This window comes from Leopardus geoffroyi, chromosome X (assembly GCF_018350155.1).
Source record: "Leopardus geoffroyi isolate Oge1 chromosome X, O.geoffroyi_Oge1_pat1.0, whole genome shotgun sequence".
Classification (NCBI taxonomy): Eukaryota; Metazoa; Chordata; class Mammalia; order Carnivora; family Felidae; genus Leopardus; species Leopardus geoffroyi.
The window spans coordinates 11,446,510-11,590,688 of NC_059343.1; the positions used below are offsets into that span (position 1 = coordinate 11,446,510).

General features: G+C 39.6%; 2 protein-coding genes across 3 annotated transcripts; one reads left to right on the forward strand and one right to left on the reverse strand.

Annotated features, from left to right (window-relative positions):
* Window positions 1–20,344: 20,344 nt before the first annotated feature.
* On the reverse strand, window positions 20,345–45,504 carry FANCB (FA complementation group B). Its single transcript, XM_045472633.1, has 9 exons — window positions 45,176–45,504; window positions 36,304–37,314; window positions 34,438–34,590; window positions 33,122–33,214; window positions 27,651–27,779; window positions 23,959–24,125; window positions 22,926–23,398; window positions 22,570–22,807; window positions 20,345–22,052 (listed from the first exon to the last, which is right to left on the reverse strand). The coding sequence occupies exons 2-9, from the start codon at window positions 37,228–37,230 to the stop codon at window positions 21,638–21,640; spliced, it is 2,595 nt and encodes an 864-aa protein (XP_045328589.1). The 5' UTR covers window positions 37,231–37,314; window positions 45,176–45,504; the 3' UTR covers window positions 20,345–21,637.
* A 122-nt stretch (window positions 45,505–45,626) lies between these two features.
* MOSPD2 (motile sperm domain containing 2) lies at window positions 45,627–105,458 on the forward strand. 2 transcript variants are annotated; one of them, XM_045472636.1, is made up of 15 exons: window positions 45,627–45,758; window positions 45,922–45,991; window positions 62,325–62,480; window positions 64,801–64,887; window positions 66,099–66,253; window positions 68,954–69,014; window positions 71,469–71,507; window positions 86,372–86,496; window positions 89,770–89,946; window positions 90,581–90,693; window positions 93,181–93,277; window positions 94,120–94,216; window positions 94,583–94,712; window positions 102,486–102,588; window positions 104,696–105,458. In XM_045472636.1, the coding sequence occupies exons 1-15, from the start codon at window positions 45,750–45,752 to the stop codon at window positions 104,735–104,737; spliced, it is 1,461 nt and encodes a 486-aa protein (XP_045328592.1). In that variant the 5' UTR covers window positions 45,627–45,749; the 3' UTR covers window positions 104,738–105,458. The 2 variants fall into 2 exon arrangements, with proteins under 2 accessions (XP_045328592.1, XP_045328590.1); XM_045472634.1 differs by lacking the exon at window positions 104,696–105,458 and adding an exon at window positions 103,160–104,506.
* The last annotated feature ends 38,721 nt before the right edge of the window (window positions 105,459–144,179 follow it).

Here is a 144,179-nt window from a genome sequence, read left to right on the forward strand (position 1 = left end):
TTGCACTGATTCTGTAGATTGCTTTGGGTAGAACAGACATTTTAACATTATTAATTCTTCCAATCCGTAACACAGAATATCTTTCCATTTATGAGTTCTTTCATTTTGTTCATCAATGTTTTACAGTTTTCAGTATATGGATCTTTCACTTCCTTGGTTAAATTCATTCCAAAGTATTTTATTCTTTTTGTTGCTATTAAAAATTGGATTGTTTTCTTAATATCTTTTTTCTGATAGTTCGTTGTTAGTATATAGAAAAGCAAATAATTTTTGTATGTTGATTTTGTATCCTGCAGCTTTACTGCATTCATTTGTTGATTTTAACGGTTTTTTTTAAGTAGACTCTTTTGTATTTTTATATATATAAGATCACGTTACTGCAAACAGAGATACTCTTTTTCCTTTTCAATTTGAATGTTATTTCTTTTTCTTGCCTAATTGCTCTGGCTAGGACTTCCAGTACTACCTTGAATAAGAGTGGTGACAGTAGGAACTCTTGTATTGTTCCAGATCTTAGAGAAAAAGCTTTCAGCCTTTCATTGTTGAGGATGATGTTAGCTGTGGCTTTGTCATATATCACCTTTGTTATGTTGAAGTCATTTATTTCTATTCTTACTTCGGTGAGAGTTTTTATCATGAAATGATGTTGAATTTTGTCAAATCCTTTTTCAGTGTCCACTGAGATGATCGTGTGATACTTATCCATCATTCTGTTAATGAGTATATTATATTAATTGATTTTCAGATGTTGAAACATCCTTGCTTCCCAGGAATAAATCCCATGGTCATGGTGTTTGATCCTTTAATGTGCTGCTGAATTCAGTTTGCTAGTATCTTCTTGAGGGTTTTTTAATTTATATTCATTAGGGACAATGGCCTGTAGTTTTCTTGTGGTGTCTTTGTGTGGCTTTATCAGAATAGTATTGGTTTCATATGAGTTTGGAAGTGTTCCCTTCTCTTCAATATTTTGTTAGAGTTTGAGAAAGTTTGGTGTTAATTCTTCTTTAAATATTTAGTATTTAAGGTACTAAAGGTCATCTGGTGAGGTCATCTGGTCCTGGACTTTTCTTTGTTGGGAGGTTTTTTGATTACTTACTCAATCCTCACCGTGGCTATTGGTCTGTTTGAACTTTCTATTCCTTCATGATTCAGTTTTGTTAGAGTGTAGATTTCTAGGAACTTATTCATTTCTTCTACACTATCCAGTTTGTTGGCATATAATTGTTCAGAGTAGATTCTTATAATCCGTTTTATTTCTGTGGCATCAGTTGTAAGGTCTCCTTTTTCATTTGTCATTTTATTTGAGTCTCCTCTTTTTTATCCTTAGTCTAGTTAAAAGTTTGCCAATTTTATCTTTTCAAAAAACCAACCCTTAGTTTTATTGATCTTTTCTACTGTGTTTCTAGTCTTTATTTCATTTATTTATTCTCTGATCTTTGTTATTTCTTCCTCTCTACTAACTTTGGGCATAGTTGTTCTCATTTTTCTAGTTCCTTGAGGTATAAAGTTGTTTATTTGAGATCCTTATTTTTTCTTAATGTAAGCACTCATTGCTATAAACTTTCTTCTTAGCACTACTTTTCATGCATCCTGCAAGTTTTGGAATCTTATGTTTCCATTTTTGTATGTCTCAAAATATTTTTTAATTTTCCTTTTGATTTCTGCTTTGACCTATTGGTAGTTCAGGAATGTGTTGTTAAATCTCCAGTATCTGTGAATTTTCCAGATTTTCTCTTGTTATTTATTTCTAGTCATACCATTGTGGTCAAAAGACACTGATATGATTTCATTCTTCTTAAATTTGTTAACACTTGTGGCCTAACATATGATCTATCCTAAAGAATGCTCCATGAGCCCTTGAGAAAAATTTTATTCTGTTCCTGTTGCATGGAATTTTCCACATGTTTGTTAGGTCCATTTGGTCTAATGAGTAGTTCAGGCTCAAAGTTTGCTTAATGACTGGATGATATATCCATTGTTGAAAGTGGGGTATGGAAGTCCTCTACTATTAGTGTATTCTCTATTTCTCCCTTTAGATCTGCTAATAATTATATATGTAGTTGCTCTGATGTTGGGTGCATATATATTTACTATTGTTACTTTCTCTTGATGAATTAACCCCTTTATCATTATATAATGACCTTTGACCTATTGGTAGTTCAGGAGTGACCTTCTGAAGAGGTCGTCAGAAGAGACTTTCTTGGTCTCTTACTACATTTTTGACTTAAATTATATTTGGTCTGACATAGTGTGGTTCTCACTATTCCTTTTTGGTTTCCATTTACAGAGTACCTTTCTTCCCATCCCTTTATTTTCAGCCTAAACGTGTCCTTAGTTGAAGTGAGTCTCCTGTAGGCAGCATATAGTTGGGTCTTGTTTTTTATGCATTCAGCCACTCTACATCTTTTGATTTAAGAATTGAGTCCATTTTTGTTTAAAGTAATTATTGATAGGTGAGGACTCAACTATTGTCATTTTGACCACCATTTTCTGGAAGTTTTATAGATCCTTTGTTCCTTCCTCTCTTGCTTTTTCCCTTTGTGATTTGATGATTTTCTATTGTGATAAGCTTTGACTCCCTTCTCTGCATCTTTTTTATGTTTCTACTATAAGTTTTTGCTTTTGGGTTTCCATGAGGCTTACATAAAACATTTTATATTTTTAACAGTCTATTCTCAATTTATATTTTTGGTGTCACAATTTGCATCTTTTTATATTTTGTATCCATTAACAAATTATTGTAGCTATAGTTATTTCTAATACTTTTGTCCCTTAACTTTTACACTAAAATTATAAGTGATTCATACACCACTATTACAATAGTAGTGCATTCTGAATTTGACCATACATTTACCTTTACCAGTAAGTTTTATATTTTCATATGACTTCATGTCACTAGTTATCATCTTTTCCTTTCAACTTGAGGTATTCAGTATTTCCTGTAAGGTAGGTCTAGTAGTGGTGAATATCCTTCATTTTTGTCTGTCTAGGAATGTAACAATCTAGCCTTTATTTTTGAAGGAAAACTGCTGGATAAAGTATTTTTGGTTGGCAGTTTTTTCCTTTCAACATTTTGAATATATCATCCCACTCTTTCCTGATCTGCAGAGTTGCTGCTGAGAAATATGCTGATACCTTATATAGGGAGGTTCCCTTGAACCTGGGGGCGGGGTTTGTATGTGACAAGCTTCCTTTCTTTTGTCAGCTTCATTATAATGTATCTCAGTGAAGTCTCCATTGGGCTGAAACTGCTTGGGGGACCCTTGAGCTTCATAGAGTTGTATGCCCATATCTTTCCCCAGATCTGGGAAGTTTTCAGCCATTATTTCTTTAAACAAGCATTCTGCCCCTTTCTTTATTCTTTTTCTAGGATTCCTATAATGTGAATATAGTTTCACTTAATGTTGTTCGATAGTCCCATAGGCTTTCTTCATTCTTTTTTGTCCTCTGACTGGGTAATTTCAAATGGCCTATCTTCTAATTTGCTGATTTTTTTTTCCTTCTGCTTGACTGAGTATGCTATTGAAGCTCTCTTTTGCATTTTAAAATTTTCATTTTATTCCTCAGCTCCAAAATTTGTTTAGTCTTTTTAATGTTTTCTCTTTGTTGAACTTCTCCTTTTGTTCTTTTGTTTTCCTGATTGTTAGAATTTCTATCTGTGTTCTTTTGTAGTTCTGTGAGCTTCTCTGAGCTTCTTCAGAACAATTACTTTGAATTCTTTGTTAGGAAACTTGTGGATCTCCATTTCTGTGAGGTCAGTTATGGAAAGTTTATTGTGAAGTTTGGTGTTGTCATGTTTCCCTGACTCACAGCAATCCATGTAGCCTTGTGGTATGTGTCTATACGTTTGAAGCAATCACTTCTTCCAGACTTTATGGACTGACTTTAGCTAAGAAAAAACCTTCATCTGTAGGTCAAGACATGCTGGAGCATGCTGTGGCCTTTGGTCTAGTGTGTGGGACTCCAAGCGTGGAGGCATGTGGTACCTCTGGGGCTGGGCAGCGGGGTGGTGTCTCATCAGCTCAGGCAGCTGTTTTCAACATTGACAACTGTATGATCCTTTGCAGTGAGAGGTGCAAGGTGTCTGTGGTGGCTACAATGGGTGTTGAGTTCCTTAGTAGAACCTCCAAGTCCAGAGGCAAGGGAGCAGAACTGGTAGCGTGCACATGATCAGTTGTGGGAACTGGCTATAGGTGCCTGTGTGGTGGCAGGGGCCGGGTGCAGGCATACAAGCAGTGGCAAGGGCCAAGGCCAATTTCAGAGGCCAGGACCAATTGTGAACACATAAGTATCTGGAGGGTCCCAGGGTGTTTAATGTGCCCTTGCATAACTGCAGAGGCTAGCCAAAGGTACACACATGACGGCAGGGTTCAATGAAAGGAATGAGGGCCATTGGCGTGCAGGTATACATCTGCAGGGGCTAGCTGCAGGCATACGTGTTGACACAGGCCTGTGACAGGGTCAGGGCCGGCTCCTGGTGCCCTAGCAGCTGTGAGGCTTTTGATGTGCAGTCTTGCTCCTATAGGGGCTGACAGACAGACAGCAGTGGGGATCAATGATGAGAGTTGAAGCAAGCAGCATATAGGTGCACAGCTGCAGAGGCTCACCACTAGTGCAGGAGACAGTGTAGAACTTATGACAGGGGTCAGGACCATCTCCTGGTACACAGGCAGCTGTCACTGTGCACTCATATGGCTACGGGGGTTAGCTGCAGGCACGTGAACGGTAGTGACAGAAGTTAGGCTGGCAGCGTGCAGGAGCAGGGCACCTGTGTTGCTGAGGCTTCTTAAGTGGACTCCTGAGCTCTTCCAGAGCTATTTTCACTTGTGGATAGCTGTCTGGTTATTGTTCTTTGTGGGGGTATGGAGACTTGGGTCTCCTGCTCCACCATCTTGGTGATGTCACTCCCCTGTTGTCACACATTTAAGTTGTACAAATGATTTCAACTCAAGACATGACAATTATTGTTTTATACAATATTTATTCATGTAGAATTTACCCATTATGTATCTTTTCATAGGTCCTTCAATTCCCTCTGCATCTTTGTTTCCATACAGTTTCATTTTGGTCCTGCCTGAAGAAATCCTTTTAATATTTCTTTTAGAGTAGGCCTGCTAGCAATAAATTCTGTCTTCATTTTCATTTTTGAAGTACATTTTTGCTACATATAGAATTCTATGCTCATTTTTATAAGCAGTTTAAAAATGAAATGCCATTGCTTTCTGATTTCAGTCATTTCGGTGGCTGTCAGTTATACTGTTGTTCTTTTCAAGGAAATGTACCTTTCTTCTCTAACTACTTTTAACATTTTCTAATTGACTTTGTCCTTGTTTATCAGCTGTTTTTCCACATTCGCATGTGGTTTCCTACTTTTTTTTTCCTACTTGGAGTTTTCTGAGTTTCTTGAATCTCTTGGTTGATCTTTCAACAGTTTGAACCAAATTCTCAACTTTTCAAATCATGTTTTTGTCTCAATCTCTTTTCCTCTTGGAATTATATGAATATTAAACTATATGAGTATGTCTCATATGTCTGTTATACTCTACTCTTTTTTTCTCTGCTTCAGTCTGAGTTATTTTACATTGACTCATATCCCAGCTCACTAATTCTACATTCTGCTATGCCCCCTCTGTTGTTAAGCTCATACTTCTTAAAATTTGAGACACTGCATTTCAAAGTCTAAAAACCACTGATTAAAGAATTAAGTACAAGCTTCTCAATGTGACATGTAATATGGAAATCCTCCCCGCTACCACACACACACAAACACACCAAGGTTTGCTCTTTACTTGAATTTCTTAAAACTACATTTCATTCATTCATGTGTTCTTTTTTTAAAAAAAAAACACACTAATATTAGTTAAGTACCAATTATGTGAAAGTACTATGCTAGATGGGATATCAAGTTGATTGAGACAGAAAATGGACTTTGTCCATGAGGAAGCTAAAAGTACAAGGTTTTATATTTTGGAGTTAACAGTCCTGATTTCAAATTGGAGTTAACCACAGTACCTGCCTATAATTAGTGATTAAATTATAGTCAGTGGAAAGAAGCATAGTGTACTACAAAAGTGTATATACCAGGGGGACTTAACCTGGTCTTGGAGGGTCAGAGGTTTCTATGAGCAAGTAAATTAATCTCAAATGAGATCTGAAGGGTGACTGAGCATGAAATGAGGTGAATGAAAGTAGGACTGGAAAGAGAGCAGCACAGGTAATGGGAACAGCATGTGCAGAGGTTGACGTAGAAAGCACAGTGCTGTGCCTGAAGAAACGATGGGATGTCAATGACTACTGTCAACAGGGACAGAAGAGAATCCTAACTAAAGTCATGAGGTAGGCTAGATGACACCAGTGTACCATACATGCCACATATAGATTCTGATCTTTATTCTACAAGTAATGGGAAAGTACTGAATGAACACCGAAAGAATGGAAAGATGATGAGTGGCTTTTGCGATCAGATTTGTGCTTTGACAACTGTGGCTGCTGTCTGGAGAACAGCACTGGAAGGACGCAAGAGTAAAAACGTGGAGGCAAGTTAGAAAGCTGCTGAAATAAGTCCAGGTGAGAAATAATGGCAGCATGGAATAGGGAGGCAGCAATGAAAATGGAAAAAAAAAACTTGATAAAATTAAGATATTTAGGACAGAATATTTAACACTGACAACCATCTGCCTTTAGTCTATGCAAACACCTTGCTGTTTTTTCATGGCCTTCACAATAGCCTACCTTGCTTCCTCCAAAATACCCTTGATTTTTTTAATGTTCATTTATTTTGAGAGAGAGAGAGAGAGAGAAAGAGAGCAAGCAGGGAAGGAGCAGAGAGAAGGAGAGAGAATCCCAAGCAGGCTCCACACTGTCAGCCCAGAGCCCGACGCAGGGCTTGATCTCACAAACCCTGAGTTCATGGCCTGAGCTGAAGCCAAGAGTCAGATGCTTAAGTGAGCCACCCAGGCGCCCCACCCTTGTTTTTTAAAAAAATTTAAAACTAATGTAATAGATAAGTCTTGCATTAGTTTCCTAAGGCTGCCAAAACAAGATGCCACAAACTGAGTGGATTAAAACAACAGAAAAGTATGGTTTCAAAGGTCTGGAGGTCAGAAGTCTGAAATCAAGAAGTAGGTAGGGTCAGGCTCCCTCTGAAATCCGTAGAAGAGTCCTTCCTAGATTCTGGTAGTTTGCTGGCAATCTTCGTCATTCCTTGGCTTGCAACTACGTAACTCCAATCTCTGCCCACATTGTACCACTGAGTTCTTCCTATGTCTTCACATCTTGTAAGCTACAGATGCCAGTCATATTGGATTAGGGGCCTACCCTACTCCAGTATGATCTCATCTCAACCAATCACCTCTACAATGACTCTATTTCCAAACAAAGTCACAATCTGAGGTACCATGGATTAGGACATCAATATATCTTTGGGCAGCACATGATTCAACCTGTAACAAATGCTTACATAAAACCATTTAAGTAGTAGCAAACAGTGAAAAGTCTCTCTTATAACCCAGGCCACAGCCAACTCATACAGGGTATTCACATGGCCATCAACCATTTCAGGACTGAATGTGTGACTAAATGTGGGCAGTAAGACATGAGGCAAGATTTTCCTTTGGAAAAGAAGGCTCCTCGCTCTTCTGTAAGCTTTCTCTTTCTGGATGCAGTGATGTACAGATGTGTATTCTGGAAGTGTTGCAGCCTTTCTGTACTGTGTGGGGAGCCAATCTTAGAATGAAGATGAGAACATCCTTGATACCCAGCTGAGCTGCTGAATCAAACAGACTCAAGCTTGCACAGCACCCACCAGTTATAATAACCAGGACATCTCCTTCACTGATCAATTTGTTTCGAGTTGGGTATTCTTTCAATATAAGTCCTAATGGATGAAGGGTGTCATTAGGCATTGTACAATCATCTTTGCATTGTTTCAGTATTCAGAGTAAATTTTCATCATTAGGAATTAAAGAAAAGATATCCTTTCACAATGATTGTGGAGAGAAAGCATGGAAGATAACCTAAATTAGAAAATGTCAAAGAAGAAAGTAAGAGTCTAAGGTATCCTTTGGTTTTCCTTTCATCACCAAAGATTTTGGAACAGAGATCATACAAGGCAATACTTCTGTGCAGAATTTGTATCAGTGGGAGCACAATGCCAGCAGAGATGGATTACTTTGTACTTATCCATTCAAAAAATATATCAGACTGTGAGAATATATGCCATGACAACGAAACTATATTTAAAAACTTCAATATTTCCCAGCACAAAAGCCTTGACTTTGACAATACCATAGGGTGGCTTATCACCCTTGAATCTGAATGGAGTCTATGAACCAGGAGCATCAACCTCATCTGTGAGATTATTAGACCTGCAGTCTCGTGCCCCACCCTAGACCTGCTGAATCAGAAAGTAGAGTTGAACAAGATCCCCAGGTGATTTATATGTACATTAAAGCTTGAGAAACAAGGTGATATTACATTGTTAAGAGAAATATTCCAGTGACAAAGAAAAATCTGTGAAACTGTGCCCCCTGAAAGGGTCAAGCTAATTTGCTGCTTCTAGTAAAGTGGTAGCTCTCAACCCTGGATGTATGTCAGAACCACCTGGGGAGCTTTTACACTGATGCCAAGGCCCAAGGCAGGACCTAGAACAACTGGATCAGTATCTTTGGGGTGGGGCTCAGGATCAGCCAATCACTCTAAGAAGTCCTCAGGTGACTCTTATGTACAACCATTGCTGAGAATTATTAATAAGTATAGACAAAGGGCTGGGGAGAGGAGGAGCTAGAATTAATGTTTACTGGGTACAGAGTTTCTGTTTTGCAATATTAAAAAGTTCTAGAGATCTGTTTCACAACAATGCGAACATACTAAACCCTACTGAACTATACAATTAAAATGATTAAGATGGTAAATTTAATGTTATGTGTTTGCTGCAACAGGCAAAATAATTCAGATAATCAGTTTAAGGAAATTGCTTTAACATACATAGATGTGTTACTTTAATTTTCACAACAAATTTGTTTTCTTCTTTTTGATTCTAAAAGGGTTTTGAGCAGTGCCTGGGTAGCTCAGTTGGTTGAACCTCTGACTCTTGGTTTCGGTTCAGGTCATGATCTCACCGTTTCCTGAGTTCGAGCCCCGCATCTGGCTCTGCACTGGCAGTGTGGAGCCTGCTTGGGATTCTCTCTCTTCCTTTCTCTCTGCCCCTCCCCCACTCATGCTATCTCTGTCTCTCTCAAAATAAACTTTAAAAAAAGGGTTTTGAATATAATTATTTTATGGGTTCACCAATATAATAAAACCAATTTTTCCGTCAATAAGGTTTTCAAAATTGCATGATTTAAGTATTTTAGACACCTTTTACTGTACCAAGTGCTCTGGTTTGAACTTCTTCGTTTATAAATTTCTCTGTGCACCTTTCTTTATGGGGCATGAACAGGTCTGGCAGATGATCCCTGAATCAGGCAAAATTCCAATAGCACTGTAATCCACAGCTACCTCCGACATGAATACTCTTCTTAGCTTTTATCAGATTCCCAAAAAGTCTTGTTCCCCCAAATTAAGAACTCTTGCTCCCAGAGGGTGCCCCTAATGAGCACAGTGCCCAGAAGGTTTTGAATTCATCTTTATATCCCCAGCACGTGCTGATACACCTGGGCATGACCTGGTATTCAGTAAAATGTCAATAAACACACGATTGAATGAAAGATCTCCATATCCCCTTCCACTTCATACAGCACTGACATTTTGAAAGAGACGAAATGTTTTCTATTGGCATGTCATTTGGAAGGATTAGAGCATGGAAACAGTTAAAAGAGAAAACAGAATTCTACCCCTTTTCTTCTCAAGTGATGTAGTACTCCTATGGAATAAAACCATGTCTTCTAGGCTAGACAGATCTCAACTTTTTGTGGGATTCCACCCTCTACCACAGTGATTCCCTACCAACAACAAACACTTCAGAGAACCTTAAAACCTCCTAGAGACGGCTCAAAGAGAAGTACTTAAGGGTCATTTAAGGAACTGACTCATTTAAGAGACTTCCGACTATGGGTGAGCAATGGTAAATGGCAATATGTCTGGAGAGTGATAGTTCTAACAAAGACCGCTGAAAGGAAATAGGGAAGAGAGACTCAGGTATTTAAATACAGTTGGAGGGCAGCAGTCAAAAGATAAAACTCAGGCGGGGCCACCAATCAACTCTAAGAACTTGTCCATTACAGGACTGAGGATAGCATGGACCACATTTCCCCTGATAATTCAATTATATGAACAAATTTATAATTTTATTGAACTGTACATTTCTTGTAATCTTTTTCTAACAATAGGTGCGTCTGGTTAACATAAAACTGTCAGATGACATGGCACTGTGTTATTACAAACCAACTTTAGAAGCCAAATAGTTTATTATTATTGCTCCTACTATTTGTAGTTGCAGGCTAACTCTTTCCCTTTCCAGGCGGCACCAGCTCCAGGAAACACCAGACCAGCCTGCACACCAAACCCCACGTCCTCTTCTTTGGGTCAACACATGTACTACATGTTCATTTTCTCTGAAGATTTTGCAGATGATCAAGAGCACATTTGGTCTTGGCTCCCTTCAGATGCTACTGCTGGCCCCCACTCCCCATGTTTTTACTACACTTACCAGAATCTTTCGAGTGTCACAGCCTATTCGTTTCCTGTTTGGATAACTTATAAGAAGATTATATTATTGAACTTAACATAACTGAATTACTGGGTCATTCTAAACCTTAAAACACCTCATCAGGTTTACAAAAACTACACTAAAAATTCCCATCATCTTGTTTTTTAAATGAGGTTAGAATGAAGTTAGAAAGGCTTATATTTTGTTCCCTAGTATGTATTAAAAGGCAACTGTTCATGTTCTAGTACCTTTGTTACCTTCGAAAAAGCTACAAGCTCAAAAGTAATAATGGTGTGCATCTCTTCTGACACAGCAGTACTGCTGTATTTCCAAAACAGTCCCAGAATATCCAACCTGTTTTTCCTAGCACAAAGACTCTTAGAAAGTCAGAATTGATCAAGATTTCTCTCCTTCCTACTGGAAAGGATATAGCTGAGGATATAAAAACAACTGCAGAGAATTGCAAGTCTTAATTCTCCTGATACCTAAGAAACATAAGAAATATGAGCTTACATGTATAATTTTACATTCATGGCAACTATACTTAAAATTTTTTTAAAAATTAAAAACAAAAAGCAAAATCTGATTAAAAAATAATACAGGAAATCTGGAGAAAGAGGTTAAATAATCAGACATATACCTCTAACCCACTGAGGAAAGCCTAATTAAACCAGTGGCCTGGGGTCATGCCAGACAGAAGCTCAGCTAAGGAACAGAGAAAATACAAAGAATTTTTTTTGAAAATTAAAGCAAGTTATCTCAGATATAAACTACTATCAGGTACAAACGAAATTGAGTTTAAACCAAAAAAAAAAAAAATCAAAACCAAAAACCAGGAAAGAAGGCAGAGGGCCACTGCTCAGAAAGGAAAGGTGTGTGTGGGGCCCCAGTGTTCTTGTAGCAGTTACAAGTGTCCTGCTTCCACGGGAAACTTCCTGTCCTGCGAGTCTACACGGGCCACAGTGAGTTCTGTCCTCTGGAATTCTTTTTCCCATGTCTAACAGTGAGGAATCTTCACAGGTGCGATTAATCAAAACCTTGATTTCTGTCAAAAGGAACTTTTTTTTCCCGATTGAGGTCCTGTGCCCACCCCAGAGCGGTAACAGCTGCCAAGCAAACGTCTTACATTAAATGGCTTCCTCTAGTCAGGAGGAACCTCTGGAACTGGGGGTGGTGTCCACCTTTCCAATCACATGAACAGTGGAAAGAAGTTTCTTGAACAAAGTGAGAGTTCTGCTACAAGAAAAGGACGAAATCAATGAGGAAAAGGCCATCAGCAGAGCGCATTACACTTCTCTCCCACTTCTGACTGACTTGGTATCCAGTGCTAAGTGTTTAGCTGATTACTAACGGCATGCTGTACTGGCCCATAACACTGCTTGTACTTCTGGGGCAAGTGACCGCTCCTGAGACGAAATGGATAAAGATAAAGTTTAAGATGCTAAAGAATCTTCCTAGCTGAACTCAGGACCATTATGTCGACTTCAGTCATGGACAGAAGGATTTCTGTCCACTGCAGCTGTTCCCAAGTGTAGCACAGGAAAATGTGAACGGCGAGGGCACAGGTTTCTGACTTTCTGCCCTTACGACCACTCACTATCTGACAGCACCTGCTACCCTACTGAATTAAAAGGCAAGACAAGATTTTTGAAAGAAGATCCCAGAAAGCAGCCAGACCATTAGCACAGGGAAAGATAGTCAACACAGTAGGATTTGATAAGAGGGGGCTATTTTGTTGAGGCAGAAAGCAATTCAAGTAACAGATCCAGGAAACTCAAAAAGGGAAAAGAGAACAAAGGATTCAATTAAGTACACAGTTTACGGATCAGCATTCTTTCCATTGCACCAAACGGGCTTTAGTAGGAAACGCCTAACTTTCTCCAGATGGAGTTACCCAAGAAATCGTTTTCACTGTTAAATTCTTAGAATGGAAAGTAATGTTGCCACAACTTTCTGTACAAGGAAGGGAAAGGATATCTCTCAGTATCTGGTATTGTCCAAGTTTTAGGCAAAAAGAGAGAGAGAGGGAGAGAGGAAGAGAGAGAGAGCAAGCTTTACATACATTTCTAGCCTGGACAGTTGACTTTTTTGCTTTTATTGGGAAGAGCCAGCAAAGAAGTAAGTTAATTAGATCTTTCCCTTTCCAAGACTGGGAAGAACTGGAGGAATTAAGATGGTGGAGAAGTAGGGGGACTGGGATTTCCCTCGTCCTTCAAATACAGCTGTATTGAAGTCAAAACACTTGGAACACCAAGGAAATCAAACTGCAGAGTGACAGAAAAATCTCCACAAGTGGAGGGAGATGGCGTGGTGGGACAGAGGTGTGTGTATGCAAATTGGGGGACATAAAACTGCATGGGCACGGAGGGGAGGGATCCCCTTCTGTGGAATGATAAAAGGGAGAGAAAGAGAAGGTGTGGATTGCAGTGTTGTGCTAGGACAAGAGAAAAACCTCTCCAGACCCTGGACTGGGAAGCAAAAAATATGGAGAGTACCAGTCTCAACTTTGCAAACAGCCTTAGGAGCTGAAGATCGGAGTTTTCAAAAGTGTGCCACTTTCTCCGGACCAGAGTCACTCTGAGTGTGTGCCTGCGGGGAGGGGAGCCGGCCCGGGGCACGGTAGTGATCTCAGGGGCGCACTGGGAGAGCACAGTCCCTCCCTTGAGTACTGTGGGAAGAGGGTGTATTGCCCACCCAAGGATAAAAGACCCTGCAGGCGCCAGCCATATGGCAGGGTGGAGGGGCCCTGCCCCAGAACTGGGTCCGAGTGGGGTGGGATCCTTTAAGACATCAGGGTTTGAATCCCAGCTGAGTGTCTAGGGGGCCCGGAAGACTAGAGCAGGACAAGCCAGCCGTCCATGCTACTTTGTGAGGGCTGCCTGAACAGTGTGGTTTGAGACACCCACTCTGGGGAGGAGAGATTGGTGTGTTACCATTTTTCTCCCCATCACCAACAACGTGGGACTTCAGAGAGCAGGACAGGGCCCCCAGTGGAGGCTGGACCCGTCTACACCAAACTCTGCCCCTCTGAGCCTGGCACCCACTTATTTACCGGAGTGAGATTAACACTGACAGAACCAGATGGGCCCTCCTCCAGTCCAGCACAGCCACAGGTCCCAGGTGCCAACAGACAACTGTCCTGCGGTTTAATATGTCCCCTCCCCTTTTCTTTTTTCCAGGGTTACTTCAACAAACAAATCAAATCATACCTGGTGGAAGGTCCAAACACTCCACCACTACAAACAAGGAGGAGCTCTGCAGAGGACTGACCAGTGGGGTAGAGCAGCCAAATACACAACAACAGAGTGCACGCAACATACACCAGAAACACTTCCTGGAGTGCCAGGCCCTGGACAGGGTATGACCCCTTTGTAATACAGTAGTTCTTGCAGGTACAGGACACATAACAAGCTATTAAAAGACATAAAAGACAGAAACCTAGGCAAAATGATGAAACGGAAGAATTCTCCTCAAAAGACATTCCAAGAAGAAATAACAGCCAGAGAATTGTTCAAAACAGATATAAACAATATATCTGAACAAGAAGTTATAATCACTGTCATAAGACTAAATAACCAAAATTGAAAAAAGCATAGAAGACCGCAGAGAATCTATTGCTGCAGAGATGAAAGACCTAAAAAATAGTCCTGATAAATTAAGAAATGCTATAAACTAGATGCAAAATAAACTACATGCAATGACAAGGAGGACAGAAGGAGCAGAGGAGAGAACAGGTGAAACAGAAGAAAAAAATATGGAAAATAATGAAGCTGAAAAAAGCAGGGAAAGGAAATTACCAGAACACCAGAGGAGAATTAGAGAGCTAAGTGATTCCATGAAATGAAACAATATCCGTATCATAGGAGTTCCAGAAGAAGAAGAGAGAGAGAAAGGGACAGAAGGTTTATTTGGACAAATTAGAGCTGAGAACTTCTCTAATCTGGGGAAGGAAACAGGCATCCAAGTCCAAGAGGCACAGAGAATTCCCTTCAAAAATCAATAAAACAGGTCAACACCACAACATATCGTAGTGAAACTGGCAAAATACAAAGATAAGAGAATTCTGAAAGCAGCTAGGGACAAACAGGCCTTAACCTACAAGGGTAGACACATAGACCTGTCCACCGAAACTTGGCAGGCCAGAAGGGAGTGGCAGGAAATATTCAATGTGCTGAATAGGAAAAGTATGCGGCCAAGAATCCTTTATCCAGCAAGGCTGTCATTCAGAATGGAAGGAGAGATAAAGGCTTTCCCAGACAAAAACTAAAGGAGTTCATGACCACTAAACCAGCCCTGCAGGAGATCCTAAGGGAGACTCTGTGAGTGGAAAGCAACAAAGACTACAAAGGACCAGAGACACAACCACAAGCACAAAACCTACAGATAACACAATGACACTAAATCCATATCTTTCAATAATCGCTCTGAAAGTAAATGGACTAAATGCCCAAAAGACACAGGGTATCAGAATGGATAAAAAACCAAGATCCATCTATATGCTGCCTATAAGAGAATCATTTTAGACCTAAGGACACCTGCAGACTGAAAGTGAAGGGATGGAGAACTATCTATCATGCTACTGGAAGTCAAAAGAAAGCTGGAGTAGCCATACTTGTATCAGACAAACTAGATTTTAAAACAAAAACTGTAACAAGAGATGAAGGGCATTGTAGCATAATGAAGGGGCTTATCCATCAAGAAGAGCTAACAGTTATAAATGTTTATGCCCCCAATGTAGTAGCACCCAGATATATAAATCAATTAGTCACAAACATAAATGAATGTATAAGATAGTAATACCATGATTGTAGGGGACTTCAATACTCCACTTACAGTAATGGACAGATCATCTAGGCAGAAAATCAATAAGAAAAAATGGCTCTGAATGACACATTGGACCAGATGGACTTAACGGACATATTCAGAACTTTTCATCCAAAAGCAGAATACACATTCTTCTTGAATGCACATGGAACATTCTCCAAAATAGATCACATACTGGGTCACAAAACAGCCCTCAACAAATATAAAGGGATTGAGATCATACCATGCATATTTTCAGATCACAACGCTATGAAACTTGAAATCACGCACAAGAAAAAATTTGGAAAGCCCCCAAATATATGGAGGTTAAAGAACATCCTACTAAAGAATGAATGGGTCAACCAGGAAATTAAAGAAGAAATTAAAAAATATACGGAAGCAAATGAAAATGAAAACATGACACTCTAAACCGTTTGGGATGCAGCAAAGGCAGTCCTAAGAGGAAACTACATTGCAGTCCAGGTCTATCTCCAGAAGCAAGAAAGGTCCCAAATACAGAACCAAACCTCACACCTAAAGGAACTAGAAAGGCAGCAGCAAAGAAATCCCAAAGCCAGCAGAAGAGAAATAATAAAGATTAAAGCAGTAATAAACAATGTAGAATCCCCCTCCCCAAAAAAACCAGATCAATGAATTTAAGAGCTGTTTATTTGAAAGAATAAACAAAATTGATAACCCCTAGCCAGACTTCCCAAAAAGAAAAGAGAGAGGACCCAAATAGATAAAATCACGAATGAAAGAGGAGAGATCACAACCAACACCATAGAAATACAATTATTAGAGAATACTATGAAAAATTATATGCCAACAAATGGGACAATCGGGAAGAAATGGACAAATTCCTAAACACTCACACATTACCAAAACTCAAATGGGAAGAAATAGAAAATTTGAACGGACCCATTGCCAGTGAAGAAATTGAACCGGTTATCGAAAATCTCCCAACAAATAAGAGTCTTGGGCCAAATGGCTTCCCAAGGGAATTCTACCATTTAAATGAAAGTTAGTACCTATTCTTCTCCAGTTGTTCCAAAAAATAGAACGGAAGGAAAACTTGCAGACTCATTCTATGAAGCCAGAATTACCTTGATTCCCAAACCAGATAAAGACCCCACTAAAAAGGAGAAGTACAGGCCAATATCCCTGATGAACATGGATGCAAAAATCCTCAACAAGATACTAGCAAATTGAATTCAACAGCATATTAAAAGAATTATTCACCATGATCAAGTGGGATTCATTCCTGGGCTGCAGGACTGGTTCAATATTTGCAAATCAATCAATGTGACACATCACATCAACAGAAGAAAGGATAACCAAATGATCCTGTCAATAGATGCAGAAAAAGCATTTGACAAAATACACTACCCTTTCTTAATAAAAAACCTCAAGAAACTCGGGACAGAAGGAGCATACCTTAACATCATAAAAGCCATATATGAAAGGCCCACAGCTATCATCCTCAATGGGGAAAAAAGCTTTCCCCCTGGGATCAGGAATACAACAGGGATGTCCACTCTCACCACTATTGTTTAACATAGTGTTGGAAGTCCTAGCCTCAGCAATCAGACAACAAAATGAAATAAAAGGTATTCAAATTGGCAAAGAAGTCAAACTTTCACTCTTCACCGATGACATGATACTCTACATGGAAAGCCCAAAAGACTCCACCAAAAAACTGCTAGAGCTGATACTTGAATTCAGCAAAGCCGCAGGATATAAAATCAATGTACAGAAACCAATTGCATTTCTATATACCAATAATGAAACAGCAGAAAGAGATATCAAGGAATCAATCCCATTTACAATTGCACCAAGAACCATAAACTACCTAAGAATAAACCTACCCAAAGAGGTAAAAGATTTGTATGCCGATGACCTCAGAAAGCTTATGAAGGAAATTGAGAAAGACACAAAGAAATGGAAAAACATTCCATGCTCATGGATTGAAAGAACAAATATTGTTAAAATGTCAATACTACCCAAAGCAATCTGCACGTTCAATGCAATCCTAATCAAAATAGCACCAGCATTCTTCAGAGCTAGAATCAATAATCCTAAAATTTGTAGCAACCCACAAAAGACCCCAAATAGCCAAAGTAATGTTGAAAAAGAAAACCAAAGCTAGAGGCATCACAACTCCTGACTTTAGTCTGTATTACAAAGCTGTAATCATCAAGACAGTATGGTATTGGCATAAAAACAGACACACAGGGGCACCTGGGTGGCTGTTGGTTAAGCGTCCAACTTCAGCTCAGGTCATGATCTCTCATTCATGAGTTCAAGCCCCGCGTCAGGCTCTGTGCTGACAGCCCAGAGCCTGGAGCCTGCTTCATATCCTGTGTCTCCCTCTCTCTCTGCCCGTCCCCCCCCCCCCACTCACGTTCTGTATCTCTCTCTCTCTCTCAAAAATATACTTAAAAAATTTTAAAAATTAAAAAAAAACACACAAAGAGAATAGAGAACTCAGAAATAGACCCACAAATATATGATCAACCAATCTTTGACAAAGCAGGAAAGAGTATCCAATGGAAAAAAGACAGTCTCTTTAGCAAACAGTGCTGGGAGAACTGGACAGCAACATGCACAAGAATGAAACCGGACCACTTTCTTACACCATACATAAAAATAAACTCAAAATGGATGAAAAACCTAAATGTGAGACAGGAAACCATCAAAATCCTAGAGGAGAAAACAGGCAGCAGCCTCTTTGACCTCAGCCTCAGCAACTTATTACTTGACATGTCTCCAAAGGCAAGGGAAATAAAAGCAAAAAGGAACTATTGAGATTTCATCAAGATAAAAAAACTTCTGCACTGCAAAGGAAACAATCAACAAATATAAAAGTCAACTGATGGAATGAGAAGATATTTGCAAACGACATATCAGATAAAGGGTTAGTATCCAGAATCTATAAAGAACTTACCAAACTCAACACCCGAAAAACAAATAATCCAGTGAAGAAATGGATTAATCCAATGAAGACATGAATAGACACTTTTCCAAAGAAGACATCAGAGGCGAACAGACACATGAAAAGATGCTCAACATCACTCATCATCAGGGAAATACAAGTCAAAACCACATTGAGATACCACCTCACACCTGTCAGAGTGGCCTAATTTAACAACTTAGGAAACAACAGATGTTGGCGAGGATGTGGAGAAACGGGAACCTTCTTGCACTGTAGGTGAGAATGCAAACTGGTGCAGCCACTCTGGAAAACAGGATGGAGGTTCCTCAAAAAATTAAAAATAGTATTACCGTACAACCCAGCAATTGCACAGTGAGGAACTTATCCAAAGGATACAGGAGTGCTGATTCGAAGGAGCACATGCACCCCAATGTTTATAGCAGCACTATCAACAAAAGCCAAATTATGGAAAGAGCCTAAATGTCCATCAACTGATGAATGGATAAAGATGTGGTATATATACACAATGGAATACTACTCGGCAATGAAAAAGAATGAAACCTTGCCATTTGTAACGGCGTGTATGAAACTGGAGGGTATTATGCTAAGCAAAACAAGTCAGTCACAGAAAGACAAATATATGATTTCACTCATATGTGGAATTTGAGAAACTTAGATGACCACAGGGGAAGGGAAGGAAAAATAAGATACAAATAGAGAGGGAGGCAAACCATAAGAGACTCTTAAATACAGAGAATAAACTGAGGTTGACAGGGGTAAGGGGGTGGAGAAAAATGGGTGATGGCCATTGAAGAGAGCACTTGTTGGGATGAGCACTGGGTGTTGTATGTAAGTGATGAATCATGGGAATCTACTCCTGAAGCCAAGAGCACACTGTATGTTAGCTAACTTGACAATAAAAAAAAAAAAGACTGAGAAAAACTGAGTAGTCAATTTTATATGGTATAAAGAGATGTTATCAGAATAATAAAAGATTCATTTATATATTATTAGAGTTCTAAAAGGAGCTGCTCATTTTGAAGATATTTGTAACAAGGGTATATAGTATCAAGTTGTTTGCATGCATACCCTTAATTTGGCCTAACATTTTTTTCATACTGGGGACAATTCTAATAGTTATACTTTATGGGTTGCTGTGAAGGATTTAAGCATACATATGTATGGATATGGATATTTGTATGTATGTTTGTTTCTAGCTTACTGTTTGGCATATAGTTGGCAGTTAATTAATGTTACCTTTCTTCCCCCTCCCTCAACCTAGTCACCGAACAGAAAAAGGTCCTACATAAGCTGGCTTGCACATGTTCCTTAGGTAAGGGATCAGGAGGACAACGGAAAGTCTGGTGTCTGAAAACTGTGGCATGCTCCATTCTAAAACAAAACTCATTTTCACTTCAGTGTGGATTTGGGAGAAGCGTTTTTGAGGGTACCCTCAGATTCAAGAGGGCAGTGGTCAGAAGAATGTGCTTACAGGTACAAACACTAGTGACTCATAAGAGAGTGGCAAGGGCATCATTCACTGCAACTTTGCCTTTTCTTGTATGTAGTGAGTAGAAAAAATATACTGGAGTACAAAACTCACTTGCAAAGAGGTTTTTTGGTGTATATAGAGTAGTGCTTTTTGGTTCCTTTTATAGATAAAAAAAAAAAGCAACATGCTTTTCTTCAATTATCCTAACTTTCCTAGCAATAAACTATTATAATTAAATTGTTTACTTTCTGACAGCCTCCATTTTACAATTTAGTTCCTATATTTTATACATGGCTGTTCTTTCAGAACATGTCATGGGCAGTTTGAATGTATCTTCTGACACATAATGCTTCCAGACTTCCATAATTAATCCTGAAAGAGAGCTGAAGGGTTCTATCTCCACTCGTAATGGATTACTAAAACGAGAGGTAGCATGTTATATGGACAATCATAAAAACCAAGACAAGAAAGTTATAACCTATATTTTCTAAACCCATCGGCGTCACCAGATCATGAGGTACAAGCATTTTGAAGGCATGGTGGAAATTAGCACTTCAGAGCTGCAAGCATGAAATGCCACTTTCTATCATCATCTGTTTCTTTCAACTGAGATCAAAACTTCCATCTCACTTAACATTTTAGAGAGAAAAGAATCCAAAACACTCTTTTTGGCCCATGCCCTTTTGTGTCTTCCCCTCTCCTCACATTCTCTCATTACTCCAGAATTCTTATTTTTCCCAAAAAAGAATAGGCTGAATCTTTACCCCTTTGAAATGTCTCACTGGACCTCTTAAAAATCACTTTTTAACTGTTCAGTGAATTTTCACTTATTTTGAAATTTCTCAGTCCCTAAGGGAGCATCATATTCTTTAAGTTACTTTAGTTACAATTCTGTATCTTACCTTGGCCTGGAGTTGGAATTACAAACAGCTTAAAGCCATTTTCAGTTTTTTTAAAGAGTGGTGTATGAAGTATGTTTAGCCTTTTGAAAGAAATATGCTTTTCAGAGAAATGCCCTAAAATTTTCATATTTCTATAGACTTACACAATTTCCAAGGAGCTTTCTAATAAAATTTAAATTAACAAGGGGTTCAAAGATTTTCATTTTAATGGTCTCACCTAGACACTGCCATTTCAGTTTCCACAGAAACTTGTGAATCCTAACAACCTTGTTTATCTGTTTGAAGCGGATTTTTATACGCTAGGTTCTACTAAAGAGGATACAATAAAAGGACCATTTACTTTTTTAAAGGTTTGGACCAAAATACTGTTAGATCACTTCAGTCTTCACTTAAGTGGTAACTTTAAGTAGGATTTCTCATCCTTGGCATTACTGACATTTGGGGCAGCGTCACTGTTTGTCGTGGGAGCTGTCCTGTGCAGAGTAAGGTGTTTAGCAGCACCCCTGGTCTCCGCCCACGAGATGCGAATAGCAGCCCTGCCACACCCTCCCCACCCCCAATTACTTCTCACAGCCAAAAAAAAAAAAAAAAAACAAAAAACAAAAAACAAAAAACAAAAAAACCACCACGTCTCCAGACACAGCCAAATCCCTAGGTGGGGGATGCGGGTGGAGAGAAGCAAAATGACCCCAGCTGACAATTGCTGTTCTAAGGTGTGCTGTTCTGTGCACCGCCGGTAAAGGCTCGATCTTTATTTTTGCAAAGGAGGCACAGAATGTGAAATTAAAACAAATGTGGAACCAAAACGTCCTGGCAGAGAAACTATATTTCGAAATATAATCAAACTGAGATGGTAATTATAAACCAGCCAGTTTCTGTGCAGCAAGGTCTGATCTCAGCTGAACCTCAGCTAATTTCAAAGTCATTTCTCTATAAAGAGCACCACTCACTTTTCGGTTCGTCCCCAACGTGTGCGTCTTTTCTCTCTGAAATTCTTTTCTGTAGGGATGGATGTTTTCCTTTCTGTCTGATAAAGCAGCCACAACACCACTACTCTTTTCTTTGCTTGCTTCGCAACTCTGCACCAAGTTGTTTTCAACCTCAACTAAGGCAGAAGAAAGAGAACCAAGGATAACCAATTCCTTCTCCAAAGATGATGCCAAATGATCAATTAGGAAATCCTCACTTCCTGATTTTAGTTTTTTCAAGAAACAATTTATAGGGAGAGCTCCGATGAGATTATGAAGGCACTGGAACAAAACTGTTTGATTCCTGAAATAAAAAAACAAACACAATATTACAAAACTCGGGACAGCACAAAGCAGTCGTGTACAACTTACTGTAGTAATCACTTAATATTCATCTACTGATGAATAGAACCAATACTGCCTGCATGTGATCTTTTGATATAATTTAGATTGTAGCAATCAAATATACATATCCTATACCAATCCGTTAATGTTAATCAGTTGCTTCCTGATGACATTTTTTTCTCTGAGTAATAACATCAGTATTCTATTTTTAAAATTTCATTGTTGGGGAAAGATAAGTAGAAATCTTAAAATAACTATTAGGTCCTAACCGACTAAAAAAAAAAAAAAAGCCAAAAACAAACATGAAGTTAAAAGCTTCAGTTTCTAAATGAGGCCACCTGTGTCCATTCATGCTATCCCAGGCAATGACCTGAACGTGTCCCACAGTGACACAGATATCTACTCTGGAGATGACTCTTGGACCACACACATATGCACTAACTTCTCTGGACATATTCCAATTTGATGGGCATTACCTGGAATAGACTATCAAAATCCCTTCAAATGGTGTTCTTTGTTTCCAGTTAAAGAGTGTGCCATAGAAACTTCCTGGCCTTTTGCAAAAGTAAATTTCTGGAAATTCTTGGATTACTTCACATTTCATGTGTTCTAGTAGCCACGTCTTCATTGAAGTCAGAGAATAGGTGGGCGATGTGATTTGAAAACAAGCTCTGTTAAATGCTGTGAGAAGTGCAAAGAGATCTTCCACGTGTTCTATGAGAAAAACATGTCACAAGCTCTGTCATTAAACTGTCCATTATCAAATCGAAAGAGTTCTTAAAATTTTCTAATTCAATTAGGTATATGATTAAAAAGTACCAACAAAAATTACCTATAGGTTTCTTCTTTGGAAATGTCAGCAGGTATTTCCTACTTGAAAGATCTTCTAGACTTATGAAAAGTCTGCCACACCAAACATAATGATCTTCAGAAGAGTTACCATTTTCCCTCTCCCTAATTTGTAGCAGCACAATGCAACAGAAATCAATGAATGCTAAAAGTGGTGAAAAAGGTGTTACAGCAGTAATGACTTGCACACACTCTTTCTCAGATGCTTGTTCTCCAGCAGAGCTTTCCTCATCCTTCTCCTCTTCTTCTTCCTCTTCCTCTTCCTCTCCCTCTTCCTCACTATCAATAGTCAACTTGATCCTTTTTGCCTCTGATCCTATTTCACATGGCACTGAGCGTGATGCTGGGGGAAAATCCCTACTCAACTTGATCACCCTATTGTGACACTTAATAAGCCGACAGCTGGAGCTATGAGCTTGATCCATTACCAGTGATAAAGTCACATGATTCAGGGACCTGTAAAAAATCCAGAGTTGAGTCCAAAAGCTCATTCTTTAGAATCAAAGAGATGATTAAATGCTACACAAACAATAACAAAACTATATCCTCTCTTTTCCTAGAAAGTATCATTTCAAATTATCAAAAAATTAAGTGCAAAAACCAAACACATTTTTAAAGATCCTGTAATAGCACATTTCTTGAAATAGGAAAGCCAACAACACTGTAAATACGTTGAACTTTAGGAAAATAATTTCCTTAGGAGAAAGGAACAGTAAAATAATGCTGGATTTTATTTTTGAGGTAGCTTCCCCCCCCCCCCCGTTTAGAGTAAAAATTGTATTCTATACTCCCCTAAATAACCTGAATAAACTCTACTTTTTAATATAGAACATTGTTTACCCCTCAGCAATGATAATGTTTTGGATACAATATTGTGAAAATTAATTTCACCTGTTTCCATTTACATTTTTAACATGGCTGATTAGAACATTTAAAATTCCTTATGTGGCTAACATTATATTTCTGTTGGACACTGCTATTCTAGACCATCAAGATAATGTTATCATGATACTTACAGCTTCAAAGAAGATGTCGTTTTCACTCCAACAACCAAGCTATCATCTATTACACGGTACCATATCTTCTCTATTAGCCGTTCTGAATCTTGAAAATCATCTGGTATCTTTTCCTCAAAGGTGCAGACAGGGTTTTCTTCTTTACCACAAAGAGTAACAAGATGTGCCTTAAAGAAAAACATGTTTAATAACTTACTACCAAAAAAACTACCGATGTGGCAAAACTAAAAAAATAATGTAAATCAGCTTTCAGTCGGGCCTTAAAGCTTACATATTTTAAAATACACTGTCATCTGCACCATACAATTTTATACTATAGGCTATATATAAATCACTAAAACAAAATTTATAGAACCTATATATAATAAACTATCTACTGAGACCAAGAAGCATGGCCTGACTGGAAACAAGATGGGGTATCCAACACAGAGCCAGCAAAGATATAAACTTGGAGTCCAAAATAACCTGATAATATATGTCCTGGGTGGGCTGAGAACAATCCAAAGATTATTAAAGTGACTTAGACTAAAATGATAACTGTAAAATTTTGTACAAATAAAACTGATTAAAAATCTTTAGACTGGTGATCAATCATGGCTAAAATTGTACTCTTAAAGTCCAGGCCATATTCACTCACTCCACACATATATCGATTTATAACAACAATAGAAATGGTGGGAGGAAGAGAAATAATAATCATAATGATTCAGAACACTTACTGAATGCTTACTACGTGTCCAGCACTGTTCTCAGTGTTACTCAGGATTCAATCTGCTTAACCTTCACAAAACCCCCAGTACCTTAGTTAGGTAGTATTATTATGTACGTTTTCCAGGTAAGGAAGATAGGAGGCTAAGGTCACACAGCTAGCAAGTGGCAGAGCTGGGATTTGAACCAAAGTGGACTGGTTCCAGAGCCCATGTCCTATTTTAACCATTACTCTATACTGCTCCTCTATGTGGTAATTACTGAAAAAACGTATGTAATATGTAATAAGATACACTTACATTATAGTAGGCTGAACAAGTTTCTAGGAATCTGATACCTTTGCCAGGAGCTGTGAGATTTGAGACAGGCCATTCATCTGAAACCTGGGGTAATTTTTACTGCCTGCCAGACTTGCTTTTAAAATTAATCATGTAAACATCCCAAAATGGTGCCTTGCACATAATTACTTCAGTGCATTAATTTCGAAACATTTCTTCCCCTTTTCTATTACTAGCAAAATCACTGGTATGAGGTGGGAAAGGGACATGGGGGAGACTTTTAACAATGACTTTCATGAGCTTTCCCAAGAGATTAGAACAGTAATACAGAAAAGCAACATGCTGTGCTTTTGTTATGACTCTTACATTAATGGAATCATATTTTGGACCCAAGTCCTCATGTTGCTAAGACTGAAATACAGACACAAGGCATAGACTGCTGCAAGACTGGTCAATCTAGAAGGAATTCCGAGCTAGGCACTAAGGTGACTTGAGGGAGTAAAATGTAGTATCAAGTTTCTTCATGTCCAGCTTTTCTTAATTTATTTGTAATTTTACTACACTGTCTTTCTCTGTATGGAACTAATGTTCATAAATACTATTTTTTATGAAGTTGAAGGAGTTTTTGGTAACCTTCTACACTACTGTACTGACATAAGTAATTGCAAGAACCTAAAGAGGTTCTTATGCTGGTCAACCATAAAGAAAATGAGAGTAAAATTATAAAAAGCAGATATAAACACTAAAAAAGCACAGCAATTTGGGGGCATTAACTACAAGAATAAATAGCCTTAGAAACGAACACTGCAATAGATGAAAAGAACGATTATTATAATAATGATGAAATTATGTATTCATTAATAAAAGGTTACATAATGCTCAGTATATTCTGTTTAAGAAGTCAGAAAATATATAATTCACTTAGGGGTGTTTTCTATTGAAACTACACAAATAAAAATGTTTAATAGTTAAATCTTTTAAACAAAAGGACTTGTTCCCCAAGGCTCCTGACAACTGGGATTTTAGTATCCTATAGATTAAGAATAATTTGCAAATTGGTAAAATACTGACTCCTTAATCAAATATTTTTAAGTCACAAAAGTCCAGCATTATAATCCCTGCCACTTTGCTTCTTGCCTACATTGAGTGGAATTTTCCAATATATCCAAATATTCCAATGTAAATAACTCTTCAAGACCCACAACTATATGATCAACTCATCTTTGACAAAGCAGGAAAGAATATCTAATGGAAAAAAGACAGTCTCTCCAACAAATGGTGCTAGGAAAACTGGATGGCAATATGCAGAAGAATGGAACTGCACCACTGTCTTACACCATACACAAAAATGAATTCAAAATGGATGAAAAACCTAAATGTGAGACAGGAAACCATCAAAATCCCAGAGGATAACACAAAGAGGATAAACAAACCTCTTTGACCTCGGCCAGAACAACTTACTAGACATGGTGCCAGAGACAAGGGAAACAAAAGCAAACATTAACTATTGGGACCTCATCAAGATAAAAAGCTTCTGCACAGAAAAGGAAACAATCAACAAATATAAAAGGCAGCCTACAGAATGGGAGAAGATATTTGCAAACAACATATCTGATAAAGTGTTAGTATCCAAAATCCATAAAGAACTTATCAAACTCAACACCCAAAAAACAAATAATCCAGTGAAGAAACGGGGAGAAGACATGAATAAACACTTTTCCAAAGAAGACATCCAGATGGGTAACAGACACATGAAAAGATGCCCCACATCACTCATCATAAGGAAAATACAAATCAAAACCATGGTGAGATACCACCTCACATCTGTCAGAATAGCTAACATGAACAACACAAGAAACAACAGGTGTTGGCAAGGATTCAGAGAAAGGGGAACCCTCCTGCACTGTTGGTGGTGCAACTGGTGCAAACTGGTGCAGCTACTCTGGAGAAGAGTATGGAGGTTTGTCTCAAGAAACTAAAAACAGAACTACCCAACACCCCAGCAATTGCACTATTAGGTATTTACCCAAAGGATACAAAAATACAGATTCAAAAGGGGTACACGCACCCCAATGTTTATAGAAGCATTAGCAACAATAGCCAAACTATGGAAAGAGCCCAAATGTCCATCGACTGGTGAATGGATAAAGATGTGGTATGTAGGTATGTACGTATATATATACACACATGTACATACATATACATACAATGGAATATTACTCAGCCATCAAAAAGAATGAAATCTTGCCATTTACAATGAAGTAGGTGGAACTAGAATGTATTATGCTAAGCAAAATACGTCAATCAGAGAAAGATAAATACCATATGATTTCACTCCTATGTGGAATTTAAGAACCAAAACAGATAAACATAGGTGAAGCAGGGGAATGAAAGAGAAGAGACTGAAATAAACCACAGGAGACTCTTAATGACAGAGGATAAACTATGGGTTGACAGAGGAAGGTAGGTGGCAGATGGGCTAGATGGGTGATGTGTACTAAGGAGGGCACTTGTAACACTTGGGTGTCATATGTAAGTGATGAATCACCAAATTCCACTACTGAAACTAATATTACATTTTATGTTAACTAAAATTTAAATTTTTTAAAAAAGGAAAAAATTAAAAAGTAAAAAAAAAAATGACTTCCAATAGCTTGTAGATTTTCAATTCATAAAATGATAAAATGGTCACATGATGAATTTTACCTTCTCTGCAGCTGATGTACTTTCATCTTTCCCTTGAATCAGGTTTATTAAAATTTTCCAATATTTTGAAATAATTTTTTCCTTAAGCAAGAGATGCTGCTTTAATTCCTGAATAGAAGCCAATCCAACCTGTAAAGTAGCAAAAAAAAAAAAAAAAAAAATCATTGCCAGAGACATCATTTCAAATGAAGTCTGACAATACCACTAATTCAGAAAGTACTTTCTCCAAATTCGTTTATTAATTCATTTTTCCATAGAAAAGCAGAGAATAATTCTCAGAGCAAAACTATTTTCTTTGTAAATGTTAAGTAATTATAAAGGAAAAAAACAGAGCAAGTAACTGCAACAGAGTTTATATATCAAACTGAGAGAATGCCAATGTATTAGCATGCATTTCACCACTGAATTAAGTAATCAATCAATACGAACATGAATGTGTAATCCATACGAATAAAAATTAAGGCCTACCAACACTCCTATCCCCCACAAGAAAACTATTTTTCTCGTTGCTGAAATAATTTCGGCTTCAAAAAGCAAATACATCAGTATGAGTAGAAATGGTCACTTTTAATTTGATACTATTTGAAATCCTGTTTAATATAACATCTATAGCAAATTTATTTATTATTTGAGAGAGAGAGAGAGAGAGAGAGAGAGAGAGAGAGAGAGAGCGCACAGGCATACAAGCTGGGAAGAGGGGCAGATGGAGAGAGAACCCTAAGCAGGCTCCACGCTCAGCACAGAGCCCAATGCAGGGCTTGATCCCATGACGCTGGGATCATGAACTGAGCCAAAATCAAGAATCAGACGCTCAACTGACTGAGCCACCCAGGTGCCCCTATAGCAAATTTTAAAGATAACACATAGCCCCCAAACTGTTATAAGTTTAATTTTGTGCTAATAAACTCAGTGCTGGGGTCAACTCTTAACTACAGAAAACAAAGACTGGGCAAAGAGCAATCCATTCCTTTTTTTATACCAGATTAACAGATTTCACTACTAAAGATGGAACATTCATGAAATATATTTTGCTACTGAAAATTTAAAGTCATGTCTTTGAACTTACAGAAGCTATTTCATTTCAGATGGATACCTGAGACTATTGAAGTATTAATCCAGCTTTTAATGTAACATGTTTTTCTATACTGGAAAACAAAACGCATCCTGTTTTTAAATTCCTTTCTTTCAAATTACAGTTAAAGTCAGGTAAATTCCCTAACTTTTTATTGGTGAACAGAAGTTAGAAAGTAAAGACTGAATTATATCTTACCTCACTGCACAAAGTAGGTAAAGTGTCTAGCTATTATTTAAAAACCATCTGTTGACCTATTTCTGTGGGCTCCACATTATTCACACTGTATCACTCACTCCCTGAGTAATTTGTGACTTACGGAGAGGGAGCTGGACACGTCAGAGGGGGAGAGTCTAACTGGAGAATGCTGGAGGGGTAGGGAGTAGAAGAGAGGAATATGTAGGCAGACTGACAATGAAGGTACCCTCAAAAGTTACCTGTGTTCTCTCTTCCCTACTTTCAATATGCACCGCCCCCAACTCCAGGACTAAATAGTGAATCATTAGATTATTCAAATATTCTATGTTGTGAAGTACTATTATAAAACTATAAAAATAACCACATGGTAGCACATTTAAACAGCATAAAAATACATTTCAACTTCCCTTTCTAGACCCTCAATCCCATTTGTACAGCCAACATATTGTTTATCTTTCTAGAACCTTTCCATGCTTATGTTAAGGAATGCTCTCTTTCTCCTCACTCTAAGGAAGTAAAATCCACCCCAAACCAAATACAGGCGCATAGGGGGCTACAAGACACCAGACCTTGCTTTTTTGTTTTTATTGTGATTTCTCTTATACATGGAGAAGACTGAATACAGAAAACACTTTACAAACTAATCATGAAGTCAACACCCAAATAACCATACACAGTTGGCTGCCCGTGGACCCTCCCTAGTCACCAACTCCTCTTTTTCCAATGGAGGCAACGCTACCCTGGCCTCTTAAGGTAACTTCCTTGTTTGTCTACATAATTTTACCATCACCGTAACTCCTAAAGAGTATTTTTAGCTTTTTGTGTGTTTTTCTTTGAAACCTTTTATGAATGGAATCATTCTGTATGTACCAGGTTTTAGAGTCATCCCATTTGTCACTAGTAGTTGTAGACTTTCATTGCTCTGTAGTATTCCATCATGTGACCATACCAGCTCACTTCTCCATCCTTCTGCTGATGGACATCTGGATTATATCCAGGCATAGGCTATTACAAAGAGTGATGCTGTGAACATTCCTGTACACATGCACAAGTTTCTCCAAGGTCCTGGTCTCCTTGTTTCCCCTCTAACTTGTTTCCTTCCAACCGTTCGGTTGGAAAACAAATTTTATAAGGAAAAGAACGGTGAAACGGACACTGGTTCAAGTTCTGCCTGTCACTTAACCTTTCTGGCTATTTGCTTCCTCATATATAAAATGGGGGAAGGAAGACTTGTTAATCTCTAAAAGGCCTTCCAACACTTGGAAATGTTTTTATCCAAATTGAGAGCTAGTAATAACGTGTGGATACTTGAAATAAAATGGACATGCAACTATGTCTTACTCACTTTCATATGTTCCTGCCTCCCCTGTGGGTTTTTTTTAATATTTTCCTCCAACGACTCTGTGCTACCTTCTGAATAATTTTTGTAACATAGTTTGGTTTGCTTCTTTGCTCTGTATCTCTTTGAGTCAGCTGTTAAACTCATCTGATGAGACATTTTTATTTCAATGTATTTTTTAGTTCACAGAAATGCTATTTGGTCATTTTCAGTGAATAGTTGCTCATGATGCCTTGTTTATGTGCTTAGTTATTCTGTGGGTGGCTCATTTTCTTTGAAAAATTACTTGTGAGATTTATAGAGGCCGTGGATAAATGTGTGTTTTGAGAGAGGACTTTGTGTTTGTTTCTGCCAGTTGCCTAGGGTACTACTGCTTTAGGTTAAACACAAATGCTCTCAGGGCAAAAGCAGTATCAGTGTTCTCTGGGTTCTCTCTGGGTTCCAGCCTTTAGAGCTTGGCCTGATAATTTATATTTTCACCTCTCTGAAGCTTTTAGGGAGATTTTAAAGACATATTTCAACTATGATTTTAACTTGGTTTTATCAGAAGAGTTGGTCCAAATAAAGTAGGTGACACATTACCAGAGGTGGAATTTCTAAAAGTCATGCTTTCATAAATTAAATTATTTTGGCATCATTTCTAACTCAGTATAAAGATCTACCTTATTCTTCTTGATAGCTTCATGGTATTCCATAGTTCAGGTATATGATAACTGATTTGCCAAACTCCTAATGATGGATATTTAGACTGAATTTTGTTGTCTATAAATACTATATAAACATTCCTATAAAATCATCTTTGTTTACTGTACAAGTATATCCTTAGGACAGATTTCTAGAAGTAAAATGGCAAGAGTAAGAAGAAAAGTCCTGTCCACATTTTAATAGCTGTAACAACTTTCCTTCTGAGGAGGTTGAGCCACTTTACATTCTCAGCAATACTGTTTCTGAATGCATATTCATATTAAGGAAATTAATCATTTTTTTAAGAGACAGAGAGAGGGAGGGGGAGGGGGCAGAAGGAGAGAGAGAATCTTAAGCAGGCTCCACACTTAGTGCAGACCCAGACACAGGGCTCGAGCCCATGACCCTAGGATAATGACCTGAGCCAAAATCAAGAGTCAGACGCTCAAGTGACTGAGCCACCCAAACGTCCTAAGGAAATTAATCCTTCATCGCTTGTTACAATAACTATTTACATAATTTGTCTTTTTATATATTTTATTTTGTTCAGAGCACAAAAGGTTTTTTTTTAACTTTTTAAATGTTTATTTTTTTGAGAGAGAGAGACAGACAGACACAGAGCATGAGTGGGGGAGGGGCAGAGAGAGAGGGAGACAGAATCTGAAGTAGGCTCCAGGCTCTGAACTGTCAGCACAGAGCCGGATGTGGGGCCTGAACTCATGAACTGTGAGATTATGACCTGAGAAGTCAGCTGCTTAACCTACTGAGCAACCCAGGCGCCCCCAGGGCACAAAAGGTTTAATGTAATCAATCTTTCCCTTTTTGGTTCCATGTCCACTATGATATTTTATTGTCTATTGCCAACATGCATATCTAATATGTGTTCAATAAGCATTTAGTAAATTCACATTAATAATTAAAATAGTTACAAAAATGTTTTGAAGAGCCTGCAAAGTACAAATATTTACTATATGGCCCTTTACGAAAGAAGTTTGCCAGGGACAGAGAAAAAAGTAAAATGACAACACAAGGAAACAGATAAATCCAAAAAGACGGACAACTGGCCTCGCCTCCTCATTAGTCGCATTGTAAAAAAGCGGGGAGGGGCATTATTCTAGATAAAAAGACAAAGACATATAATAATCAACTGCAAGTGTAAAGTTTGACCAGACCCTGAGATAAGCATATATAAAAAACATTTTTGAGGCACTTAGAGACATCTGAATACAGAGAGAATAGTAAATAAGATTAAAAGATTATTACTAATTTTCTAACTGTAACAATAGTATGGTATGGCTACATACAAGTATGTCCTTATTTTTTAGGCAATTCCTGCTAAAATACGTAAGAGTGAAGTATTACAATATTTGCAAGCTTTAAATGGTTACGCAAAACTGTAGATACATACGTGCATATGTACACAAAAGCATAGATGAGGCAAACAGAATTTTTTTTAAAGTACCAATAGTTAACATCCACGTGAGGACTAGAGATAACTACAGTACTATTCTTTGAACTTTTCTGAGTATTTAAAAATTTTTATGAATGAAAAAAGGCAGGTTACAAAAGAACATGCATCATAACAAATTTCTATTTAAATTTACAAATATTCACTTAAAAAATCTACAAGAATATACATGGCAAAGTGTTAAAATTGGTTATATCTCAGTAGCCGAATCATAGGTGATTATTAGTTTCTTTTTAATACTTCTTTGAACGGTCTGAGTACTTTATAAGGAATACGCATTACCTTCATATATTTGGAAAAAAACAAAAACTCCCTTAGAGAGCTTTGTAGGGAAAATTTGAGGGTAAACTGTTCATGTTTGGTACATGTTATGATTCATCATATTTGCTTCTCTTTTAAAAGAGATACTATGGCATGCTGATCCTTAAGACCAGAAAGAATGTGTTTTCAAAAGTGAGCTTCGTATGTTTTATAAGTCTTATTAAATTTAGTCTTACTACAAAAAGGTATCATTTTTAGATAATACATTTATAAGTAATGCCATAATAGTTTTTACACAGGTACTAAAAAGGTAAAGATCCTTTGAAATACCATTTTTTCCCAATCACTGAGTTGCTTTTACATTGAGATCCTTTCTCTCAATGTTCTTTCCTTCATTTAGAATATCACTAACCCAAAAAAGTAAAAACAAAAAGCAAACAGACACCAACTTTCAATCTTCTTTCCAGAGGTGGAACCATCAAATAATGATTCTCTTCTTTGTCTTCAAATAAGTCATCTTCATTGCAATCCAATGTTTCACTCTAAGAAACAAAAAAAATACACTAAAACTGAAATTTTGAAATAAATTGAAAATTCATAGGATTAACAGAACACAAAGTTTATCCAAAGGGCAGTTTTCCATGTTACACACTCTTACATGAGACAAAAAAAATATGTATTTCCCCATCATTTCTTGTAACTAGAAAAAAATGACTATTATTACTACCACCACTGACCTAACACTTGTATACTGCTTCAAAAAATATCAGCTTACTAGATTTTTTATAAAATCCCACAACTAGAGAAAATAGGAATTGTCCTCATTTTATTAAGAAAAAAAAACAAGACTCAGATTTTTTTTTTCCAGATATTTCATATAGGTCTGAAACTTCAGGGGTATTATTCCCCTTTTGCCCAAGATCTTAAGATATTATGAAGTGTTACTTCTTTTAATAGAGCAGTTTCATTTTTATTCCTTAATTAATCCAATGTTATCATGTTTATCGGTATAAAATGTGAATTTTCAGAAGCAACAATAAAGGCAACTTACAGTATTACTATCACGTGAGTGAACACCAGATATACTATATTTCAAATTTATATCAAAAGTATAGTCAATTTGGGGGCACCTGAGTGGCTTAGTTGGTTAAGGGTTCAACTGCTTTTTTTTTTTAATGTTTGTTTATTTTTGAGAGAGAGAGAGAGAGAGAGAGAGAGCAAGAGAGCAAGTGCAGGAGGGGCAGAGAGAGAGGGAGACAGAATCCTAAGCAGGTTCCAGACTCCAAGCTGTCAGCACAGAGCCTGATGTGGGGCTTGAACCCACAAACTGCAAGATCATGACCTGACAGACACTCAACCAACTGAGCCACCCAGGTGACCCAAGGGTCTGACTCTTGATTTTGGCTCAGGTCATGATCTCATGGTTGTGGCATCGAGCCCTGCATCTGGTGCTACCCTGACAGTGTGGAGCCTGCTTGGGATTCTTTCTCTCCCTCTCTCTGCCCCTTCCCCACTTGCTCATGTGCATGCACGCTCTCTCTCACTCTCAAAATAAATAAATATTTTTAAAAAGTATAGTCAATTCGTGTAACATTTATTGAAAGGAGATTCAATGTATAATTTTAAAAAGTCAATCTATTTTTAAAGTTCAAAGGGTTTACTGTATGAAATTACAAATATTTAAATGCTAGGTCAAAAGCTTTAAAGTGCTCCAATGTTCAAAAATCGTTCTTAAAGTAATATATAAAAAGTACACATAACTTACTGAATAGTTTATGTTGCCAAGATCTGTTACTGTAAATGAACTCAGGCAATCTGAATTCAAGGAGTCCTGAAAAAGTAACAGTACTTGTTCAGTTCCAGCTCCTATGAAGTCATCTACCAGTACTGAGCTAATTTTTTCCCACTTAGCAGCAACCTGAAAGAGAGTGGAAAAGAAGGAATAGAGAAAGAAAAAAAATCAAATGTGAAATAAACTAAATCCTTTTGTTGCATGTAGGTGTAATGTGTCATCTTCAATCTTATAAACAAGTAATGAAAATGGTAGTGTCAACACTAAAAACTAAAGATATTGGGGGATCAGAAAACATAGGAAGGTAAACACCAATTTTATAAATACCAAGGTACTTAAATTTAATATTTTATCAATGTTTGTCCAGGGTCTGTCATGTTCCTGATTTCTACATTAAAATTTTATTATAATTTATAAATTTGAACACTTCTCATGACAATTTTGGAAATTGTAACATTTCTCATGAATAACTCTAGTGAAGATTCTTTCTCCAACATGTTCAACGATGACCCTCATTCTCATAAGCCTTAGCTGGTATGTATTTGTGATCTGACCAATTACACAAGGAATTCAATTGCGTTAGGTAACTAGAAGGTAGTGGTAAACACTCAAAAGCTCTCAAAGCAGACTAACTTTTAAGAGTCAAGATGAACTTAATACCCTAAACCTTGGTGGAGAACATAGCCGCTATTAGGGACATAAAAGGGGATGGATCCTAATAGTGGGGCACCTAGAACCATCCCAGCCCACTGGAAAGTTGTGATCAGTTTATACCAAATCATGAGACCCAAAGTTTAAAACACAAGACAACTCCATAAAGGTCTCTAAAGCTTAAAGCTTCCAGAGCGGCCCCCCAGAAACTAATAGCATAGGGATCAGATACCCCTTATTCCTCAGGCAGAAAAGCTAAAACTCCCACTCAGAATCCTGGCATCAGTGCAGATACATCATCTAGATGACAGAGGGTGGCATGTATTAGAGTAAGACTATAAGACTTCAATCTATATAACCATGTATCAGTCTGCCCCACATAAGGCTGATTTCCAAAGCTGTGATTTTTCACTTATGTAGGGAGGAAGCTTATTTGTATACCCATATCCTCCCTTCCTCCCACCCTCACCATGAGTATCACGAAGTGCACTTAACTATATGAAGACAGTAATAAGAATGTGCTCAACATGCAAATACCATAGAGCTATATACTCATGCTTGCACACACACATTTACAACCTACAGCTCTAGAATAGTGCTGCCAAAAGAAATATAGGAGTGGCAATGCAAGGCATATATACACTTTTAAGTTTTCCAGTAGCCGATAAAAGAAAATTCTCTCAGAGTGCCTTGGGTGGCTCAGTCGGTTAAGCATCTGACTCTTGATTTCTGCTCAGGTCATGATCTCATGGTCCGTGAGCTTGAGCCCCACATCAGGCTCTGTGCTGATAGCATGGGAGCCTGCTTGGGATTCTCTTTCTCTGCCCCTCCCCCACTCACTCTCTCAAATAACTAAACTTAGAAAAATGCCCATCTAATTGTCACATTAATAAAAACTAGAAATAGTTATATTAAAAGACAAATAAATATGCAATAATTGTAGCTATATATCTATATCCTTCCAAACAACTCAAAGGTTCTATGACTCAAAACAGCAAGGCAAAACCTTCATCAAGTAGCATTTGGAAAACTTTAAGAAATAAGAATGATGCACCATACATGATTTTAAGTGCAGTACTAATAATTGATTTGGATAATAAGATTTCAGGATAAGCTCTATGAAACATATAAATACTTAATAGATCCAAGACTACGCCAATTGAACGATTATGAAATTAAGTACTATACCTGAAAGTTCTTTTTCCAAACAGCACAAATGTCATTGGATTTAAAGGATACGATGAAAAGCTCTCCTCCACCTGAGTCCATAAGCTGAACTGCACAAGGATCTCCAAAGGGAAGCTGGCACACGCTTTTTGGCGCCCCATTTTGAAATGAAATCAGCTGATTCTTTCGAGTAAGGGCAATCAGAGACATTCTTAACTGGTTGTTGACATTCTCAGTTGCACAGACATGCACACAAGTTACCACACTGCTATAAGCAGGAGGGATAATGTATGCATCACTTATGACTTCTTCATTTTCAAGGGAGTATACACAAAATGTGGTCTTCCAAATTGCATAATCCGATTTTGAAAGCTTTTGGGTGCATCCTTCCTCAGATAAAAAACATGCCTTTGGTCCTAATAACACCATACCTAGATTTTCAATCTCCCCTGCCCACTGAACAGAGGAAAAATTAACAGACACAGTCATAACTTTGCCATTTAGAGAAGAGATAAGGTAGAATTTTTCTGCACGTTTCCATAAAACTAAAGGGCCATTAAGGACCCTTACACCATCCTTCAACTCATGGCTTAGTCTAAAACTGAAACGTTTTTCAAATTTATTGGTACTGTGAAGAAACAGAAGAACATATCTGAAAGTGTTCTTTTTATTGCACTGTATCATAACATAAGGAAGATTAATTCCAATTCTGAAATCTGACACACAGTTGCAACACACAATTTTTAAATGAGAGTTTTCTTCCTTTAGCATAAAGAATCCAGTGGACTTCTGAATAAAAGCTCTTGCTCCTCTGTCAAATACCATTCTCCTGACTTGTAATATGGGTATTTCTGCAGGCCCTTTACCTGCAACATCTCCTTTAGACAATCGAAAAATAAGGACTTCCCCATTATAACACAAGAGCCTTTCTTGTTCGTTAGATGACATTGTTTTCTAGTCATTCCACGATATCAAGTCTTCGTGTTGGTCCAATTTTCGAATGCAAATTGATTCCAGTTGATGCTTTTAAGCCTAAAAATGTAATGAGGAAAACCACCATCAAGTAGACAGTTGAAAAGAAAACATGTTTGTTAGAGAAATATCACATAGATAACTACAAATTTTATGAATATTTTTAAGCTTTTTATGCTATCTTAACAACATTATGCTTATCAAAAAGCCCCATCCCAAATATTATCTCTGTACATTAAAAAAAACACAGTTTGCAAACGATGCAAATAACCACATCACAAAAGATAACTGAATGTGTTAACAGCATCTATTAGAATCTGTAGGTGGTCTATTGAAAGTGCCTGAAGACATTCTTTCTGGCTCAGGGAATTTCTTAAGGGTTCCACTTTTGTCTCTCTTTCAAACTTACCAACCTAATCTGGTTTCCCCATTTTCTTTTTTCCCCCATTTTCTACCCTGTGGACTCAAACCTGGTTTTTTCCTCTCAGCCTTAGCCTCTCTACAATGACAATTCAATGAGTCAATGATTCAAATTAGACTGGTACCACAGCCCAGGCACTTGGGGTCCTGCTTCCCTGAAACAGGAGCTCATACAGACTCTATAGTAAAAATGAAAAGCCCAGAAAGAAAAAGAGGAGACACCATACCACGGTTTTACAAAAATTCACCATAAGAGTAATAGAAATAAATTTTAAATCTTACTTTGCAAAAACAGTGCAGCTTTGACCTTAAGGAAGTCACTATTCCTATTCCAAGTAGGAAAAACTAGAGGATTAGTAACATTATAATAAACATAAGAATTAAATAATAGCCATCAGTTATTCAGGTTTATATGCCAGATACAAAACGTAACTTCATTTAATGCCTACAACTATTCTCTTAAAGTATTCTTATCATCACATCTTTCAACTGAGAAACAAAGGTCAGAAAACTTTCCAAGGTTACAAAATTAATTGGCAATGACACTAGATTCAGAAGAGGGGCTTCTGACTGCTAAGCCTACACTTTTAACTACCACACTGTCCTGGCATGCATCCCCCGTACTCTGAACACTGGTTATAAGTAAGGCAACCTGAGATAATTAGCAAAGTAGATTAAGAACAAAGGAGCACACATGGTGTCACAAATGGCAAGATCTCATTCTTTTTTTATGGCTGAGTAATATTGCATTTATAGGTATCTATCTATCTATCTATCTATCTATACATATGTTTTGTACACACACACACACACATCCCATATCCTCTTTATGCATTCATTTATCGATGGATACCTGGGACCTAGAGGATATTATATGAAGTAGAATAAGTCAGACAGAAAAAGATAAATGTTATAGGATTCAACTTATACATGGAATCTAAAAAATAAAATGAACAAACAAAAACATGACTCTTTAAATACAGACAACTGGTGGTTGCCAGAGGGGAGGTCATTGGGAAACGGGCAAAATAGAGGAAGGGGAATGAGAGGTACTAACTTATAAATAAGTCACGGAAATGAAAAGTACAGTCTAGGGAATATAGTCAATAATACTGAAATAACATTGTATGATGACTACACTTATAATGGTGAGCACTGAATAATGTATAGAATTGTTGAATCAATACTCTGTACACCTAAAACATATAACATGTCAATAATAAAATAATAAAAATAAAGTTAGAAAAAGAAAACATGCCAAATCTAACTGCAGAAAAAATTACAACAACAAAGGAACACCCCCTACACAGAACACAACATGTAGGAGAAAGATGTTGATCTTTACTCAGTGGCTATATATGCAGACTCACTTCTTTAACAGCTACCAAATGCTCAGCATATGCTATGAATTGTACATCGCTGCAGAGCCTAGACAACCATGTGAATGGTGGGCCTGGCCAGCCTTTTACTAGATGCATGACTGTGGGCAAGTTACTTAATCCCTTGTGCCTGGTATCCACATATGATAGATAGGGTGTAGTAACAGTACTACCTCACAAGGTATTAAATTAACTAATATAACCCACTTAAAATAGAGCCTGTCACATGGAAGGTGCTCAATAAAGGTTAGCTGCTACCATTATCATTATCATCACCATCATGGCCAGCTCTGGTTTCTATAGCACCTAACCTTGGAAACATCAGAACAGTCGCATACTAACAGTTTTGGAACGCTGAAAGGTCCCTCTCCACTATAAATAACTCTAACTAATACTCTTTCTTTTCTACTTGCAGATCATTTACACCAGGAAATTCAACCATTTCAGATATAAAACTAGGTCATATGCAATTAAGCAATAATGTTCTCCTCTGTTGAATGAGAAACTCCAAAGGCTTAGGTCTTGTTCTTTTATTATAAAAATCTACCAAGAGTTCAAATAGAAAAAAAAGTATCACTGAACCATCTAAAAATTTAACTTAAGGCAGCATTTTATAGAAATAACTTTAATTTAGAGGCAATTCTATTAAAACAGACTAAATTAGTCAGCAACTACTTTCAAATTGGAGATGCCATAGCTTATTGTCGAATTTCCAAATACATCATTGGTTGTAGTTTTAAACAATGTTCATAAATTCTTTGAAATCCCTTCCATTAAGAAGTGGCACTTAATTCTCCTCTCCCTCAGTGAGGGCTGGTCATTATGACTCACTCTTAGCCACGAGAATATGGCAGAAGGGACAATTTGAGACTTCCAAGACTGGGTCAGAGAGCACTGTGGCTTCCTCGTTGACCTGCCCCTTGGATCACCTGCAATGAGGAAAGCCACCTGCCATATTATTAAGACACTCAGGCATCCTCGTGGAGAGGTGCATACAGCAAGGGACTATGCTTCCTGCCAACAGTTAGCAAGGCCTCAGCCTTTTGCCAATGGCCATGTGAGTGAGCCTTCTTGGGATCAGATCTTGCAGCTCCTTGAGATGATTCAGACCCTTGGAAAGATTCTGAGCCAGAAGGATCAACCAAGCTATGCTGCTCCCAAATTCTTGATCCTCAGGAACTTTGAGATAATGTTTGCTGTTTTAAGCTAAGTTTGGGAATAATTTGTCATATAGTAACAGATAAATACATAGCTCCATGGTAATTGTTTAAGTTGATGATACTGTTTTTGAGAATTTCATGAAACCTATTACTTGAAGTAACTGGAGATACTGTATCATAATACAAACTAGCAGAAGTCACTGGCTTACTGGTTTGTTGTTAGGCAACTAATGCAAAGATCTGGGGCAGTAATATTACAAAGTAGTTTCAGCTGTCTCAGTAAAGAAGCTAAGTAGGTAAATCAAAGGTGTGGCTTTTACTTATGAAACTATCTTTTAGTTTAAAGAAATAAATACTGTATTACAACAAAATATATGAGTAATAATTGATTTAAAATTTCCCACAGACATGTCAGGTCTCTTAGGATTTCTAAAAAAGTTTCCTTTTTTCAAGCATTAAATGGTGTATATATATATATATATATATATATATTTTAGCATTAATACGACATAATCTGAGATAAAGATCTAAGAACTTGTCTTTTACTACCTACTTACATGAAAGGTTTTTCACTTTTCTTAATCGTACTAAAAATAACCAAAAGTAACTTCTACACAGAAAAGGAATTTGGAAGACATGAGTGAGACCCTTAACACAGAGATAAGTAATAACATAACAGAGAAAAAGGGCTCAATAAAGGAAATTAGAGGGGCGCCTGGGTGGCTCAGTCGGTTAAGCGGCCGACTTTGGCTCAGGTCATGATCTCACGGTCTGTGAGTTCAAGCCCCGCGTTGGGCTCTGTGCTGACTGCTCAGAGCCTGGAGCCTGTTTCGGATTCTGTGTCTCCCTCTCTCTCTGACCCTCCCCCGTTCATGCTTTGTCTCTCTCTGTCTCAAAAATAAATAAACGTTAAAAAAAAAAATAAAAAAAAAAAGGAAATTAGAAACATGCTTGATAGAATGAACAGTAGGCTGGAAGAAGCAGAGGAACGAATTAGTAATCTAGAAGAAAGTAATGGGAAGCAATCAAGCTGAACAAAAGAAAGAAAAAAGAATTATGCCAAATGAGAATAGAGACTTCAGGAACTCAGTGACTCCATCAAACATACTACATTTGTTATTTTAGTATTAAGTATCACAACTAATGTTTAATCAACACAGTGCTCTGGTTCACTAATATCCAAGTGTGACAGAAGTAAGGAGAATCTGACTACTAAATGGTCAGCAGACTCTCCCCCTTTCCTAACTTTAGAGTATGTATTGTTGCACCTTAATAAAGTTATGACTTAAGAAAATCAGACCCCTTACATTCTGTTCTTTTAATGTTATCACCAAGTTCCTTAACCTAGAAACCACTATCTTCCAACTCTGTTCCAATTGCCACTATGGTAGTTCAGGCTTTCATCTCTCACTGAGGCTGAGGTAAAATCTTCTTAAATTGGTCTTCCTTACTCTAGTCTCTCTTCCCCTCCAATGTATTAATTTATTTATGCTACTTCAGTTATTGTCCAAAAACACAAACTTGATCTGGTAACTGTCCCCTAACTCAAAAACCTTGCATGTACCTTCTCCCCCTTTCTCAATAGATCTATGATCCTTAAGTTACTACCTGGAAAGATAGAGGCTAAACATTGTGTATTGAACATATGAATGATGTTGAGATAAAGGTTGCAAACCATTGGTATAAAGTTTAGTATGGCATTCAAAGCCCAGTTATAATCCTAATCCAACAGGCTTTTAGCATGAGCTCTTGGCAAAAAGAAAACTTATTCTCATGGATTCGGATTCAAATAGATTTAAATGACTGTAACATGAAATGTCTCTATTTTTAAATACTACTGCAAAAGCACGCACACTTTAAATAAGTTATTTAAAATGGATCACCTTAAGAGTTAAAAATTAGAAGTTATTAATATATTTACTTATGAAGATAAATTTTTTTCTCAAACTTTCTATCATCTTCAAGACTTATTGAATTCACATACCTATGTACATCTATTTTAATTTATACCAATGCAACATCTGTTTAAAAGTTCTTAGCATATGTTCATAAAACAAACCTTTAAGTCTATGGAATAAATGGTAATTTTTTTTTTTACAAAGAAATAATCTGGAACCAGGGGCGCCTGGGTGGCTCAGTCGGTTAAGTGTCCAACTTAATCTCGGCTCAGGTCATGATCTCAGTTTGTGAGTTTGAGCCCTGTATCAGGCTCTGTGCTGACAGTGTGGGTCCTGCCTGGGATTCTGTCTCTCCTTCTCTCTGCCCCTACCTGACTTATGTTCTCTCTCTCTCAAAATAAATAAACATTAAAAAAAAATTTTAAAAGAAATAATCTCGAAACAACTGAAAATAAGATTCAACTTAGAAGTTCTAAAACCAATATAAACAAGCTCTGATTAATCAAACCCTGATTATCAGGGCACCAGGCTTACTATTCCAGTCTCTAGGTCATCTGAATTTTTACTTACTTACCCTTACAATAATGGCTTACACTGTGGTGCCTTACACCCTTACAAGAGAAAAAAAAAAACAGGTTAAAACCAGTTAAGTTTTATCTCCCACTGTAGCTAATGGGAGCAGTGGGGGGGGCAGATTATTTATAAAATACTACACAATTAATTTGAGTGTTTCCTGTTCTGTATTACCATATATCAAAGTTGACTATGTATATTTTGTACATAAAATGAAAACAGATGAGTATACTAGGGAAATAATACACACTAACAGAAATATAGTAGATTGGCAATAAATTATCGCCCTCATCCACTCTTCCCTCCCAGCCTCCTATCAAATAAACAATGTTATTTTTAAATGCTAATAAATTCTTCTGGGTGTCATAAATTTCAGAACTCTTTAAATAAACTACCTGTCTGGTTGAGGAAGATCCTAAAAGAGCATATTATCTGCAGATAAAATCTAAAAATGTCTCTGAGAAACTGTATCAAGTATGACCAACAGAAAGTATCTTTGAAAAAAAAAAGGTAGAATTAAGACACCCCACTAAAAATTTCACCTAATATTAAACATAATTTTATAAGCATAATACCGATAGATGTACTTTTCCCAACGTATAGAACATTTACCCAAGTAAATCAACTTGGCTACAGAATAGGTCTGCTGTTAGTACGTTTTCCTACCTCTCTAACTAGAAATCATTTGTTGGAGCCTACCCAGAACCAAGCTCCATTTTCCCTTTTCCAAAACACGTTAGTGCATCTGAAATGTAGGTGAAAGTGGGGGAATGGTGATCCACTAAGAGGATTAGGAAAGACTAAGTTAAAGGTTTTCTATGTCATTACTTCTAACTTTCTCTAAGCAATGATAATCCACTGAAAGGTTTCAAAAACAGAAATCACAGAACTACACTTCTGAATTATAAAGATCTTGGTGACAGTGCTGACGATGGTGGAAGGTAAGAATGGAGGCAAAGCCATCAGTTTAGTTAGGAGATAATTATGGGTTCTTAAAGGGAGAGATGACTTTGGAAGGCAATTTGTCAGTCACCTGAAATACATACATCCATCAATATCATTTGTAGACATGAACCCAGAGAAATAATCCTACATAATAATGCACAAAGACATTGCTCTAGAATGTTCACTGTGCTGTTACTTGTATTAAGAAAAAAAGTAAAAACTTCCATGACCATCAATAGGGTAATGAATACATACAGATGGAGTATCATACTATAGTTAACAGGAATGAATCAGATCTACATATACCGCCCTGGCTAGATTTCAAAAACTAAATGAAAAAAATTAAGCTACAGAAAAATGTATATATACTTGAGTACATTATTTATCTAAATCAAAACACATAAAACATTATTGGGTTTTTTTTTTGTTTACTTACAATTGCTACATTCCTGGAGTGCTTCTCTGTGCCAGGTGCTACTCTAAGCAGTTTGGACTTATTCCTCGCTACATCCTTATACTACAGGCAATATAATCCCCTTCTACAGATGGGGAAGGGGAGGCATGGAATTTAAGGACCTTCTCAAAGACCTCCAAATAGGAAGTAACAGAGCCAGGATTCAAACCCAGGCAGCCTGGTCCAAAGTGTAAAAAGCAAAGATTCTGTAAAGATTCATGCCAAATTCCAACGACTGTTTATTCTGGAGGAGATAGGTATCAGGGTAGGGGAGTGGAGCCAGAGGGGGGCTGTAGCTAGAGCTGAAATGTTATTTTTAAACAATGTATTCAACTATTTTTTAAACAAGGTGTCCATTTTTCCCCAAACACATTTTTAACACACTAAAAAAAAAAAAAAAGGCTGGATATCGTGGTTCACTATAGATGGTGGAAATATGGGGGCATTTCTTTGTAGTTTTCAGGATCTTTCAGTTTTGTAAAAAAGGCAGCGTTATCGAACACAAAACGATTACTTTTCCATTTTTTTGGCCGACAACCATAAAATTGTTCCAGGGCCCTATAAACCTAAATCTTTCTCAAGTTTGGCCCTTAAGGTCATTTTGCCCTGGGTAACTGTCTTAAGGGCTGCCCTATGCATTGCAGGCTATTTAGCAATACCCACTAGATGGCCAGTAGCTGGTCCCTGCCCCATTATGACAACCAAAACCGTCTCCAGACACTGCCAAATGTCTCCTAGGAGATAAAATTGCTCCCGGTTGAGAACTAGCTTAATAAACTGTAAGGTGCTTTACATCTTTTAACTTTCTATAACTGCTCTAGTTTAAAGGTTTCAAAAACATAATCCGTGATAAATTTCTCACACTCCAAGTGGGAAAGATGCGGCGGGGTGAAGAAAGTTTCAAGCGAAAAAATCCAATACGGCAAGCACTTAAAATCTAGTCATCATTCCACAGAAGGACGGCCATAGGCCCCGGCAAGCTCGTTTCCATCCCCTTATTCCGCAAAGAGGGCACAAGGGGGGGCCAACCCAGCTCTGCCGCCCGGCCCCGCGAAGGCCAGGGGAAGGTGTGGGACGACGCGCCTGCCATACCTGAGCCCGCGCGTCCTGAGTCCGACAGGCGCCACGTTCCCGACGCCCCAGGCGGGCGCAGCGTCCCTCGGCTCCAAACCTCCCGCCCGCGCGCTGCATCCTGGGAGGTCGGGGCCGGAGGCTGCGTCGAGAGCAGAGGAGGCGGGGCGCGCGGAGCCTGCGGAGCCTGCCCGGAGACGGTTGCCAAGGGAGGCTGAGGGGGCGGGGCCTCCAGGGAAGGTTGTGAAAGAGAGGGGCAGGCGGAGCTTGCTCGGGCGGAGCTCGGCGCTGAAAGCTCCCGTGATCCGGCGGTAGGCGGAGGCGGGTCCGCAGTGCAGGGGCTGTCTGAAGGAGCGGAGCCCGCACCAGAAGCTAATGGAAAGCCAGGCTAAGCGCCTGGTCCCGCCTCCAGACCCAAGCGGCCGCATCAGATTGGGCAGCGCGGCGACGCTTCCGCCCGCCTCCCGGTGTCACGCGACGGTCTCCACCTCCCGCCCTTCCCTCTCTACCTCCCGGCCCTCCCGGCCAGTGATGAGATATTCGGACAGGTGGGGAAGTGGCCACGGCAGTCGAAATCACGTCCACGAGCGCGACCATGGCCGAGGTGAGGAGCCGACCGCACTGCTGCCGTCCCCCCCCCCCTCCCCTAGATCCGGAAGCTTCCTCTGAAGTCCGGGGGCCGTGCCCCCAAGTGCAGGTGGGCTGGGCTGAAGGGAAGCGGGATGGTGTGCGTGGTGTCTAAGCGTCCCTTCGTGTCTCCCTTTCAGTGTCACACCCAGAATAAAGCCAAGCTCGTCTCTGAGACCCGACGGAGATTCGAAGCTGATTATGTGACAGGTGGGTACCGCGTTCTCGGTGTTGAGGCAGGTAGGCAATGAGCGTCCCCAACTTTCCGAAGGTGTTGCGGGCGTCTCTGTGGGAGGCTTTAGGGACCCTTTCGACCCTCACAGGGATGAGGCCCTGCACGTTTCCAAGGTTTTCTTCTAACATCCCATGCACGGTGGCTCCAATGGGGCAGGTGATACGCCCATTGCTTCCTGAAGGGTTAATGTAAGTTGGAAATTGGTGAGTTTCTAGCATCTCAAGTTTATGGAACTTGGAGGACACTCGCAAGGCCCACGGCACGGGTGACACCGTACAGTTTCTGTGCTGACCTTTCACCAGCAACAATAGAGAAAAAAACGTGGAAACTGCCGTAATGCTATTCACGTGTACTTAATTGGGGATACAAATTCCTTGGATACTTGGCCTAGTTCCACTTCATACTACCCAGTATGCTACCCACGGAGCAGACCCTCCAGTACTGGAACAAGTTCTCTGTCATCCCGCACTGTACCTAGCAAAGTACCTGTGAGTTCAGAATTGATTCATTGGTTGAATATTATGTGTTCATGTGGTTGAACAGATGTCCCAGATACTTGAAACTGATGGCTTAATCCTTGTACAGTCATTTTTAAAAACTTACAGGATAATGTGTTATAAACGTGGAATAAATATTTCAATCCTGACTCTGCCACTTAATAGCTTAGTTGTCTTTTCTAAGCCCCGGTTTCCATATCTGTGAAACGTGAATAATTACGTTAGGAGGATTAACTGAAAAAGCATATATCAAACTGTCTACCATGGGGTTAACCTATTGCAAGCTCTCAACAACTGTTTTGTCTGCATAATCACTTTGATTGCTGTGGAAGGGGTTAAGCTTCTGCATCTTGAGGGCTCAGCAGAGGTTCTCTGCAACTTTAGACTGCACTAGATTAAATGTCAGTTGATGACCTAGAATAAATAAGGAAATGTGTTCCACATAACCTGGTCAGTAAATCTTTTTTCATCCTCCCTGTCAATTTTCTTCACATCCCAAACTTTGCACTAGAGAGTTGCAAAAGCACTTGATTCACTTTTAGCCCAGAGATCTCATGTCTAATAATATAGCTGGTTCCAGTAAAGAGATAATTCTAAAATTGCTTTCTGTAGAGATGTAATTCTTACAGTCACATGGTTTATAGTATTTTAAGAAGTAATCCAGAACTTGACCTAATGTGCTCGTGGCTCCCCAATAGCCATGTACTCACCCAAAGGAGGAAGCAGGATGTGTGTGTGTGTGTGTGTGTGTGTGTGTGTGTGTGTGTGTGTAGTCAGAAAAATGTAGCAATAGACAAGATCTCAAAAGTCATCTTGGTCCAACCTTCTCATTTTTAAAATGAAGAAAGATCTAGAGGGATTAAGTGATTTGCTCCAAATCCTTGGTGTTAGTGGCTAGGCCTGGGCTTGTGCTCAAGTTTTCTCAGTTTCACTACAGTGAAAATCTTTGGCAACACCAGCATGTCAAATTGGATCGTGTCACTCCCCAACTTGAAACCCTTCAGTACCTTCCCACTGTGTCTAGAATGAAAATCTCGGTTCTTTATGGTGGCCTACACAGCAAGGCCCTGCATGCTGTAGCTGCTGCCCGCCCCCCCCCCCCCCGTCCTAATCCGTAACTACTCTCTTCGCTTAGTACAGATTTCACCACTGCCCACAGTCAGAAACATATCACATCTTGCAATCTACTATGCATGAACACATAACCGAAGCAAAAGTTCATTCAAGAATACTTATTCTGAAAACCTACGACTCCCTGGTGCAGTGACCCACAAAATTGACATCACAACCTATGCGACCCACAGTTTGAAAAACACGACCAGCCACCCTGCATCTCTTATGTTCTTCAAACAGACTGAATCTGTGTTTATCTCGGGAGCTCTCCACTTCTCTTTGTTTGGAAGGCTCTTGCCCAGATAGTGTGTATGGCTGGCACCATTTTTTTTTTCTTTCCCATCTTGGTTTAAATATCTCTGAGCGGGGCGCCTGGGTGGCGCAGTCGGTTAAGCGTCCGACTTCAGCCAGGTCACGATCTCGCGGTCCGTGAGTTCGAGCCCCGCGTCGGGCTCTGGGCTGATGGCTCAGAGCCTGGAGCCTGTTTCCGATTCTGTGTCTCCCTCTCTCTCTGCCCTTCCCCCGTTCATACTCTGTCTCTCTCTGTCCCAAAAATAAATAAACGTTGAAAAAAAAATTAAAAAAAAAAATAAATATCTCTGAGAGACCCTTCCTGATTATTAAATAGCCTCCCTGTCTTGTTTGTCTCCTTCACAGCTCTTACCATAACCTGTAATTATCATGTTCGTTTGTTTACTCGCTTACTGTTCATTTCGTCCGATGGAATGTGTTTGGGTCTAGGGCAACCTGTGGACGTGGAGTGCAGGGTCTGACTCACCTCAGTATACCTAACACAGTTTTCAATATATACTCAATATAGCAATGCTTAAATGTATACATGGGGAGATTAATCCAAGTCTGCATTATGAGTAGTCTGAACTGGCTCCCCACCCCCGCCAAAATCTGACAAAGAACAGCCCTCACAATACATTTCATAAAGACAAGCATTATTTCATAGTAAAGCACTTTATAGGCAGGATTTTGTCCTTAAATATACACACTTGGGTATGTGTGAATACACGTGACGTGTGAGTGGGGCATCTTGCACAGCTGTTGTAAATACTAATTCAATTAATTTAAAGACTTGCACGGGAAAGGAAAAATAAAAATCTTTAAAGATTTTCTAAAGTTTGAGTTTCCTGAGATACTGCATCAGGTAAAGGAAAAGTAGGAAAGTGGTAAAAAGGGGTTTTTGATCTGCTTGTGTTTGCCCTTTCAGGTTTACTTTTTAGAAATTAACTCAAGTGCTTAGAGAACAAGGCACTTTTCTTCTATCTCTGTCTTTCATTTCACCCTATTATCATTAGCAATGTTTTCAGAAGAGACTTAAGGCTGACTTAAGCAAACAAATGTGATATTTTTCCTAAAGGAAAATATTATCTGCAAATATGTCACTTTAAGCACTGGCTGTACTCCAGAAACTCTTTTGGAGGTAGGTTCTTGGGAATTCCAAGCACATTTTTGTTTCCATGGAAATTAAGTTACCAATTATGGATAGATTTGTGGCTAGCAAAAAGAATAAAAGTCCATAATTGTTTCATGCATTACAAATGGTCCTTTTTTCTGTCATTGTTTCTGTGAGAAATTCCACGCTAAGTCTCAAATAAGAAACGTTTCCCGTTCTGTCTTCCTCCTTCTTGTGGCCAAGGCAAGAGACTACTCCCTTGTGACAGTAATTTATTTGGTTCCTCAAATACTCATTATGTGCTTCTTTCTGGGAAGCAGTGTGTCAATATTAGAAAAAGAACTGAAGACAGAGCCCCTTCCTGAATTTACAATCCAGTAGAGGCGTTAAAACAGGCTAACTATTAGAGTTCAGGCAAATTGTGTCAAGAGGAATAAGGGTGCTAAAATTTCTGTAGAAGTCAAAGACAAGGAAAAGATCACATCTGGTCGGGGTGATTGGGTTAGCACAAAGTGAGAAAAAAACTTCATAGAAAACGTGGTGTTTCTCATGAACTTTGGAAGATGGTAGAACTTGGCCGGGTGGAGAACGTGATCCAGATGGATCAAATAGTCTGAGCTGTAGTGAGAAGGCGCAGGGTATGTTAGGGAAGCCATGGGAAGTCCGCTTTGATGAGCTTTGGAAGGGGGGGCGGTGAGCACATCCGCTAAAAACAGTGGGAATGTACCATGGAGAGCCTTGAACAAAAGCAAAGTGTATGTACCCAAGTGAGTTTGGAGAACATTTGAAAGGTTGGTGGGTTTTCTTATTTTAGCTTTGTTTCTTGACTTCCCAAATGTGTGAATTTATTTAAATGAATTTGGATCATACCAAAAAGTCATACCATAAGCTTACCATCCAGAGATGGCTCTGCTAACAGTAGATGCAGTTTTTTTCTGGTCTTTTTTTTCCATGCATTAAAAAAGTAGTTAAAAGGCTATTGTGTGTGTACTTTTAGGGCTTGCATTGTTTTATTGACACGATCAAATTTATTTCCCCATATGGATGAAGTAAGCATTTAATACTTAGTCCCCTAAGTAAAAGATAATTTTCTTTTATCTTCAATACTCCCTATTTGGATATGTAGATTCTTTCCAGTTGTTAATACAGCTTTTTGTACGGTAGTTCAGGTTGCTTCCTTAAGATTCATGTCTAGAAGTAGAATTATTGGTTTCAAGAGTGTGACTGTTTTTAAGACACTTCATCTGCGTGCTAATTTTCCTCCCCAGAAGTCACACCAAGATTTATTCCCACCACCACATGTGAAAGTGTTAGTCTTCCCACAGCCTTCCCCATGTGTAGTGTCATCATTTCTTAACTGATGGTTATTTTAGTTTGCATCTGGTTACTAGTGAGAGTAACCTACTTTTCATATATTTACATCGATTTGTAGTTTCAATTTTTTTTTCATCACGATGGCTTTTAAAATTGGTTTGGACTTGTTTCACTTTCACTTTTTTTCATTTTTTAATGTATTCAAAATTATCCATTCCTTTGTGGTTTCTTTCATTGCTGTTAAATAATTTTCTTTCCGATAATTTTCTAGTCCTTTAATTTTTGTTTTGTTTAGCTTATTATTGTTTTAAGTTTATTTTGAGAGAGCGCATGCATGCACACAAGTGGGGGAGAGGTAGAACGAGAGGGAGGGAGGGAGAATCCCAAGCAGGCTCTGCACTGTCAGCCCAGAGTCTGATGCGGGGCTCTAACTCACAAACCATGAGATCATGACTTGAGCCGAAATCCAGAGTTGGATGCTTAGGCAACTGAGACACCCAGGTGCCCTGTCTTGGCTTATTATTTTTTATAATTTGAAATCTCTTTTAAGTACAGATTGTATAAATCATGAATAGAGTAAACACCTATACACTTACCACTCAGCCAAAGAAACAGAACTTGCTGTGTACCCCCAGCCCTGCCACTCAGGGGCGGCTGCTTGTCCTGCATCTGCTGTTATTCATTCTCTTGCTTTTCATTAACTTTACCACCTGTGACATATTCCACATCAGTCCTTTATTAAGTTTACCTGTTTTTAAACTCTAGAAGATGAATGTATTTCTCCATGACTCGCTTCTCTAACTCACGAGTCATCCGTATTATCAAACGTAAGTGTGCTTGAGTCCTTTTTATACCCGTGTGATAGTGCATGGAATGAAAATACCAGTTGATGGATTTGGGGTTGTGTCTAAGTTTTGCTACTATGTGCAGTGCTGCTCCAAACATTCTTTTTTTAAAAAAATGTTTTAATGTTTATTTTTGAGAGAGAGAGAGAGAGACACACAGAGTGCAAGCAAGGGAGGGGCAGAGAGAGAGGGAGACACAGAATCCGAAGCAGGCCCCAGGCTCCAAGCTGTCAGCACAGAGCCCGACGCGGGGCTCCAACTCATGAACCTCGAGATCATGGCCTGAAGTTGGACGCTTAACCGACTGAGCCACACAGGCAGCCTGAAGAATCTTAAAGATCTCTGATGCCTAGACTTTCTCTAGGGCATCAGTTCTCAGAGTTGGCCCAGGAACTGTAGTTCCTGGAGACCATTTCAAGGAGCTTGAGAATTCAAAACTACTTTTACAATAACACCAAAACATCATTTTCCTTTCTCACTGTCCTTCTCTCACAAGCATACAGTGGCATTTTCCAGAGGTCACATGGCATGTGATGATGTCATTGCTCTGACAGCTGATAGAACATGTGCTTTTGTGTTGTCATGTGTAAAACTTTCCGTTCTAATACTTAATGGAGTAATTATGCATATAATCCACATAAACTAAAAAGCTCTTTAGAGCCCTCAGTTATTTTCAAGAGTATTAAAGGGGTCCTGAGACCGTGAAGTTTGAGAACTTTCTGCTCTAGGGTTTGCGCCCAACAGCAAAATGTGTGGGTCATAGATGAGGCACCTGTTCGACTTTATTCGATAATGCTGAACAGTTTCCCAAAGTGATTGCGCCGGTTTTCATTTAAACCAGCAGTTTGTGAATGCCCTTGTTTTTCCCCACTCTAAAATTTGGTGTGTGTTTGTTGTTAATTGCTGCCCATCTGATTAGGGTGTAGGGATAGCTCATTGTGGTTTTAATTGCCTTGCTTTGAGTATCAGTGAGATTGAGCATTTCTTCCTATCTTTATGGGCCATTTGGTTTCTGCTTCTGTGAAAATCACTTCTTCAGGCTCTTCTTGGCCCTTTGTTCCTCCATGTAAATTATAGAATCAGCCTATCATGTTTCTGCAAAAAAACACAAACAAACCCACAACTGACATTGGAATTTTGAATGAAATTGTGTTAAATCAGAAGACCAGTTCTGGGAGACTTGACCTCATCATGATTGGGTCTTCCTATCTAAGAACCTGGTATATTTCTGCTAAACACTTCCTTGTTGAAAGATTTATAATTTTCTCCATAGAAGTTAAGTCACTTTTGTTAAATTTATTCCAAGATACTTTACATGTTATGTATTTGTGGTTGTTTAAATGGTATTTCTTAAGAATTTTCTAAATTATTGTTTCTGGTTAGCAGAAAGTACTTTTGACTTTTTTACATTGATATTGAGTTCAAAAACCTTACCAGCTCTCACTAATTTGAATAGTTATCTCTAGATTAGTTTGGAATTTCTTGGGGTGGGTGGGTGAGAAAGAGAGGGAGAGAGAATCTTTGTATCTGCAATACCCCAGCTCCATTTCGAGCTAGCATATGGTGGGAGACCACAGATTAATTAGTCCTCATAACTAATGAGTTATGTATTAACCTCCAAGAGTCGAGGCCTTTAAAAGGTAGGCAGATAGACACTTGAAGTTTCTTAAATTTTGTTCCACGTTTATAACATTCTCAAGGTTAACATTTTAACGTTGTCATGATCAGAATAAGAGGAAAAGATTTTAAGAGTTTGTCAATTTTTGTCCTTGTTTTCCATATCTAAAAATACCAAGCCCCTGTCGTGGAGAATATAAGGTTGTAACTTTGCAGGGAGACTTGAGCGGTAAATGGGTGATGGGGTAGGGAATTGATAGACCTGCTGATTTGTGAATCTTTATTCTCAGTAATAACTTTGATCAGTGCTTGGCAAATATTTTTTTTTAACTCATCTCTTTAAGTTGTTGATACCTTCTCTTCTTCATATATGTTCATCCCAAATGTTTAGTGAGATTATGCACCTTTAGAGACTATGACTAGTACACTGTCATTCCTAACATGTCACTTGTATTTAGTCAACTATTTGAAAAGCTTGCATGCAAAGAGGGGTCTGTTTACCAAATCTGTGTCCTCTGGGTGGTGGAGTGCATGAATGATTTTTCATCGCTGAAAATTTTAATCTCTCATTCGAGTTTGGTTTGATTAGATCTCAAGGAGATGGAGTAGAGCTCACAGAAATTATAATTTTTTCCCCCTTGCAGTTGTTCATCCAGGAAAGGGAGGGCAAAAATTTGCTACATTTCAATCCAAACTGTTTTCAGCAGAATTTGTGTTGACCTTAGAGATTTGGCATGTATGTATAGAACGTGTTTGACATTAGTTACTTTATATATATAATGTATATAATTAGTTTTATATACATATAATATATATATACTTTATATAACATGTATGTATATAATTAGTTGCTTTATATATATATTATATATATATATTATTTACTATATATATAGTAATAGGGCCATGACTTGCAGAAGATTTTTTTTTCCCATTATACTGCTATATATTCACTGACATAGGACATTCATAGACAGTTTTTAAGTTATTGTACAGGCAATTACTCTATACCCAGATCAATGGAGGAAAAAAAAATCAGAACTGTGTAAGAGAAAATAAAAGACATGAGAAACCCCATATACATTTAATAGGACTTCCAGAAGGAAAAAGAGACCGTGCTGTTGGAAGGTAAAATAGTTGACAGTTTGCCAGAGTTTAAAAAAGACATTAAATCCTCCGGTGTGGGACACCTGGGTGGCTTAGTCGGTTAAGCATCCGACTCTTGATTTCGGCTCAGGTCACGATCTCACGGTTTGTGGGTTCAAGCCCCACACTGGGCTCCACGCTGACAGTGTGGAGCCTGCTTGGGACTCTCTCTCTTTCTCTCCATCTCTCTCTCTCTCTCTCTCAAAAAACTTAAAACAACAATAAATCCTCAGGTTAAAAAAGCATAATAAGATCTGAGCATCATGAAGGAAAAAGAAATTATTCCCTAGGCATATCATAGTGAAACTGTCAAAACACCACAAAGAAAAAAAATCAGACAACCAGAAAGAAGTGACAGATTGTCTGCAAAGGAACAGAAATCAGACTGCTATTTGATTTCTCCTCAGCGGCAGTTAATGCCAGGTAACAGTGAAATTTCCTGAAAATGCTAAGGGAGGTAACTGCCCATTTAGAATATTTAGTCAAAGGTGAGGGTAAATTCTTTTAGGATATGCAAAGAATGACAGTCCATCTCTAATAAAAAATTACTAGACTACTTCATGAATAAGAATATAGAACCCAGAAAGAGGCAGAAAGATCCAGAAACAATGAAAAGCAAAGAAATGGGTAAATCAGTAAAGAAAAAAAAAACTAAATGTTAATAGTAAAAAAATTTTTAATAGTATTAGCAGGTGTAGGGAGGTTGGAAGGACTTGAATTATTTAGAAGGAAGGTAGAGATAATTAACTGTAGATTTTGTCAATAAAATGTGAATATTTCAAATAAGGGTAACCACTGAGCTCCAGAAATAAATATTTAATTTCCAAGCTATGGAGGGATGAAAAGGTGAATCTCTCCAGCAGGAAGTGTGAAAGGAGAAAAACAGCATAGGAACTAGAAAAGAGAGTAAGACAGCAAAATAACCCCAACTTTATCACCTTACCATAAATGGAAACCAATTTATACTTATTAACAGAGCAGATTTTTACAATCTTAATTGCATTCTACTTACAAAACACTAAATTTATTAAATTTATTAAAATTAATGCAGAAAACTTGAAAATAAGGAGATGGAAAAAAGTGTCCAAAACAAATACTAACCAAAAGTGGTACTGTGTTGGCTGCACTTTTGTTAGATGAAATATTTAGAATGAAAACATCAGTACATTTCAAAAGGGATTCTACTGTTGATAAATGGAACCCTGAAAAGGTATTGCATTTAGGAATTAACAACATAAAATAGTGTCTCACCATATAGCCTTCAAATACATAAAGCAAATGCTCCCAGAATTATGAGAGAAATTCAAGAAATCCACAAACATGTTGAATGGTTTTAACAAACCTTTCACAAATACACAGAACAAGCAGGCAAGAAGGCCTTAAGATGTTAGATTTTATGAAAAATGTTTTTGTGTGTGTGTGTGTTAAGCAAACTCTACCCCCAATGTGGGGCTGAAACTCATGACCCTGAGATCAAGAGTCACATGCTCTACTGACTGAGCCAGCTGGGCTCCCCAAGACTTTAGACTTTCATTTAACACAACGAGCAAGTTGATCATAGATACATATATGTATATGTGTGTGTATAAATGTATAGTCTCTCCTGCCCAATAGAGAATATATATACTTTAGAAAATATAGGGGCACCTAGGTGGCTCAGTCGGTAAGCACCCAACTTCGGCTCAGGTCATGATCTCGCAATTTGGGGGTTTGAGCTCCACATCAGGCTCTGTGCTGACAGCTCAGAGTCTGGAGCCTGCTTCAGATTCTGTGTCCCCCTCTCTCTGTCCCTTCCTCCCTTGTGCTCTCTTTCTCAAAAATAAATACATAAACTTAAAAAAAAGAAAATATATTTGTTCTCTTGCAGCTTTTGCAAACATTCACCACATATTAGGTCATAAAGGAAGTCTCAGAAATTCCAAAGCAGCTAGATCACACGCACCGTGTTTTTATGCCATTAGGCAACTATGTTAGAAGTCACAAATCCCGGGTTTCAGCCCCCAAAAAAACACAAGAGAAAAAGAAAAAAAGTCAAACAGGTACTCAAAAATCAAATGTTAGGAAACGAAAATAACATACCTTTAAATAACCCACGGGTTAACAACTTCCCAGTAATGTGTGTAATTCTTACCTCTGCTAAATAACCATTGGTTAAAGAAGATATCACAATGGAAATTATTAAATAGTTAAAGCTGAGCAGAATATCTGTGGTCTTACATTCATTCATTAGAAAACAAGGCCCCCATAAAAATCAGCAATACATACAATTCAAGGAGCTACAAAATGAACATGAATAAATTTACAGAGAAAGTAGAAGGAAAGCAATAGGAGCAGATATTCATGGTATAGGAAAGAAGATAGTAGAATAAACTTCAGCTGGGTTTTTTTAATGTCTGTTTGTTTATTTTGAGAGAGAGAGAGAGAGAGAGAGAGAGAGAGAGAGAGAAAATCCCAAGCAGGCTCCATGCTGACAGTGCAGAGCCCCATGCGTGGCTGAAACCCACGAACCTGGAGATCATGACCTGAGCCAAAACCAAGAGTCAGACCCACTGAGCCACCTAGGTGCCCTAAGCTGTTTTTTTGAAAGGACTGGTGAAACAGACAAACCTAGGATGACTGATTAATAGAAAGGGATGAATGCAAAGACTTACACTGGGAGCAAACAGCAGACAGAATTATAGATGTGGTGGAGAGTTTTTTAAAAATCCTGAGAGAATACAATCACCAGCCTTATCGTAGTAAGTTATAAAACTTAGAGTAAGTGCAAAGCTTTCTGGAGAAAAGAAAAATGACCTCAAATTGTCTCAGTTAGAAGTAAAAAACATAAATAGATCAGTGAGTATTCAAGAAGTTGAGTTGGGAGCCATAGATTTCTACCACTGTCCCCATCACAGAGATACACACGTACACATGAGGCCCAAGCAGTTTTGCTGGTCCCAGAAATGCAAAGATGATTCACGATCAGAAAATGCAGCAGAGGAATGTACCACATTAAAAAAATGCTTTCCAATAAAATTTTTGACTAGGTACAGTTCACCAATAAAAATCACATAAAAAGGTAAACATTGTGGGGCACATGGGTGGCTCAGTCGGTTAAGCGTCTGAGTCTTGATTTTGGCTCAGGTCATGATCTCAAGTTTTGTGAGTTTGAGCCCTGCTTTGGGCTCCATGCTGACAGTGAGGAGCCTGTTTGGGATTCCCTCCCTCCCTCCCTCCCTCCCTCTCTCTCTCTCTCTCTCTCTCTGTCCCATGTGCTCTCTCTCAAAATAAAAAAAAAAGGTAAACATCAGACATCTTTCACCTCATGTGCCTCATCAGTCCCTTCCCTTTTCCCTTGATCTAACTGAATTTGTTTTCTCTTTTTTCCATACTTATTTGAGCAAATACAAATATGTATGCATTAACAAAATGAGGGAAAATGTTTATTTCAATAAAGATAGAAACCACACTGGCTATAATTCCACTTTATATAAAGCAGGCAAAACTTTTAGCAAAGGAAAACTTTCTGTAAGTGTATCTTCTAAAAACCTACAGCAAATGTTATGTTTAATTGTGAAACTTGAAAATCCTTCCCGTAAAGTCAAGGGCAAGACAGTGATCTTCACTATTATTTCTAAAATTCTAGAGTATATAAAATAACCTAGTTATCAGTATGGCAAGGAAAATAAGAGGTATGAAGTTTGCCTTTCTTGTTATTATTGGCTCAAGATAGCAACACAGAAACCTCTAAATCTAATAGAAGACATTTGCAACATTTTTTCTTTTTTTGAGAAAATTATAAAATATTACTAAACATCAAAAGAAGACCTGAATAAATAAACGAAGGTATATCTCATCTAAGATAGAAAGCTCCTCCCCTCTCTACAACAGACCAAAGTTTTCTCTATAGGCCTCCAGCTGAGGATGGTTTTTGTATTTTTAAAGGGTTGCTGGAAAAAAAAAAAAAAAGGCAGCAACAGCAGCCATCTTTGGCCTTGAAAGTCTAAGGTATTTGGATATTTACCATCTAGCCCTTTACCAAAAGCTTGCCCGCACCTGTAGTAGACTGGTGGTTCTCGAAATGTTGGTCTCTGGACCAGCAGTGTCCACATCCTGTATGAACTTGGTACAAATATGGAGTCCTGGTTCCCACCCATGAATTAGGCACTCTGGGAGTGGGGTCCAATAATTCCTTTTTAAACAAGCCCCCCTGGTGATCCTGACTGGTGCTGAAGTTTGAGAATTACTGGTATAGGCCAGTGGCGTAATCCCTTTTTTAAGAGATCACCTGCTTCTCAGTCTCTCACCAGATAGCTTCATAGGAAAGCGGAGATTTAGGGTAGCTTGCGGCCTACTAACAGAGGATGGCCTTAAGGGAATATTTTGTTATTTCAGCTTGATGGCTCCCATTGTTGACATTAACGCAGTCCAGCCAGTAGAAATGGTCCAGTTAATACAGATGCCATTCCAGGGCCCTACCAGGACTTTCAAGTTGGTCAGTGCTCCAAGTCCTGGAGAAATAAGAGGTTCTAAATTACTATAATGTTTCACAGCTATGTATTTGCTGCTTTTGAACATCATTATGCTGTCCACTTCATCACTGTTCTCTAGTTTTCATTATCAGAATACTTTTGTATTTTTTCCAACCTTTATCTAAACTGCAGGCACATTTATAATCACTACAGTATACTTCTAAGATTTTTCTCAACTGACTAATAGGTCAGTGAGAATTTAGTCTTCTATTCATGGGTATAATTCTAACTTACATTAATCACAATTCATTTATATATTATTTAAACTTTGGGGGATGTTCTTGATCTTCATAGGACGATGGGTAGACAGACCTCATCTCTATTTCACCGAGAAGAAAATCAGGCCTAGAGCGGCTGGCTCGGTCCTTCTACGTAGTTTTAGTAGCATGGGTCTTCAGACTCCATCACTCTGCCCTGTATACTGAATCTGGCGAGACGTTTTTTCATGTTTTTTAACTTTTAAAACACAGTTCTAGAGGTGCCCGGGTGGCTCCGTCAGTTAAGCGCCTGACTCTTTGATTTCGGTTCAGGTCATGATCTCGTGGTTCATGAGATTGAGCCCCTGTGTCGGGCTCTGCCCTGATAGCGCGGCACCTGCTTGGGATTCTCTCTTTCCCTCTTTCTCTCTGCTTCTCCCTTGCTTGAGTGTGTGTACTTTCTCTCTCTCTCTCTCTCTCTCTCAAATAAATAAATAGAACCCACCACCCAAGATTAATGTTGGTTTGCGATGAAAGTTTTCAGTGGTTCACAGAAAGATGAAAGGTATTATGGGAATATATATGTATACGTACATGTATGTATATAAAACTAATCTCTTCTTCCTCTTTATGCTTTAATTATCAAGAGGTAAAAGTCTCTCAAAACAGTGTCCTGAGTAGGTGGGGGGCAGACATGTGCGTACACAAATGTATGTTTTGGAAGCTGTGGTTTCCTTTTGAGTGTACATCTTTAGTTTATTCCTGTAACATCTCTTTTTGCCAGAGGACTAGTTTTCTGAAAACTACCTCACACTTGCAGGTTCAGTTGCCCGGGTGCAGTATTTGAAAGCAGCAAATTATGTTGTCATCAACACACTTATTACATGTGGCCTTGCAGTCCCAGGCCAGGTTTTCCTTCCCTTGAATGCCCATGTTACTCTCTTCTTCTCTCTCATTCTCTCTCTCCTCCCTCCTTGCCTCAGTCCTCCTCTCTGTCCTCTTCTGGCTGGACTTTTTTTCCACGTCTCTCCCTCCCACCACCACCACGGGACCCCCTCCCCAATCTTTTCCTTCTCCATCTTTCCTTGCTCTCTCTTTTCTGCGTCTGTCTAGGGGTAAATACTGAACAAGCATTTCACAAGCAAATACATGTTCTGATAATAATAGTCATTTTAACATAGAGATTTCTAACTTCAGAGACCTGCATCCCTAAAAGCTATCCAAAAGCAGTCCGTTTTAAATTTCTTAGTAACAGGCACTGTCTCTTTTATGGTATCCCTAGTGGTAATAGCAGCAGTGGTAGTAATAATGATAATAACAATAATGTTTTATACTTCTTATTATGGCTAATATTTTTTTATTTTTTTATTTTTTTTAATTTTTTATCTATTTTTGAGAGAGAGACAGAGAGAGAGGCAGAGTATGAGCAAGGGAGGGGCAGAGAAAGAGGGAGAGACAGAATCCGAAGCAGGCTCCAGGCTCTGAGCTGTCAGCACACAGTTCGACACGGGGCTCGAACTCGTGAACCACGAGATCATGACCTGAGCCGAAGTCAGACGCTTAACAGACTGAGCCACACAGGCGCCCCATGGCTAATATTTATTGAGTTTTTACCGCTTGCCACATTGTTCTAGGTAAGTAGTTCTAAGTTTAGTCTTTGGACCCTTGGGGATGCCCACGACTCTGCGGGAACCTGTGAGGTCACAACTGTTTTCATAACCATACTGAGAAGCCATGTGTCTTTATCACTGTGTTGACATTTGAGCTGATTACACAGAAGCAGTGATGGGCAAAAGTGCTGGCTCCTCAGTGCCCATCAAGACGAGGGGTCATTGGAGTCTTCATTGTGGGTGCTCGCAATTTAAAAAAAAAAAGCAGAAGCCAATTTTGTTTTAGAAAGTCCCTGATGAAGCAGTCAACTTTATTAAGGCTTGACCCCTCAGTACATGTCCTTTTCACGTTCTGTGTGACAAAATTGGGCCGCACACACTAACCACTCCTGCGCGTTCGAGTTGCCACCTGAATTAGTCACATTTTTCATGGCGAGTAGACTGTAGTTATTCAGACTTGGGTATTTGGCAGAAATGTTCTTGGAAATGAAGAAGTCAGCCTGTCATTTCAGGGAAAACACTGTATTGGTTGAGTGGAGAGGGCTGTCCAGTGGCCGGACTGGATGGTGCTTCTTCAGGGGACACCTGCTTGCAGGGGCCTCTTAAGGCTAAACCATGTAAACTCTCATATCCGGCTCATGTTTATAAATCAGAACTAAAGAAAATTTGTACTTTGAATACTGACAAATCTTTGAGTAGCAGAGCTAAAAAGCATTTTCCAAAGTTTACTTACTACAGAACCGGTCATTGTATAGATTAGAAAAATAGAGTCCAGATATTGAAAACCACCTCCAAGGTGACACTGTACAAGTGCATGGCTTATGGTCTAATCTTACATTTTATAGTGCTTTAAGCTCCCAAGTACTTTCTTGTATACATTTTCATCTGATCTTCACACAACCTTGTGATCGTCTAAAGCAGTTTAAAGATAAGGAAATTGAGACTCAAGGAAGAGTCTTTGAATGCACTTTGTATTTTCCTGCCCTTTCGGCTGTTATCTCTGATGACTTGAAATAAGGCAGAGCAAATAGCGAGGAGAGAGAATCTAGAAAACTTAGAGTCTAACCAGATGCAAAAAAAAAAAAAAAAATGGAGATGAAGGAGCCAGGGAATTTTCTGAAGTTCTCACTTGGGCCCCTGGGAGGGTACCATTAGCTGAGATAATAAAAATAGAGAAGGAACAGATTCGCTCAACAAATGTTTCCTGGAGGCCTTTTCATTGGCACCAGTGTAGTCTGCTTTGGAGGACTCCTAAAATGGATAGATGGTGCTGCTACACACAGTCCCTGTGTGGGAAGATACAGCATGTATGCCAGTAACTCTGATCGGAACGAAAACATGCTAAGTGCCTTTAAAAAAAAAAAAAAGCCCAGTTTAAGTCCTGTAGCTGTTCCCAGGAGGGAAGGAATTACTTCTGGGCTCAAGGAAATTTTTGTGGAAGAGGAAGCATTTGAAAGAAGTCTTGCAGAATGGCAGAACCTGGATGTGCATAGGTGGTTGTGAGGAGACATGGGTCAGTTACAGAAAAATGGACCAAAATGTGGAAGATACCATAGCACATGTGCAGGTGGATGATGGGAAATTATTGGAAACAGTTACTTCAGTCAATTATGGGAAACGTTGACTGCTGCACACGTGGTCGGTTTTCCATTTTGTATTTCATTTTTTCAACAAGCATTGCCAAACAAATGTCTTCTTAAGCACAATTTTTTTCTTTACATAAAAAACTTCATCTCTTCATTGACTAGGGTAAGGATTTCAAGTTCAGGTAACATAATTAAACAGCAAAATATTTGACTGTGGTCTTATTTTTTAATTCTACTGTGGCACATTTAAAGTAAACTTGCCATCCTTGGATAACTTTATTCTCCTCTCAATTACAAATGCCATCAATCCTTTAAACTGCATTTTCATCTGAACTGCACCCTTCAAGTAGCTATTTTCTGGAGCTTAGCCTTGTCTTGTACATCTTTCTTCTCCTTTGGCATTAGCGTTTGGTATTCCTCAGTGCAGAATTTATCTGACTTGGCCATTTATTATTGTTTTTCCTTAGATAAGTCAGATAAATATGATCCACGTGATGTTGAAAGGCTACAACAAGATGATAACTGGGTTGAAAGTTACTTACTTTGGAGGCATAATAATGTCGATGAAACACTGAAGATGCTTGATGAGAGTTTTCAGTGGAGGAAAGAAATGTCTGTCAACGGTAAGCCATTCAGTTTAACCTCGACAATATACTGTGCCCTGCATAAGTGTTAGTTTTACATTTATCAAATAGTGTATTTGCAGATATTTTTGGCAATCATCAAAAACACCAAAATAGAGTGTTTTTTTTTTTTTTTAACGTTTATTTATTTTTGGGACAGAGAGAGACAGAGCATGAATGGGGGAGGGGCAGAGAGAGAGGGAGACAAAGAATCGGAAACAGGCTCCAGGCTCTGAGCCATCAGCCCAGAGCCTGACGCGGGGCTCGAACTCACAGACCGTGAGATCGTGACCTGGCTGAAGTCGGACGCTTAACCGACTGCGCCACCCAGGCGCCCCCAAAATAGAGTGTTTTATGACAACCCACTGACACTTTGACGGGGAGCATCTTATGAATGTCTTAAAAGCAGTATCATTCATAGGGAAATGAGATCACTGGAGAGCAAAATTACATTCAGATTCTTTGACCCCGAACAGAGTTAATCTGCGCTTATTTAGTTGGGTACCATTGAACAATAGCAAGACAGCATCTTCACTACTAGGCCTAGAGGTAAGGAGATACTGTTTTCCTAGTTTGGGTTTTTTTGTTTTTTGTTTTTCATTATTGCCTTATTGTCTTTCTCTGTCCCTGAGTTCCTTGTGCTAATAGGTGCTCCCTGTTGCATTACTAAATGATTGGGCGATCCCTAAAACAGGCTTATCCCCAAGGATGCCTATAGCAGCCTTTGCTTAACTTCTTGATTTCAAGACCCAATTCTAGACGGACATTTTTCCCAAAAAAATGGGTTTTAAATCCTGGAAGGGGTTTTTAAATAGTCTTCCAAGTAGATGAAGCACCCTTCGCGGGAAAATTACCCATGATTTCTGTCCTGAAAATTTAACACAAATAATATGGCATAACCACTGCGGTTTTTAAAAAATTTTTTTTAATGTTTGTTTATTTTTGAGACAGAGACAGAGCATGAACGGGGCAGGGTCAGAGTGAGAGGGAGACACAGAATCCGAAGCAGGCTTCAGGCTCTGAGCTGTCAGCACAGAGGCCGGCGCGGGGCTTGAACTCACGGACCGTGAGATCATGACCTGAGCTGAAGTCGGACGCTTAACCGACTGAGCCACCCAGGTGCCCCCATAACTACTGGTTTTGATGAGGTACTGAGAAGGATTTCTTGACCTTGAGAGTAACAAACTCTGGAGTGAGTGAGTCTGGGAAGTTAAGACAAAAAAAGTCAACAAATAAATCCAGAGCAGATACTCTCCCCAGTCTTCATACTTGTAGAAAGAATCCAAGAGGCAGAGGGTGGTATTTAAGAGATAGTTTGATTGGAAATGTAAAAACTGTAGGTCATTTCAATGAACAGTGATGCATTTAAAATTCAGGCAAAGAAATAGAAATTATTTAAGTTCAGAATAAACTTTTAAACTCAACATTAGTTTTTTCTTATATAGAACTGCTAGTTTCCAGTGGCAAATAGCAGAGATACGGTAAATGGTACAGAAAAAGGTAACGAATCTTGGAAAGTTCTCAGGGTGAATGAAACAAAAGCCTTGGCATTTGCTGCCTTGCTGTGTTGGTTCTTACCCTCATTACAGACTGGGCAGACCTTGTTTTGTTTGTCCTGCTAAAGGATCTAGCTTTTTTTTTTTTGAAGTATTTTCCACTCACCCTAAGATTATAAAATGTGTTAGACTCTACTTGATATCAAACTTTACAGAAAAATAATTTACTAGAGAAGCCATAGTGATTTTTTTAAATCAATTCTGAGACTATAATGTGGATATTTACTAGCATGTTATCTTGAAATTGTCCCAATAGTGATAGTATTTGTTGACAGTTATTATATGAAACAACCAAAACATGGAAATGTGTCCATATAATAATGGCTGATGTGTCAAGGGAAATGGATTTTTCCCCATTTCTCTCATCCATGTCTTTAGTTGGTTTGTTTAGTTAGTAAGGAACAAAATTTTTTATTGCCAGAGATTCTTTCCAGATGTCTGAATAAGCTTGTCTTTTTTTTTTTTTGTATCAGACCTACTATATAACATTAACCTTTACGTTATAAGTATTTTTTTAAGTGTATTTATTTTGAGAGAGAATGAGCAGGGGAGGGTCAGAGAGAGAGGGACAGAGGATCTGAAGTGGGCTCTGAGCTGACAGCACAGAGCCCCATGTGGCACTCCAACCCACGAACCGTGAGATCATGACCTGAGCTGAAGTCAGACGCTTAACCGACTGAGCCACCCAGGTGCCCCTACATTGTAAGTTTTCTTTTTAAAATGCTCCTAAGTTAAAGTCACTCATCAGGTTTATCCTTTTTTAGACCTCACTGAATCTTCCATTCCCAGATGGTTATTGGAAATAGGTGGTATTTATCTGCACGGTTATGACAAAGAAGGCAACAAGTTGTGTAAGTATATTGAATTGACGTACTGCTTGTCAAGATTTTGAGATGCATTTATGTCAGCTGAATTAATAACAGGCAGAACCTTCTCCGTATGTACCACACATCAAGTTCCTTACAATTGGGGATCATTAGGGCCGTGTTGACACAGCGTCAGACACTTCATTGTGTGGTCTGTTGGCATTATGATAAAGCGGTAAAGGCAAATTTCAAGTCGCTAAGGGTTGCTGAATGGACTTTTCAAGGCCCCGCCCCCACCTTCTCCCCTCAGCTTCTTGTGAAATCTGCTATAGCAGGAGGAGCGGTAAGGACCACCCCTGCTGTCCCAGTGACCCCCTTGTTACCCCTCTCCCTCCCCCCCACCCCGCCCCGACCCTAAATCCAGCTTGGTTGGTGCCAAGGCTGGGACTTGGCAAGAACATCAGAGCCGCACCCTGAGCACTTGGCTTGCTTGCCCTCTATGCGGCATGCGGTCTGGTCCAGTTTTAACAGTATTCTAGCATTTCCCTCCTTTCGCTGGCAGTCCTTCCTTCCCTGTCTTCATTCCTCATTCCTGTCATTCCACTGTCCTTTCCACATGCGTCCCGTACTTCATTCCTTGCTTGGCGTCTTTTACTTTACAGCAATACAGTCCCCTTGGGTGATCTCAAGTACCTTGCCTCTCCACGAGGAGTGGTGACGCCACACCGTCCCCGGGCCCCAGCTACCTTAGCATTTCGTTGGGAGCCCTTTCAGCCCAGCCCTTGTCTCCTTAGCGCCTCTTCCCAGCACTCGCCACAGCCTGTCCCAGCCACAGTGCTCTGAGTGGTTTGCGGCTCCCAGCCCTGACTGGACTCCGGCCTCTGTCTAAGCTGCTGCTCCGCATGGAAGGTCTTTTCTAGTGCTCCAGAGAACCACTGGCTTGCTTTTTGGTTAAGCAAGGTGAAGAGTACTTTTAGGTTATCACCAAATATTGTTTGTTGTATTTTCCCTTCCCCTTTACTTACTAGGGAAGTTTGTTTATTTCCTACGAGGGGAGAATAGTTTACATCTCTGCTCCTCCCTAAGGTTCCCAAGTGCACGCTATTTCCCATTGAAAAGAAGGAAGCGATGTTTTTAACATGAGAAAGAAAATTTATTGTAAATGAAGAAAAATGTCAAGGGATAGGAATGATATATGCATAAAATAATATAATGACAAATATTTTTCTTATTTTTATCCCGTGTTCTGTTAAAAGTCTGGATCAGGGTGAAGTATCACATAAAAGACCATAAAACCACACTGGACAAAAAGAAGCTTATTGCATTCTGGTTGGAACGTTATGCTAAAAGAGAAAATGGGAAACCTGTAACAGTGATGTTTGACCTGTCAGAAACTGGAATAAATAGCATAGTAAGCATTTCTTTAATTCCAAAGCCTTATTTATCATTATGTTCTCCCTGCCACTCCTCCCAACCAGACATCGCTGCAAGTTTGAGCTAACCAAGTTATGTTTGGGATTTATTTTTTGCCTTCCGTATCGTGAGTGAAGTCAGACATGAAATAGGATTTGTGGAGAAATAAATTTGCTTCAGTGTTTGGCACTGAAACTGTGTACTTCCTAGGAATGCTCCTCGTCTGATACACACAATGTCAAGGTAGGACGTCGAGGCTGGCAGGGTCATGAGCAGAAGTGGTCACAGTGAACTCTTCTGTCAGAATTGATATCCTGCGGCACGTAACCCTGTGCCTGGCACAGAGTAATAAACTCAAATAGGGAGTGAAGAAAGGTACGCTCTCTTTAATACCATCAGATTCATACGATGCTTGGCAGTTGTGAGGTGCTCACCTGACTTTTGCACATACAGCAATTGGTCACCTCGTTGGGGTTTTTGTTTGATTTGGTTAGCTTTGGAGACCCGTTTTCTTCAGGGGATTTTGCCAAGCTTAAAAAATAAGTAAAACCCACCAGTCTTTAATTGGGGTCCTTGCGTGACCTCAGCGGTAACTACGAACCCTTCAGCGGTGATGGGGCTACTTTGGCACATTTATCATAGCTGTTGTTGTCTCTTACGTTCAAACCTTAGCTCCTTCTGGTAGCGGTGAAGGAGCATCCACACACCTCCCTGGGGCGACATTGAAACCTTTTCGAAAATCCACTTGGCAAAGTATGTTAAGAACCTTAAAGTATACATATTCGTACTCATTGCCTGGTGGTTAACTTCTGGAAATCTATTTTTTTTTTAATTTTTTTTCAAAGTTTATTTTTGAGAGAGAGAGAGAGACAGAGTGTGAGCTGGGGAGGGGCAGAGAGAGAGGGAGACAGAATCCAAAGCAGGCTCCGTGCTGTCAGTGAAGATCCTGATGCAGGGCTTGAACTCATGAACCATGAGATCATGATCTGAGCTGTCAGCACAGAGCCCAACACAGGGCCCAGTCTCACAAATCGTGAGATTATGACCTGAGCTGAAGTCAAGAGACAGACGCTTAACCAACTAAGGCACCCAGGTGTCCCTTAATTTAGATATTTTTATATATGACTTCCTCATGATTCACAAAGGATTTAAGTTGGCTTATAAACATGTATGCAGAATTACAAGGCAAAAAAAGCTAAAAGTTACTTGTTAGAGTTGGGCCACTAATTGGGCTTCAGTCTTTCAGTGGCCTGCCTGAAAGAAATGGAATCATTTAAAATTATTCAGTGGCCACACTTAAACCAGTGTCTTAGGAGAAGTGTATTCATTCCTGATACTTGAACTAGAAAGAAAAGTATTTCTTGGATCCCCAAAGGGAGGACATTTTACAAGATAATAAACAGTCCTTGAAGACATCCTCACAGAATGCAGAGCACCAGGTTTCATGGAGCTCTTTAATGTAGCACCCACTAATATACTTCACCAGTGGCATCCCATCGAATCCACTTGAATTAGCAGTAACTTGGGATTTTATACGCAAGGCTATCCATTTAAAAGATGAAAGCAAGAATCTTAGATAAAGACTTTTGGCAGGGTCTCTGGGGGCCACAGATCATATACAGGTAACCAAATTTTTATATAACTAGTTATTTCGAGATATTTCTTTGACTCTTAAATACAAATTATTTACCTCGGTGCACAATGGATATAACGATTAGTTATAAAGTTACCATTATATACTAGGGTTTATTCCATAATGAATACTGAAGATAGTTAAAGGTGCTTACTTTTCAGTTTGCTGAAGTTAAAGATACTCTAACTCACATGCTAGGAATGACTTTACAGACTCATCTATGGGACAGCTCACCTTTCAGTAACTGATGGATTTAAATTTGCACAGTTATCTTTCATTCTACAGCCCTTCTAAGATGGCCAGTCAGGATTAGTAAGTCAGCTTGCGGCCAGGGAATGACACGGAATGAAACGATCCATGTGAATAGTAACCCTCATAACCAAATTTCATGTTGGCTGTGTTCTGTGCAGGAGAAGCAACAGACAGTTATGTTCATAAAGTTTTCCAGGGATTGGAGTCCATGACCAACACTCGAATGTAAACTAAAAAATTCTACCTCTGGGTCTCTAAATAAGAGGAAAGAAGTTAGCAGCGAAGTACATACAGCACACCAGTATGATCAGATTAGCTGTTGTGTAAGAGATTGAGAAAACGTATTTTACTAAAGCTATTACAAGGTGTAGAAATTAGGTGTAAAAAGCAAATATACCAGAATCGATAGGTTATATGTATTATCATTGCAAGTAGTAAAGTTGTAAACGGTATGCTCGTTTCAGTAATTCTTTAACTGTTCAACAGATTTTTAGAATTTCTCTGTAGGGATTGCTTTCAATCTGCTTTATAATGCCATGTTACCTTAGCCTGCATATCTCACTAGTTGGAAATAACATGAATGAAGTTTAAGTGTCTGAATTCTTTCACTCGATATTAGGACTGATTATTATAAGTAGCTTAATGACTTAAAACCTTAACCTCTGAGAATATATTTATATATGAGCTTATTTTTTACACAATTTAATAATTGTCTCATTTGTATTTAATAGTTTATCACCTTTAGAAGTGTGCAATTTAAAGCTCCCTAATGTGGGTAGTCTTAAAGCTTTAAATGTATAATCTGTGTTTTAGGACATGGACTTCGTGCGCTTTATCATCAACTGCTTTAAGGTTTATTACCCTAAATACCTCTGTAAGTAACTTACTCCTTTATAAAAATATAATGTATAGAAACTATAGACAGTGACTGAGATTGCTTTATGTTACTATAGACTTTAATACCTGAAGTTTTATATTCTGATGAAGAACTTAAATGTGTGCATAGAAGTTTAAGTGCGTATCCTAGTAGATATAAAGGAAATTTTTCATAATCGTTGTCCTTGACAGTTTTAAGAATTTAAATTCGAAACTGTATATATGGCATCCTGTAACACACACATACATGGGGACATAAAACATACCTTTATTTCCAAGATTTCCCATTTTTATTCATCTTTCAATGAAAAACTCATTTAAAATGATATTTATTATATGGAACTTCTTACATGCAAGAAACAGATAAACAATACTGATAAATAAAGTATATGTGTGATAAGCAGTACTCATGCATAAAGTACACTGTATTACTAATCGCTGTTTAAAAACTATCATTAAGAAAACAGTAGACTACATTTGAATTTAGAATTTGTTTTTGTGATTCTTGCATTAATTACCTGAATGAAGAACACGTAAATCTTAGGTACCCATTTTGATTCATTGATTTCTTGGATTTATATGGTGGTTTACCTCTGGAGAAACGAAGACACTATCCCACATAAATAGTCATATCTATGTATTTTTTAAATGTTTACTTATTTATTTTGAGAGAGAGGGCACGTGTGTGTGTGAGAGCAGGGAAGGGGGAGAGATAGAGAAGGAGAGTGAGAATCCCAAGCAGGCTCCTCGCTGTCAGCACAGAGCCAGATGTAGGGCTCAAACTTACCAACCATGAGGTCATGACCTGAGCCGAAACCAAGAGTCTGATGCTTCTGACTGAGCCACCCAGGCGCCCCAACAGTCATATATTTGAATTCCAGTGGGCTCAAAGTAAAAAACGCAGGAGAGAGACAACAAGGATATCAGAAAATGGAAACTCACAGGTCTGCCTGGGCACACCCCTGGCAGATACCATAATTAGGGCCTTTGGGGACTCATGACTTAGGTGATACAAAAGCATAAAACCCCTAAATCATCTTACTTTGATGTGCTTTCATATTGTTAATGTGAAGTAAGGAACAGACAAAAAGCATGATGGAGTTCGAGGATCATTGCCACTCCTACCCCTATGCTCTCATGTCTTCAGAGAGGGTCCTCATGAACCTTTTTAGGTAAAGAGACTATTTGGTCTGGGAAACCTGGAGGATCTGCCATTCCTTCTGAATTCTTCCTGGATCCACCACGTACCCCGATTCATTTTACTGAGCAGTGCCAATCACTGGTCAATAGGGCGTCACTACCCCATATGATTAGTTTGTTCCTCTTATGTAAAACATGCAAATAAAATATCCACTTGTTTATTGAAATATCTAACTTTGTGAAGAGCCATTTATCAATAGTATAAATACCATTATTACCTTATAAAACACATCTAAGATTCTTTTGAGAAAACTATTAATGAATTCATGGGCCTATATAAAGATGAATTGAAACACTTCGTTCCAATTAAGTAGAGGTAATGCATGTATTTTACCTACATAATGTAATTTTGCAGACATTAAATTTTATAGAATCTTAAATTGGTTATGCTTCAAAATCTGTCATGAAATACAACCATTATTTCTTAAAATCTTAAGTCCAGATCTTTTTAGGCATATCACAGATGAAGACTGAGGTTATTAAGCTCCAGGGTACCTCTTTGAAGATAACCTTGTTTCTTACATGTACTTTACTTGTCCTACATTAATATAACCATTCTAGGAGCTTCTCTGCTCAGAGAAGAATGAAATTACATTTTGATTCATTTGGAATAGAATGAATTAGGTATCAAGAATTCCCTTTGTGATTTCTGGTTCTTGTAATTGTTAATAGGGCCGTTTAGGTCTTCTAAATATGCAAATAATACTTCTGTATACTTTGGGAATTATTGGCTTCCTGGGGCTCATAATATGAAGAAAAGTATAAGTAATTTGCCTTTCTTAAAACATAATGATGCATTAAAATTGGGGTGAGGGGAAAACGTGTAAGTGGTTTTACAATGTAATCTCTAGAAAATTATCAGAACCAATAAATTACATTGAGGTCATTCCTAAAGTTCACTGTACATCGGCACTAATATGACATACCACATCCAAAGACTCTGCTTACCCACTTATTTATTTTGTACCTTTCTGCAAACAGCAAAAGCCACAAATGAACAAAAGAACAGACTGTTTGCCAAAGGACAATGATAGCGCATTGTTGATTTCCCAAAAGCCACCCTGAGCGGGCCCCTCATCAGTGAGAAGTTAATTTGGTTTGAGCACCACTCACACGTCACCGAATCAGAACTGAGTCAACCAGCTCAGTGTTTAGTTACATTTAGATCACCAGCTTTTTCTAGGCCAGGTATAAGTGATAATACTATAGTGATACTAAATCACATTCATTGAATTTTTTTTTTGTCTTTAAGCAAAAATGGTGATCTTTGATATGCCTTGGATAATGAATGGTGAGTATATTATTTATACTTTGCTAAAACGAAATGTCTGATTTCCTTTTTCCCAATGTAGCCATATTTCTGTGGTTGTTTAAAAAAAAATTACGTTGTGCTTGTTGTATGCTCTTTAAGAGGCCGGAGCTGGAACATTCAAAGACGATTCCTAAGCAAACTCAGTTAACATTCTAGCCCCAGGCTCTGGGGATACACATTAGTCTTCTCTAAAAACAGCATCAAGATGTTCAACCATTCAGGTGAAACTAGAGCCAGGAGCCTCAGTTTGTCACACACGGATGGGGTATGTCACAGAACATAGGCCTTCGCTAGGTTTTCTCATGGGTTTCGGGCATTGAGGAAGTAGGTGGGATGAATCTGAAATGCACTCCAAATTGCTATAGTCACTTAATAAGACAGTCATGATACATTTTGTGGTGAAAAAAAAATTGTTAAAGCATTGAAAAACATTCTTTACCAACTCTAATGTGATTATATAATACTGTTATAAACATTATGGTGCATATATCCCTTTGAGTTAGCGTTTTTGTATTCTTTGGGTAAATAGTGGTGTGATTTCTGGATCATAGGGTAGTTCCATTTTTTTCTTTTTTTTTCACCTGTATTTATTTTTGAGAGAGAGCAGGAGCAGGGGAGGGGCAGAGAGAGAGGGAGACACAGAATCCAAAGAAAACTCCAGGCTCTGAGCTGTCAGCACAGAGCCCATCGCAGGGCTCAACCCCATGAAACATGAGATCATGACCTGAGCTGAAGTCACACGCTTAACCGACTGAGCCACCAAGGCACCCCGGGGTAGTTCCATTTATAACTTTATGAGGAACCTCCATACTGTTTTTTTACAGTGGCTGTACCAGTTTGCATTCCCACCATCGCATAAGGGTTCCTTTTTCTCCACATCCTCACCAACACTTGCTCTTTCTTGTGTTTTTTATTTTAGCCATTCTGACAGGTATAAGGTGGTATCTCATTATCGTTTTGATTTGCATCTCCCTGATGATGAGTGATGTTGAGCGTCTTTTCATGTGCCTGTTGGCCATCTGGATGTCTTCCTTGAAGAAATGGCTATTCATGTCTTCTGCCCATTTTTAATTGGATTATTTGTTTTTTGGGTGTTGAGTTTTAGAAGTTCTTTATATATGTTGGATACGAACCCGTTATTAGATAGGTCATTTGCAAATATCTTCTCCCCATTCAGCAGAGTATTTGCCTTTCAGTTTTGTTGATTGTTTCCTTTGCTGTACAGAGCTTTTTATTTTGGTGTGGTCCCAATTGTTTAGTTTTGCTTTTATTTCCCTTGCCTTAGGGGACCTGTCTAGAAAAAAGTTGCTACAGCTGATGTCACAGAAGTTACTGCCTGTATTCTATTCTAGGATTTTTATGGTTTCAGGGCCTCACATTTAGGTCTTCAATCCATTTTAAATTTATTTTTGTGTATGGTATAAGAAGGTGGTCCTGTTTCATTCTTCTGCATGTAGCTGTCCAGTTTTCCCAACATTTCTTCAATAAACCATCTTTTTCCCATTGGATATTCTTTCCTGCTTTGTTGAAGATTAATTGACCATATAATTGTGGGTTTGTTTCTGGATTTTGTGTTCTGTTCTATTGATCAATGTGTGTGTGTGTGTATTTGTGCCAGTACCATACTGTTTTGATCACTACATCTTTGTAATATAACTTGAAGTCCACAATTGTTTTTTTTTTTTCTCTTTTATTTATTTTTTTTATTTTTTATAATATATGAAATTTATTGTCCAAATTGGTTTCCATAAAACACCCAGTGCTCATCCCAAAAGGTGCCCTCCTCAATACCCATCACCCACCCTCTCCTCCCTCCCACCCCCCATCAACCCTCAGTTTGTTCTCAGTTTTTAACAGTCTCTTATGCTTTGGCTCTCTCCCACTCTAACCTCTTTTTTTTTTTTTTTTTCCTTTTTTCCTCCCCCTCCCCCATGGGTTCCTGTTACATTTCTCAGGATCCACATAAGAGTGAAACCATATGGTATCTGTCTTTCTCTGTATGGCTTATTTCACTTAGCATCACACTCTCCAGTTCCATCCACGTTGCTACAAAAGGCCATATTTCATTTTTTCTCATTGCCACGTAGTATTCCATTGTGTATATAAACCACAATTTCTTTATCCATTCATCAGTTGATGGACATTTAGGCTCTTTCCATAATTTGGCTATTGTTGAGAGTGCTGCTATGAACATTGGGGTACAAGTGCCCCTATGCATCAGTACTCCTGTATCCCTTGGATAAATTCCCAGCAGTGCTATTGCTGGGTCATAGGGTAGGTCTATTTTTAATTTTCTGAGGAACCTCCACACTGTTTTCCAGAGCGGCTGCACCAATTTGCATTCCCACCAACAGTGCAAGAGGGTTCCCGTTTCTCCACATCCTCGCCAGCATCTATAGTCTCCTGATTTGTTCATTTTGGCCACTCTGACTGGCGTGAGGTGATACCTGAGTGTGGTTTTGATTTGTATTTCCCTGATAAGGAGCGACGCTGAACATCTTTTCATGTGCCTGTTGGCCATCCGGATGTCTTCTTTAGAGAAGTGTCTATTCATGTTTTCTGCCCATTTCTTCACTGGGTTATTTGTTTTTCGGGTGTGGAGTTTGGTGAGCTCTTTATAGATTCTGGATACTAGCCCTTTGTCCAATATGTCATTTGCAAATATCTTTTCCCATTCCGTTGGTTGCCTTTTAGTTTTGTTGGTTGTTTCCTTTGCTGTGCAGAAGCTTTTTATCTTCATAAGGTCCCAATAATTCACTTTTGCTTTTAATTCCCTTGCCTTTGGGGATGTGTCGAGTAAGAGATTGCTACGGCTGAGGTCAGAGAGGTCTTTTCCTGCTTTCTCCTCTAAGGTTTTGATGGTTTCCTGTCTCACATTCAGGTCCTTTATCCATTTTGAGTTTATTTTTGTGAATGGTGTGAGAAAGTGGTCTAGTTTCAACCTTCTGCATGTTGCTGTCCAGTTCTCCCAGCACCATTTGTTAAAGAGGCTGTCTTTTTTCCATTGGATGTTCTTTCCTGCTTTGTCAAAGATGAGTTGACCATACGTTTGTGGGTCTAGTTCTGGGGTTTCTATTCTATTCCATTGGTCTATGTGTCTGTTTTTGTGCCAATACCATGCTGTCTTGATGATGACAGCTTTGTAGTAGAGGCTAAAGTCTGGGATTGTGATGCCTCCTGCTTTGGTCTTATTCAAAATTACTTTGGCTATTCGGGGCCTTTTGTGGTTCCATATGAATTTTAGGATTGCTTGTTCTAGTTTCGAGAAGAATGCTGGTGCAATTTTGATTGGGATTGCATTGAATGTGTAGATAGCTTTGGGTAGTATGGACATTTTGACAATATTTATTTTTCCAATCCATGAGCAGGGAATGTCTTTCCATTTCTTTAAATCTTCTTCAATTTCCTTCGTAAGCTTTCTATAGTTTTCAGCATACAGATCCTTTACATCTTTGGTTAGATTTATTCCTAGGTATTTTATGCTTCTTGGTGCAATTGTGAATGGGATCAGTTTCTTTATTTGTCTTTCTGTTGCTTCATTGTTAGTGTATAAGAATGCAACTGATTTCTGTACATTGATTTTGTATCCTGCAACTTTGCTGAATTCATGTATCAATTCTAGCAGACTTTTGGTGGAGTCTATCGGATTTTCCATGTATAATATCATGTCATCTGCAAAGAGCGAAAGCTTAACTTCATCTTTGCCAATTTTGATGCCTTTGATTTCCTTTTGTTGTCTGATTGCTGATGCTAGAACTTCCAGCACTATGTTAAACAACAGCGGTGAGAGTGGGCATCCCTGTCGTGTTCCTGATCTCAGGGAAAAAGCTCTCAGTTTTTCCCCGTTGAGGATGATGTTAGCTGTGGGCTTTTCATAAATGGCTTTTATGATCTTTAAGTATGTTCCTTCTATCCCGACTTTCTCAAGGGTTTTTATTAAGAAAGGGTGCTGGATTTTGTCAAAGGCCTTTTCTGCATCGATTGACAGGATCATATGGTTCTTCTCTTTTTTTTTGTTAATGTGGTGTATCACGTTGATTGATTTGCGAATGTTGAACCAGCCCTGCATCCCAGGAATGAATCCCACTTGATCATGGTGAATAATTCTTTTTATATGCCGTTGAATTCGATTTGCTAGTATCTTATTGAGAATTTTTGCATCCGTATTCATCAGGGATATTGGCCGGTAGTTCTCTTTTTTTACTGGGTCTCTATCTGGTTTAGGAATCAAAGTAATACTGGCTTCATAGAATGAGTCTGGAAGTTTTCCTTCCCTTTCTATTTCTTGGAATAGCTTGAGAAGGATAGGTATTATCTCTGCTTTAAACGTCTGGTAGAACTCCCCTGGGAAGCCATCTGGTCCTGGACTCTTATTTGTTGGGAGATTTTTAATAACCGATTCAATTTCTTCGCTGGTTATGGGTCTGTTCAAGCTTTCTATTTCCTCCTGGTTGAGTTTTGGAAGCGTGTGGGTGTTCAGGAATTTGTCCATTTCTTCCAGGTTGTCCAATTTGTTGGCATATAATTTTTCATAGTATTCCCTGATAATTGTTTGTATCTCTGAGGGATTGGTTGTAATAATTCCATTTTCATTCATGATTTTATCTATTTGGGTCATCTCCCTCTTCTTTTTGAGAAGCCTGGCTAGAGGTTTGTCAATTTTGTTTATTTTTTCAAAAAACCAACTCTTGGTTTCGTTGATCTGCTCTACAGTTTTTTTAGACTCTATATTGTTTATTTCTGCTCTGATCTTTATTATTTCTCTTCTTCTGCTGGGTTTAGGCTGCCTTTGCTGTTCTGCTTCCATTTCCTTTAGGTGTGCTGTTAGATTTTGTATTTGGGATTTTTCTTGTTTCTTGAGATAGGCCTGGATTGCAATGTATTTTCCTCTCAGGACTGCCTTCGCTGCGTCCCAAAGCGTTTGGATTGTTGTATTTTCATTTTCGTTTGTTTCCATATATTTTTTTATTTCTTCTCTAATTGCCTGGTTGACCCACTCATTCGTTAGTAGGGTGTTCTTTAACCTCCAAGTTTTTGGAGGTTTTCCAGACTTTTTTCTGTGGTTGATTTCAAGCTTCATAGCATTGTGGTCTGAAAGTATGCATGGTATAATTTCAATTCTGGTAAACTTATGGAGGGCTGTTTTGTGACCCAGTATATGATCTATCTTGGAGAATGTTCCATGTGCACTCGAGAAGAAAGTATATTCTGTTGCTTTGGGATGCAGAGTTCTAAATATATCTGTCAAGTCCATCTGATCCAATGTCTCATTCAGGGCCCTTGTTTCTTTATTGACCGTGTGTCTAGATGATCTATCCATTTCTGTAAGTGGGGTGTTAAAGTCCCCTGCAATTACCACATTCTTATCAATAAGGTTGCTTATGTTTATGAGTAGTTGTTTTATATATTTGGGGGCTCCGGTATTCGGCGCATAGACATTTATAATTGTTAGCTCTTCCTGATGGATAGACCCTGTAACTATTATATAATGTCCTTCTTCATCTCTTGTTACAGCCTTTAATTTAAAGTCTCGTTTGTCTGATATAAGTATGGCTACTCCAGCTTTCTTTTGGCTTCCAGTAGCATGATAAATAGTTCTCCATCCCCTCACTCTCAATCTAAAGGTGTCCTTAGGTCTAAAATGAGTCTCTTGTAGACAGCAAATAGATGGGTCTTGTTTTTTTATCCATTCTGATACCCTATGTCTTTTGGTTGGCGCATTTAATCCATTTACATTCAGTGTTATTATAGAAAGATATGGGTTTAGAGTCATTGTGATGTCTGTATGTTTTATGCTTGTAGTGATGTCTCTGGTATTTTGTCTCACAGGGTCCCCCTTAGGATCTCTTGTAGGGCTGGTTTAGTGGTGACAAATTCCTTCAGTTTTTGTTTGTTTGGGAAGACCTTTATCTCTCCTTCTATTCTAAATGACAGACTTGCTGGATAAAGGATTCTCGGCTGCATATTTTTTCTGTCTAGCACACTGAAAATCTCGTGCCAATTCTTTCTGGCCTGCCAAGTTTCAAAAGAGAGATCAGTCACGAGTCTTATAGGTCTCCCTTTATATGTGAGGGCACGTTTACCCCTTGCTGCTTTCAGAATTTTCTCTTTATCCTTGTATTTTGCCAGTTTCACTATGATATGTCGTGCAGAAGATCGATTCAGGTTCCGTCTGAAGGGAGTTCTCTGTGCCTCTTGGATTTCAATGCCTTTTTCCTTCCCCAGTTCAGGGAAGTTCTCAGCTATTATTTCTTCAAGTACCCCTTCAGCACCTTTCCCTCTCTCTTCCTCCTCTGGGATACCAATTATGCGTATATTATTTCTTTTTAGTGTATCACTTAGTTCTCTAATTTTCCCCTCATACTCCTGGATTTTTTTATCTCTCTTTCTCTCAGCTTCCTCTTTTTCCATAACTTTATCTTCTAGTTCACCTATTCTCTCCTCTGCCTCTTCAATCCGAGCTGTGGTGGTCTCCATTTTGTTTTGCATTTCATTTAAAGCGTTTTTCAGCTCCTCATGACTGTTCCTTAGTCCCTTGATCTCTGTAGCAAGGGATTCTCTGCTGTCCTGTATACTGTTTTCAAGCCCGGCGATTAATTTTATGACTATTATTCTAAATTCACTTTCTGTTATATTATTTAAATCCTTTTTGATCAGCTCATTAGCTGTTGTTATTTCCTGGAGATTCTTCTGAGGGGAATTCATCCGCTTGGTCATTTTGGATAGTCCCTGGCGTGGTGAGGACCTGCAGGGCACTTCCCCTGTGCTGTGGTGTATAACTGGAGTTGGTGGGCGGAGTCGCAGTCAGACCTGATGTCTGCCCGCAGCCCACCGCTGGGGCCACAGTCAAACTGGTGTGTGCCTTCTCTTCCCCTCTCCTAGGGGCGGGATTCACTGTGGGGTGGCGTGGCCCGTCTGGGCTACTCGCACACTGCCAGGCTTGTGATGCTGGGGATCTGGCGTATTAGCTGGGGTGGGTAGGCAAGGTGCACAGGGGCTGGAGGGGCAGGCTTAGGTCGCTTCTCCTTAGGTGATCCACTTCAGGAGGGGCCCCTCTTCCGTGGGCCTCTCGTCTGCGCTTTGCTCCGGCGACTCCGTTCTGCTAATCCTCTGGCGGTTTTCTGGGTTATTTAGGCAGGTGTAGGTGGAATCTAATTGATCAGCAGGACGCGCGGTGAGCCCAGCGTCCTCCTACGCCGCCATCTTCCGAAGTCTCCTGAAGTCCACAATTGTGATGCCTCCACCTTTGCTTTTCTTTCTCAAGATTGCTTTGGCTTTTCAGGGTCTTTTGTTGTTCCATACAAATTTAATATTATTTGTTCTACTGTGAAAAATGCTGTTGGTACTTTGGTAGGGATTAGGTTAAATGTGTAGATTGCTTTGGGTAGTATAGCTATTTTAACAATATTTATTCTTTTAATCCATGAGCATGGAATTTCTTTCCATTTATTTGTGTCATCTTTCATTTCTTTCATCAGTGTTTTATAGTTTTCAGAATACAGGTCTTTGACCTCTTTGGTTAAGTTTATTCCTAAGTATCTTAATATCTTCAATGCAGTTGTAAATGGGATTGTTTTCTTAATTTCTCTTTCTGCTGCTTCTTTATTGGTGTATAGAAATGCAACAGAATTCTCTACATTGGTTTTGTATCCTGTGACTTTAATGAATTCGTTTATCAATTCTAGCAGTTTTTTCGTGGAGTCTTTTAGGTTTTCTATATATAGTATCATGTCATCTGCAAATAGTGAGAGTTTTACTTCTCCCTTGCCAGTTTGGATGCCCTTTATTTCTTTATGTGGTCTGATTGCTGTGGTTAGGACTTCCAGTACTATGTTGAATAAAAGTGGCTAGAGTGGACATCCTTATCTTGCTCCTAACCTTAAGGAAAAGGCTCTGAGTTTTTCACCGTTGAGTATGATGTTAGCTGTGGGTTTTTATATATGGTCTTCGTTATGTTAAGGTATGTTCGTTCCCTCTAAACTAACTTTGTTGAGGATTTTTAGCAATGAATGGATGTTGTACCTTGTCAAATGCTTTTTCTATCCTCTTGAAATGATCATATGGCTCTTTTATTGATATGATGTATCACGTTGATTGATTTGTGAATATAGAGCCATCCTTGCAACCCAGGAATGAATCCCACTTGATCGTGGTGAATGATTTTTTTTTAATGTATTGTTGAATTTGGTTTGCTAGTTTTTTATTGAGGATTTTTGCATCTGTGTTCATCAGTGATATTGGCCTATAGCTCTTTTTTAGTGGTATCTTTATCTGGTTTTGGTATCAGGGTAATACTGGCCTCATTGGGTTAATTTGGAAATTTTCCTTCTTATGTTTTTTTGGAGTAGTTTAAGAATAATTATTAACTCTTCTTTAAATGTTTGGTAGAATTCACCAGTGAAGTCGTCTGGTCCTGAACTTTTGTTTACTGATTCAATTTCTTTGGTGATAATCTGTCTATTCAAATTTTCTATTCCTGTTTCAGTTTTGGTAGGTTATATGTTTCTAGGAATGTTCTTCTAGGTCATCCAATATGCTGGCATATAGTTTTTCATAATGTTCTCTTATAATTGTTTGTATTTTTGTGGTGTTTATTGTTATTTATCCTCTTTTGTTTGTGATTTTTATATATTTGGATCCTCTCTCTTTTTTTCTTGTTAAGTCTGGCTAGAGGTTTATCAGTTTCACTGGATTCTTCAAAGAACCAGCTTCTGGTTTCATTGATCTGTTATATTATTTTTTGGTTTTGTTTTTTAGGTTCGTTTTCATTTCTATATCATTTGTTTCTGCTCTGATCTTTGTTCTTTCTTTCCTTCTATTGGTTTTAGGTTCTCTTTGTTATTTTTCCAGCTCCTTTAGGTGTAAGGTCAGGTTTTTTATTTGTAAATTTTCTTGCCTTGAGGTAGACTTGTATTGCTATAAACTTCCCTCTTAGAACCATTTTTGCTGTGTCCCAAAGGTTTTGAATCCTTGTATTTTCATTTTCATTTGTTTCCATGTACTTTTGTATTTCTTTGATTTCCTGGTTGACCCATTCATTGTTGAGTAACATGTTATTTAACCTGAATGTATTTGTGGTCTTTCCAAATTTTTTCTTGTGGTTGACTTCTGATTTCATAGCACTGTGGTCAGAAAAGATGCATGATAGGACTTCAATCTTCTTGAATTTGTTGAGTCTTGTTTTCTGGCCTAATATGTGATCTCTTCTGGAGAATTTTACATATGCACTCAAAAAGAATGTGTATTCTGCTGTTGTAGGATGGAATGTTCTGAATGTGTCTGTTAAATCCATTTGGTCCAGTGTATTACTCAAAGCCATTGTTTCTGTGTTCATTTTCTGTTTACATGATTTGCCCATTAATATAAGTGGGATGTTAAAATTCTCTACTATTATATTATTATGTTAGTTCCATTATGTTTCTTATTAACTGTTTTATGTACTTGGGAGCTTCATGCTGGGTGCATAAATATTTACAATTGTTATTTCTTCTTCTTGGGTTATCCCCTTTATGATTATATAATGCCCTTCTTCATCTCTTGTTACAGTCTTTGTTTTAAAGTCTAGTTTGTCCAATATAAGTATTGCTACTCCAGATTTCTTTTGACATCCACTTGCATGACAAACGTGTTTCTCCATCCCCTCACTTTGAATCTGCAGGGGTCTTTAGGTCTAAAACGAGTCTCTTGTAGGCAGCATATAAATGGGTCTTGTTTATTCATTGTCACCCTGTGTCTTTTGATTGGAGCATTTAGTCCATTTACATTCAATGAAATTATTCATAGTTATGTATTTATTGCCGTTTTATTACTTGTTTCGTGGTGGTTCTTGCAGATTTTCTCTGATCCTTTCTTGTCTTTCTTTCATGATTTGCTGGTTTTCTTTAGTGGTATATATGGATTTCTTTCTCTTTATTGTTTCCATATTTATTAGTAGTTTTTGATTTGTAGTTCCCATTATGTTTATATATGACCTCTTCTGCATATAGCAGCCTTTATTCAGTTGATGGTCATTTAAGTTTGAACCCATTCTTTCCTCCTCTACTCCCCCTCTTTTGGGTATAGGTTGCCATATTTTACATCCTTTTATTTTATGAGCTCATTGACTGATTTCCTACAGAAATACTCATTTTTACTGCTTTCGTGTTTCCTACCTTTATACTGTCACTTTCGATCTCTCCTTTCCACTTGGAGTCCCCTTAATATTTCTTGCAGGGCTCACTCGGTTAGTGGTCATGAACTCCTTTAGTTTTTGTTTGTGTGGGCAACTCTTTATTTCTCCTTCTATTCTGAATGATAACCTTGCTGGATAGATTATTCTTGGCTGCAGGTTTTTCTCATTCAGCACTTTGAATGTATCATATCACCCGTTTCTGGCTTAGAAAGTTTCTGCCGAAAAAGCCACTGATACCTTTATGGGGTTTTCTTTGTATGTAACTATATTCTTTTGTCTTGCTGCTTTTAATATTCTTTCTTTATCAGCATATTTTGCCATTTTAATTACAATATGTCTTGGTGTGGGTCTGCTTTTGTTAATTTTTTTTTTAGGGGGGGGGTTCTCTGTGCCACCTGGATCTGGATATCTGTTTCCCTCCCCAGATTAGGGAAGTTTTCAGCTGTTATTTCTTCACATAAATTCTCTGCCCCCTTTCCTCTTTCTTCTTCCGGGATTCCTATAATATAAGTATTATTATGTTTGATGGAGTCACTGAGTTCCCTAAGTCTATTCTCATTTTGCGTAGTTCTTTTTTTTTTTCTCTTTTGTTCATCTTGATTATTTTCCATTACTCCGTCTTCTAGGTCACGAATTGGTTCCTCTGCTTCCTCTAGCCTGCTGCTGTTCATTTCCATCAAGTGTGTTTCTCACTTCATTTATTGAGCCCTTTATCTCTGCTTTGTTATTCCTTATCTCTGTGTTAATGGTCTCACTGATGCCTTCCACTCTTTTCTCAAGTCCAGTGAGTATCCTTGCGATCAGTGCTTTAAATTCTCCATCAGGCATGTTACTTATATCTGTTTCACTTAGATCTCTGGCCATAGCCGTGGCCTTGTCCTGTTCTCTGTCTTCTTATTTTGGCCAAGTCTCGGTGCCTGTTTCTGTGTGTTAGGAAAGGCAGCTCCGTCTCCTGTCCTTGAGGGTGATGGCTTTATGAAGAAGAGTCCCCGTGGAGCCCTGCTGTCTTAAGTGTCCCAGGCCCGGTGCTCCTGGGATTGTCTCCAGTGTGTGCTCTGTGTGCTCTGCTGTTGTGTCCTGGCTGCTTTATCCTCAGGCCAGTCATTTGCAGAGACTCTCTTTGCCTGCTGTGGGCAGTTTTTGGTGTCTGGCCTGAATGTGGCACATTTAAACTAGGTGTGCTCTGGTCTGCTTGTGAAATGAGACCTGTTGCTGCCACTAGCAGATCCAAGGCCTCACAAAACTCCTGGGTCAGGAGACACCATGTTGGCAGGGCTTTGGGCCGGTCCTCTAGGGAAAGGGTCCTGCTGACCCGGGACTTAGGCAAGCGTGACTGGGAAGAATGGTTCTTCTAGAGCGCAGCGATGTGGAGGAGGTTGGTGTAAGCAAATTAAGTAGCAAGTGTCAGCACTGCACTGCTTCCTACAGGTGGCCCTGGGCTTCCGCTGGGGCGGGGCAATGAAATGATACTTGGCAGTTTCTTTGTTCCAGAAGGGATCTCTTCATGCATGCTGCCCCTCGGAAACATGCTCCGAGATGAGTGAATAACCTTTGCACTCTGTGCCCCAGGCGTTCTTCAGATCACTTTTTCCTTGCTGTATGTCCACTGCCTGTTTGCCCTGCCTTCTCTCCACGAAGAGCCCCAGTGTCCTCTGAGCTCTCCCAGAACCAAGCATGCTGACCTTTAAAACTCCAGGCTTTAAGCCCCACTGGTTGTGAGAACTCACAAAATTCAGGCCCTCTCACTTTCCAAGCCAGTTGCTGTACATGTTTGTTTTCCCCATGTGCTCCCGTGTGCTGGTCTGTCTGCCTGTCACGCACACGCACTCTCTCTCTAACCTGCCCTTCTCCATGACTGAGGTTCTCTTCCCACTGAAGCAGCCGTGATCCATTTCTCTCCCAAGCCAAGTCTCCCTACATTCTACCTTCTTCGATGTGGCTTCTTCTTTACATTTAGTTGCAGTTTGTTCTGCCAGCCTTCAGATCGATTGATAGGGCATTTAGGATGATTTGGTAGTTATCTAGTTGTGTTTGTGGGACGAGGCGAGCCTACGGTGCTCCTACTCTGCCACTGTCTCCCAAGATCTCTCTCAAGAAAGAATAGTCTTTGTAATAAATGATACTGGGACAACTGACTATCCACATTCAAAAGAATGAAGTTGGACCTCTACCTCCCTTCACATACAAAAATTAGTTCAAAATGGATGATCACAGACCTAAATATAAGAATTAGAACTGTAAACCTTGGAACCATAGGAATAAATCTTTGTGGCCTTGCATTAGGCAGTGGTTGCTTAGATATGACACCAAAAAAAGCACAAGCAACAAAAGAAAAGAATAGATACATTGGACTTCATTAAAATTTCAAATTTTGTGTTTCAAACGACACCAGCCAGAACGTGAAAAGACAGCTCTCAGAATGGAAGAAAATATTTACAAATCGTGCATCTGATAAGGGACTTATGTCTAGAATATATAAATAGCTTTTACAACACCACAATAAAAAGACAAATGGCCCAATTAAAAAGGGCAAAAGATTTAAATAGACATTTCTCCAAAGATAGGCAAATGGGCAATAAACACATAAAAAGATGCTCAACATCATTAGTCATGAGAGAACTACAAGTCAAAACCAAATGAGATACTAATTCACACCAGCTCAGATGGCTGTGATCGAAAAGACGTGTTGAGGATGTGGAGACATTGGAACCCTCATACATTACTGGTGAGAATGTAAAATGATGGGGCCACTCTGGAAAGCAGTTTGGCGGCTCCTCAAAAAGTTAAACATAGAAGTACCATATAATTCAGCAGTTCCTTCCCTAGGTACGTTCCCAAAAGAATTGAAAGCACGTGTCTACACAAAAGCTTGCACACAGATCTTCATAGCACTATTCTTCATGATAGTCAAGCGGAAAGTACTCAAATGTTTATCTGTTGATGAATGGATAAACAAATGTTGTAGATCCATAAAACGGAAAATTATTCGGCCATAAAAAGGAATTACGTACTGATACATGCTACATCACAGAGGAACCTTGAACACATGCTGCGTGAACAAAGCCAGTTAGAAAAACCACGTGTTGTAGGATTCCATTTATGTGCAATATCCACAACAGGCCAATCCAGAAAGTAGATCAGTGGTTGCCCAGGAATGGGAGACGGAGGGTAAAGAGAGATTGTTTATAGATAGGGGTTTCTTTTTGGTGTTACAAACACATTCTAAAATTAGATAGTGGGGGGTGTGTGCCTGGCTGGCTCAGTCGTTTGAGCATCTTACTCTCTTTCGGGTCAGGTCATGATCCCAGGATCATGGGATCCAGCCCCATGGCGGGCTCTGCGCTGAGTGCAGAGCCTGCTTAAGACTCTCTCTCTCGGGGCGCCTGGGTGGCGCAGTCGGTTGGGCGTCCGACTTCAGCCAGGTCACAATCTCGCGGTCCGTGAGTTCGAGCCCCGCGTCAGGCTCTGGGCTGATGGCTCAGAGCCTGGAGCCTGTTTCCGATTCTGTGTCTCCCTCTCTCTCTGCCCCTCCCCCGTTCATGCTCTGTCTCTCTCTGTCCCAAAAATAAATAAACGTTGAAAAAAAAATTTAAAAAAAAAAAAAAAAAAGACTCTCTCTCTCTGTTTCCCCCTCTGTTCCTCTCTCCCATTCGTGTGCGTGCTCTCTCTCTCTCTCTCTCTCTCTCTGTCTAAAATAAATAAAATTAGGTAGTGGGGATGGTTATAAAACTATCTAAATACACCAAAAACCATCGATGTGCATACTTGAAAGGGGTCAATTTTATGGTATACGAATTATTATCTCAATAAAGCTATTATAAAAAAATCAGATTTAGCATTTTAGTTAATTCAAGTAACCTAGCTTCAAACACGTCATCTCACAGACTTTTTAAATCGAAATTAAGGAAAATGTAAATATTACATAAAATTTAAGCATAATTAGCCAAACTAAAAATGCAGTTTCCTGAACCAGGATTTAATTTTTATCATACTGTTTGATTTCCTGATGTTTTTTCATTGATGCTTTTGCAAACTTAATGCAGGATTCCTCTTTTAATTTGTTTAAAATGTGTTTCGAATGTCAGAATGGAAACAAGGTTTAAAAAAACTAAATTAGAATGGCATGAAAGAACAAGATTGTAATTACTAAACAGTTGTGTTTGATAACGGTTTATTCTTGCAGATTCCGTGAGTTCCTCACTCTTAAATAAGCTGCAGGGCTTGGGAGAAAGGCAGAGATGTTTAGGGGTGGGATGGAAGTCTGAGTGTAGCTCAAACCCATAAATAAGGAGAGCCACTTCTTTCTCTTCTTGACTCCCCATTTGAGGAGGTCTTTCAGGTTGGGCGTTTATCAGAAGTGTAAGGAAAAATGACTCTTTCCATACTCTTGCATAGTTATCCCTCAAATCACAGTACTATTTGATTCCGTGTCTGGGAGTCTTAGCGGTTGGGATCATTGACAGATTTGTAGAGAGGCCAAAACTCTGTTAAGTTTCTTGGTGCACATCAAGGTGATTCAGTCTTCCTGACTCTTCCTGGAACATTTGGAACCCACAAAGATACCTGTTGACAGAGTTTAGCCCAAACTGATATCAGAAGACTTGCATTAGCACATACAGTAAATTAATTGAGAAAGACAATGGATTTAATGAAGTGACTGTTTTTTCCTCAGCTGCTTTCAAAATTGTGAAATCCTGGCTTGGACCAGAAGCAGTGAGTTTGTTGAAGTTTGCAAGTAAAAATGAAGTCCAAGACTATGTCAGTGTAGAATACCTGCCTCCCCACATGGGTGGAACTGTAAGTATAGTGCTTGAAGTATGTTTCTAAAATAAGACTGGATCGGGGCACATGAAGCCGTGTTCTTGCCTTAAGGGACAAGAAGCAGCAGTATCTTAACGTGCAAAGAAGGGTCATAGATACTCCAGAATAGCACCATGATAGACGTGTTTATGTAAGTTTTTGAGTTGTTAAATTTTAATTTCGAGTAGGTTATATATTTACATGGTTCTAGACTGAAAAGTATTCAGTATTCAATACGAATATTCAGACACAGGTATTCAGTAAAAAGTCTTTCTGCTGCTATCCCAATCACTCTCTTCTCCCCAGTTCCATCTCTTATATTTATTTCCAGGAACCCGTATTGCCTACATAAGCAATACAGTATATATGTAACACACACAAGCAAATAGAGATGTAATTCTTCCTCCCTCTCATCGCTTTTAAACAAGTAGTGTATTTTTACGCCCTTATGCCTCCTACTTTTTTCTTTACAACATGTCTTAGAGATCATTCCACATCAGTATGAAAAGCTGTGTTACTCTTATTTATGGCTACATAGTATTCCTGTGTCTAGAGATGAACCGTGAGTTACTGAATTTTTTTTTCACGTGTCTCAGTTCGCTTCCAGTTGTTTACTGTTTAACGATCTTTTTAATTTCAAAGATAATATATATTATCACCTTTCTTTGAAATGGTATTAGTACTTAAAAATAAGAGACCGGGGATAACTAGGTATGTGTTAAATTTTTCCCACTACACGATAATGAAACGTACTGTGTATTGTGTACTTATAAGCTATGGAACCTATGGATTTGGTATCCTTTGGGTTAACCTGATAAAATTTCATTTGTTTGATTTTTACAGTCTACTTCAGATACTGCCTACTTGGCAAAACTGGATTCAACCAGAATCAGGTGACTGGAAAGATGAAAAGTTTTGCTGTGTCCTTTAGATTTCTTTGGTTAGGAAAACTTGAACCAGTATTTTTAATTTGAAATTTGCTGCTTTCCTATTTTGAAGCTTTATATTTTACATTTTAACCTAGAAAAACACAGTATGGTTCATTTCATGTACTACCTTTAGTTAAACTAGATATTTGATTTGTTTTTAATAATCTGCCCCTAGAATTGTTATATCTTAAAATTAATAGCATCTAGGGGCGACTGGGTAGCTTAGTCGGTTAGGCGTCTGACTCTTGATTTCGGCTCAGGTCATGATCTCATGGGTTCGTGAGTTCGAGCCCCGCGTCGGGCTCTGGGCTGACAGTGAGGAGCCTGCTTGGGATTCATATTCCCTCCCTCCTTCCCTCCCTCTATGTCTCTCTCTCTCTCTCTCTCTCAAAATAAATAAACTTTAAAATTTATAGCCTCTAGTAAAAATTATTTTTTTTTACATTTATTTATTTTTGATAGAGACAAAGCACAAGTGAGTGAGGGACAGAGAGAGAGGGAGACACAGAATCCGAAGCAGGCTCCAGGCTCTGAGCTGTCAGCACAGAGCCTGACGCGGGGCTCGAACCCACAAACTGCGAGATCATGACCTGAGCCGAAGTCCGACGCTCAACCGACTGAGCCACCCAGGCGCCCCTACTAAAAATTATTTTTACTTTTAGGAGTAGAAAAGGTTATCTCCCTTCTCTGTCGTTAATGGTATATTTTTTTAGGACTGCTCAGAATTATAGTAGGACTGATATTCTTTCACATAATTTTTTCCCCAAAAGTAATACTTATACATGATTTTTTTAAAAGCAAACAATACTGAAGATTGAAAACTACAGCAGTATAGTGCCAAGCATGTGTCCCTCCCCAGGTGACTGCCCACTGCCACTCTCCAGAGGCCACCATTGTGTCCACGTTTTCTCTCCTGGAAATATTCTGTCCATTTTATTTTTTTACATAACAGTCACATACCGTATGTTGTTTCACTGGTTTTCCCACTTCATTTCTTGTTAGTTTATGCCATATTGATTCATAGAGGTCTACCTGATTTTTTCAACCATTGCAGAATATTCCATTGTGTGGATTTAACATAATGTAGTTAATCAGTTCTCTTTGGAAGGACTGTTAGTTGTTTTCTAATCTTGCCATTATTAGGAGTGCTACAGTGAATATCCTTGTAAATATCTTGGTACATGGATTCAACAGTGTAAGTAGAAGGTGAGCTCCAGTTTCCCTCTAAAGAGATTGTGCTCATCTCCCAGTAACATGTGGCAGTGCTTGAACCACACCCTTGCCAGTAGCACATACTCTCATTTTTGTAACCTTTGACAATCTCAGGTGAAAAATATTCTAGTGTGGTTTGAATTTGCATTTCTATTATTGTAAGTGATGTCAAGCATTTTTTTATGATTTAAAAGGTAGTCTGTTCTTTATGAATTCTGTATCATTCCTTTTTTTAAAATTCTGTTATCACTCTTCTTGATTTGTATATATGAACAAAAGCTGTCTTGTTTCTGATACATGTGATACATATTTTTCTAGTTGTGGCTTTAAAAAAAACTTTTTTATGGGTTTTTTTTGGGGGGGGAGTTGATTGTTGGGTTTTGTTTTCTGTCATTCAGAAATGTTTCATGTTAGTGTGCTCATTTTTTATCAGCAGTTTTATGCTGCTGTGTTCTGTGTTTGTGCTATGATTAGAAAGGTCTTCACTACTTAGGTTTTGTGTTTTGTTTCCTGTTTTTTTTTTTAATGTATTTGTTTTAAGTAGGCTCCATACCCAATATGGGGCTTGAACTCACAACCCTGAGATCAAGAGTTGCAGGCTCTACTGACTGAGCGAGCCAGGTGACCCTGTTTTTTATTTTTTTTTTAATCTTTCTTTGTGTTTTTCTGGAGCTTATGTTGTTGTTGTTGTTTTAAGCTTATATGGTTTTTTAAAATTACACTTTCAGAGCACCTGGCTGACTCCATTGGAAGAGTAGGTGACTCTTGATCTCAACGTCATGGTTTCGAACCCCATGTTGGGTGTAGAGCTTACTAAAAAAATAATAAACATTAAAAAAATACATACTTTCAAGTTTTTATTCCTCCGAAATTCTTTTTGGTGCAAAGAATGAGCTCAAAATCCAACTTGGTTTTTTTACAGATGGCTAATCAGTTGCCCACACCACTTGTTGCCCTTTCCCCTTGTGTTTTGAAATGCTTCCTTTTAAAAAAAAAAAAATTCACTATCTAATTAAGTCTGTTTTTTTGTGTTGGTTTGCTTGTTGGCCCGGAGAGTGGATTTTTAACTCGAGAGAATTATTTGTCTGCCCACCTCTCAGCAGGCTGTTATACGATTCCTTTCTCTTAGGATCCTTTCAAATATAGCTACCCACCGCTAGTAGATGATGATTTCCAGACACCATTGTGTGAAAATGGACCTATTGCCAGTGAAGATGAAGCTTCAAGTAAAGAAGATCTAGAGAGTGATGGCAAAGAAATCTTGGAAACAATTTCCAGTGAAGAACAAACAGCTCTTCTAAAAAAGGTAATCTTAACAATAGAATGAATTTGAGTCAAAAGCTGTGGCCTGTCCGCCGTTCTGCAACTAGCTAGCTATGTGATTTTGGGTAATTCATTTAACTTCCTGTCCTTCAACATTTTGTCTGTGGAAAGAAAGAGGAAGGAGGTCACTGGCTAACCAGAAGTGTCATTATGGTGTATGACAAGGCCGATTTCATGCATTGGTATAAAAATTGGCAAAATGCACTTAGGAATTGTGTTATCAAAACTATTTTTTATCGGATAAAAGTAGTCAGTTTAAAAACCTTTTATCTACTTCCTCTATTTCAGTTTTGGAAGGAGCACTTAGTTATCTTTTTATGAGTCATCAGGGGCTTGATAGAGGGATAAATGTTATAATTTAGAACAGATTTAAAGACCCTAAGGGAAAGCCCACGTTACATTTTCTGTAGTGACTTATCTGTCATAGGCATCCAAGTATGTGTTAATGGTCATGTTAATATATGTCAAATACATAATTTAGGTGTAATAAGCTTATGTTAAAGATTGTAATTTGGATTGAATCACTGTGTTTACTTTTTCACCTAATGAACTGCCCAGCTGTCAGTATGAAACTAAATTTCTTTATCTTTCTTTCTTCATATTTTTTTGCCCTTTAGATTAACGTTACCGAACATACTTCCAAAGCAGAGGAAAATGAAAAGGTTGATTCCAAAATGAAAGCTTTCAAAAAACCATTGAGTGTGTTTAAAGGGCCCTTACTACACATCAGGTAATCATAGTTGAGGATTTTATTAGCTATGCTTTTTTTAATAATCTGTCTTGATCATCTTGAGGGAAAATGTATTTATTTCCACATTTTGAAAAACAGTACACAAGTTTTCTAATTAAAGGTTATCCAAAGACTCACCTTGGTTTCCAGACAGAGTAGACATTGTTAGCTACCTTTTTGTTATTCCATTAAGTGTGTTTAAAGGGCCCTCATTTCACATCAGGTAATAAAAGTGAATATTCATATATTAACAGTTAATCTGAATGACATATTTTTCTCATTTTACTGATAGTGTTTGACTTGGACAACTTTGAGGATGCCAGAGATGACAGTGAACTAAGCACTTATCAGTTTGACCTTCTAAAAGCTAAAGCTGGACTAGAAAAATGGGGGGGGTTGTTTTGTTTTTGTCTTTTACCAAAGCCCGATTTCAGCACATCTCTATTTTTGTTTCTAGGTTACTCAGCCTGAGATTCAGGATTGTTTGTAATTATCATTACATAAAGATCTCTTTCTCACTAATGATGCTTTTAGTTGATAAATTTATATGGCCTTATGTTAATACTGCTATGCCAACTTTGGTGATGACCTGATGTATCATTTTCTGTCCCATAGTTGAAATTTTTCTGTGTAACTATTTTAGGTATGACTCTTATGACCGGTACAGTCAGACTTTTAAAAAAACTGATACTCTAATTGAGAAGACTGGTTTGTTTATATACATTGGGATTACTATTATATTTGGATTATCTCAACCATCTGTATATTTCTGGGTGGGGGGGTGGGGGGGTCCCACATGTATATTCTGCTGGTCATGGGTTTTCTTTGCCATTTCCCCCCTGTGGAGTTTGTCTCTCCTCTTTCCCTATAATGGTTTAGAAGTTTCACACTTTTCACGGGAGGCTTGTGGACACCCTAGATCTTGGCTCATGAATGTCGAGGGTCAGCTTCAAGAGCTGGCCAGGGAGAGGGCCAGGGTAGGGTAGGGCAGGGCAGCTTCCAGGGCTGTGGTCTGGGCTCAGCATCCCCTGCCTCTGCCCCCAGGAAAGTCACAGCACCTCTCTCTCCTCCAGGCACAGGTACCCCAATAGCGGCTGTCTCCCGTCAGTCTCGTGGTTATTGAGAGTACTTCTGAGATTCATAACCTTCTAGTCTTTTCTGTGTTATATTTCAGATGGGCTCTAAAAGTAAGCCAGCAGCTGTGCTAATCTGTCTTGTCCAAAGATGAGCAGAGCCCTCCTAGGAGAGCATGTCCTTAAAAATATGTGTTCTCCAAATGAATCTCTGATATGCCGACATTCCTGATATAAAATGAATCTACTTACATATATGGTCAAGGACAGTCTGAACAATTCACCTTTTTATCTAAAACAAAAACACTCTTCTACCCAGTGTTTGGAGGCACCTGATACAGTTTGACTCACGTAACTAAACTACACAATTGGAGGGGCTGCTGGGTGGCTCCGTTGGTTGACCGTCCGACTTCGGCTCCGGTCATGATCTCACGGTTCGTGAGTTCGAGCCCTGCATCGGGCTCTGTGCTGAAAGATTGGAGCCTGCTTCAGATTCTGTGACTCCCTCTCTGTCTGCCCCTCCCCCGCTCGCACTCTCTCTCAAAAATAAAACATTAAAAAAAAAAATTAACTACACAATGGGGCACCTGGGTGGCTCAGTCGGTTAAGCGTCCGACTTCTCAGGTCAGGATCTCACAGCTCGTGAATTTGAGCCCTACTTGGGGCTCTGTGCTAACAGCTCAGAGCCTGGACCCTGCTTCCAATTCTGTGTCTCCCTCTCTCTCTGCCCCTCCCCCATTCGCACTCTGTCTCTCTCAAAAATAAACATTAAAAAAATAAAAACTACATAAAACATTGCTTTAGTCTTTTAGTTCACATGCTCTACAGTGACAGTAGTAAAATTTGTATTTTGAGGCTCACTGCTTTTACTGTTTGACAGATATTTCCCACCCCAAATTTTGTTTTTTGTATTCCATATTACTTAGAAAAAGCCTTTACATAGTAAGACCTTAGTCTGTTACTTCAAGACCTCCCTGATGATCGTTCATTTTACGTTAGACTTTTCTCTGTTGGTGTATAAAATTATGCCCCATTCTATTCTGTTTGTAATTAAAGTTGAAGTGCCAGCTTCTTCTCTGTTTTTATTATGTGTAACCTTCCAAAGAGTTTAAATGCACCTTTAGATGGTGCTGATTATAGGCTAATTCAGAATCATCCTATTCTTTCTTCTGTCCTTTTCTATTTAGCTTTTGATCTTGGGGAAGCCAACCATAGGACTTTTAAGTAGCATGCAATCAATTAGTAAGATGAAAACACAAACTATATTAGGTAATTGTTTTGTAGGGGTTTTTTTTTTGATGAAATCTCTTTATACAAATGAGCATATAATATTAAATGCTTTTCTTCCAGCTAATGATTAGATTGTCATTTATTCTGAATAACACAAATGCCTTATGTTTTTGTCACCACCTAGCCCAGCAGAAGAACTGTATTTTGGAAGTACAGAATCTGGAGAGAAGAAAACTTTAATAGTGTTGACAAACGTAACTAAAAACATCGTGGCGTTTAAGGTAAGTATCTGAAAGATCTAATAGATTATATGTGGAAATTAGATATGGGAAGTGATTTCAGACATTTTAATCGAAAGACTGAGGATCTGTGACTTGTGCAGTGGTTTTATTTATGATATTTTTAGGCATGTTACGCTGCCTTCTAGTTTTAACCACATGGCATAGCTTATCTAAAATTTTCCCTGGGATCTGCATCTCAAACTTTAATGAGCCGTAATAGGCTAATGTCCAAATTAATCTCAGGCTTTAATGTTTGTTGTAAATAAAAACCCAAGGAAAATCACTCTTCATCATATAATTCATAATAATAGCAAAAAAAATAAAACTATAAAATCAAGAGTGCATTTTCCCCCAAGTGTGATATAGTTTGGAATGTAGTTTATGCTGGATACTAACCTAATGACCGAGTCTGCCACTGCCCCATATTGTAGAAATTATTTCCTTAAATCATTTAATTTAGATTGGACCACTAGGATATTTTCTTTGATTTTCTAGTGTTTTTAATTGGACAACGCTATTATAACAAGTCCTAATACGGTTTTTTAGAATTTGTGTTATTAAATTTAGGCAATTGCCAGATAGGATACTGCACAGATTGTTTTGATGAAAAGGAAGGCTGAGTGACAGTTGGACTGCCAAGATTAGCAGAGATTTTAAAAAATAAAGATACTGTTTTCCTGTTGATGGGGAAAGATACATTCTATGCCTGACCACCGTGGGTGTTTTGTAGACTTTATTATTAACTGCTAGTTTTCTAAAAATCACTTTCAAGCCGTTTACCGCCCCCCCCCCCAGATCAGTTTTATCATTATGTTGTTAGTGATTACTCTATTCATAAATAGGTGAGAACAACTGCTCCAGAAAAATACAGAGTCAAGCCAAGCAACAGCAGTTGTGACCCTGGAGCTTCAGTTGACATAGTTGTGTCTCCCCACGGGGGTGAGTTGTCAAGTGATGGCCTCAGAGGGTGTGCTGGGATACCTGGGGCTGGTTGGTGAGTCCGTAGAGCTGGACTCGAAGCCGGAAATCCGAGTGTCAACACGTCACGTCGCTGCATTCTTAGGCATCCATTTTCTCGTGTGTAAAATGAAATGGGTAAATGGGTCTCACTAGAATAGTTTTTTAATGCATAAAATTGTTTAAACTGACACCTGTTGAAATTGAATTTTTAGAAAAACGTTTTCCTTTTTAGGGTGGTTCCATATTGTCCTTTTTCCATTGTTTTCTAGAATAATGCCTTAAACCAACATGTCCAACCTTTTGTAAAGGCTTGTTTACATAACAAGTTACTCTTTTGGAATGCAGGTTTAACAGTCTCTGCCCAAGACCGTTTTCTGATAATGGCTGCAGAAATGGAACAGTCATCTGGCACGGGCCCAGCAGAATTGACTCAGTTCTGGAAAGAGGTTCCCAGAAACAAAGTGATGGAGCATAGGTATGCTTCTTACAGATTCTCAAATGTGATGGGAAGAATCAGAGAGCTATGCCTGCATGGACTAGGCAGGTGTCTCTTCCTTCTAGCATTTGGCAGACACTTAGGCTTCTAGTGTGGGCCCTGAGCTGTGTGGGGCTCTGGGGTGCCCAGGAATGAGATCTGGAGTTTCTCAAGGAGGTTGCAAGCAGGGACTTGCTTACAGGACTGTGCAAGAATCTGGATGTGTCCAAAATTACAAACCTAGATCTCTCTGTCCCGGCCGTTCCCTTTATAGAGCACTCACTTTGTGTCCTAGAATGTGTGTGTTGCAGCATTATTTGTACTAGGAAAAAATGGAAAAGAACAAACCTAAATGGTCACCAGTGAAGCAACGGTCAGACGCACTTGAATGTATGCAGGAGTACTCTGCAGCTATTCAAAAGAGTGTGGGAAGTCTCTTGTTCTGATACACAAAGGTACCTATGATGTATTAGGGGGAAAACCTGGGACTGCATGGGCATATACAAGTATGTATGTGCATGCAAAGATACCCAGAAAAGGAGAAAAGAGAGGAGTGTTGTGGTTTTCTTTTGGAGTGTGCCAGTTCTGCCTCCCAGGGACACTCGTCAGTGTCTGGAAACATTGTTCATTGTCACAAGTGGGCATTGGGGTACTGTGGCATCTAGCAGGTAGAGACCAGGGATGCTGCTGTACATCCCACAATGCAAAGGACAGCCCCCCAAAACAAAGACTGGTGGGTAAACAACGGCCACTCTGATGGCATTTTTGTAGGCCCTGAAGGAAAAGAGTGCGTAAGCCATATAGATAGAACTAGAAAAAGTGCTTTCCAGGAAGAGGGAACCACAAGTGAAAAAGGAGTGTGCTGGGCCTGTGTAAGGAACAGCGAGGAGGTTAAGGGCAGCTTGGTGGGAGATGAGGTCAAAGAGATAGTAGGAATGCAAATGATTGCCATAGCGAGGACTTCTGATGTTAAGAGGAGAAACTACAGTTGGTGCTCAGCAGATCCAGGAAGTGATCTGGCTTATTTTTTTTAAAGGATTATTCTGGGGGCTGTGTGGAAAACAGTGTAGACCAGACCCAAGTGAAAGACTGATACTGAGTTAACACTTAAAACAGGACTGGCTGGCAGCAGGCTCTTATTTAAGTGCTTTACTCTTATTTATTCACTTAGTCATTAAAATGACCCTAGGAGGTAAGTAGTTCTTTATCCCATTTGATAAATGAGAAGCTGGAAAACCTAGTAACGGTCATGGTTGAGTTAACTGTTCAAAAGCAATTGAAAGAACACACATGTGGCTGGACCACATAGGGAAGAGTGACAGGACTCAGGGTGGGAAGAAGGCTGGACAGAGGCAGATAGGAGAGCATCCACCTGACCTGATTTACCTTTGTGAACAAGCCTGCAAAAAGTGATCTTGTCAGAGGGAAGGAGGACAGGAGAGGGCCTAGGAAGACAAGCTTTATGGCAGTGAAGTCATCACTGCCCACCTGGGGGGGGGGGGCAGTTTCAGTTGGCAGGAGCCAGGTGCCAAAGAAATGGAGGTAGTACGACTGTTCTAGAGAGTAGTCTTGCTGGAGGAAGGAATAATGCAGTGTTGATGAAGCAGTTGTCTGGCATGGGTTTTTCAATGAGAGAGGCCACCTGGACAGGGTAAATCACCAGTAGTGAAATTTCTGACAAGGCTGAAGGGACAAGACTTACATCCAAGGTAAGGGTCAGCTTTCTTCGGGAAGGAGGAAGGAACCCAGATACAGGTTAAGGCTCGGGATGGGGTTGACTTGTTTTGGGATGGAGTAAATTCCCAAGTTCTGACACCCTCCACTTTGTGTTTTTAGCCAAGTTTATTTTTGTCAAAGGCATGGCTCTGAAAACAAATGGAAAGGTTATGTAACACTGGTATAAAAGATGGAGATTAATTTGAAGTTCTTTGCAAACAGTCCCTCAAGAGCAGGGTTTTTGCTTTTAATTAATTGCTCATAGTTTGGTTTTCTATAAGTCAAGAGAGGGTCACTTACCTCCCAGAAAGAGGGAGACTTGGTGGTTTGGTACTGAAGGCCCGAGTAAAGCACTGACTCCCACCTAGAAAGGGTGGTTGCCTTCAAATAAGTAGGAAGATCAGGTAGGTTGAACTGATTACCCTATAAAATAAACTTCCCATAGGTTATTGAGCAGTATCTGTAATTGCTTGTGTTATTACACATGCACAAGGAAGTGGGGCGCCTGGGTGGCTCTGTTGGTAAAACGCCCAACGCTTGATTTCAACTCCGGTCATGATCTCACTGGGGTTCGAGGGCTCTGCGCGGAACCTGCTGGGGATTCTCTTTCTCTCCCGCTCTCTACCCCTCCCCCATTTGCTCTCATGCTCTCTCAACATAAACATGGAAAAATAAAGTAGGAAGAGGTAGGGAAGGAAAAATAATTTTCCCTCTCCCCACCTTCAATACCATCTCCAGTGAAAGAAGAAAGACTGGGGGGAGTGGGTGTGGGAGCAGAGGAGCCAGTAATGAGAGGTTATCAGGAAAAGCACAGTAAACAAGGGTAAGGTTATTATGCAGATTTAGATGAATTCCTCTCTTCTTGAAGCCCCTGAGCCTGCCAAGGTAAGGGACCTTCCTGACCTGGTAAGGCCATCCAGAAGCCTGTAAGCAAGGTTACAGGTCCATTTTTTGCAAGGGGCTTTAATGGGTCCCTAAAGTCAGTCTTAGGCCCTTAAAACTGTCTGTTCATACCTGATTTTTATGCATACCATTTTCAAATAAGACATTCAAGTCAGAGCCTTAGTAATATAACCATGCTTCCAATTGTGTCCTCTTCCAAGGAGAAGAGATTCTTACTGAATTGATGTAAAAAAAAAAAAAAGCCCGTATTTCCATGAAAGAATACTTTGAGTTTCTGAATGCTGGAGGGACCACAGAGGGAGAAAACTTGTTTCAATTCTGCTTACAAAGGTATAGTTCTGTCAATCATAGCTTATGAGAAAAGAGTAGAATATTTCCTTAAACCTCAGAAAACAAAACATTGAAGAACCAGCAGTGTTTCAAACAAACAGTAGAGTTATCAGTTCATTCACTCCCATGTTATTAATTCTTGGTCTGCTTGAAACCAGCTTTTTTATTCTGGAAATTCTTACCAGTTCAGTTTTATGATCTTAAAGTCATCAGAAACCTGTTTTCTGGAGTACCTGTCAGAGTCCTTGCCATGAATCTCTGAAGATGAAGCACATTTGCGAAAGGATCCGAGTAAAACAATAGCTTCTATAAATGACAGACTTAAAAATGGCCATGGTTGCAGACCTGATGAGAGTTCATTATAAGGCTTTTGGCAGGGAAATTTGGTTATTTCTGTGGCATACAACATTGTAAGATAATAACTAGAATTACAAACAATAACGTTATACTAGAACATAGCCGATTTCTAGGAATTTTATACAGTTTCTGGAACACTTATGTTAATAACGTATCCATACAAATACAACCTAAAGAAGGTTTAGGATTACTTATTTGACAGTGCTTCCCATGTAACTTAACATAGTAAATAAGCCTAATTTGTTCTCTCTTTTAAAAAGAGCTATAAAACTAATCTTTCCATACATTCCAGAGGCCCTCTGAAAAATTCCAGAGATAGTTCAAGGTCAAAAAGACTTCAGTTAGAATTTGAGTTGGGGTTTGTCAAAAATGTCAGAAGGTTTTAGACACTTGACTGAATAGAATCCTAGATCATCATGAAATAATACTTAATTATCCATTTAACCATAGTAACAATAAAATGTCAAAGGCAAATGCAGAAAGTTACATTGTTGTGAGTAAAACTTAGCTCTTTTGATCTTTAGAAGACTATTTTCCTAAGCAATCAAATACCTGATGATAAAGATAACATGAAGCACAGGAAGTTATTTTGATAAAACACACAATTTTTGCTTTCTAGGCACATTACTTAAAAGCTAAAGAAAAACCTTTCACCGTCTCTTATCAGTAGCTGGCTGATAGTCCAAGAAAATGTTGTCCTTTTAGCAGATGTCAACTTTTAGTTTTACAGGAGTACCCTATTGATATGAAAGCTTATTTTTATAACCCTCGTAACAAATTCCATCTTGGCCAGCTTGACTACACAAAGAGAAGTTTTCTTTGCTTTCTTCCCTATTCAGAAATAACCAGCTTTAATTCAGCATAAAATTACTTTTATTCCCCTTAAGAAAAATACGTGTCCATACCTTTCCTCAGCTAAAAACACATCCTCCTTTCCTTGCACGTGGAGTTAGTCGTCTCCATTATTTCTAGTAAATTACATATATGAATCAGAATTCTTAGAAACAATTTTTAGTGAAAATTAAGTAGTAAACAATTGTGGTCATTTAACACCAGCATTCTGTAGATTGGCAAATTCAGGGATACATAATTTCTAGAAGCATATGCTTCCTCATGGTACAGTTTTTCAGTGTGGCACGAGATATGGTTACTAACAGACTAAATATTTTTAGTTCGTCTGTAATAAGAAGCCAAAAGTAGATAGGGGCGCCTGGGTGGCGCAGTCGGTTAAGCGTCCGACTTCAGCCAGGTCACGATCTCGCGGTCCGTGAGTTCGAGCCCCGCGTCAGGCTCTGGGCTGATGGCTCAGAGCCTGGAGCCTGTTTCCGATTCTGTGTCTCCCTCTCTCTCTGCCCCTCCCCCGTTCATGCTCTGTCTCTCTCTGTCCCAAAAATAAATAAACGTTGAAAAAAAAAATTTAAAAAAAAAAAAGCCAAAAGTAGATAAACCTGTGCTCAGTAATGTTTCAATATTTTATCTTATTTGGAAATAATTTCCTATTTTACTTAGCAAAACTCAAGTTACCAAACAGAGTTGAAAAGCTGTTTTTAAGTAGACAAATTCACCTAAAAACTCTTACCCAACTTACCTAAAAACATGAACCTATTTGAATAGTAAACTCAAGTAGAAAAAAGTTGCATATCTGCATTATATCTTATACTGATAACTTTGAAGACGTGCCTATTTTAATTAAACCAACACACTTGACCAGCTTTTATTTTACCTAAGATTACTACTCCACATCACAGGAACTTGAAAGACACTTGGGTTAGTTTCTATATTTCTAAGAGTTTTAGGAATACTTAATTTGATAAGTGCTTATTTTTCTTTAAGCCAGTCAGAGCTTTTACAAATTAATTTTGGCAATACCGTCCAGAAGTAGAAAAATATTACGCATCCATAACATATATAGACACACGGAAACATATAGACTCAGAGACTTTTGAGGTATCTAGCTCTAAAATTTTAGCCATGAATCAGGTAAAATAACACAAAACTCACTAGTTTGTAAAAGAACATTTAGGTCCAAATTGCGTTTCTGGCAGTTGGAATAAGTTTACCCTAAAGTTGTATTTCGAAGAGCTAGCTATCAGGTCCTAGAGGATAGAAAATTTTTACCTGAAAGGCACAAAGTATCAAGGTTTGTTATTTCTTTTTTTAAGCAGTTTTGGGGTACATTTGCCTATTATCAAAGGGCTTCAGTAATTACTGTTTCTATTTTCCTTCTTTGTCTTGAGCCCAGGACATTTCTGTTTCCAATGTCCTGATCTTTCACAATACTGACATGTATTTGCAGATGAGCTGGGGGGGGGGGGGGAGTTGGGGGAGAGGGTGCGGGCAGGGTAGGTTTTAGGATGGGGAAGCTTAGACAAACTTTGAACTGCTTCCAGTGTTGCACTAGTGGCTTTGTAAAGATTTGCAAATCAAAGATGGTTGCTTTTAAGTCCTCAAATAATTGTGTTGCAGCCTGAATGGGATCAGGGGACTGACCCACCCATCCAGCTACATTTTCTTCAGTCTGCTCTATATCAGGAAGATGATTTCCAACTAAGATGGAAAGAAAGTGATTTCTATGTTCTGGAGCTTTAGGGTTTAATGTGGCATGCCTTTAAAAAGTTTATAGAAAGTATTCAACAAAGGCCTTTGAATGCTGTCCTTTTTCTAAGCGTTTACTTCATCCTTGAACCAATTTAATTCAGGGGGAAAAACAACCTGTTCTATTGCTTCTATCAGCCCCCAGACATCAGCCTGCAGCTGATCCATTTCCTGAACGTTTGTAGGAGGGCCTGGGAGAAATTCTGGTCATGTTCCTGGTGAGGAGAGTTTTCCCCAGGAGACCATGTGGCTTATCTGATAACTACAGTATAATCATGGATAAGAAGAACAACCCTTAGCAGCCAGTCACAGTCCCTGTGAACGGGGACTGATCTTTTCACCTCTTCTCTAAATTTGGTAGGTGGTTATCTTCTGAAAGTAGAGATTGAAAACTTCATAATCTCTTCTAAGGAAGTTCCTCAGGCCAGCTGCCATACTGGGTCATGTTCTCCTTTCAATTTGGTCTTTCCAGAGCTACCAAGACCACCATTGTTTAGGATGAGAGCTCTCTAACAGTGTTTTCAGCATAGAAGCTTTAAAAATGTAAAAGATCCACCATCTGGCATTGACAAGTTGGATCTTATATCAATCTCAATAGCGACTCAAACCAACAGGCCTTTTGATGGCTTAACCATGGACCCAAGAGGCTTCCCAAAAGAGGGTGCCAACACTGAAGCCCTCAGAGAGGGAGCGTAAGAAAGCAAAGACTTTCTTCGCCACAAGTGGGGAGAACGGTGTCGTGAAAATGGCAGCTCCGGTTCCCCACAACAATGTGCGAGGCCTCCAGTCACAGACCCTGCGCTCTGTGACACCAGGGAAGTGCTCCTGGATTGGACTTTGACAGCACAAAGTCCCCTCACGGACTGGGGACCCAAATGACAACTGCCCTGCGAGCTGGCACCGCCGGACAGAGAGAATGCTGCCTGTCACCTTGTGTGTTGTGCATCCACCAGCTGGCAGAGACCAAAAAGAATATTCTTGCTGGTTACAAACCCAAGCTCTCAATACATAGAACGAGAGGAAAGGAAAACCCCATTTGACCGATTTTTCTTCTGCTAACCTAAATTTGGAAAGGTAGGGACAAGGTGAAATTTTTACCTCTCTCGACCTGGCACTAGTGTGAGATCTAGAAGAGCTGACTTTGGTAGGTAAGAATTTTTACCCTTCGCTGGCTTCTGCCAGTTTTCCAGGATCCCATCTGTAGGTGCCTAAGTGAGTACGGTGTCCCAGCAGGGCCCATCGTAGGTTGCCAAAACGTAGGAGAGGAAAAGTAATTTTCCCTCTACCTTGCTAGGTTCTTGGCTGAGACCTCCACCCCCTGGAATAAAAGACAGATTAATAGGAGAAAACAGAAGTTGAATAACACGTATACCTCCTGTATACACGGGACATACCCAGGGAAACAGTAAAACTCCCCCAGATGGCCCAAGACAAGATGTTGGGGCATCAGCGAGTCAGTTAGGGAAGACGGTCAGGAAAATCACAGTAAACGAGGGTAAGGTCCTTAAGCAGATTTAGATGGGTCCCTTCTAGAGATTTTGTCACCCCCTCTGGTACACAGAGGAAAACACCCTTACAAGTGTAGATTACCTTTATAAATGTCAGTGTCCCTGACAAAAGATTTTCAAAGCTTTTCTTAAGTCTGCTGTTTCTCAAAAAATAGCGAGCCCAAGATAATCCTTCTGCCAGAGAGGTGTATCTTGGGGTGGCAAATTCTGCTCCCCTTCCAAGATGAATACACGCTGTACTGCTACCTTATGTGTAACTGGGAGAAGAATGAGTGCTTTCATGTCTGTTATGTAGATTTCTGTGTTTAACTCTTTTCATTTTATAGTTTACTTTTACAATCCTGTTTCCTTTGCATTTCCACAGGTTAAGATGCCATATTGTTGAGAGCAGTAAACCAACCACCCTTACATTAAAAGACAATGCTTTTAACATGTCAGATAAAACCAGTGAAGATCTTTATCTACAAGTAAGTGTTCTTTCTCCCTAAAACAAAGTTGTAAATGCTAACCAACATTAGAAATCCACTTTTTCCCCACTGACGTAGAGAGAACCTTTGGCATAGACGCGACAGAAATGCTCTTTTCTTTGTGAAGGGCAGCCAAATCGGAAATGGTGAGTGGTGAGTTACTTTTGGATATGTGTTAACTTTTTAAAAGCTCTGGCCATTCTAATTTGGACAAGGTGTGGCGCTTTGGAGAGTATCCAAGAATTTGATCTCATGGAAGAGGTACCATCTAAATTCGAAAAAGATTGGAGGGACTCTCTTTCGGACTCGCTGGCTTTGGTACCTGCAGAAAGTGACTGCATTGCTCCTTTTCAACTGGAAAATTAGATCTTTCCAAAACTAGAGTGAGCAGGCGCACGTCTGTTCACCAAACAGATGTGATCCCTCATTGCATTTCCTGCTCCCAGCTGTTCAGAGTAGACGGACCCCATCCTGTAAATGTTTGGATTTCTAATATTCCTAGTTGTCGTTCACATGGTTAATGTACTGTTTTACTGATATGCATCTTTCATCCTTTTTTTTCCCTCTTTAGCTCAATCGTTTACTAGAAAGCAATAGGAAGCTTGAAGACCAAGTTCAGCGGTGTATCTGGTTCCAGCAGCTGCTGCTTTCCTTAACAATGCTCTTGCTTGCTTTTGTCATGTCTTTCTTCTATTTGTTGTACACTTAAAGAAGGGGAGTTCAGTGAGAAACATGGCTCTTTCGCTCATTAGTTGGAAAAAGACCCAGAACTTCATGTTACTAAAAGTTTTGCACATCTGTGCTTCCTGAAAGGAAACGTGCAACACTTAGAGGGGAACAAATACGTGTCTCGAAAATAAACTGTTAGAATGAGGAAACACTGGAGAAATTGAGTATAAGAGATCATAGTTATAGTTAATAAAGTCAAGGCATAGCCATTGTGTAAATTAATACTTTAGATATAATTTATTTTTTCCTTTTGATTTGAATACTTCTAAAGTTTGTTTTATTATATGTATACATTAGCTGGACTGAAGAGTAGAAGTAACAAGCTTTGTCACAGCCAAAAAATGTAATTTTTTTTATGACAAAATCATTATAGCTGAGCCAACTTATTAGCTTTTCTATACTATGTATATAGAACATGTATATTGAAAAAAAAAACCCGTACTTAATACAGATTAATTTCTGTGAACATGACTTTGTAATTTTGAGAATTCCTTCCAGATGCTAGTCAATATTCTTTGGGTATGTGAAACAATTTAATGCCAAACCACCTTTTAGCCTTTGTTTCTTATCTGTCTTCCTTAACAGTCTGCCTTTTATTAATCTCGGACTTTTTTATGAACACTCACATTTAGACAGAATTTGGGAAACTAAGTTTGCTTGGGTTTTCTTGGTCCTCTCTTCCAGTCTTTTTTATGCAGTTTCCCATCGCTCACTGGGGCAGGACACTGACCCCCATGCTGCATTTCTTATAAGGGTCTAATCCTCCTTTTTCTAAATGACAGGAGTTAAAATTTCTTTGAAACCTTGGTTTTGAGATGCAGAGCAGAATTCACTCACATTTCAGTTTCGCGTGAAAATCGGCCACAAGAAGGAAACTTGACACAACACCGGAGTACCTATAAGCGTGGGGGGAAAAAGATCAAAACTCAAGTGTTGGTTCTCCATTTAGGAATGAAAACTAGAATTCCTAGACCAGGGCTGTTGCACTTGCTGGATACTCTGCCTTCGTCACAGTAATCCTGAGGGTGGTCCCTAAACTCCTAAAATGATACAACTTGCAGGGGCAGAGGCGGATGAAATCAGTTTGTTTTCTCACTCATACAGCCATTTTCAGTTCTCGTCGGTTCACGTGTAACTATCTGAAAGAAAACATAGTCTGCCTGTTAAATAAATGTTGAGTTTTGATTGAGCCACGTTTGGAGAACTTTTTATTCTGAAGTGTAGGGTTGGCGGCTTTCATCTTGAGAAGCTGAGGATTCCAAAGTCGAGTTGTAGAGAGTGGTGATTTCATAGAGTCCCTTCAAAATTGGCCTAGCAATAAAACCTTAAAAGGACACTGGTCTGATACTTGGTCTTAATTTGGGTTTTTCTGTTGCAGTTTGCCAACTCCAGCCGTGAAAGTGACTTCAGTACACCCTAAGTACTCCCCGTAGTATCTCCCTGTGTGTGTGCACAGCGGTTCCCTTTCCATGTTAGATCCCCGGCTATATATAACCTAATCTCAAAGCATTTGTGTATGTTCTTTGTTCCTCAGCAAATGAATGGGGAAATCATTGGTCAGAATTGGAAGTGTATTGTCCTAACAGTGTCCCTTTAATGTTTCCTACGAAAATGACGTGGACTCACTACAATGTTCTTCCCTGATGTCTGGCCAGTTGAATTTAATAACATATCTTGTTAATGTTTGTGTGTCTACTAAATGTGACTATGCAACATTACTGAAAATTATAAGATCAAAGGCATCTAAACTTCTGTTCTTGTCTTAACTAATCACTTATTTACATCAGATTTTATTCTGTCTTCATTTGATTTTATCACATTTTGTGTGACTATTACTTTGAATACTCTGATAATAATTTTATTTTTTATCTTGTCATTACCTATTCATGACCAAATTACCAAGGATCAACATTAAGATCGAGATTTTCGCTTGAGAATGGAAATCAATAGATTTTTCCATGAAAACATTAATAAAATATTATTCGCTTGGTCTCAAAGTAGCCTAAAAATGCAACTGCGGTTAAACCTAGCCTCAAATTTCATAATACCATAACTGTTTTTATATCTTTCCACTAATTTTGACTGGATTTAATAGCACTTTATTGTACAATTGCAAAAAAAAATATATTCCTAGAATTGTTGCCAGTGTAATTTCTCTAATATTCTGGTGCTTTTCATATATTTTCAGTATTTTTATTACTATATTGGTATTTTCTTTGTATAATTGATCAAAAGAACATGTTTTCTATTTTAATATGTTTTAGAAAAATAATTACATTTATGAAATAAATATCATCAGGAAAAACCTCTGGTCTCTAATTGATAAAGCATCTTAAAATCAATGTTCAGGCTCACTCTGACCTTTTAAAGATGACATTAATTTCTTTTGTACCTGCTTTGCATTTTTATAAGGACAGTGCTGTAAGCTTCCAAAGATACAATTGTGTTATCGGGTAAACCTGTCCTTCGTATGTCCTGTTTCTCCTCAACCCGGGCCAGAGCCTGGCTACTCTTCAGTGCAGCTCTCCATTTCCCCCAGACTCAACACTGGACTCATTGACATGACTTGGGGCTCCATCATAGAGCCTTCACTAGAGCTGCCCCACGTGAGTCAGAATTGCCCTACATCCCCTCAATCCTAGTACACCTTTCTGCCTGACAGGAACCAGCAGGAAGCAGGCTGTAGAGAGACCATCCTACCTGGCTCATTCGTATATGGAAGGCAGTCCCTGTGACGAGGCACCCACGGGGTGAGGGTGTGCTGGGGGAGGGGCCCTGAGATTGTTGGTGTGGTCCCCTCACCACTGGATGATAACTCCCAAATGGCAGCTCCCATGCCATAAGGATGGAATGAATAGGACAGATCCATCTTCTAGATTGAAAAAGAAGTGGAAATGCAAAACGCTAAGGAGAAATTAAGAATAGAACTACAAAAACAAAATGGTGACCTACCAAGAAGCACCACATCTCCCGAGGACTGTGAGGCCATGCCCTCCTTACCTAAAAGATAGAATTCTCTAGGAAACGAGAGCTCCTGTGGGGAAAGTTCCAGCTAGGAAAAGACTGGTTACTTTACACCCATCTTCAGCCTCCTCCCCTAAGTTTTCACCAACCACTCAAGGTTTCCTAACGTCAGAACAACATCAGCCCCCAGAAGCATAGGGCTCCCCTTCTCCCCCTGCCCCAGGGAGACCATGCACACTGTCTCATTTATTCCATTTGAGGCAAAGGTGGTTAGGAGTGAGCGCTCTGTAGTAAGACTGTCTGGGTTCAGTTTCCCTCTCTGCCACGTGAGGATGTTACTTGGGGATGTTACTTGACTTCTTTCAGCCTGTTTTCCTGATCTCTGAGTCTGATCATCCAGGTACTCTGCCACGGGATGAGTATGAGTGGGAGGAAATAATATGGGTACAGCAGCCCTGGAGAGTCAGGCCTTGGCTTTGCTGATGTTGCCCCCACCACCTTCCATCCCAGCTTCCTAGAACTTTCCACGTTTGGGATCATCTTACTGAATATCCCACCTCATTCGAAGCCCATCATCAGTTCTCTGAACTTTCCCCTGCTTTGAATTCCCACCCTTGCCTCCTTGGTACCCTACTCTTAATTCTAGTGCCCAGGTCAAGGGATATACTTTAGAAGGCCAGTGATGTTTGGCTGTCTTGAATCCTATGGAGGAATATCCCTTCCAGTCTGATGAAGACTTGGTCAGATGCTTCTTTCCACCATTGTTTCCACACCCCTTCAAAGCACCACACACACATGCACACAAAGAATTGATCTTGCAGTATTACACCCATAAGTTTCCCTTAAATTTGTAATAATTCAACAAAAATACCACATAGGATCTTGCACATATTTATAATTTTGTCATTAATTACAACTGCAAAATCCCTTCTGCTGTATAAACTAACCTAATTTATGCGAGTGCTATCCCATCTTATTCACTAGCTCTGGCCCCCTCTTGAGAGGGTTACACAGGATGTGTTTGGTAGAATCTGCAAGCTCATCCAATCTGGTCCCCCCATTTTGCAGATCAGAAGACAGGGTCAGGAAGCTAAACCAACCTTACCCAGTCTAATTGACTGGTTTGAATTCACAGATGTCCCACATGTGAAAGAAAATAGGTGACAAACACAATGACAATTGTGTTAGGCACCGAATGGCAGGCATTGGGACAGTATGTCTCTATCCCAGTTGGCTTTCTTTTTCAGTGCACATGTGTATTCAAACGCTTGTAAACCAACTTAAGGGAAAGTATGTAACCAGTATCTTCAACATTTGTTCAACCAGAAACACTCAAGATATATTCTTATGACACATTAATGCACAAGGGCAATGGTCCAGTAATTGTGTACTTTTGGAAACAAAGCTGTAGTGAAAATTCACTTTTTAAACTCTCTTTTCTTTCAGAATAATCCATTCATTTCAGTTAGTTTAATTAAATAAGCTTTCTTGGACATAAATATACTCTCTCAAGGTAGCTACATCGAAAAGGTTAAAACTGTAAGAAAGGGGGAAAATCCTTTTCTTACAGAAACTTACATCACAATTCCCAGCATGTGTATTGTCCAATTTGCTTTGGATCAAACTCCAGTACATTGAATTCTATCATTCCAGAAAGTCCTCTGCACATTTTCAGGTCATTCTACAGTGTGTGTGTGTGTGTGTAGAAATATCTAATTTTTGGAAGTCATCTAAAACTGTCTTGCACAGACTTGCTATTGACTCAGAAATTCAGACTTGAGTTCACTCTATGTATGTCTTCTTTGCAAGAAACCTCCAAAGTCCTAATAGCATACCTGTCCCCTTTTGCTGGATCTGGGACAATCAAAGAAGTGAATCATTTATTGTTTCCACTCTAATACATCCTCTATCTTTTCTATACCAAGCCCTCACTCTAATACTAGCCTACAGATTCATTCAGTACAATTACTATTTGCCATTAAATTTGCCCAGAATTGCCTACTAATAAGGCAAATGTGCTGGAGCAACTTTGAGCCAAACACCAAATCACTGTTCTCTGTCGTAAACTAAATGTCAAAAATGTGTTTTGGGTACTTTGCCAATATCCTAACTCTATGACTCAAGCTATTTCCTTCTAAGGGACTGGAGAGGGATGCGGTTATTATTAGGAGCAATAACAATAGTATTAAAAATAGTCTAACAGAATTTAACTGTTTTTTAATGTGGCTGAAGTAAAAGTTGCTAAAAAGGGAAGGTAAAAGGAAACTGATATAAAAAGCAAAACTTCCTTTCAAATTCAGTATTCACTACTCTGGGGTCACTTGAACCCCTTAAGATCTTTGTCATTAAAGGTGGAGGTTTGGGGCGCCTGGGTGGCTCAGTCGGTTAAGCGTCCGACTTCAGCTCGGGTCACGATCTCGCAATTTGTGAGTTCGAGCCCCGCGTCGGGCTCTGTGCTGACAGCTCAGAGCCTGGAGCCTGTTTAGGATTCTGTGTCTCCCTCTCTCTTTGCCCCTCCCCTGCTCATACTCTCTCTCTCTGTCTCAAAAATAAATAAAAACATTACAAAAAATATTTAAAGGTGGAGGTCCATCTTATAGAGGAGTTCTATCCAAAGTCAGTGCTTAGAGTAAAATTGACTATACTCAGAATTTCCCCTGAAAATTGATTAGAAAGTTGCCACAATAGAGATGGACATAGTAACTCCTACCTTGGTGAGTCCAGACCTTCATTTTAATACCAGATAATGTATTTAGGACAGTAAATATATGTATCGTGTCTTCAAAACTAGAATCACCATCAACAAGATTCTCTTAAGGGGCACAAGAGAAATGAGAAAAAATGAGAAAAAAAAGCATTCTCATCTCCCATTCTACATACATTAAGTCAAATAGACCCTCTCGATTCTAAAACTTGACGCAATATACATGAGGTGGTTCACATAGTTGAGGCCAAAATCCAAACTCAAATCTGTTCAGGAAGGCTCCTCACCACATCTCCGCTTCCATCTTGTTCCTGTTATCTCACTCCATTTTAATGTCTATTCCCATCACTCCAGAAAAACAGTACTTGGCTCAAACTCCAACGATGACCTCCTGTCTCTTCATCCAATGGACCTGCTTCAGTTTGACTCTGAAGTGAATTCTTACAGCAGCATTTGGCTACACCAACTGTCAGGTTTTTCTTCTCCCACTGACACTCTTTAATGTCCTTTACTGACTTACCTTCCTCCACAAAGTCTATAAGATGTTAATATTAGAACGGGGCTCCCTTGGGGCACCTGGGTGGCTCAGTTGGTTAAGCCTCTGACTCTTGCTTTCAGCTCAGGTCATGAGCTCATGGTTTGTGAGTTCGAGCCCCACACTGGGCTTTACACTGACAGTGCAGAGCCTGCTTGGAATTCTCTCTCCCTCTCCCTCTGCCCCTCCCCTGCTTGATCTCTCTCTCTCTCTCTCTCTCTCTCTCTCTCTCTCAAGAAATAAAAAAAAATTTTTTTAAATAAAGAACTGGGCTCCCTTTTCTTTCTCCCCATAAGTGGTCTCCTCAATACCCAGAGCTGTAATTAGTATTGGTAAGCCGTTAACCCTTGGACATTCTAGCTAGGCCTCCTGTTCGAAGTCTAGAACAGGATATGTATCTACCATTAACTTGGCAGTTCCAAATGTCCATCACAAAATGTCAAAAACAACTCATGATCTTCCCCCAAGACCTGCTCCTCAGTCTGGATCTCAATGAATGGCACTACCCTCCATTCAGTTATACCAGCTAAAAACCTGACCTTCACCCTTGAACCCACAGGGGCCATCCACTCTCCACTTCTCTCCCTCTCCACTGCAACATCCATCCTATCATACAACTCTCCAGATGAAAATCCTTAAATGGTTTCTATGGCTCTTAGCCCATAATTACATTTCCTAACTTGGCTTACCAAATCCTAGAAGATCTGGCTCTTGGCCTGCCTTCTCAGCCTCACTTTCCCCACTCTTTTTCCCTCTTTATGGTCTGATCCTGTATGAACCAGACTAATGCCATTTTGGACAAATCCACCATGACGACCACCCTGACCTGAAGCCTTCTAGAGCACAACCCCAGTTCCACATTCTTTCCTTTACTTAACCACATCCCTAAGTACACCCTCGGGATAATGTCCTCGCTCTGTCTTGGAGCTATGACTCTGACACATACATATTCTCAAACATTCTCCTCCTGTGTGGTCTCCTAGCACCTACTTCCCAGACTCTAGGGCTACAAAAGGAGGTCTTATGGGAGGTGATGTTATGGGATCTACTAGTCTTGCTGCCACCCAAGACATGCTTCTATCTGTAAATCCTCTTAGTAAACCATTTCTGTCAAGCTGGACTTATCAGCCTTTTTCTTCAGTGTTATGGCTCTTTCAGCCTTTGGAGGTGTTTGGTATATACCTCCCTTTTGTGGAACGGGTCCCATCTGTGCCTGGAATTCTCTATCCCAACCTCCCCCTCCTTCCCCTGCTTACCTCCTCACTGTGACTCTCACTCAGTTCATCGTTTGCTGAGAAAAAGTATCTCTTTGCCCAGTCTTGTCACTTTTATTCAATATAGCATTGGAAGTCCTAGCCAGAAAAAGAAAGAAATAAAAGCAAAAAAAAAAAAAAAAAAAAAAAAGAAAAGAAAAAAAAAGTAAAAGGTATCCAAATTGGAAACGAAGAAGTACAACCGTTGCTATTTGTAGACATGACATTATGTCTATATATCATATGACATGATATTATATATAGAAAACCCGAGAGACTTCACCAAAAAACTGTTAGAACTAATCAACAAATTCAGTAAAGTTTCAGGATGCAAAATCAACATACAAAATCTGTTGCATTTTTATACACTAATAGTGAACTATCAGAAAGAGAAATGAGAACAATTACATTTACAAGTGCATCAAAAAAATACCTAGGAATAAACATAACCAAGGAAGAGAAAAACCTGCACACTGATAAGACATTAATGAAAGAAATTGAAGACACAAATAAGTGGAAAGTATGCTGTGCTCATCATTTGGAAGAATTAATTTTGCTGAGATGCTGCTACTACCCAAAGCAATCTACAGAATCAGTGCAATCCCTATCAAAATTCCAATGGAATTTTTCATAGAACAAACAATCCTAAAATTTGTATGGAACAACAAAACAACCCTAATAGCCAAACCAGTCTTGAGACAGAAGAACAGAGATGGAGGCACCATGCTTCCTGATTTCAAACTATATTAACAAAGCTAATCAAGTCAGTATGGTATTGGTATAAAAACAGACACATAGATCAATTAAACGGAACAGATAGCCCAGAAATAAATACACACATATATCAATTAATTTACAACAAAACAGCCAAGATCTAAAAAATGGGAAAGAACAGTCTCTTCAATTAATGGTGCTGGGAATGCTAGACAGCCACATGCAGAAGAACGAAACTAAATAACTCTCTTAGGCCATATACACAAATTAACTAAAAATGGATTAATGACTTGAATATAAGACTGAAACCATAAAACTCCTACAAGAAAACATAGGCAGTAAGCTCTTTGACATTGGTCTTGGCAATGATTTTTCTTTTGGATTTGACACCAAAGGTAAAAATAAACACATGGGACTACCTCAAACTAAAAAGCTTCTGCACAGCAAAGGAGCCCATCAACAAAAGAAAAGGCAACCTACAGAAAGGAAGAAACATTTGCAAATCACTTATCTGATAAGGGGCTAGTATCTGAAATATGTGAAGAACTCATACAACTCAAGAGCAAAGAAAAAAACCCATGAGATTAAAAAATGGACAGAAGATCTGCATAGACATTTTTTCAAAGAAGATATACAGATATCCAACAGGTACGTAAAAAGATGTTCAACAGCACTGATCATCAGGTAAATGCAAATCAAAACCACAAGGAGATATCACCTCACACCTGTCAGAATGGCGATTATCAAAAAGACAAGAAGACCTAAGAAGTGTTGGTGAGGACGTGGAAATAAGGCAACCCTTGTCCACTGCTGATAGAAATGTAAATTAGTCAGGGCGCCTGGGTGGCTCAGTCGGTTGAGCGTCCGTCCGACTTCGGCTCAGGTCATGATCTTGCGGTCTGTGAGTTCGAGCCCCGCGTCGGGCTCTGTGCTGACAGCTCAGAGCCTGGAGCCTGCTTCTGATTCTCTGCTCCCCCTCTCTCTCCGCCCCACCCCTGCTGTACTCTGTCTCTCTCTGTCTTTCAAAAATGAATAAACATTAAAAAAAAAAGAAAAGAAAAAAAAAGAAATGTAAATTAGTGCAGTCACTATGGAAGACAGTATGGAGGCTCCTCAAAAAAATTAAAAATAGAATTACCATCTGGTCCAGCAATTCCACCTCTGTGTATTTATCTGAAGAAAACAAAAACACTAATTTGGGAAGATACATGCACTCCTTTGTTCACTGCAGCATTATTTGCAATAGGCAAGACATGGAAACAACCTAAATGTCCATCAACAGATGAATGGATCGAGAAGATATGGTGTGTATAGAATGGAGTATTATTCAGCTGTAACAAAAAGAAATCTTGCCATTTATGACAACATGGAGGGACCTTAAGACCATTACGCTAAATGAAATAAATCAGACAGAGAAAGACAAATACCATATGATCTCACTTATGTGTGGAATCTAAAAACAGAAGAATCAAAAACAACAAAAGAAAAAGTGATCTCATAGATACAGAGCACAAATTGGTGGTTGCCAGGGTTGGAGGGTAAGGGGGTAGGCAGAATGAATAAAGGGGTTTAGAAGGTACAAATTTCCAGTTATAAAATAAATGTCATGGGGAAATAATATACAGCATAGCGACTACAGTTAATAACACTGTACTGCATATTGGAAAGTTGTTAAGAGAGGAAATTTAAAAGTTCTTATCATAAGAAAAAAATCATAACTGTGTGATAATAAACATTTACTAGACTTACTGTAGTGATCGTTTTCCCATATACACAAATATCAAATCACTATGTTGTACACCTAAAACTTACATAACGTTTTATGTCAGTTGCACCTCCATAAAAAGGAAAAGGGATCTCTCATTCCAAGGATGTGATCAGGTTCCATTAGAAATTCCCAGGACACCACCACATTTTCTTCATGGCACTTATTACAGCTTATATTTAGATACTCGTGTGATGCTTGTTAATCCATTTCTCCCCATTACACTATAAACTTCACAAAGGAAGCTATGGTAGTCACCATTGATTCTCCAGCATGTAACTGCCACATGGGTGCAGCCTACCTGGTGAAGGAATGAATTACTTCCTGGGATTTAAAAAATAGACTATTCTGAAGTTCTAGGGTAGCCTTTCCCTCCCTTGTTTCTAGATACCCCCCCCCCCAGCCCCCGCCATGTACATCAACGAATTAACACTGACCAAACACAGCTTTAGGGTAAAGCATATAACCCGATACTATAGGGAAAATGTGAAGTAAAATAGTGACCGTTTTCAAAGAACCTAGAATAGCTGGTCTACAGCTCTGGCGGAAATTCTAAGTCAGTAGGCCATTTTCTCTTCAAGCCTCGCAAAGACATTCTTTCTGTCATCAGTCATGGACAGAAGAGCCGGATAGTGTTTGGGCTCACCCAAATGTTGAATAAGCACGGAGCTTGCCTCAGCTTTTCTTACCCTATTCACACCACAGCTCCATCAATACTGCGCCACAACAGTTCTAAAGTACTGTCTCCTATGTCTGCAAGCCTGCATTTCCCCAAGGAGATACCCTAGAACACTAATTCCATCATTTACTCTGGGCCAAACGGTTTCCATTGTCATATAATTTTGAGAAACACAGTGTTAAGCAAAATTAAAGTGTTCCCCCATAGAATCTCTCAGAATCATTAGGGTACTAATGCGCATGACCAATCTCTGAGAATATTATGTTTTTCCCAAATGTTTAAAACCATGGAATCCTCTTTTCAAGCAATATAATTTGGGACTAAGTGTCCTGAAAACACACTTGGAAACCCGGTGTTGAGAGTTTGAACACACACTGAAGCGATCCTGCATGCCTGTAAGCCCAGCCTGCAGTAGAAATTTAAGCTGGAACCAAAGGTGAGGTTTCAAAGTTAAAATGTCAGGGCACCTGGGGAGCTCAGTCAGTTAAGCGTCTGACTCTTGATTTCAGCCCAGGTCATGATCTCACGGTTCATGAGATCGAGCCTTGTGGCGGGCTCCATCTCAAGGGTCATGATCCAGCCCACTTGGGTTTCTCTCTCTCCCTTTCTCTCTGCCCCTCCCCTGCTCATGCACGCACACACACACACACACACACACACACACACTCTCTATCTCTCTCAAAATAATTTTTAAAAAGTTAAAAAGTTAAAAAGCCATGACACTTGCAAATAAAGGACGGGATATTTACTGATTCAGCTCAGTATAGCTCTTCATACCCTCACTTTCTAACTTCCATTTGTAAAATTAATTTAATTCAATATGGCAGAGTGTATAAGTAAAAGCTACCTTCAATCTCAGAGACCTTTCTTTGGGGTTGCATTTCCACACTCTTTTTTAGTTCTTTCAGCTAAGTTTTTATTTTACTCATGGCCAGATTGCATAGGTCAGACTCTCCCTTCCCTCTTATCCCTGTCTGGACCAATATTTGTCTGTTATCTTTCTGTAGACCAGTTACATATGTGAAACGTGTTTGCAACTCAGAGGGCAGCTCATGAGAGCCTGCCAACTCTCTGTTCAGCTGGATTTTAGCCAACCCACACGCAGCTTTGGGCCTAGCTCATGACCCATAGGCAGTCATCACCTCCAGGAAACACATCGGCCTTTGTGGGCTCTCCTTCACTAAGAGTAAATCCAAGAAGATCTCAAGGGCATTAGGAGAATCCTAATTTAGGGGGCTCCATTATAGACATTGCATGTAAGTATGTTTAAAATTAATGGCATTTTCTAAGTCTTGGCAGACTTGGACATAACTACATATAATCCTTTTCGTCTCCGCCTACTTCTCTCTCTGTGTTAATGGCATTGCCTTTTTGAGTGTTCTTTTCCATCTTAATGTTTCTTGGAAGACAGAAATTCCGCTGAGGATCTCACTTCGTGCCAGTAGTATTTTCTTCTTCACTTACATCTTTGAATTTCAGTGGTGCTGGTAATGGTCTTTGGCTACTTGTACCTATTAACCCTTCCATTTCATGGCTTAAAATCAATATATATTTTTGTTAAAGATTCCCAAGGGAGAGAGAGAGAGAGAGGTGACTCTGTGAGCTACCTCCATATAAATGCATTTTGTTTACCCCCAGCACATCTTGCTATACCTACTGAATCTAATATTTGGACTCGATTATAGGTGAAATTTCCACATTCCTGTTCTTGCCCACAGGCTTCATTGTTCAGCAGTGTGTTTTCCTGCCCTCCAGTAAACAGCATGCATCATAGTATTAGACTATTTACTAGGCAGTCTCTAAACAAACATGGCTTGAATCAAATGGACTGAAAGCTCAAAGTTTTATGGTTTCAGAAAGGTACGAGGGACAGAAATCTGCTTTGTTGCCCCATAGCACTAAGCTTAGAAAAGCCAAATGATTATGATGGAGATACAGAGGCGCCAAAAAAAAAATCACTTCTGAAGTAGAGCCTGGTAACCTTAGAGAGAAATCAATAAGGAGTCCTTGGACCTGTTCAAAGAGTATGTTCAAAGGAATCAGGAATCTGATTAAAAAGGAGCCAAAATCTGGTTAGGAAAGGCTGGGGCAGGGCCAAAGATTCTGCATTTCAAACAACCTAGGCCATGCTGCTGCTGCAATGCCCAGACCACACTTTGGCCAACAAGGCTTTCTAGAAGTGTTAAAAAAGACCATCTCAAGTCCCACCCCAGATCTGCCTCATCAGAAGTTGCATGTGGACAAGATCCCAGGTCTCCAGGTGGTTCACATGCACATTCAAGTTTGAAAAGCACTCCTATCTTTTATTCCGAAGTCCTTTTTCCTAAGGGCCCTCCCATTTTGTTTGACTACTCATCAACCCCTTGGCTCCAACAGTTGTGACCAGAAGCTATATGCTCTGTTTATTTTGTTAGCTAAATATTTTGTGGGCATTTATGTTATGTATGGATATCCTTTAAAGTGAATTAAACATTTATTGAGTGTTCTCTAGATGCTCAGGGAATCACAGCTTTCAGGTGGGGTAGCCCCGGCCCAGATTCAACATGAGGCATCACTTACAGAAATGGAGATATTTTTGTCATGAAACTTCATTTTCTACTTTGATAACTGAAAAGATGACATGGGGGTGCCTGGGTGGCTCAGTCGGTTGAGCGTCCGACTTCGGCTCAGGTCATCATCTCACGATTCGTGAGTTCGAACCCCATGTCAGGCTCTGTGCTGACAGCTCAGAGCCTGGAGCCTGCTTCAGATTCTGTGTCTCCCTCTCTCTCTCTCTCTCAAAAATAAATAAAACATAAAAAAAATTTTTTTAAAAAGATAACATGGACATTTCCCAGCTGGTCGTGCCCCGGAAATCCATAAACTCCAGTGTGCATTTATCATGAGTAATCCTACATGAAACTGGTATATCCTGACAAAAACATTCCACAGGTAAGGACTCCCCATTAGCAAGTACCATCAAGGATTCCAACTAGCCAATCTCTAAGATTTGTTCAGGTCATTTCTCCTTCATGTGTCCCCAGGGTGGGCAAAGCTGGATTGCAGATCAGCTGCTGAGTCTTTTCTTCCCACTTGCATAGACGTGTCATGCTGGGAGCTGGCTGATGAAGTGTTCTATTAGCATGTGGGCTTCTCAGAGTTGAAATGACAGAGGAGACAAATTTCTAAACGGCCTATGTGGAAAATAACTGACCCTATTCTAACAAAACTCATCCTGGAAATGTGGCATCTGAAGCAGGGGAGGCACTCAATAAATATTTGTTACATAAATGAAAAAGCAAATATGCCTCAGGGCAAACAGCTTCAAGCACTAACCATAATACATCCCTGCATGGGGCTTGAGGACAGTAGTGGTTAACCCACTTCCATACTGGCGGGAGCATACCCCTGTGGAGGGTTCATCTTGCACAGTCAAAAATGCAAGGTGTGCCCTAACCTGTATTTGCCAGAGTTCAGTTGTTAGAACTGCTGGTGTGATCGCTAGTAATAAATGCCTCTATGTTTATTCTCATTTCAAAAATCACTTTGATATTTAGCTTTGCAAAACTAATTCAGATGTTTAATGCTCCACTGAGAATTAATGGATTCACTTAATGTTCAAAACCCATTAGCACAAGAGAGCTTATTCTGGGGACCAATTATTCAACATCCTGAGGCTCTCCAGAGCACATATAAAAGATACTTCAACAGGTGCCGTTTGCAACTTTCTACCACAGTAGGATGGTCTTTGGAAGCAGAAACTACTACCCAGACTCTCTCCTGGTAATCATTCCTATTAAGCGAGTATGTTTCATTTAGGTGGTAAGTAAATGGATTTTGCTTTGCTGGATCTGCGACATCACTCTGTTTCTTGTTTATCTCCTTTAAATAAACCATAACTCTACTAACTGGTTTTCTTCTATTTTCTTTTTTTTATGTTTACTTTTGAGAGAGACAGAGACAGATCGTGAGCGAGGGAGGGGCGGAGGGCGGGGGGGAGACACAGAATCCGAAGCAGGCTCCAGGCTCTGAGCTGTCAGCACAGAGCCCGACGTGGGGCTCGAACTCACGAATTGCAAGATCATGACCTGAGCTGAAGTCGGATGCTTAACCGACTGAGCCACCCAGGCGCCCCTGTTTTCTTCTATTTTCTAATAAAAAAAAGGATTCCTGAAACTAGGGCTAACTACCAAGTATTCCCAGCATGGGAAAAAAGGGCAGGGCTTATAGATTATGATAGGCCCAAACAAATGTCATCAGAAAGCAGATGGGAAAGTAGAGTTGTTGTGTATAGTGTAACAACTTTGCCTGCCACTCATACAGTGAGAATAGAAGGGCAAGTTTACATCTACAAACAGGCTCTACAAATAGCCACTGGACAAAAGCAGCAACTCTCAGTCTTTGCTGCCAACACAAAGATTAGATTTCCTCTTCTCAAATGACAAAAGTGCTGGGTTAGATGGGAAAGGGCTTTTGGCTCAAAAAGCCCTTTGAGTAGACAGTGGGATGTGGAGAATATTATGTCAGAGATTCAGCTCTTCAGCTTAGGAAATATGGGACCTGTGAAACTCACACTTGGCTGCAAATCCAGGCACCTCCCACAAATACTCAGAATGGTTTTGAACTGTTAAAAAGAAGACAACAGAACCAAAATGGAGTTGCTTATGCTAAGTCCCACATCACCAAACTAAGACTGAATTACAATTCTGGCTCTTGCAGAAATGGAATCTTAAACCAGGCATTCAGGAATCACCTGATCAGCACTAGTTAGGTAATCTTCCTGATAGACACCTCTGTCATCCCCCATCCCCTGAAGGAAAGTAAACTTGCAAGAACCAACTCACTTTTTTGTCTAGTCTAACTTTCTCGTTCCTACTCCTGTCACCTGACCTTTGCTGCCCACCTGCTTATACTCACCGATCTTTGTCCTACATTTTTCCTTAAGCTTCTCTTTATAGGTAGGTTATCTCTTAACTCAGGCAAATGGAAATCAAAACCACCCATCAAACCAATAGTGACTGCCCTGACAAGATCTCCAGCCGGCCCAGACAACCCAGACCAGTTTGATCATGACCCCCAACTCGTAACCACACAGATGGACCATGGAGTGACCTCTAGAGTAACTGACAATTACCTCTACCCCATTATAATATTAAAATCTCCATCCGAGGAGGAGTACAACCCTCATTTACATAACAACCTCGTGCCCCCCTCTACATCTGATGAAAAGAATCTTCTGTTTAAATATTCATCCTAACCCTAAATAAAAGGAACCCAGCCGTCATTGCTCAGGAAGTTATGGCTTTGGAAGTTATCCCCCACGATCTCCTTATTTGTTACAAATAAAGCTGACTTTTTGCCACAACTCTACCTGGTCCATCTGTGACTCACCAAGGAGCCTGCTCACGTTGGTCCAGTTAGAAATTTGGTGACCCAGATAGGACTACTGTCCTTCTGAAGTTTTGCTCCCTGGTTCCCTGGTTTTCAGAGGATAGAGCAGTGGGCAGCAACAACTCACCTAGGCTAACCTGTTCAAGCTACTGGGGGCAGGGGCAGATTCCTTGTAGGGACTCTCCCTTCTTGATGCTTGTGACTGCCAACCTGGTGTTCTGTCCTCACCTGAAATCCAGTGGCCACTCTGATTCCTTTCATTAAGAAGGATTTCTGTTGGGATAAGTCATGCCAGGTCTGTGACATGGCTTTTAGAGATAAAACTACGGTGGTCTCATAAAGTCTAGGCAAGCCAGAATAACAGTCAGAATACTCTGGGGGATTGAACAATTGATTAGAGACAAAGCAGTCATCCCCAGGTGACAGAAGATCATAGGATCCAACTCTTCAGAGGCTTGGATGCTCCAACCTAGCGAAATGGGAGTGGTCTAACAGAGATTAGTCTAGGGTCTAGGTGATTGAAGGAAATCTCAGTCCCACCTGGTTGTTTGGTCTGTTTATTGTTGTTCCGTGTTTAAATCTCCACCCTGGCTGCTTGGCCCTTGTGTACCTCCTCCTTCCCCCACAACCCTGGACAATGGACACAGCAGCAATTTGGGTCACTGGAAGCATGCAGTGGGAACAGGCAAGAGTTCTATGTAATTGGTTAAAAGACAAGTGGTTGTAAAAAATTGGGTATTCTAAAACTGAGAAAGACAAAAACTAACCCAAATGTTTTTCAAGTTCACAGGATCTGGGATAATCTTTGGTAAATTAAAACAGACATGTCTTTGGGAGTCATCAACATCAAATGTATAGTAAACTTTCATTCTACCTCAATTTACTAGTTACATTCACAGTGTATCTACTGCAATTTGTCAGCAAGAATGACTAATAAAGATGGTTGATTTTGTCTGATGAAGTTTTCATGGATAATTATTAAGACCAAGGAGGCCAAATAGGTAAAAACATTTATAGGTTAAACTTAAATAGCTTTCAGAATCTTTGGTAATCTAAAACATTGAAGGTTTGCTAAGTTAAATGACAAATTGGGTTGAATTCATTGGATATTTAAATCTTTGCCAAATAAGATTACTGAATGTAGGTTTGTCTGCTTTTGGCTTCTTATTACAGAGAAACTGAGGATACTTGGGTCTGTTAGTGAACATACTTTATGCTTTATTGAAAGTTGTACCATGAAAAAAGCATGTTTCTAGAAATTGTGAAATATATTCATAATTTTGGCAATCTAAAGGATTCTGGTGCAAGAGGCATTTCACAACTGGTTACTACTTAGTTTTCACTGTAATTGAGACTGCTAGAAATAAGGGAAGAGACTCTGTATGTAAAAAAAAAAAAAAAAAAAAGATGTGTTTTTGATAAGATATAAGGAATGGGAATACTTTTTTGTTGAGAAAAAAGAAAGTAACTTTGTCCTAAAATGAAACTGATTACTTAGAGGAGGCTTAGGACAAAATCTAAATGTAAAAAGAAAGTTGTAGAAGGTTTGTGAATGAAAGGCTTTAGAAAAGAATTTTATGTGTAGTCATGACTAAGATTGAAATGAATGGATTTTAAAAGTACACTGGTGTAAGATTGAAATTCTGTTTTTCTATTAAAAAGACAAAGTTTTCTTGGATTATTAGTCTGCTCTTGATAAGAAATTGTAAAGAAAGGGTTTTTTCCCCCCCTATTCTTTATCTGCCCAGAAAGTCTAAGTTTCTGTTTTGTCTTTAACAGGTCTTTGATTACGTAAGAGCACTGAAACTTCTTAATATTAAAGCAGTTAAGCTTTGCTAACTATATTACCTTCTGTAATATCTCTTATTGTCATCTTGGGTAAATACAAGTTTATAATAATCTGTAATCCTATTTAAGCATGCACTTTAAAACCTTCTGAGGTTTTTAACAAACTTTTCAAAATTTGAACTCCAAATGAAGTCTTTTGACAGTTCTAAGAGGGAAGTTTATAGCAATACAGGTCTACCTCAAAAAGCAAGAAAAATCTCAAATCAACAACCTAACCTTACACCTGAAGAGCTAGAAAAAGAACAACAAACAAAACCCCCAAAGAGCAGAAGGAAGAAAATGAGCAGAAATAAATGATATAGAAACTAAAAACAAAACCAAAAACAACAACAACAAAAAAAAAAAAAAACAGAACATATCGATGAAGCCAGGAGCTGATTCTTTGAAAAGATCAACAAAATTGATAAATCTCTAGCCAGACTTATCAAGAGAGAGGGGAGAGAGAGAGAGGGAGAGAGAGAGAAAAAAACCCACATAAATAAAACCACAAATAAAAGAGGAAAAATACCAACATCACAAAAATACAAACAATTGTAAGAGACTATTATGAAAAATTATATGCCAACAAATTGGACAACCTAGAAGAAATGGACAAATTCCTAGAAACAAATTACCTACCAAAACTGAAAACAGGAATAAATAGAAAATTTGAACAGACCAATTACCAACAAGGACATTGCTGGTACAGGAAATCAAAAAAACTTCCAACAAACAAAACTCCAGGACCAGATGGCTTCATAGGTGAATTCTACAAAAACATTTAAAGGGTTAATACCTATTCTTTTCAAACTTTTCCAAAAAATAGAGAAAGAAGGAAAAGTTCCAAATTCATTCTGACAGTTACCCTGATACCAAAACAGATTTAATAAAACACCACAAAAAAAAGAGAGAGAACTAAAGGCCATCTCTGATGAACACAGATGCAAAAGTCCTCAACAAAATACTAGCAAACCAAATCATCAATACATTAAGTAAATCATTCACCACAATCAAGTGGGATTTATTCCTAGGATGCAAGGGTAGTTCAATATCCACAAATCAATCAACATGACACATCACATCAATAAAAGAAAGGGGAAAAAACCATAGGATCATGAGAATAGATGCAGAAAAAGCATTTGAAAAAGTACAAAATTCATTCATGATTAAAAAAAAAAAAACCCTCAACAAAGTAGGTCTAGGGGGAACATACCTCAACAGAATAAAGGCCTTGTATGAAAAACCGACAGAAAACATCATACTCAATGGGGAAAAACTGAGAGCTCTTCCCCTAAGGGCAGGAACAAGACAAGGATGTCCACTGTCACCACTTTTATTCAACATAGTACTTGAAGTCCTAGCCACAGCAATCAAACAACAAAAAGAAATAAAAGGGATCCAAACTGGTAAGGAAGAAATAAAACTTTCACTATTTGCAGATGACATGATACTATATATAGAAATCCCTAGAGACTCCACCAAAAAAGTAGTAGAACTGATAAATTCACTAAGTCAAGTCGCAGGATACCAAATCAATGTACACAAATTTGTGGCATTCCTACACACGGATAATGAGGCAGCACAAAGGGAAATTAAGAAAACAATCCCATTTACAATTGCACCCAAAATAGTAAACTATCTAGGTATAAACTTAACCAAAGAGGTGAAATACCTGTACTCTGAAAACTATAAAACATTGATGAAACAAATTCAAGACAACACAAAGAAATGGAAAGACATCCCATGCTTATGGATTGGAAGAACATATATTGTTAAAATGTCTACACTACCCAAAGCAATGCACAGATTTAATGCAATCCCTATCAAAATACCAACAACATTTTTTTTTATACAACTAGAACAAGCATTCCTAGAATTTGTATGGAACCACAAAAGACCCTGAATAGCTAACGCAATCTTGAAAAAGAAATACAAAATTGGAGGTAGCACAATTCCAGACTTCAAATTCTACTACAAAGCTGTAGCAATCAAAACAGTATGGTACTGGCATAAAAATAGACACATAAATAGAGAATGTGACTCTTGATTTGGGGGTCATGAGTTTGAGCCCCACGTTGGGTGTAGAGATTACTTTAGAAAAAAATTAATTTAAAAATAGACACATATCAACGGAACAGAAAGGAAAACCCAGAAATAAAGCAACAATTACATGGTCAATTAATTTCCAACAAAGAGGAAAGAATATAGAATATACAATGGGAAAAAGTCTCTTCAACAAATGGTGCCGGGAAAACTGGACAACTGCATGCAAAAGTACGAAGCTGGACCACTTTCTTACACCATACACAAAAATAAACTCAAAATGAATCAAAGACCTAAATATGAGACCAGAAACCATAAAAATCCTGGAAGAGAGCACAGGCAGTGATTTTTTTGACATCACCTGTAGCAACATTTTTCTAGATAGGTCTCCTGAAGCAAGGGAAATAGAAGCAAGATAAACTATTGGGACTACACCAAAACAAAAAGTTTCTATGCAGCAAAGGAAACAATCAACAAAACTAAAAGGCAAGCAATCTACCGAATGGGAGAAGATGTCTGCAAATGACATACCTGATAAAGGGTTAGTGTACAAAATATATAGAACTGATACAGCTCAACACCCCAAAAACAAATAATCCAATTAAAAAATGGGCAGAAGAAATGAATAGCCATTTCTCCAAAGAACATCCAGATGGCCAACAGACACATGAAAAGATGCTCAACATCACTCATCACCAGGGAGATGCCAATAAAAACTACAACGAGATGTCATCTCACACCTGTTAGAATGGCTAAAATAAAAAACACAAGAAAGAGCAAGTGTTGATGGCAATGTGGAGAAAAAGGAAACCTTGTGCACTGTTGATAGGAATGCAAACTGGTGCAGCCACGGTGGAAAATGGTATGGAGTTTCCTCGAAAGGTTAAAAATAGAACTACTCTACAATCCAATAATCGCACTAATGGGTATTTGCCAAAAAATACAAAAACACTCATTCAAAGGGATACATACACCTCTATGTTTATAGCAGCATTATTTACAATAGCCAAACCTTGGAAGCAGCCCAAGTGTCCACCAATAAATGAATGAATAAAGAAGATGTGGTATATATACAAAATGGAATATTATTCAACCAATAGAATGAAATCTTGCCCTTTGCAACAATATGGATGGAGCTAGAGGATATAATGGTAAGTGAAATAAGTCAGAGAAAGACAAATACTGTACGATTTCACTCCTATGTGGAATTTAAGAAACAAAACAAACAAGCAAAGTAAAAAAGAAAAGAGAGAGAGACAAACCAAGAAATAAACTCTTAACTACAGAGAACTGATGGTTACCAGAGGGGAGATAGGGGTGGGGGATGGGTGAACAGGTGATGGGGATTAAGGAGTGAGCTTGTCATGATGAGCAAAGGTTGATATATGGAATTGTTGAATCACTATATTGGATACCTGAAACTAATATAACACTGTATGTTAACTAAATTGGAATTAAAAATTTAAAGTTAATTAGGGGTGCCTGGGTGCTTTGTGGGTTGAGTGTCCAACATCAGCTCAGGTCATGATCTTACAGCTCATGAGTTCAAGCTCCACATCAGACTCTTTAATGACAGCTCAGAGCCTGGAGCCTGCTTCAGATTCTGTGTCTCCCTCTCTGCCCCTCCCCTGCGCATGCTCTGTTTCTGTCTCTCAAACATAATAAACATTAAAAAAAATTTTAAGTTAATTAAAAATGGAAAAAAATAAATGAAGTCCTTTAACTAATTAGGCTTGTTTATTTGGTATGTTATGTTACATGGGAAACATGGTCAAACAAATGATAATACACCTTAGGTTCTATTACATGGGTAAATGCTATAACTGTTCTAGAAATTATATGAAAGCCTTAAAGTTTTAATATGTTCTTATATAAAGTCATCACTTGACATTCTAATTAATGAAGTATTGTGTGTCACAGAAATAACTAGATTTCCTGGTCAATTGCATTATAACAAACTCTTCAGATTTTTAACCATGCTCATTTTTGTGTTTTTCTTTGTCATTTATAATTATTGTTCTGATGCTTTTGCCAAATGTATCTTGTCTTCCAGGAGATTCATGAAAAGAACTCTGTGACAAACACATGTTTTTGATACCTTTTAAGATCATAAAACTGAGTAAGAATTTCCAGAACTAATGGAAAAGCTGCATTCAAATAGAACAAGAATTAGCAACACGGGACTGCATGAATTGAGGAGGATGATTATAGTTTTGATGACTCTTGTTTGAAACATTGCTGGTTCTCTAATGATTGCTCATCCAGATTTAAGGAGGCTTTTTCTTAAGATATCTATGATTTATAGAAATATGATACAATATTCCTTTGTGAACAAATGGCAACATTTAACTTTTCTCCCTACCTGAACCCTCCAGAATTCTGAAACTCTCAATGACTATTCTTTCTTTGATAGCTTAAGTTCAATGAAAATCTGGCTCTCCTTGTAACAGGACACCATCGGAAATATTGATTGTATTACCAAGGCTTTGAATGGACTATCATATTTGAGAGAGACATGGAAATACTCAGATATGACCAGACAGCTTTAAGGAACTAAGACTGACTTTATGGAGCCGATAAAGCCCCTTGGAAATGTTGGCCTGATACCTTGCTTACAGAGTTCCCAGCAGCCTTACTGGGTGAGTAAAGAATAGCACTTCGTGGCAAGTGCAGGAACCTCATGATATTTTGGAGACCCCGAGAAGAGGAATTCACCCAAATCTAGAGGTATTGTAGGCAAACCTGATGGCGAGTATTTGGTTTGGCTTCTGGCCTTGAGACTATTAAAGATTCAATTCGAAATTCCTTATAAAAGTTCTAGCAAAGCAGGTTCAGGAAACTTACATGATCAGTCGCTATTCTTGCTGAATGCAAATAATTAGGCCAAGTTTGCTAAAACCGGAATTGTTTTACAAACCGATTAGTCTCGATCTGGCTGTCTTTGATGGAAATGAAAGTGATTTTAGAGAAAAATTATGTTTCAATAACACGTCTTTGTGGATACTGGATTCTAGTTCTGATGGTCTTTAGTGTTTGTTGTTTGCCTATATAACTGGGCTAGATCCCAAATTAGGCTTGGACATGGTGGCCAGGTGTTGGCTCCCTTATCTAAGAGCTGTAGCAGTCATGTGCCTCTGGACAAAAACTATGTGTCAACCTATGATTGTTTGGACCCCACACCAGGTTTCTAGTTTTCTGGAAACCTAGGCACATCTGTGGCTGTCCCAAAAGAAAATGTTACAACATCAGGCCATGCTGATAGATACCTCCCAGATATAGCTGCCACCCTACTCCGCAATCATGAAGTACTTGATCAGATTTACTCTTGCTCCAAAGATCTCCGGAGTGAACCTCTGTCCATTGCAGAAGATACCTGGTTTACAGATGGCAGCAGTTTTATGGAAAATGGACTAAAATTGGGGGCACCTTGGTGTTCAATCGGTTGGACATCCAACTTTGGCTCAAGTCATGATCTCACAGTTCATGGGTTCGAGCCCCATGCCACGCTCTGTGCTGACAGCTCAGAACCTGGAGCCTGCTTTGGATTCTGTGTCTCCCTCTCTCTACCCCTCCCCTGCTCATTCTCTCTCTCTCTCTCTCAAAAATAAACAAAAGAAGAAAATGGACTAAAAAGGGCAAGATATGCAGGAGTGTCCCTAAATGCTCTGTAAGGCTAAAAGACTGGCCCCAGGCAGCCCAGCCAAAAAGGCAGAAATAACCACACTAACGAGAGCATTAGAATTGGGTAAAGACAAGGTGGTAACCATTTACATGGATTCTAAATATGCCTTCTCTGTAATTTATGCCATGGAGCCACATGGAGGGAAAGAGGACTACAGCAAGAATAGAGAAATTCAATATGGCAAGAAGAAAGAAATTCAATATGCTAGAAGCTATACAGAAGCCTAAAGAAATGCCAGTGGTTCACTGTAGAGGCCATTAAAAAGCAAATTCAGAAGTAACAAAGGGAAATAATCTGGCTGATACAGCCCCAAAAAGGGCTGTCAACTCTAAGGAGATTTTGCAACTGCCACTAACTCCCTCTCTACCACTATAGAAGTTTACTCCATCCTGCTCCCAGGAGGAGACAGAAGAGGTTGTAAAATTGGGCTATCGGTGGGCTCTGCTAATCAGAGAAAGGATGATAAACAACAATGGGAGAATCTGGGTACCTAAGCAGAATGTTGGGGGTCTCCCTAAGAGTGCACATGACTCAACCCATTGTAGCAAAGAAGCTTTATACCTACGGTTAATAATGATCATGAGCACCCCAGAGATAAAACAAACTATTGAGAAAATAACAAACCAATGTGCCTATTGCCAGACAAATGTTGTACAAACCAGACCTCCATTACCCCCTCTAGTTAGAGGAGCTCAAATCCAGGGGACAATGCCAGGGAAAGATTGGAAAACAGCACTTACTGTAATGCCAGTGGTCCCTGGAGGGTTTCGATACTTTTTAGTGTTTGTAGGTAGATTTACTGGATGGGTTGAGGCCTTACCTGTAGGACGGAAAGAGCTAATAATGTAACAAAGACCTTCAAAAAGGATGGAGCTCCTCAATTTGGATTGCCAAGATCAATCCAGAATGATAATGGGCCAACCTTCATATCAAAAATTATTTCTGAGGTGGCCAAGGCCTTAAATATCAAGGTGAGATTTTACCCTGTCTGGAAGCCTCAATATTCTGGGAAGGCAAAATGCGCTAACATAACCCTGAAAAAAGCCCCCGGCAAAGTTGTGCCAGGAAACACGGGAAAATTGTTTCAAGTTACTACCAACAGCTCTCACTAGAATGAGAGCTACCCAGAAGGGCAAAACCTAAAAGCTCAGCCCATTTGAAAAGACTTATGTGAGGCCCTTTCCAAAAACCTCTGACTCCTCACCTCCAGAGATCTGTCAAGCATATAATTAATTTCCAATAGGTTGTGGATACACTCAACAAATATAAAAGTTTTCACCTCCTGAAATTAAGCTTCACCCATATGGACGTGGGGACTGGGTGTACATAAAAGCATAGGAACATGGGTCACCCCAGGATCAACTATACCCTATCTGGACAGGACCCTGCCTAGTACTAGGAACCACACACTCTTCCTTAAAAATTAGAGAGTCATACCTTGGATCCACCAGAGGAGAGTAAAAAGGCATCTGCACTAGAGGCCCAGGAAGAAATTCTAAACAGTAGCAGATGACAACAGATACTCCTGTGAGCCACTCACTGACCTGAAACTCCTGTTCCAGAGACACTTACAAGGTAAGGAGAGCCTCATGCAGTAAGGGCTCTCAAATTCCAACTATAGTAATCTCCATCTGTATAATACTAGTTCCACTGTTCTGGTTTCTTCGGCCTTATTGTTTGCTACCAGGCCCATCGAATAGATTAAATCATTCTCTCTGTGACTGGTTGGTGATAAATGCCACAGCTTATTGTTAGTACATGGCAAAATAGATTATGTTCTAATCTCCTCTACCTTGGTCTGATTTTGAAATGAACACCGTCCTGGGGCACCTGGGTGGCTCCGTCGGTTAAGTGTCTGACTTCAGCTCAGGTCGTGATCTCGCAGTTCACGAGTTCGAGCCCCGCATCAGGCTCGGTGCTGACAGCTCAGAGCCTGGAGCCTGCTTCAGATTCTGTGTCTCCCTCTCCCTCTTCCCCTCCTCGGCTCGCACTCTGCGTCTCTCTCTCTCTCAAAAATAAACAAACATTAAAAAAATAATAAAAATAAAATGAATGCATTCATGTTAGTCCCAGTTGCTATTGTCATAGCGATATGAGGAGCTATAAACACACTAAAGCATCCCTGGGAGCTAACTCCCTCATAGATGTCAGAAGGATCACAGCCAAGAGAAATGAACTGAGTAACTGTTGGATACGTCACCAGCACCCACAAATCAGAACTGGATGGCCTGTATTCTATCTGATGCAAAATGACCATAACATTAACTTCATCATGAGCTCCCCTAAGTCCGTTGAAAGCTCCCCTTCCATAACTATACAACTAAGCCATTCCCACAGAGAAATGCGTCCATCTTACTCTAGTTATTAATGATACAGAGAAGGAAAGAACAGGATACGGAAAGTGCACCTCAAAGCAAAAGCTGTGCTATCCATGCACTCCTATAGTTCCTCTTACTTTTAACGTTAATGACAATTGCTCTCCAAATGAAACTCATCGGTATCCAGAAAAGAAATAGCACAGTACTTCCGGGACAGTGGAGAAAATCAGTGCGGAGCGTGAACAAGCCTGATCAAAAACCCAGGGGTTACTGGGGAGCTGCTTTACTTACCACTCAAGGCATTTAGAATGATGGCCTAGGATAAAGTAAATTGTGCAGTCACATCGATTGGACCCTTGTCTCCTGCATGCAAAGGCTCTCCAAGCTGGGGTCCTACACTGTTTCACTAGTTTAACTCAAAAGAGGCCCTCATCACCTGTGCATCTACAGGGTGTGTTTATTCGTGGATCACCCCATCATAAACCCCCAAGGGGCGCCTCCCCAGCTAGAACTTTTATTTTCCCACTCCTTGCTGTAGCTCACATATTCCTTGATAACGTCCAGTTTGTTGGACGGTGAACGTTGGATCTAATTAGCCCCAGAGGAATTACCATCCGTAATCATACTCAGTCGTCCCATTGGGGAACAAGAGCACTAGGACTGATTCTGGCTGGTGTTGGATTGGCTGTTGGACTAGCTGCCCCTTGGGGAGGTTTTATCTATCATGAAGTCACTCTAAGGAACCTAACTGATGCCATCGAAGCTCCAGCTAAAAATACAGGAAATGCGCTCAAACACTTAGCACTTTCCCTAAACTCTAGCCAATGTAGCGCTCGACAACCAATTAGCTCTCGACGCCTTATTAGCAGAAGAAGGAGGGGTATGTGCAGTAATGAATACCCCATGCTGTACCTGGATTAACACTTGAAGTGAAGTGGAAATAGCTATTAAAAAAATCTTCCATCAGGGGCGCCTGGGGGACTCAGTCGGTTAAGCGTCTGACTTTGGCTCAGGTCATGATCTCACGGTTCGTAAGTTTGAGCCCTGCATTGGGCGCAGAGCCCACTTCAGATCCTCTGTCTCCCCCTCTCTCTCTCTCTCTCTGCCCCTCCCTCATTTGTGCTCTCTCTCTCAAAAATAAAATCGACATTTAAAAAAAATATATCTGATCAGACAGCCTGGCTACATACTTTCAACCAAAAAGGAAGATCCCCTGATGAGGTCGGCAGTCTATTAAAACAGCCTTACCCAGGATTGTATGATTTCTCCCCTTCCTGGGGCCACGAATAATCCTACTGCTCTTACTGCTGTTTGGACCTTGCATATTTCACTGTCTGGTCTGATTTGTATGTATCATGCATCCAAATGCAGGGAGGCTATCAAACTACAGATGGCAGTAACACAAGGATATGAGCAGCTTGGGGTTAACTCTGCACCTCCATCAATTCCTTTGACCATGCCCACGTCCAGCACGAAGTAGCTGCAGAATGTAGACCTTCACCCCGTGCCCCTAAAGAATGAGCACAATAAAACTAGAGGGACGGATTTGTCACCAGCTAGACCCCAAGACCTGACCTTTACTGCCCACCTGTTTATACTCAGCAACCTTTGTCCTGCATTTGTCCTTAAGCTCCTCTTTACAGCTTATTCCTTAACTCGGGCAAATGAAAATCAAAACCACCCATCAAGCCACAGTGACGGCCCTGACAAGACCTCCAACGGGCCCAGACCACCCAGACCAGTTTGAGCGTAACCCCTGACACAGAACCAAACAGATGGACCATGGACTGACCTCTAGAATGATTGACAATTACCTCTACCCTGTTATAATATTAAAATCTCCACCCAAGGAGGAGCACAAGCCTCATTTACATAACATACAGAGTGTGTATGGGCATGTTTCCTTAAGGTTCGCGTTCAGTCTTATGTCTGCCTCTGCATTTGATGACATGGCTTCCCTATCTAAATATTCATCCTTGGGGCGTCTGACTTTGGTCTAGGTCATGATCTTGTGATTCATGAGTTCGAGCCCCGCATCGGGCTCGGTGTTGACAGCTCGGAGCCCGGAGCCTGCTTCGGATTCTGTGTCTCCCTCTCTCTCTGCCCCTCCGCCGGCTCATGCTCTGTCTCTGTCTCTCAAAAATAAATAAATGTTAAAAAAAATTTAAAGATTCATCCTAACCCTAAATAAAAGGAACCCATCCACTCTTGTTCAGTGAGTCATGGCTTTGGAAGTTATTCCCCGTGATCACCCCACCACACACACACTTTTTTTTTTTTAAGAGAGAGAACACAAGCAGGGGAGAAGGGCAAAGGAAGAGAACCTTAAGCAGGCTCCGCTCTCACTGCAGAGCCCGATGTGGGCCTCAATCTCACAACCCTGGGATCATGACCTAAGCTGAAATCAAGAGTCAGATGCTCAACTGAGTCACCCAGGCGCCCCTCCCCATGATCCTTTTACTTGCTACAGATAACGTTTACTTTGGGCCACAGCTCCACTTGGCGTATCAGTGACTCCCCGAGGAGCGAACTCACACTGGCTCAGTTATACTCCCTCCTACTGGTCAAAGTCCTTCTTTTTGTACAGATCTTCAAGAGTTTCTTTCTATCTGCTAGACTGGATGCTGCCATTCATGAATCACTGAAAACAGCCAGTAAGATCTTCAAAATGTAGTCAGTTGAATTTTGCTTTTTTTTTTTTTTTAACAAACCCAAAATGATACAAAGCAGATAATGACAAAAAAATTGTGATATGAGTGAAAAAGCAGTATATGGAACTGTATGAAAAACACAATTTAAAAGTTAATATTTAATCTTTTGGAGGAAAGGAGGAGGATAAAAAGAGAAGACACTGAATTAACAGCAATTGTATCTAATGGTAAAGTATGGCTTTTTTCCCATTGTTTTCTCTTTTCCAATTTTTATTTTTTATTTTTATTATTTTCTTAACGTTTATTTACCTTTGACAGAGAGAGTGTGAAAGCAGGGGAGGGGCAGAGGGAAAGGGAGATAGAGAATCTGAACAAGCTCCACGCTGTCAGCGCAAAGCCTGATGTGGGGCTGGAACCCACGAACTGTGAGATCATGACCTGAGCCGAAGTTGGACACTCGAATGAGTAAGCCACCCTCTTTTCCAACTTTTAAAAACGAGTTTATGACATTACTAAATTTTTTTAATTACAAACTTTAATACAGATACAAAACAAGAACAAACCATAACTTACGTTATATAATTTATTTGATACCTAAAAAATGTGTTTAACCATCAAACATCAAAAACCAAAATTAAAAAGAATTGTCACTGGCTATTAACAAGTAGCATAAATACATTTCTAGCACCATGTCTGACATGTTGCAGATACTCCACATCTCCATGTTCATTCTCCTCCCTTTTCAAATGGACACTGGTCCCCTTTCACTTTATTCATCAAAGCCAAGAGCTCAAAACCTAAATTAGTCTTTCTGGTTCTTTAGTTCATGGACTATACATAATGATAAAGCCTAAGTCTCATGAGAACCTTCCCATATAAACTTGCATTTACTAAAAGTAAACAGTTGGGACTACATCAAACTAAAAATCTTGTGCATAGTGAAGAAAACCATCCATCAACAAAACAAAAAAGCAACCTACTGAATGGGAGAAGACATCTGCTAAGGATAAGGGGTTAATATCCAAAATATGTAAAGAACTCATATAACTCAACACCAAAAAAATATGAATCCCATTAAAAAATGGATAGAAGATCTAAATACACATTTTTCCAAAGAAGACATATGGATGGCCAATAGACCCATAAAAAGATACTAAACAACACTGATCACCAAATGCAAATCAAAACCAGAAGGAGTTATCACCTCACACTTGTCAGAATGGCTAATATCAAAAAGACAAGACATAACAAGTGTTGGTGAGGACGTGGGAACAAGGGAACCATTGTGCACTACTCGTGCTAATGTCAACCAGGGCAGCCACTATGGAAAACAGTAGGAAGTTCCTCAAAAAATTAAAAATACAACTACCATGTGATACAGCAATTTTTTTAAGTTCATTGGTTCACCTTGAGAGCAGAGACAACACGAATGGAGAGGGGCAGAGAGAGAATCCCAAGTAGGCTCCAAGCTGCCAGCACAGAGCCCGACACGGGGCTCAAACCCACAAAGCCATGAGATGGTGACCTGAGCGGAAACCAAGAGTTGGACGCTCAACTGACTGAGCCGCCAAGGCGCCCCATGATCCAGCAATTCTATCTCTAGGTATTTATCTGAAGAAAACAAAAATACCAATTCAAAAAGATACGTGTATTCCTATGTTCATTGTAGCATTATTTACAATAGTCAAGACATGGAAGAAGCTAAATGTCCACTGACAGATGAATGGATAAAGACGACGTAGTATACGTACACAATGGAATGTCATTCAGCCATGAAAAGTGAAATCTTGCCATTTACAACAACATGGATGGACCCTGAGAGCATTATGCTAAGTGCAATTATTCAAAGACAAATACCATATGACTCACATGAAATCCAAAAAAAAAAAAAAAAAAAACAAACCACATAAATAAACCAAACAGAAGACAGACTCACAAATACAGAGATAGTCACAGAGAAGTCAGCATAGGGAATATAGTCAATAACAGTGTAATAATGTCGTATGGTGACAGATGGTAACTACACTTACTGTGGTGTCTATAAATGTTGACTATGTTGTACGACTGAAACTGATAGGATTTTGTACGTTCGACTGTACTTCGGTGAAAATAAATGTGTATCTGCGAGGCAGTGATCTGGGCCTGGTTTAGGATTTCAAGACTTTTTGCCTACTCAAGACAGAGTTCTACTCTGCCTCCAGTCCCCTACACTGAACAATCACCTGCCCTTTCTACCTCCTTGATGTCTTCTGGAAGTGTTCATTTTCTCCAACCCTAACTGTTGCTCCTCTAGAGCAGAAGTCTGCGTGTTTTTGCTGTCGAGGCCCAGAAAGTAAATACTTGGGAGTTTGTAAGTCCCAGACGGTCTCTGTCAAAACTGCTCAACTCTGCTGTCATAGAATGCAGCTGAAGGAGAGCAGAATTTGTCACCCCCAAATGTGCCTCTTTGGTGGAAGGATTATTTTGAGCTGATTATTTTTGAGCAAGAGTAGACACAGGAGCATCTCTGGAAATACAGAAGTTAACCTTTTTCTAAAGGACATTCACACTTATAAAGGAAATTGCCACTGGTAAGGTCTCCCTCTCTGCACTAGGAAAAGATGAGGAACTCTAAATCTCTAGAAACTCTTTTATAAATGGAGAAGGCACCAATTTAAGTCTGCCTAAGCAATCTACCTGTTATTTACTGTGCTTTTCCTGGTAATCTCCCATAACTGGCTTCTTCCCAAACTCTAACATCATTCTTTCATCTTTAGCTGAAGATGGTATTTAAAGTAGTGACTTGGGCCATTTCAAGGAGTTTTACTCAGTTTTCCTGGGTCTCTCCCATTATACAGAAAGTATACACGTTATCGAACTTCTGTTTGTTTTCTCCCGTTGATCTGTACTTGATTATAGGGTTTGTAGCCAAGAACTCAGAAGGGTAGAGAGAAGGGGATTTTCTTCCTCTACACAGACATAAATAATATCTAAGTTTATGGCCTTCCTATGTTGTCATAGAACTTCAATTACAAAAATAATCAGTGGGCCAGACTTGGCCAGCTTACGGTCTGTAGTTCGTTACCTCTAGAGTATTCTACTGCCTCATCAGTGGCCTACCTCCAGTCTTCCTTCCCTACAACCTGTTCTTCACACTACTATCAGAATGACCTTCCTGAAACGCAAACTTGCTTGTGGTAGAATCTTCTAGATATATATGGGGCACCTGGGTGGCTCAGTCGGTTAAGCAACTGAGTTCAGCTCAGGTCATGATCTCACGGTTCGTGGGTTCGAGCCCCGCATCGGGCTCTGTGCTGACGGCTCAGAGCCTGGAGCCTGCTTCGGATTCTGTGTCTCCCTCTCTGTTTCTCCCCTGCTCGTTCTCTGTCTCTCAAAAATAAATAAATGTAAAAAATATTTTTTAAAAAAAGAATCTTCAAGAAATATATGGATATCAAGCATCTATTCTCTCCCACTTACTTTGTCATAGAGTTCCGGTTTTTAGTTCAGTACTGGTAAACCAGAAAACAACACAATGGTACAGCCTCCTTTGCAGCAATGTGCAAATATGCAACAAGTCCTGGCCAACGCGGCATGTCGAAGTGTGGTGTGGGACTTCAAGGAAGGCTTCTTACCAATGAGGAAGTGGCCTATTGACCTGGAGGGCAGATGTGCTGAGTGGAATTTCACAACTATCATGAGGATGGAAGTCCCACAGTAAGAAACGCAGACTGCAAACAGAGTTCCTGGTGTTTTGTGGTAAGTGCCATTGTCGCCTAGGTTGTGGATCGCTGAGTTTTTCTGTAGGGGAGAAGGCAGCAAATATAGCTCTTGTGTAAGCAAATATTGTTTTGAATTTTGTATACGTACTAACAGAATACTAACGTATATGTTAATGATTTGTCATCCTGGGCTAGTCACCGGATTGCGTTCGGTTGCAAGTGACAAAAAACCCAACAGATAGTTTCTGGAGGAACTATCTCCTGGCTTAGGTTCTGCCGCCCGACAAGTCAGGGCTAGCACTAGCCTTTCTCCTATGATCAAGAAGGCTGGGGGCACCCGGGTGGCTCTGTCAGGTGAGCGTCTGACTTCAGCTCAGGTCGTGATCTCGCCTTTCGTGAGTTCGAGCCCCACGTTGGGCTCACTGCTGTCGGCACAGAGCTGGCTTCAGAACCTCTGTTCCCCTCTCTGTCTGCCCCTCCCCCATGCATGCTCATTCTCAAAAATAAATAAAACATTAAAAAAATAAACAGAAGTCTGCCACAGATCAAGGAACCACATCCCCATTAAAGGCAGAAAGAAATGGCAAAAGGGTCTGCTGGACATACCTGTTATTTTAATCAGGAAAGCAGCAGCTTTCTCAAAAATCACCCTAGTAGATTGCCAGCAAGCTGCTCTGCCCTTTCTCCAGGTGCAAGGGAGTCTAGAAAAGACTACATTGAGCTACATGTTCATCTGCCTGTTACCTATAGCAAAGGCAGGCAAGAATGCCAGGGGACATTGGTTTAGCCAACACTCAGCGCCCAAAGACCTTAGACTAGTTAGCCATATCTTTCAGGATAAAGGTGCCAGTAAAAAAAAATTAGCCTGCATGTATCTCAAAGCAGTGCTTCTCAGGCTCCACTGAGCTTAAGGAGGTCCTGGGGCTCTTGTGAAAATGCAGATTCTGATTCGGCAGATCTGGGGTAGGGCCCAGGAGTCTGCATTTCCGAAAACTCGAAGGTGATGCTATTGTTACCAGTCCCCGGTACCATGCCTGGCCTAGCAGGAGTGGACGGGGCTTCACGATTTGACCCCTGTGTTGTTTTTACAACACCACCTTGGCCTCTTTCTCTCCACTCAGCTCCAGCCAGATTTTACTTTCAGTTCCCTGGAAGGGTCATGACTAACTGCTGACTGTCCCCCACAAACTACCCTCTGCTCAGCCTCCCCTGCTTCACGCTGGGGATGGTTATTCATGCATTCATGCCTTGGGTCCCACTGGGTATCACTTCCTCCAGGAAGATTTTCTGGGAGCCACTACCTTCCCTCCTCGGTGGAATCTCTCACTCGCTCCTCTTTGGATCCCCAGGACCCAGTCCAACGCCTGGTACGCTGTGGTTTGTTGAACAAATACGTGTGAAATCAATCAACGAAGGAATCCAAGAAATGATGTGCTATTTACAAGCCAAATGCTGCACCTTCGCTGGAGTCTTCAAGCCAGCTTTTCCATGGATAACAGCTATGAACTATCATGCTTTTCAAAAGGCACTGACTCCTTTTAAAAATTAAACAGAAGTCTCCAAATTATAGCATTGAAAGCTAACATAAATCTAACCTAAATCATATAATTTAGACCTAACAAGAGTTGAATGTAAGAAGTATAAAGACCTAAGGGCTAGTTCTTACTCTGCTGCAAGGATTACTTGATTTAATGCATTTTCTCTTTCTCTGGTCTAATGTCCTCCAAATTAATATTACTGAGAACTGGGCCCATCTACTGCTTTTTACTGGTCCGCATGAGGGAAGTCCAGAAATGGGAGTAGGCATTTGGATACTTTTTTGCTAACTTTCAAGAGTAATTTTATTTCATTGATTCTACCCATAAAAATGGTGGCATTTTTAAAAAATATTTATTTTTGAGAGAGAAACAGAACACGAGCCGGGGAGGAGCAGAGAGAGACGGAGACACAGAATCCGAAGCAGGCTCCAGGTTCTGAGCTGTTAGCACGGAGCCCGACACGGGGCTCGAACTCATGAACCGAGAGATCATGACCTGAGCCAAATTCAGTTGCCCAACGGACTGAGCCACCCAGGCACCCCTGGTTGTTTGTATTTTATGCCCTTTTATTACTTTACTTTTTAAAAATAATTCATCGTTAGGGTGCCTGGGTGGCTCAGTCTGTTAAGCGTCAGACTTCTGCTCAGGTCATGATCTCATAGTTTGCGAGTTCTAGCCCGGTGCTGGGCTCCGAGCTGTCAGCACGGAGTCCGGGGCCTGCTTCAGGTTCTGTGTCTCCCTCTCTCTCTGCCCCTGCCCCACTCGTGCTCTGTCTCTCTCAAAAAGTAAACATTAAAACAAAATAAAAATAATTCATTGTTATTGTGCTTTAAAATGTATTGATTGACAACAGATTAGAAATTCTTTCAAAACTGTTTTGTCGGGGCGCCTGGGTGGCGCAGTCGGTTAAGCGTCCGACTTCAGCCAGGTCACGATCTCGCGGTCTGTGAGTTCGAGCCCCGCGTCGGGCTCTGGGCTGATGGCTCAGAGCCTGGAGCCTGTTTCCGATTCTGTGTCTCCCTCTCTCTCTGCCCCTCCCCCGTTCATGCTCTGTCTCTCTCTGTCCCAAAAATAAAAAAAAAAATAAAAATAAAAAAACAAAACTGTTTTGTCCTACAGATAATTTAAGAAGCACTGCTCTATATCTTTTGACCTGGGTCAGACCATCTAAAGCAGTGGTTCTCAACTGGGAGGGATTTTGCCTCCCAGGGGACATTTGTCAACGTCTGAGACAGTTTCGATCCTCACAACTGCAGAGAGTTGGGGCAGGTGCTACTGACATTCAGCGGGTCAAGACTAGAGACGCTACTTAACATCCCACAATGCAGAGGACAGCCCCCACGACACAGAATGATCTGGCCCCAAATGGCAATAGTGCCGAGGTTGAGAAATGCTGATCTCAAGATCTAAACTCAGCATCTCAAGCCAGTTTATGGCCAAAGACCTTTTTCTTTTGCCTCTTTTCAGCTGTTGAGTTACTGCTTCTCATCAGAACCACAAACAGAAAAGTCACATGCTCACATGCTTACTTAGTTAGATTTGATAAGAACCTTCGCTCTTCTTGGGGTCAAAGATTCTTCCCTCTTCCTCCTGACACCCTTGATCCCTTAATGTCAGGACAAAAGGAGAAGCACAGGATGATTATTCTGCCCCAGGAGGATCTCAGGCCTCTTTTCCCCTATCATCAGTTTTTTCTGAAAGCTCTTTGGTGTCTCAATCACGCATTCAGAATGTGTGTTAGTACTAATTTGAAAGCAGTGCTGAGATGTTCACATGACAAAAAACTCCCCTACTGACCCTTCTGGCCACCATCTCTAATAGAATTAAAGTAAAACTCTTCTTCCTGGAGTTGAAGTTGCTGTTCAAGCTTCTTGGAAAATAACTTTTCCGACAGGCTCTCACAAGTTTTGCAGAAGAAATATATGAAGTGATGCATGTACTGTTTTTTATGCTTATTTGCTTTGCTACTAGAAATCATTTAATTTCAGTCTTCGTTCAATGACTTGATCTGTTTTCTTCACTTTGGCAAGGTCAACTGGCTATTTATAGATAAATATGGTCATTGGCAACCAGGCTCCTATCTGTATGTGAACAATTAACTTGACCCCAACATACTTCCTGAAGTTCTTGTACATAAAGGAGGTCTTTGTAATCTTTACTGAAGCCATTCTTAAAAATAATCTTTCTTCTCCTGCTGCTGCCTGGCATTATCTTTTTTTATAAAGACGATGACTGTTTTTATTTTGGTGGCTGACTAAAATGGTTATAAAGCTTATATTCCACAATAAAAGTTCTAATTGGTATGATCTAACAGACCTAATACTTCGAGTGCTTTCTATGTGCCAGCTACTGTTCCAAGCACTTTGACTATATTAGTAATATAAGAATGATACATTAATAAACCACCTAACCATGGTAACAAACCTACACAATAGGCATTGTCATTGTTGCTTCTTTACACATGAGGAAACGGAGGCACATAGAGGTGACAGAACGTGGTCAAGGTTACAAAAGCAGTGAGCCTCAGAGGGAAGATTGAAACCCAAGCACACTGGATCCAGAAGCTGTGATCCCACCCATCCTTCCTCTCTTGCAAATTAAAAGTCATGCACATGAGAAACTCAAGCAGAGTAGGAAATCAAAAGCTATCATATGTGGCCTCTCAGGGTTCTCACGAGAAGCACCACGGGGAAACTAAGGCTATGAAGCGCCAGATATTCAGGAACCTCAGCTTCCCTATCCTTGGTTCTCCCAAAGGGCCTCTCGCAGTGTGAGTGGTCAGCTGGTATTTGTAGATTTGCCCTACTGCGGAAGTGGATCACCCACATATTTGTTCTTTTCCACTCACCCCATATTCACCCCTTTGTGATTTCCAAGTTTGGTCTGAAACCAGTAACTGCAAATCCGTGCATTCTCTCCCTGGGAAGCCCCTGAGGACCTCCCATGAGTCAGTCACACGCCTGTGCTGTGGCCTCTCTCATTATTGCTAGTTGTCTGTTTGTCCTTAGTGGGGAGAACGGCTACTGAAGTTCAAGGTAGACTTCAAGATAAAATCTGGAGCAGCTTAGCTGTTCAGCCCTGGATGGGAAGTCTTAGGCTCCCCTATCCCCTTTCCCTCTGCTTCCTCCTCCTTCCCTCCCTCCTCTCCCTCTCCTCCCCCTCCTCCACCCCCTCTTCCTCCTCCCCCTCCCCTTCTCCCCTTCCTCCTCCTTCCCCCCCTTCTTCTTTCTCCTCCTCTTTCTCTTCTTTTTGCTCCTCCTCGTTAGTGTCTGAAACTCTTAAGTGCCTTAAAATCGGGGAACCAGTGAATTGAATATTTCTTCTTAAAGGTACATTGAATTTGTCTTTGGTACTTAGGCAAAATTTGGCTTGTTTAGGATCTTGTTCTTTACCAGAGGTAGAAGTGAATTGATATATGGTTCTTCCAAAGACTCCAATTCAGCCAAGCAGACCCACTTGGAGAATTTACACCTCTCCCCAATGTGCAGTACGGTAAAGTAAAACTGTCAAATTTCCATCTAGTAACAGTAGTGTCATGTTTTGTGTAAATGAATAGTTCAGCATCAATACAGTAACTTTTTATTCACAGATCTTTGACTCCAAACGACACTCACCATGAACGTCAATTCATACATCTTGTAAGTCACCGACCACATGAGTTTACAACATTGAGTCCAGTTTACTTAAGGGTACGTACGAGCAGCACTGATGACCATGTTTCGTAACTACTTTGGTCTTTGGAGTTCCCTTTACGAGGTCATTAAGGCTCTTTATTAATCTTTAAAGATTTTTTTGTAGAGCTTCTTGACAACGTTCCAAGCATGCATCCACCCACTACTTTTGGTCTGTCCACGTCTGTGCGTACATGAAACATGCTTCTTGGGTTAATCAGGCTTGCCTCTGTCTCAACTCGCAGCTTCTACCTGCAATGTCGCCTGCCTGCAACCATTCTTTTTTTTTTCCACTCACTATGCAGGGATGACTATAATCCTGAATAGATGCCTTTAGCAGAACTTTGCCAGAAAGCAAGAAGACCGATAAAGGTGTCATTTTTCTGCCTTGGGACATTAGTGAAGGGAACAGATTTTGCCACCCCAAAATAGGTTTCTTTGGCATAAAGATTGTTTGGAGCTACAGGCGATCAAAACCCAAGAGATTCAGGAAGAGCTCTTTGTACCTCCCTTTCAACTGCTTCAATTTGTATCAGGAAGGGAGCTATTCTAAGAGACTGCCTTTTACCTAAGAAACACATCTGCATAACAGGGCAGGCTTACTTTCCAAACATCACCCTTCTACTCCTGTGAATGGCCCTTCTTCCCCTTTTCATCCCCAGTCCCCTACCCCTTTCTTTAGCTCAGGAGGTTACAGAAGCTTCAATTACCCAACTGCCTTCGGGGCTCTAATTTTTAATGGGGCTCTCCTACACATAAAGTTTGTTTCTCCCCTGTTAATCTGCCTTGGGTCAATTGTTAGATCAGCCCAAGAACCTAAAAGGGAAAAAACAAATTTTTTCCTCCCCTACATTAGCGAAGTCTTGACAAATGAGGAGGCAATTGATCTGGCCTCACAGGTTGAATAGGAATTCATCAAGCAGAAAATAGAAGTCTATTTCGATGATAAATCTACTATCAAAGATTAGATGAGAATCCGTCCCATTTCCGTGTCTCAAGGAGTCCATGGTACCATGGCCTGAAATTAAGAGTGCCATTTTCTCGATGATTAAAGAGATGTCCTGTCCCTACTGTCACATGCACTTTCAGAAACATACTTTCCCCCTCAAAGAGGAAAACACATTGGAATAGACTATCTCATACTATTCAAGTATTAAAAAAACAGGACAACGAGCCCCAAATGGAGTCACTTACGCTAAGCCCTACATCACCAAACGGAGATTCAATTACAGTTTTGGCTCTCCCAGAAACACAATCTTCAAATCTGTCAGTAAGCCCTCTTGCTCAACTATAGAACCCAACAATTAAAACCAGACAAAGACCACTTAACTCATGCTGTACCTAAACCACTTGTTCTTATCTGTCATTGCACTTTCTTGAGGCATTGACAAAGATGTTTTACGATGACCGGAACATTCCCAATGCTAGGCCAGAAAAGCCCTACTAGCAACAGAAAGCCCAGAAGACCACATTCCATCCCCTTCCCTGCCTGAGATCACATGCTGAGCACGCACAGACCCCCACCTGTGATCACACGCTCCCTGCCTGCTCTCTTGCATGTGCTCCCCTGAACCTCCTTCTAGAAAACTCTACGTGCCCACCTTGCCAACAGAGAGGTCAGTTGTTAAGGCTTGAGCCTGCCATCTCCCCTGGCTGCCGGCACCTGAAATAAAACTCTCCCTTTCTCTTTTCCAAACCGTTGTCTCTTGAGTTACGAGCTTCTCTAATGGCAAATTCACCTCAGAATTACCCGGGACAGAGCAGTTGGCCAAGGCAGGGCCAGGGCTCACCCCTTTGTTTCCTGAGCTAACAGCTATGATAGATGATTCTGTAACAAATCGGTCGGGAATCATCTGGTCAGCACGTTAGGTAATATGCCTGACTGCCCCCTGCCATCCCCTAAGGGAAAGTAACCTTGCAGTAACTAACCTGCTTTTTGGCCAGTGTAATTTTCTTGTTCCCGCTCCTTTCTGCCGCTAAAAGTCTTTCTTTTGTACAGCTCCTAGGAGCTCCTTTCTAACTGCCAAATTGTATACTGCCTGGTTCAAAGTGATTTTTGCTCAAATAAACTCTTAACATTTTTAATATGCCTCAGTTTCTCTTTTAACCCCTTGAATGCAGTTAGTCATACAAAACTTCAAATTAGGCCAAACATAAACAAACAAACAAACCAAAAAGCCAATAGATGAATTAGAAATTTCTTTCATTCTGACACAGTAATTCAACCGGGAATGATTTTTACCCCTAGGGGCCATTTGGGTTTGTCGCACCTGTGGAATATGTGGCTCCTGGAGACCAGAGAGGACACCAAACATCTTACAGTGTGCAGGACTGCGCTCCACAATAAAATCCAATCCAAAATGTCAACAGTGCTGAGGATGAGAACTTCTGTTCCAGTCTATGCCATATGGCTAAGGGCACATGAATTGAAACTGGGCTGCTTCCATTTGTGGAATGGAAATCAGTCCTGCTCAGCTCTTTGTTCCTCAGACACTTGAAATGAGAACACGTAAAACTGACCTTGTCCGACCCTCACTGCTGCAGGGCTCCATCCAGAAACAAAACCCTCATGAATTTAGAACACCCTCCCAACTCCTGCGAATTTAATAACTTTAGTTGTGGGAAAATAAGATTAAGAGTCAAAGTACAGCAAGACATCATGGCTCCAAGGCTCTGGGCCCATCTATGTCAGTCCAATGTAAATATTTATGACAGCACATTCCACTATGCGTGAATCTGTCTAGAAGAGACTGGTTTCATCCCTCCAGAAGCAGAAGCAAAGTTCTCTCAATCAGCCTGTGTTGTTTGAAATGAGCAGTCCTACATTTGTGCCAGGTAGAAATTGTACGGGAACATTCAGTCAGCACCATGGAAAGAACAGGGGTGGGGAAAAAGACCGTTTTTGTGTAAAACTGTATTTTTTAAAACATCTTTTATTTATTTTGAGAGAGAGAGAGAGAGATAATGAGCAGGGGAGGGGCAGAGAGAGAGAGAGAGATAATGAGCAGGGGAGGGGCAGAGAGAGAGGGGGAGGGAGAGAGGGAGAGGGAGAGAGAGAGAGAGAAAGAGAGAAAGAGAGAGAATCCCAAGCAGGCTCAGCACAGTCAGTGCAGAGCCCAATACGGGGGCTGAGCTCATGAACCATGAGATCATGACCTGAGCCAAAACCAAGAGTCAGACAGTTAATGAACTGAGCCACCCAGGGGCCCCTAAAACTGTATTTTTGAATTGGGTAGCCATTTCTCACATGTGGCTCTTGAGTACCTGAAATGCGGGGAATCCGACTGAGATGTGCTATAAATGTAAAGTACACAAAAGATTTCAAGGATGTATTCCAGAAAAGAAGCAAAGTGTCTCATTATTTGTTTACAAGAATAATTTGTTTTCATTTACACATTGAGATGACTGTTTTTGGCTATATTGGGCTAAATATATTCTTAAAGCTAA

What these genes read in the sequence shown, in the direction of transcription:
- MOSPD2 (XM_045472634.1), top strand. An exon ending in AAACTGGAATAAATAGCATA is followed by an intron (nt 66,254 to 68,953) that starts GTAAGCATTTCT and finishes TCTGTGTTTTAG; the next exon opens with GACATGGACTTCGTGCGCTT. An exon ending in CTCCCCACATGGGTGGAACT is followed by an intron (nt 86,497 to 89,769) that starts GTAAGTATAGTG and finishes CCTTTCTCTTAG; the next exon opens with GATCCTTTCAAATATAGCTA.
- FANCB (XM_045472633.1), bottom strand. Translation starts at nt 37,230, where the DNA reads ATGTCATCTAACGAACAAGAAAGGCTCTTGTGTTATAATGGGGAAGTC. An exon ending in TTGGCAACATAAACTATTCA is followed by an intron (nt 33,215 to 34,437) that starts GTAAGTTATGTG and finishes TTTGTTTCTTAG; the next exon opens with AGTGAAACATTGGATTGCAA. An exon ending in ATTTTGATAGTCTATTCCAG is followed by an intron (nt 22,053 to 22,569) that starts GTAATGCCCATC and finishes TTTTTATTTCAG; the next exon opens with GAATCAAACAGTTTTGTTCC.